At 36.6% G+C, this 144,179-nt stretch overlaps 1 protein-coding gene across 3 annotated transcripts; it reads left to right on the plus strand.

Annotated features, from left to right (window-relative positions):
• The first annotated feature begins 24,495 nt into the window (after window positions 1-24,495).
• CDH7 (cadherin 7) lies at window positions 24,496-103,483 on the plus strand. 3 transcript variants are annotated; one of them, XM_066184100.1, is made up of 11 exons: window positions 24,496-24,859; window positions 55,450-55,744; window positions 63,136-63,255; window positions 65,559-65,726; window positions 67,042-67,229; window positions 82,105-82,358; window positions 86,126-86,262; window positions 88,147-88,268; window positions 89,664-89,781; window positions 91,833-92,099; window positions 99,362-103,483. In XM_066184100.1, exons 1-11 carry the CDS (start codon window positions 24,650-24,652, stop codon window positions 99,853-99,855), a joined length of 2,373 nt encoding a protein of 790 aa, XP_066040197.1. In that variant the 5' UTR covers window positions 24,496-24,649; the 3' UTR covers window positions 99,856-103,483. The 3 variants fall into 3 exon arrangements, with proteins under 3 accessions (XP_066040197.1, XP_066040188.1, XP_066040205.1); XM_066184091.1 differs by having other exon boundaries at window positions 91,833-92,084; XM_066184108.1 differs by lacking the exon at window positions 63,136-63,255 and having other exon boundaries at window positions 91,833-92,084.
• The last annotated feature ends 40,696 nt before the right edge of the window (window positions 103,484-144,179 follow it).

Raw genomic sequence — 144,179 nt, forward strand, 5'->3', positions numbered from 1 at the left:
TTCCTCTGTACTTTTGTTTTGTTTTCTCAAAATAAAAGGATTGCTGTTGGACCAAATAATTGAACAACAAAGGGCTAAATATATTTGGATAGGAATCTGTATCAGATTTCTTCTGTGCTTGTTTTGTGAGTGTTTTCACTGTGTCTGATAAGAAGGCCAGTTAACCTGTGTAACCCTCAGCTATTCTACATCGCCAAAATTCTAAAGTGACAAATTTTATCAGTTTTTTTTGTTACATCAGAATAGCTGAGATATTAATTAACTAACATAATATTTCAAATACCCTATACTGTAAGGGTTCTTTTGGGAGTTGCCTTTTAAAGTGGAATTTCTCTTTAAATTTGTCATTCAAAACAACATTCAAACATTTGTATATCCTAGGTAAGAGCATAAAATGGTTTGGAGGCTTCTAAGCCGGTAAGTAATTACATCCTCTTTGTAATTGCCTCCTAATAGAAAAGTATCTAAATTATACTTTCAGTCTAGTCAAACTGAGAACAATGTTTTACTCTGAACAGAAAACAGCAACAGAGGTCCAAAAGTGTAGTTCAGGTATTTTAAGAAGTTTGTTCTCTCAGGGTGACTTAGTCTCACATTACCCTACAGCTTGTTGTCAGGTTTTTGTTATGTACCCTTTTTTTTTCTTTTTTTTTTTCCTTTTTTTTTCTTTTCTTTTTTTTTTTTTTTTTTACTTGATCAACACCAAAAAAAGTATCATAAGGTACTTCATAAGGTATAGAGGGAAGTCAAAATATACTGAACGTAAATTAGTATATTAATGAAAACTTCTGGAATAGAAGGGAGTTTATTCTTGTGGGTTTTTTTTTTTTTTTTTTTTTTGTTGGTTTCTTTTTGTTGTTGCTGTTGTTGTTTTGTTTTGATTTTTTCTTTTTGGTAATATTTAACTCATTTTCAAGCCTATGTAGCCTGGAGAAGTTGAGGAATACTTCTTTATCAAACACTGTCTTGGGGAGAAATCTGCCTACTAAACTTTCACTGTATGTCTAATAATTTTATTTATTTATTTTTTTTTGCTTCAGTGAGAGCTTTGGCTGACTAAGTAGTGGAGGAACTATTCATATATATATATGTATATATATACACACATATATATGTACATATACACACACAGATAAAAAAAATCATACATATCGAACCATGGGTATGGATCAGGCAAATCACAAAATACGATAAACAAAAAGAAGAAGGATAATGAAAAAAATTAAAAATAACATGACTGTCAGATTTTAGAACTGGTGAGGGTACCATTTTGGCTGCCAAGTAAGAACTATATTTAAATTCAAGAACAGTGAAATGCTCTTATTTTAAGATGTTGGTGATTTAATCCCACCAAAAAGGAAGGCGAAGACATTAAAAGGGCTTTATGGGAAGTGATTAGCATTGTTTTTTATTGTCTCTTTAAGTGAAATAGTTAAGGGTAATTCACAAAAAATATTATTAATGTATACTCTATTAATCATGCTTAAAAACTGCTTTGAGAAAGTATGGCATTACATAAAAGAATACTTATTTTTACCATATATAATGCACCTCCTTTAGCTGTTTCCCACTTTCACAATGCAACATTTAACTGTTCAGTAATAGATACAGTCTTCTATCTTGGGTAAAACTGGTGTGAAAAAGCACATCATTGAATTGTCCGACAAAGGTAAAGATGGGACTCTATGTTCATACTATATACACTTAGAAATGTTCCTGCAAAATTGTGACTAGTTCTGTGACCACCTTATGCTATCATTACATGGGAATTGTGATATTGATTCAGATCCCAAGCCTATCCTGAGCAGAACCACTCTCTGAGAAAGTGGCCAGTGTCAGATGCTTTGAAGTCCTGGAGCCCACTCCACAGGCACTTCATATCACATAGGCTGCCTCCACTTTTGATATTTTTTTGGTTGCAACCAGAGATTCAGCCCTGAATCATGAAGCACTTCAATATGTCTCTATGTACGAAAATAGAGTACTTTATGTATTGTGTGCAAAAAAAGCTAAGTTCTCCAAGCAGATGTGGGTGAAGAAAGGTTTTTGGCAGTTGTACAAGGAAGCAGTTGAGTGAACCAGTGGGCTGCCATAACACAATCGTGCAAGGGTTTCCCAAAGAAAAATGCTGCATGCAAAAAACTCCAACCCTTAGCTCTTTTTCATCTCCTAAAACCTTCATTGCCTCTGTTATCCATTATCGCATTTTCAGTAGACTATTTTGCATCCATGTTCTGATTCTACTTCTCTGATGTTTTATTTCTCTATCAGGGGATTGCAGAGCAGTGTAACTTAGTGTATATGCTAATCCTCTCACACATAAATCATTTCTTTTTTCTGGGTTTAAAACTAAATCAAGATCAAAACTCTTCATAATCTTTTGGTTTGTCTTTCATTTGGATATTTTTTTGATAGACCTTTAAGATACTGGCAAAAGACTAAAATGATATTTCACAAGTGGGAATGAGTGAAGTCCCTTCTTAGTGAAAACATGCCTGAAGTTGATACTGAATCCTTGATTACATTGCTAATTTGCTAGCATTTCAGTCTATATTCACTGTATCTCTTATCAGGTTCTGTTCAGTTTTGAAAAGAAGCAGGATAGCAGATCCCTATGCAGTAAAAGCTTTTTACTTTATAGAGAAGTTCCTTACCTTAGGCTCCTATCTTCCTTAAGTGACTAGCTGCAGTTTGTGGCCTCGAGGACCAGAGTGAGGCTTGTGAACTAAACTGAGATAGTGAGTTCTCTGCAGCCAGCATGGCATTACGAGGATCACCAATCCCTTCAGCATGGCCAAACGCTAATGGGTGCCAGAGGTCCTGGTTAGCAAATAATCACTACTGAAGGGAGTGCCATAAAGGCCTAGAAATGGATAAAATGGGCATAATTTGCCCTGTAGTGTTCCCATGGATCCATAGTGGGTGAAATCTCTGAACTGCTGTCTAGTCTTCTTGACAGTCCTGGAACCGCAAGCATGTCAAATGTAGGTACTGCATGTGAACAAGAAATCAGTCAGGTGATCATCCTGCATGCCAACTACCACCAGTGTAGTTCTCTGCAGAAAAAGAAACCATTTCAGAGTTGAACACTTCCCTTCAGTTTTCATCAGCTTGCTTCGGGTAGAAAAAGAAATGCTATGCGAATCTTGAAAATTCCTTTTTACTTTCTTCCAGGTAACTAGACAAGAACAAAACTAAAATCCATTATATCCTTTGGATGTTGAAGATCACTCTATACCAGTTGTAGTGAAAAAGGAAAGAAGGAAGTTTTGAAATAGTGTTTTGATTTATTTTTTCTTTAATTTATGCAGATACTGGAGAGCAAAGAGCGCAGCTTTGTGCAAATAAGGTTTGCTCTGGCACTGCTGTGTAAAAACAATCACTCACTTCTGGGCTGTGAGCTAGAATACATTCTCACTCTGTCTTCTGTCTCCTAATTATCTTTTAATCCATGACATGACTGTGCATCATCCCCTCTCATTCCTTAATATCCTCAAAAGAAGAAATCTTTCAAAAGGCTCTTGAAATTCTAAATCAGTTATGTTGCCTGCTTCTATTATGTATTTTGTTAACCATCCCAAGTAGTACTAACCCTTTAAGAATGTAAAAAATCTCTGCAACAATAAGCTTTGTAGTTTTTTTTCCTCTTCATGTTGTACTCATCAGAGACTCTTATAGACCTTTGGTCAGTACAACCAATTAGGAGGCATACACATACAGGAACTCAGATCTGTATGGTTCTTGCCTGTTCCTTTCAGTATTGAAAGTCTCTGGAGCACAACTAACATGATATGGATGGTACCCTTATTAAAACATGTCATAGTAATAACCATCCATGAATTCTCTCTAATGAAGAGGTCTTTAAAATTTCTTTTCTCTAGTAGTTTATCTGCTTAAATTCTGAGGGCTTGAGAACTTGGGGTTTAGACCACATTCTGCTGAAATGTATATATATACACACACGTGTATATGTAACTCTTCTTTTGTATATCACCAAAACAATGTGCACACCCGAATACTGAGTCCTGTATGCTCAAAATGAGTGCATGGGAACTGATATTATTTTTTAAAATAGGATGTGCTATCCAGAAAAGGCAGGCACAAGCTGTTGCACACTCACTTTTTTTATGCACAAGAAGAAACTGTGTGGAAGCCCAAAAAAGAAATTGCTCTGTCAAACATGAATCTAGTCCATTTCTGTACCCTGCTGCCTATCTTATTAAAGACCATATCACATCAGACTGAAAACTGGCAAATGCCCATACCCTTTCTACTGTTCTCCTCAGCATTGTTTGACACTGTCAGTCATGCATTCCTGCTTACGTGCTGCATAAATCTGGCAAGTGTAGGCAGAAGCATGCTGAAGTGAGTCTGATCTTTCTTGTCAGAATAATCCCAGAAGGCTCAATTTCCATCTCCAGAACATGCCACTGAAGGCCTTGGTAAGATTCAGTTCCTTCTCCTTTCTCATTCGATATCCGTACATCAGGAAACTGTGACTTGGCAGAGGTTTGGAAAAAGACCAGAAGACCAGAAGAGCATATACCCAACTAGAAGAATGAGATCAAATACAGATAATAAAACAGCAGATATGACCCAGTACCTTTTACATTAAGCTTCCCAAAGAAGGAATCTTTGGAAATTTTCTGAAGGAAACTGAAAGTTTAATTTGCTTGCTTCTGCCCTCTCATCCCTACCATTTGTTCTGCATAGTTACACATGGACTCATGCTGTGAAGTTCATCAGGGAAGCAATACATATTAAACAAAATTAATTGAAAACTTCTCTTTTTTTTTTTTAAATTGCTTGATTTAACTTGAATTATTGAACTGATCTATTTTGCAATGTTGACTCACACATGTAATGTCACCCCAGGTGAACAGAGTGAGTGCCAGTGCCAGGGGTAGGAAGGAAGGAGAAAAGGAATGTCTCAGCTGGCTTTGCTGTCAGTGGCACTGAAACACACAGTTCCACTCCTTGTCTAGCTGAAAACCACATATTATAATTGGGAATGAGTTTTCAGATGCAGCTATTCAAAGCTCATTATAGGTAATGCCTTAAAGAAAAGAATGTTTTGAGAAGTGATATGAAGTTTTCATGACGTATATTTACTTACTTAACATCTTTAAGAACAATAAAATAGTGAATTTTCTGTTGAAGATACAACTCCTCCTGGTCTTCTTTCAAAAGTTTCCTTTGAACATGCAGCTCTTCTTTTTCCTTTTCTATTTTGATATGTGAAAACAGTGGCAAGTAATAGGATGAAACGCTAATAAGGGAAGATTGAGACATACTTCCATTTTCTTGTCTATAATTCAAATCGTTGAAAGATATTTTTAATTTTATTTCTGTTTTTGTGAAGTCCTGTATCACAGATTCTAGTATACTATTTGGATATTTTTCTGCATCATAATTTTTCTGAGTTAAAAGGCAGGGGTTTTTGCATACTTTTTCCTTAAATTTTGGTTCTATATTTGCTAATTAAGTAAATAGAAAAATCTTTATTCTTTCTTCTCCAGCTTACTTAGCTACCTCTTGGATTACTCTACTTCAAAGACTGTGTGTTACACCCAGCCATTCCATCTAAATGCAGAGTCAGACTAAATGCTGTAATTCCTAATTTCCCCTGATCTTAAATCCACAGTTTTATGAATTAACATTAGCACTCATTTTTTTTTGACCAGTCTGGTAAAATTACCTATCTATCTGTAGAGATTTTGCTTTCCTTTCAGAGGCATCAAAGCATGCTTTCTTTTGAAGTGGTAAGTGCTTGCTATCGTGCCTTAATGCAGTGCTGTATTGTTTTGTTCGAGCTCAGACTCGAAAACTGCTGGCCTGATCCTTCACACGGCAGAAAATATTGTGATCTGATAGCTGGGACTGAAGCAAGTAATGCGGGAGTGTGCCTGCACCAGGGAAAAAGGGGAGGGTTTTGCCTCCACCTTTCCCTGCTAGTGCCTGCTCTGTGCTATTCTCTTTTTTCATAGTTTGAAAAGAATTTGAAAAGAGGTAAATGCCAAATCTTTTTTTTTTCCCCCCTGTTGAGTTTGTTTGCTTGTTTTAGTGGTGTTTTTTTTTTTTTTTTTTTTTTTTTTTTTTTTTTTTTTTTTTTTTTTTTCCCCCCTCCTTGGATAACAGCTATGTAGCCACTTCTAGCCACTGAAACAGGTTCATAAATATGGTAGGAAATAGTGCTGTTGATTATTCTTGTCTTTAAACTGATCACAGAAATAGTTTAGAGACTTTGCATTCAATGTTTCAAACAATATTGTTAGGGGGATGGTGACGCCACTGATCTTGAATCCCATTTATGCCAAGAATATTCTGCCAGGGGTTAAACACCAAGTCATTCCCAAGCCCAAACTGTATTACAATTTAAATGTCCCCAAATTAAATAATTAGGTGTAACTTAATAAATGTTTGAACACCACTTTTTTCCCTCTTCTTTCAGTCCAACTGTGTTGTAGTTTATGTCACCATGGCCCACTTTTCAGCAAGAGCATGTCTTAATATTGACTGTATCAAATTAATCCTACGGTTTATTGTGGGCAGCCCCAGTTGGTCCTGTTCTAAGGTTTTCCCTCCCTTTCTGGTGAAAAGCCCTTGTACCATGGCCCTGCTGGTGGCCTGAATCACCTCAATTTGTTCTAGCAATCAGAGGCAGCTGCTCCTAGTGAAAGGAGTGTGGACCACTGAACAGAGCATTAGGACTGACCTCAGGCTGAATGCAAAAGGCTCAGCCTTTTCGGCGAGGTCAGTCGAGCATGTGCAAACAGATTTGCTGAAGTACAAAATGGTCCAGTGATTTAATGCAAGTTTTCTTCTCCCTTTCTCTCTTTTTCCCTTTCAGAAATGAAACAGGATAGAGGATAGCCTGGGTACAATCTTAGCAACATCTGTTGCCTTTCTCTAGGGTCTTGGCCAAGGCCAGTAGCTATTCAAAGAGCTACTGACACTTTACTGAAAGAGAAGAAAGACTTAAATAGAGAAGTGTTTGGACATGTTTCCCAACACATACAGTTGGGTCTTTTTGTGGATCAGAATGCTTTTGGAGAAATACTTCTCCACTCCTTCCCCCACTCCCCTCTTTTCTGGTGGAAGTGTCAGAAAACAAATCTTCAGCAAGTTACAAAGCTCAGTGGGCTTACAACACAGAAGAACAGTTAAATTTTCCTTTTTTTGCTTTTATTGTCTAAACTAAAGGGTGTTTGATGACTAAAATCTTAACCACATTTAATAAGAAGTGTGAAGGAATTTATGCTTAAGATTGCTTCACATCTGTTACTTTCTAATTTCCACAGCAATTTATCTTTTAAAGTAACTAGTAATAGCAGTGGAGCAACTGCAGCATTTTAGCACTATTGAGATGGCTGATATTGAAGCTGTATGAAGATATATTTTGCAAAGTTATTTCTTATGTTTGTTTTCCTGCATGCTCTCTCCCCCTCCCCCATAAATATTAATTCCATCCAGCACTTAGGAAGAGGCAGTTACCTGTTTCTCTCTCCCTTTTTTCCTCACATAGCTTTTCACAGGCAATTTTGCTCTGTCCAACCATGACATGACTTCATAAAAATGACAGATGAAGCAGCTGAGTAACTGGGGGGTATATTATCCTCCTGCAGGCATCTGCTGCTCAGAAGGCACCTTTTCTTTTGTTGGCCTTGAGACAGAGGATGTATATTGCATCCCATACATGAAGTCATTCTTATCAGCCTTCTCCTATTCTGAGGATAATCACAGTGAATTAAATAAAAGCTACTCAGAGGAAGTCTAGTAGAGTTATTCAATTACATATATTTGCAATGAAGCTTGATATAAGTACATGTCTGTAGACACAAAAGATATTACTACAATCCTCAAGGAGAAATCCTGTGGAGCTTCTAGTTTTACTGAATTTTGTTTTATCAGGCCATGCTCATTAAATTCAAAGCAAGATTAATATCTATGGATGAGCACAAGTTTCATGACATGGGATGTCTTAGAGTAGCTGACTTGTGTGTATTATACTTATGTGTGTAGTAAATTATTAATGTATATCTGTATGGTAGTACTTCACACTGAGATAATTGTGCTTGTGCCCTGTGTCCCATGACTGACCTAGAAAACCCCTTGTCCCAGAAAGTTCCCAACAGAAATATATGTGACAAACTTCAGTGACTCAGAGGAAAACAAAAGAAGTTCCTTTGAAAAAGCTAGGCTTGCAGGGCTGGTAACACCAAGGTCAGTGTTGATGAATGACTAGGCACAGCATCCCAGTGACCAGCACTGATGTCTGCAAAGGCCAGATTGGAGGAAACATGATGAAAGAGTGGATTGAATGAATTATTTCTGGTGCTAGGGCATTATTAACCTGCTAAGTGTGGGAGGGAGCAAGTTCCACATAACTGCTATTTTCTTTCATCTGCCTTCGGCCCTTTTTTCCTTTATACAGACAGCCGTGGGTAGAAGTAGAAGGAAATAAGCATTGATCAGGCTCTGGCTTTATTCTTGCAGAATAACCATTGGTGTAATTTGTTGGGACCTGCATCTTCATCCGCGCCATTTGTGACTTTCAAAGATTTCCACCACCTTCTGCAGGAATGGCACAAAATGTTGTACTTCGTATTCTGAGCTAGTTTTCAAACCAACAATAACTTAGGTTTTTCCTAAAACCTATTTTTGCTCATTGACTAAACGACGTTTTCCCACTGATTTTAATGAATGCAGAATCTATCCCAAGGAAAGGTAGAAGCTGGATAGGATTAAGGGATTTATAAGGTTTTCACATTTTAAGTATAAAAGTAATGTCTAAGTTGTCATTCTTAAAGAATAAAAAATTTGATGGATACATTAGCTGGGTGGAAAATTGACATATGAAATTATATCCCCTTCAGCACTCACACCAAATAATTTTGAGAGTGGACAATTCAGGATGATGAAGATAGTGACATTCTTTTCTCGAACTCTCTTAGAAGACATTTCCATCTGCTTCCTATACAACTGCTTAGATGCTGGTGTAGAATTCTTTCTACATAAATATTCAGGTATAGGAGATTAGCATTTCATTTAACATCCAGATTTGAAAAGTTGGATTATTTGAAGGGGAAAAGGAAGGGTCACCAGCATGCTCCACACTTTCAGTGCTTCTTGTGCTTATAATACTTTACATTTTAAAAATGTGGTTTGTGGCTGTTGTAGACTTTTTGCCTTGTTTTTGTCTTCAGTTTTGGGAGGGTTTTTCTGAAAGAGAGAGTGCTTGTTCAATTTTTGCTGTGGTCAGGTAAAAAACTGACAAATAATAATAAAAAAGTTGCATACTTAGCTAAAGTTTTCACACAGGGATGGTTATGAGCATCTTGAATACCAGTTATGATGTAGAAGTATACATAATTCAGGCCATTTATTCAGAAAATACTTCTAAAATTGCAGCTGTAATCGCCAGTTTTGTTTGTCAAGACAAGTGTTCAAACTTGTCTTGGCAAATCACAGTGGAACACTGAAATCCGATTTGGGTTTAGAGGTCAGTGGAGGAGCTATTCATATTAATTCTGTATAGTTGATATAGGGTATAGGGTCTGACCTGAAGATAGACATTCTGCTATGTGTGGGATGTTACTGGCTTAATTGTGTACATATTGGCATTTTTCACAAGTAAGTTAGCTGCAGATTTTCTGATGGATGTTACACAGTAGCAATTTCCCTGAAGAGTGCAAAACTCCCTGAAGTTAATTGGACTTTCTATGTACAGCTTTTCATAGGATCAGAAAAATTGTGATTCTCTATCACAATTCCTCTGAAAAAATTACATCGTTGTGCCACAGTATGAATGCCTGGCAGAATTTATCTTAATATCCAGCAGAAAGGCATCTAACCTATTTTTTTTTCAGCATACATCAAAAAAGAGAGGAGTGCTGATTCTAAGGACAGTAATGCTTCTTCTCCACCAGTAGGACCTTGCCATCATGAAACATCAATGTGAGACCCATGTGCTTTTTTGAACACAATTTGGATGATTGTGTTCATCAAGAGATGCTCATAAAGCAGCTACATGATGCCTGAAAGATTGCCTTAGCCCCTTTGCAATGTTAGTATGGGTCCAAGGATATAAAAGTAGTTGGCATTTTGCATGTTATCCTCCATCCAGAGAATCCAGAAACTGGATTCTCTCCTGCTCCTGCCCTGACTGCAATTTTTAACATTTTTTATTTGGACAACATCCTTGAATGAAACAAGAAAAATAGTTTTTAAATGATTCTGCCTCCCTTTTAATCCTCTCATCTAATTTCCTATCTCTTATTTCTAGCCCCCCCCTTTTTTAATTTGATTCAAATGTCTTAATATTAATGCTTTTATTATCAGCATCTTTCTTTGTCTGCTACTGATTTTTTTTTTTTTTTTTATTCCCCTATTGGTAATCCATACTTTTTGCGGAGCACTCACTGCACCACACTGCCAGCTTTGTCACTCTGTATTGTATCTCAGTGCTGACCAGCTCGGTACATCCACTTATAATATGATGAATAGCATCTGGAGCCTGGCCACACAGCCTCCATTCTGGTCTTAGGGCTTTTTTAAGCCATCTATCCTTGCTTTTAAAAATAGCCCATTTCTATGTGGCCATAATGAAATTCTCTGTTTCTCTTTTCAGTCTTCTGACAGCCTACCTGCCATTTGCCACCATCATACTGTGACATTTTCAAAAATTCTTTCTGTGTTTTTGTTTTTCAATTGATTTATTCCTGTGCTGTTCTTACTGGTGTGTGACTAATAAATTACCCTCAATAGTAGAATCTTTTAATTTTGCATCTTCCTTATGATTAAACAAACTTATTTTCAATTTTCAGTTGCTTTACAAGTTCCTTTCCTACAATTCCCTTTGTTGCTATTCTCTGTTCTTCCTGCCAACTTAAAATCCATTTTTAACTGCATTCACTTTTATTACCTCAGGCAACTGTGATTTCTTATTATTTTACAGTTACATTGCCTCAGATTAACTAGATTTACTTTTGAAGAATACCACTCTTGCAAATATATCAGTTACTCCAATTTGCCAGTATATGTGGACCAAATATGTCATCGCAAGATTGTGGAAACTCAAGGGAAGATAGAGAGGAGGCAAAGAGGGCAGATGGAACCATGATGGTAATGTTGAATTGATGAGGTAACACTTTCTAACCAGAATGGGAGGTTGTGGATACACAAAGTGACCTGAAAAATTCCCCCATTGAATCACCATGATTATTTACTATAATTTAGTTCATATTATTACGGCATTTTGGCTGACATATCTTTACAAGCTATTTTGCAAAGTATATTCTAAAGAACAGGTTGTTGAACTTATTATTGTCAGGCAGGTCCCCTGTGGGTCTACATTGGGTAGAAAACATTCTTGGAATATAGACAACATTGTAATTGTCTCAAAAATCTCAAAGTTTAAATAGTAAATTAAACCATGACTGTGAGGACACAGAAAGGCAGAGAGACATCCTTCTGTTAAATATCTTGTCAAAGGCCGTGAATGTCTTCAATTTCAGTAGGCTTTATTTTTTTTGCCTTCTGCTATTTGTAAAAATGAGAAAAAAAGAAGACTGAAAAAAAACATCACTCACTTCTAGACTGGAATCAAAGCTAGTGTAACCACAGCAATGGACAGTGGCTTACCCTGTGATACAGAAGGTAAGATAGTCACATCAGAGTTATAGCCACTGTAAGTATTATATCTGGACAGCTGAATCACTTAGCTAAGAGTAACATACAGAGGCATTCTTACCTGTACAAGGAAATGAGTGGTGTTTAGAAATGTTTTCCTTTAAAAAAAGATACTAAACTGCAAGCTCTCCTGCTTGCTTTATGAAAGACCAATATCCACAAAAATTTTTAAGAAAAGGAAAAGCTCAGGTTTTGCCTCTGAACGTAATACATTTTCATATTGAAGGAACTCTACAAGCTATTGCTGAGTGCATAATAGAAGTTGCTCCTCCCACACAGTGAATTACCAGGACTCAGGTAGCAGTTACCTGACACTGCTCTTTTTCAGAATGTGTATAATGAGTGGACAGATAGAAATGTTAATATTGAGAGACAGTCAGAGGCTCAGGGGACTGAATGCAACCATTAAAGAAATTTGTTTTGCGTTTCAGGTCAAAATCCTCCATAAAGAGTGACCACCTCACTGTCTAAGAAGCATTTAACAGCATGTTTCAGAACATGCAGTTTCAGGTTTTGTGGTCCTAAATCTGACTATGGATCCGGTCTACAGAACAGCAACATAACTTGTAATGTGAAGAGGCATCCTTGATAGTTTCAGAAGTCAAAAGATGGGAAAGGTGCCAATACCAATGCATTTTGATGCCTGCAGTTACTTTTTACAGTGCCTACCTAAGAGACAGTCTGGCATGGTCCAAGGTTTGTTTGTACCAGCTGTAGACCTTCCTCTGGAGGTGGTACACCTGTACCTCTCAGGATGAGTAAACGCACTCCAAAACATTAGAAAGAAACACAACAGTGCTGTAGGTGTGGATTCCTGCCAAAATGATCCAGTCAATGCATTGGAATGGACTGACTCACTGGAAAAAACCCACTTTCATGACAGTCAAGAACAAATTGAATTAAAAAAAAATACATTTACTTGTATTACTAAAAATGGTAGATTGCCAAAATTGACTAAGAATAATTGCTTCTTTACATTTTATTCTGTCTGTGCAGTGAAATTAAATTGGTCTTCTTAGTCACATATTTTGCTTGGAGTCACTGCTTTACTCCCATGAAAGTCAAAGGGTTTCATACATTTTGTTTTGATATGACAACATAAGCATTTAGAAAAATAATAAGACAAAAATATCTATCCTATTTTCAAGAGTAAAAATAAGTTCAAATGTTTTCACTGACACACAGTTTAATGAAAGGTTTTGCTTGAGGGACTAGATTCTTGGAACATAAAGCACATCCTTGAGAGAGGTCTGTTAGGAAGAACGTCATGAAATAGTCTGTGAAGCTACACATGAAAGCTTTTTAATTGGGTGATAATTGACTATTTTATTTTTCTGTTAGTAATATCTGGATCAGAATCAAAATTAATAAGAAAGAGTCCTTCCTTTATAATGGTTTTAAGTGACTATTTAGTCCCTATTTTGAACCTGCAGAGCAAATAAAAAGTTTGAGGATCTTAGCTGGAGTTTATGAAGCTCATGACTCCTTGTAGATTCTTTTTTTATGTCATCTTATTTACAAACAAAGATTTGTTTTCTCTGTTTTTTAACTGTTCTAATATCATTATTGAAGTCATAGCTACTGAATTAAGGGGTAAAAGAAAAATTTTCATAGTTACATTTCTAAATGAATTTGAAAGAAGATAAAGCAGAGGTGTTTTATGATAGTTCATTATTAAAAAAAAAAAAAAAAAAAAAAAAAAAAAAAAAAAGATAATTGTCCTTGAACCTTGTCCTCTAAGGATCAGTGCAAAGAGTCTTATTTTGATTAACTTGTAAAAGATGAATTAGGGATTGGGGGAAGGAGAACAAAGGAAAGGCGGATGCTTAATTACAATCTCAAGCAACTGTGTGCAATCATGTTTCAGAATTTTCTTGCCTGAATACATCTTATTAAGTTGTAACCATGCACACAGACACGCCACGACTTGGAGACCATAGATTGTTTCTAGTTGGTCTCTGTAAACCACTTCACAAATGCCATGATGTTGAATTGCCTCCCTCTGATTAGAAGGGTGACATTGGAAATCATGTCTGAAAGTGGAGCTTAAAGACAAGAAACACATAGCAGTTACATATTACATTCAATTAAATAGTCATGCGTGCTGCATTTGTGTATTCAAAGGCTACAAGCTAATCCAGAAGTTAAAATTATTTTAAAAAAAGCCTTTATGATCCAAACCAATTGTTTTGTTGCTGTTTGTTTCTTATTGAAGTGACTTTATTTGCACTTTATTTTTGTTGACAACACATTTCACAGCATAATGTATAGTAGGAATGAAAAGTAATTATATATTCACATTATTAGTTTGTTTATAGCATGTTGAAAATGCTTTTCTGGTAAACATAAACCAAAAGACATTGGCCAAGGTGCATATCTTACAGTTGCCCTTGGTACAGTCCATTGTTCTAAAAACAGCACGTGTTAAAAATATTTTTGTCCATGGAAAATGTCAGTTCAGCAACTCTGCCAACGTTTGGAACCTCTGCGCTTTCTTTTTTTTTTTTTTTTTTTTTTTTTTTTTTCTTTTCAGGAGGCATGCTGACTCCTGGCTGATCGCGTCTCCTTTGTAGATCTGTTTCATTCTGCAGACCCAAACGGCTTCAGCAGTGCTGAAATGAGGCAGAAAGTTTGTGCTGCCGCTTTCCAGTCCGGACCCCGTCCGAACAAAGCAGGTACTCGTTTCCCAGAGCGGCTGCCCCCAGCAGCTCCAGGGTTGCTGGGCTGTGGGTGGGTGTTGCCGGGCACCAGCCCCAGCGTGACACCGAGCCTTCTCCTGTGTGCTGCCGGGGCGCACACTCCGCTCTGTCCGCCCTTTATTCTGAGAAAGCACCTCGTTTACTTATTCAGCGTATTTTCTACTTTTTTTAATCCCCTTCTCCTCGCTCACCACCACCCCGCGGTATAAAAAGCAGCCGGGGAGGCGTGAGAGCAGCTCTAGGGAGACAGAGGGCAGCAGGGCGGCGAGATTTGAAGTCCCCCGAGCTGCTCGGTGGTGGCTCCGTGCCCTGCCCAGGGAGCAGGGGAGGGGACCCTGGCCCGGGCAGGGCCAGTGCCCGCGGCTGCCCTACGCCCGGCAGGAGGACGGGCCAGGGCAGGGAGTGTGGGTTTCGCAAGCGCCACGCTGGGCAGGCTGAAAGGGCAAAGCTCTAAAAGCAGGGGGTCTGCAAGTTCGGTTTAGTTTTGCGACTTCGTCTTCACGCCTCGAAAACTGAGTCGCAGCTTGTAGGACAAATTCGTGGTGGGTTGTGGGGGGAGAAGTAAAACAAACAAACAAACAAACAAATAAATAAATCTTGAAGTCTCTCCTTCAACTCCCCGTTTCAAATGCAAATAGGGAGAGAGATTGGTTCCCGCCCCACCCCCTAGCCCGGCTCCTGATTTTTATCCAAAGGACTCCATCTGTATATCCTGTCAAGGAGGAGGAGGAGAAGAAGAGGCGGGGGGGGGGGGGGGGGGGGGGGCTGGTGGTGGGGCCGGGCAGGCAGTGCTTGCTCCCTGGATCCCGCTTCAATAGCCACCGCTGGGTCTTCTGGAGGTACAAAGAGTCCCTGTGCCGCCTCCGCGCGCCCTCGGACGGAGCTAGCAGCCGGCTCCAGCCACCGAGCCGTGATATCCCCTGCCCAGAGCAGCATCCCCACCTCCTCTGCCTTCTCCCTCCCTCCCTCCCCGCTCCTTCCCTTCCTCCTCTTCCTCCTCCTCCCGCAGCCACGATCCGCACCCAGTCGGAGCTGGGCTTGGCACCGGCACCCACTTCTCCCATCGTGTGCCCAGCGGCTGCCTGTGCAGTGCCGCGCCGTGCCGTGGAGGAGGAGGAGTGGAGCAGCGGCAGCGCTCCCATCTCCGCGGGTGCGGGCGAGTGCGCGGGCGGGCGTGCAGCCCCCATGCCCGCTGGGCGCCCCGCCGCCCGCAGCCCGCCCCTCCCCGCTTGGGAGCATCCCGCCAGCACTTCGCCGCGGAGGCACCGTCGGCCCTTGGGATTAAAATACTCACCGCGCTGGGCAGCCGACAGAAAGGGGGAGCAGGTAAGTGCTGACTGCACCTGTGCCTTTCCTCGCCTTTCTTCCCTTTCCCCTTCCCCTCCCATGTAGGCAGAGGGCGGTCGGAGCAGTTGCAGGAAAGGGCTGTGTGCTGTTCCCCGCACCCGCTCGCCCCGGAGCGGCTCCTGCCCGGAGCGAAGCCGCGGCTCTGCGGAGATGCCGGGGGCGGTGCGGCCGCGGCCGTAAGTTTCGCGTTCTCCGGGCTGGGGGCGGCCCGGGCATCGCGGCTGGGACCAGCCGCGGGAGCACCCGACACCAGGTGCGGTGGAGAAACCGCGGAAAGTGAGAGCACCGGGTCTATAGGCGCGTGTGCACCTTCTGAGAAATACGAGAACAATAGCATCACTCTTGACTCTTTGGAGAAGTCTCTCTGACAAGCGGGGAAGTGGGGTGGGGGAAGGGAAGACCACAGACTTGTGCAAAATATAGGCAGCCCAAAGTCCTGACTGTCTCAGTCCTTTCTGCCAAGCCAAAGCGGCTGTCTTGCTTGGGCTCGAAGTCCGGCAGTGATGCTACAGTGCAAAAGATTTCAGAGACAAGGAAATTTCCTGAGTTATTTCCCAGAGCTTTTGTCCTTCTGAGTCAAGGATGTTCTAGAGTTTGCAAATGTTGAAATTATGGGAGCTGTTTCTTTGATTAGTATTCAGCTGGTAAGGCTAGCTCTGCAGTGCTTGGCTGATGCTGACCCTTCCCCCTCCACCCCGTCCCCCAGTCCATCCACATATCCGCACACGGGCATGTCCTGCTTTCCTACAATGGGCTGTGTACACCAGCAGCAAGAGGTTTGTCATCTGGATCCTCAGACTTCTAGTTGCTAATGGAGGCAAAAAATAGCCCTTTTTGAGATACGGTTTAGCCTTTATACTGCTTTCAAAAGGTGAAGTAGTTCAGGTGAGCCAAGATTCTACAAACGATGTCTTCCCCAGGATGTGGGAAAAGGATGGGAGATGGATACTTGTGATGTGCTCTGATTCTGGGAGCTGAAATGCTGATACTTTAATCTTTTCTCCTCCCAAGGATAAAATCTTATGTTCTGATAGATAACTTGCTCAAGCCAAACCAGAGACTTGAAAGGGCAGAGTATACTTCATAGTCTCTCTAACGAGACATACTGACTTGCCATTTTTCAGCTGAAACATAGGTGATTGTGCAGCTTTGCAGAAAAAAAAATTGCTTTTCCAGGACAAATAAATAAATAAATACATACATACATAAAAGAGCCAAACTCTTGAACAAGCCAGTTTCTGAAACAGCCTCTCCTTGGCATTGATGCATGACTTTACTTTTCTACCCTTAATGTATCTACTAATTGTTTCTCTGTTACATTATTTGAGTTTGCAGGGAATTTCTACTGGTGAAAACTAGGTACTTTGTTTCTGAGAAAGGTAGGTCTACATAATCTCAGGTGCAGAGCTGTTCAGATGGGCAGTAGCATGAAAGTTGCGTAACTGAATTAAGTTGGCTTAGCATGTAGCTTCTGAAGGTACAACAGGTCAACAGATAAAGATGAGCTGGAAAGTGATGCTGATTTTCTCTCAGCAATATTATCACAGTTTTAACAATGCAGAAGCGAAGTGAGGATATTTGCAAATGGTACGATTGTGCCTCATTAGAGCTAGTTCAGTGTAACGGGTGTGTTACCATCTTTGGAGAAAAAAAAAGAACGCAAAACCCACTTAACAAACCCAAAAGAACTATCCAGGCACCAAATGTGCTATTCTTTTAAAGTCTTTGTACACAATTTTATAGCTTTTCAGTCTGCAACTACCAGGGGATCTAATCTAGACATCTAGACACATTTTTTTTTTTTTTTCAGGGTCATGAAGAAAGGCTAAGTAAGATTTAAAACACTATTGCAATAAAATCCACAGTAAGGGAAGGCCTAGCTGTGACAGCTTTTAATGTAAAGTATGTACAACACCTAGGGTTTGAGTGCTCAATAAAGATTTAAAACTACCAGGATTATTAGGAAAATATTAAAGATAATAATCTGAGCTACCACTGCATGTTGGAAATGCGTGTCAGTTATTGTGAGTGAAAATACAAACATCAGCAATACAGCCTATTTTCTAGCAAAAAGCCATTAAAGATTTCAGTTTTAATCAAGGAACATTTCACTCTCATAATGGGATATTTTACTGTAATTAAAGGCTGATGTAGGTCATTAGAATTGTGTTAAAAGTCAGATGACAGCCTCACAGTTCTCCTAAGTCTACTTTCATTGATTTAATAGCAAGGTACTATTGATTATTTGCTATTGATTTATTAGCAAAGTATTATTGTTTTTTTCATGTAAAAGGGTAATTGTAAAGCATTTCTACAGCTGCAGATTAACTGAGAATTTTCTGATGAGAAGAATGGATACAATATCCACATAGATTTTCACCTATCCTTTCCATGTATGACTGTGTATGTACACTTTGTGCCCACATTTTTCTATGTTTCTTCAGCAGTCAGAAGCTTGACTGAAGAAAATCATTACTAATGCAAGACCTTATATTGTTCTACTCCAACTCAAATTCCTACTTTTCTGTAAACCTGGCTAAGCCTTTTCTCAAAGGGATTCAACTCACAAATTGACTCTGATGTGTGATGAAAATAGAAAATAATTTAAACTTCAAGTGGTTTACAGATGAATATACTGCTTGGGAGTCAGTCCTAGTGATATCTAGTACGTTTTTTTGTGTGTTTTCAGTCTATTGGCTTCAGTACCTGATGTGTTCAGCGATTCTTCAATGAGGGCCTTTCTTGAGCCATTCCTTTTCCTTTAGTTTATCACACACATTTTTTTTTCATGCACGTTTTCATGCTACTACTGGGTATTGTTTTCTTGTGGCAATAAAAATCATTAAATTTCATCTGAGAAGGGCGCATAAAATAGATGGTTACTTCAGTTCTTCCTGTCAAACCAGGCTTAACTCTAAGCAGTAATGCAGGAGTGCCTCCTCTGGGAATTCAGCAGTTCTGCAAGAAAGTCATCCCTAGGCATTATGTGACGTTCTTCAGCTGAAATGAGACTGCAGAAATTGAGCTTGTGGAAATTTAAATATTTGCCTTGATTGGTCCCACATCTACAAATACTGCTGGCGTTTCTTTTCAATAACTGATCAAATTAGCATAATCCTTCCCAGCAACTTAGATCTTTCAAATGTACCATGGCGAGGTGAAAAACCAATGAAGCTGTTTCACATGGAGAAAATGATATTAGGGGGAAAAGAATCTTTCTTTTGTTAACTTTGCTTGGGGAACAAAACAAACTTACCAACAACCCAAACAATTCAGCACTCTAGACACGTGCAATCTCATGATCAAGTGCAGAACAGTATAAAAGACCAAACTCTGTTGCCTGGTTTTCTTCATGCATTTTTTTAAGCCATGTAATTTATTGCAGTGTGCCTAGTGTTTTTCTGTCATCTCATCAGGTCCTTTCACCTGAGTCAGAGGGTATTGGAGCCGGTTTAGTGTAACAGTGCCATATGTTTGGAGCAGTGATAGTTTTTTGCTTGATAACCAGATGCAGACTGCAGGATGTGCGCTACATTTACAGATCTCCCATGTGAATATTTAGGCCAGTTAGCGGCAGAAGGTTGTGGTCTGTAGTTGTAATGTCATCTGGCACAGGGAGTTAATAGGTTTCATCGTACTGCCTTGCCTTGCAGTGCTTCATTTCATCACAGGGTCCCCACCTCACTTTCTCCAAGGCACCCTCCTTTTCTTTTTTTCTTTCCCTGAAAAAAGTGATAACCAGACATTGAAATTGACACCATAATTAGACATGTTATCTTCTCAAAACCTTTTTGTCTCAAGGATCACGTTCCTGTTCATGTGCCTGTGAAGGAGTCTCCTGTAATATTTAGGATGTGTGACATGGAGGAGCTGCCGACTTGTAACAAAGGGGGATTTCCTCTGCCACTAAATGTAACACCCTGTCCAATGGGCATTGTAAAATTGAATGTCAAAGCATAACTATTTCAGTTAGGGCAGTCCAGCTGTCAGGGGGCTCACCTGCTGGTTCTACATTGTTTAAGGGATCATGGTTCAAAATCCAGTGGCAACGGTCACCTTTGGAATTATTTCAACACCCTGGGTCTGATTTTACTGAATGAATAAAGTAGAGAAAAAACCAAAACACCCCATGGGATTACTGGATAACTGTGCATTATTGACCAAGCTAAAGCGAGATTTACTAGCAAGGGGTGCCTGCTCAGTCATTGAGGTCCATATTTGTGCAGTAAATTTTGCAATGGCATCAAAAATTGAAGCAATTTGATGAGAGGAGAATAATGGGGCAGGTGGGAGGATAAGGGAAGAGAAGGCAATAAAATAGGGGTGGTAAACTCTTCAGTTACAACCTCAGTGAGTGGCTGACAGTGAGATTTCAAACTAGAGTAATGCAATCCAGACTGGTGGAGTTTAGTAATGGAGAAGGGTTTGGATTTCTGCTGCTTCCTGAAACATTTTACACATTAGAAACACTTTAGGACAAACTATGATGAAGGACAAAATTCTCTGTAGGGTTGAAGAGGTTGACAGGAAAATGATATGGTTCATAGATTAAGCTGGCACTGTGACACTGGTAGCAATGCGTGAGCAGAAGTCTGCAGGAATTTGCATTTTGGCTGCAAAGGTTAGGTGGTGCAAAGACATCTCAAGAGCCTTCAGCAAACTGCCCTAGGGGGCTGGGGAAGTCTCAGATGTGGGGAAGGAGGGCTTCCGAGATGATATCTCTGAGACTGAAAAGTTGTCCTTATCTACTGGTGCTCATTGTGGCGCACAAACAACGATCACTAGACTTGATGAGTTGTTTTAGAAATTATGGAGTGAAGCAAAATATTCAGAGAGATTTTCAGTGGGTGTAAATTATCCTTAATTGCTTGCAGTGAGGGAGACTATTCCTTTAAATTGAGGATCTTATTCATGATCTGAATGTTTTCAACAAATCAAGATTGCCCCTTGGAGACAGTGCATAATAGTGTCTTTTTGACATTAGCAGATTGTTTTGGCAAAGGAGAGTAGTAATATTTTTCAGATTAGCAGTGTACACCAGAACACTGTGGCTTAAATATAGTTTAATTTTTGTACAGCAGATGGGAGAAAATGTAAGGTTTATGATGTATATTGAATGAAGAGGTTATTATTTTTTTCAAATGTATATTCTCCATTCTGAGGTTTCATTTTTCAGCCAGCTATTTAAGAACGTAAACATGAGAGTTTGGATATCTAGTGGATATTTTTTATGTTTAGTTTTTTGGGTTTTGTGGGTTTTTTTTGATTCTTACAGCTGTTCACTTGGACAGCATGTTACTGCTCAGTTAAGACATGTTACCTGCACTGTCCCAATCACATAACGTACTCTCCAAATTACACACCAGAACTTTTACTTTGTGTTTTTCATATTTGTGATTGCCAGGACTACATGTAGAGCAAATAAGGAAAACAAGCTTAGATGTGAAAGCTAGAACTTAATGCTTTAAATACACTAACAATTTTATTTCTAAAGGCCTAAGGTACTTTTTAGCTTGGCAAAGTGTGAATGAAAGGATATGATTTGGTTTACCCCTGTTTGGGGAGGGGAGTGGCATTTCGGAGATCAGAAACAAGATGTAAAGGTACACTTTTATTCTAGGGTAGTTAATGATATCAATTAAAAGTGTAAATATTTCTCACTTTTGTATACTCTAAATATTGTTTGTGCAGAAAGAGATAATGTTTCATAAAAGAGCATCACTAAACAAAAAGTGCAAAGTGCTTGCAGGTCAGTTTTGCCATCACACTCGAGTCAGTAAACACAGATGACGGTGAAGACACTGGAATCAGAGAACTGTATACCCTCTGTTCCTGTCAGTGTTAATTTCATCCACTGCTGCAAGTGTAACCCTGAACATTTAAGCTATGTCTTAATGAGGAAAAGCCACCAACAGTATTTCTTACTTACAGTTTTATGGATGTGACATCGCTTATGTGGTCTTGTGGACTTGATGCTTATGGATGTCATAGAACAGATGATGTTGAAGTGCTAGTTATGCTTGGACAAAATTATTTAAAAACTAGTATAAAATGTGTATCTATCTATCTATCTCAGTAAGAAAGGTAATAAAATGCAATTTAATAAAGAATTATTGCCAAAACACAAATATTTTTTTAAAAAAGGGACTTCTGCTTTTGGAGGTATCACATATAAAAGGCAGTGTGCTGGAAGAGCTATAAATAACAACCTAAAAAAAAGTGCTCTAAGAGGAATAGGAAGACTTATTCTATAGAAGAGAAAAAACGGAGGGAAGAGTGTTTCAGAGCAGAAAGTGCTGCCACACAGCTGAATAAAAATAATTGAAATTTTGGAGTCTGTGTGGTGAAAGTATTTGAGAATGAGTAAACCACAACAATGTTTTCTTTCCAGGAGGTGTGAGTATTCTGCTTTTCATCAGATTGTGCTGTCTAGCATATGGACTGTTTTTCAGTTGGTATTTTGGGTGCGTTTTTCAGTTCTGTGCTGTGGCGTGTGGCTGGGGACCATGGCACTCCATATGGTGGCTTTCATACTTTCCTGCAGGTGTAAAAGAAAGGATATAAGAGAACACTGTTCGAGATAAAGGTTAGAGCAATTCTAGGTTTGAAATGTCTGTTCAGAGCAAGAACAAGACATTTCAAACTGCTTAGTGAAAAGACTCTAGCATATTGTAAATGTTTTACTGACATTTCTTAAGAAAATCCATTTTGTATTTTTATCTCTGTTAAATAACAATCTGCTGCCTCTTTGAAATAAACTGACAGTTTATCAATATCAGATGTCTTTAACATGATGTAACTTAGGCACAGAGAGGGGAAATCAAGGATGCATAAACAGCCCCTACTACAAACAACACTCACTGTAGTTGAATGGAGCAGTAGGAAGTGAACATATCACAGGGAAAGCACAGCTACTTCCTTAAAACTCATTGGCAGGCCTCTCAGTAATTACTGTCATATGGTCATGATTTACCCAAAGGGCCAGATCAAAACTGAGCTATGACTAGTTGGGATTAATCATTTCAAACTAGGCTCTTCTAACGAGGGTGACACCTGCTTGTTAATCCTGCTGTGAAAAGAATTTTGGTCCATGTTGGAGTGATGTCTTTTATAACTGTAGCATCATGTTTTCAAAATTAGGCTCTTTAGGTAAGGCTTGCCTGTTCTCTTCATTTTGCCTGGATTTTCCTGCATGGAAGCTTTCAAATTGCTGCTGCTTAGCAAACACGCTCAGTGGGTTTGCGGTTTATCCCACCAGCCTCTAAGCAAAGCCTTTCTGGTGCAGGGCAGTCCCACAGAAGGGATTACTATAAAAAGGCTTTAAATACAGTCTGTAATCAGAAGAGCTTTTTATTTGTTTCATGTTTCTGCCCTCTAGGTACCTTTGGCAGCACGATGCATAGGCGTTCTGCAGCTGAAAGAGCCTGACATACTGAAAACAGATAGTGGATATCACATTTCACTCAGTTTTAGTAGTAATGGATAGGACTATGATAATCAGTCCAGAGTATTTAATGTCTATGTGATTTAATGTCTAGCCTTTTTAGATTAATTAAAAGCATGAAGGATGAAATCTTCTTTCTTCCATGGCTTCCTAAATAGCAGCAGTTCACTCCAAATTAATGCCGTTATCTATTTTAATTTCACCCTTATTTCCACTTCATGTTTGGCACTTTGTAAATGCTTCCTTGTCTCCCTTATTGCTGACTTGGACAAGGAGGATGTCTATTTAAGAGACAGCTTTGCTTACCTGGTGATTGTCCCAAAAGGCAAAGCTATATTTGGTTCTGACTGACAGAATTTATACTTTTAAAAACATTATACTAAGTATACATTTTTACATGGGCAGAGAAGGCTTACAGTCATGAAAAGCAAAAAAGAGTAGTTTAAGTATTGAAGTTTTTGTTTCTAAAAAAAAAAAAAATTATTTATTAGTAAGTCCTATGAGTTATTAAATGATTAAAATTTTAAATAAAAACTGATTTACATGTGTTAGTGCTGAAAAATCAATTGTTATTAAATCAAGGTTTCATTGAAAATACAAAATTACATTACCTTATGATCTTTCTGGGCATATTTCTGTATAAATATAAAAAGTAGTCTAACATGTTTCTTATGGTGCCTGACATTTGCTTTAGGAATGTAGTGAAACTGAGTGGGGAGACTCAGGGCTTTTTACCAGGTCAGGTTCAGATCAGAACAAATCATAGCATCTGGTGTACTGTGACTAAGAATCAGTCAAATTGTTCTGATTCATCTTATACTCCTTCATTTTACTTTTGAGTTATATGGGAGAGAGTTAAGCTAGGATATGTCCCTGACATTAATACAACTTGCTGCCTGCAGCTGGTTTGTAATTATATCATCTTAATGGCAAGTAAAGAAGACCATAGCAGACAGAAGAGAAAATATCAAACCAAACTACACCTATGCTGATTATTTTTAACAGAAAGAATTTTAACATTTATACTGGAAAGAAATGTTGTATTAAGAGAATATTCAGGAGAAAACTTTATGGCTATAAATACAGTATTATCAGCAGTAGTAATGCCATCCAAGAAATTTGCTATAAACTCTGAGATATTTATGTAAACTCATTGGTGTTGATGAGGAGAAAAGTAATGAATAAACAGTTTTGATGCACAATGTGAAAGCAGCAAAGAATTTACATTCTCTAAAAATAATTAAAATTCTGACAACAATTCTTGTCTTTTTCCCGGATAGGTACCCATTACACCATTTCTTTGGTGAAGGCTATTCAGCAGTGGTGACATCTTCCAATCGACCACTCTGCAAATTATTATCTCTGGACTCCCAGCTGACACCCTGCCGGAGGCTAGAGCTACTGAGACAACTGGAATTGTGCCTGCTTTGGTCAAGGTTTTTTCTTTCACCGAGGGAAAAAAGAAAAGATGAAGTTGGGCAAAGTGGAGTTTTGCCATTTTCTTCAGATACTAGCTCTTTTCCTGTGTCTTTCTGGGATGAATCAAGCAGAGCTCACGAGGTCCAGGTCAAAGCCCTATTTTCAATCAGGGAGGACGAGAACCAAACGCAGCTGGGTGTGGAATCAATTCTTTGTGCTGGAAGAATACATGGGTACAGACCCACTCTATGTAGGAAAGGTAGGGGATTTAAATAAACTTTGGAGGGTGCAGATGCTTGCTTTTTGATGTGTTAATATGATGCAACCTAAAAATTGTAATTCTGTTATCCCAGGACAGCAACACTTTGCATTCTTGTAAGAATGCAAGGTTCCTGATGCAATTTTCTTTAAGAGCTCTACATATTAACACTGCTTGTTTAACAAAGTACAGTAATGAAAGTGTTTCACCGCCACTGATAGAAAGAAAATGTTTATTACTTATACTAAGTTTTAAAGCAAAGGAACATAATAATGGGAATTCTTTCTCGAACATAATGATGAGTATTCTTTTTTAAGAGTTAACAGCTAGTCCCAGAAAAAAAGTAGTTCTGTATTGTGTTGTTTGCTCCCTAAAACTCAGCACTACTGAAAGCAAGAGAGAAAGAATCAGGCGTCTGTGGGTGTGATGAGTGAGAAGGAGGGCATGTCTGAATTACTGCTATTCTTTGACATTGCCTGGCTGGCAGATTGGCACCTTGGGGGCCTCACTGTCCTCTGTGCACAGCACAGCCTTGTGGCTTTACCTCGCCTGCGATGGGCACAGGTCCAGTACAGAGCCAGCCATTTTCCATCAGGGCATCCCAAATGGTTCGTTGTGAGTGCCCGCCACGGCACATGGAGCACACTGAGCACAGCTGTGAATCCAGGACTTAGCTCATTTACTGCCTTGTGCTAGTGGGTAATACGCTGCCTTCAGCAATTATGCAGGGGAAAAAAAAAGCCCACAAAACAAAACCCCCTCTTGTGTTTCTCTGTAACATTTATGTGTAATCATCTTATTGAAAGGAAAACCCATTTTCTCGGTAATATCAGAATCAATAAATAGAGTTTCTCATTAAAATACAGCAAATGCATAGAAAACAAGGGAATGACAGCTTTTGGCACAACGGCATGCTTACAGAAAAAGAGATGAAGTAATCTGAAATCCACTGCTTCAAGTATACGAAAGCAATGCATTTCAGCTTACTTAATTCATCCTACTGAGACAAAACCTTGATGTTTGTGTTAATACAGTTAAGCGCTTAGAATTTAATCACACCAACGGAATAATCAAGTTAAATAGGGAACTGCATTCATGACTGCAGCTATGGTTGTGTTTAGGTGCTTTTCTGAATTGGGACTGGTACTTTGCATAATTGAACCTTTAAGAAAGGTGTGCTAGATTCAGAAACATCATCTTGTATTACAGTGATATTGAAAGTTTTGGTAAAGTTTTGCGTTATGTAGCAGTATCCATTCTGATGCCACACAGCTGCTAGTTGTCTGTGTGGGTTTGTCTTTTAGGCAAATATGTCCCCAGGTTGGAGTTTCTCTTGTGGCTCTGGAAATGGCCTATTTGGCATTCTTTCCCACTGATAAAAAAAGAAGTGTGGCTTGCAAATTTGAATTTCTCTCCTGGAAAAGAAGCGTTTTGAAATACTTGAGTGAAGACTAGTTTTGATCTGTAGTAATTCTCATGTTCAGTCGATTGCTATATTATGGCCAGAAGTTCTGTGGTAGTGCTATAGTACACGATATTTGCATGCATGTGGTTATTTTTAGCTCCACAGTCTGCTCTTTCCCGTCCTTTGCTAGAGTCCTAGCATTCACAAGCAGATATCTTCCAAAACTCAACCTTTTTTTTTTTTTTCCCTCCTGAAACATTCTGTGCCAAGCCTGCTTTTGTATCAGCAGTATGAATTGTTGGCTCAGGAATTTGTACCAGCAATCCGTTTTGTAGGAAAAGCAGATAAAATTTTTCACTTACAGAAGGAAGCCCATCTTTCTGGAAGCACAGTCCTTGCTGAGCATCTTGTAAGATAAGATGTGCCCAGTTCCTAACCTTCTCACTGTAGAGGCTTTTCAGTGTGTGGCTGTTGAGGTGCAATCATGACCAGAGCTGGATTCCCACACAGGGGACCAAAAAGGTGAAGGAGTGAATTTCTTTCTGTGTCTTAATATCTTATGTGTAACACCACTCAGAAGTGAGCAGTAGTCACCTTCCTCCCCCTCTTCTCCTCTTGAAAATATTGTTGCTCTTGTTTAAAATCCTTTGCAAGCAGGTAGGGACAGAGAAGACTGAGATTTGGCTGGGAAGGATGGATTACATTTTCCTCTTTTTAATTTTTTTTTTTTTCCCCTTGGTGAGGAAGCTGCAGCAAGCAAAAAGCTGGCATAACTCACTTTTCTCATCAAATGAAGTGGAAGCAGCAACCAGACTCTGCAGAGTGCTCTGCTTCTGGGGAGGCCAGTCCTGCACTGCCTTACGTTCAGGATGCTTTGCAGGGTGCCAATCTAACTGCACATCCAGGAAAGACAGACCTTCTTTCAGCTTTTTAAGGTCTGTGAGATAAAAAGGCTTCAGAAACACTCAAGCAAATGGAGCTGTAATGGGGAATACTGTCTCCTTGCCACTATTCAATTTTGCAAAGCCCTAGGCAATTCTGGTTGGAAGGCAGCATTTGGGGGATGTCAGGGTTACATGGCAAATCATTCAAGAGTTGTGAAATACCAGTGTTAATTCTGCGTTCAGCACTAGCTCTGTCCTCCTGAGTGTCTGCATGCTGACACTTTAATTACATGATCATGCAGGGTAAAATCCTATTCCTCGTAAATAATGTAGTAGGGTTCTTACTCAGCTCAGTAAAACAAGTCCTTCCCTTAATTTTTTTCAGTGTTTTCATGTTTGTTTAACAAGACATCACATCTATATCTGAGGTATACTGCAGCCTTCCTTCTGCACATCCTTATTTTGTTTTCCTAAATGCATATTTTTTTATTATTATTATTAAGGCAGTAGGGCCTGTTTCTCATGTGACTCTGGAGAAACCTCTGGAGATGTTCCATTAATTTTACTCTAATAGGAGTCAGAGGTGACAGAAGTTTGGTGCCTTTTTTTATTCTCTGCTTCTAAAATTTAGGTCTTTCCTCTCTATGATATGAATTCTAATCATCTTGGATGTAATTCTGAGCACCTCTTGGGATGTGCTTAACATGTAATCAGATTATGGACTGAACCATACACAATTCTTTTCTGTTGGTCAGCACAGCATATGTTATGTTCACATGAAGGGCTGAAGCATTTAACTGTTTAGCACATTAAACTGTTTGAAGAGGCACTGTTCTCTTCCAGACATGCCATGTAGGAGGTGAGGCAGTTAACTGTGATGCTTATTGAGGTAGAAACATAGCTGGCTTCTGTTTTCTGAAAAATGCTTACTATTGCCTGGTAATATGTTTTCGTGAAATGCCTTACTCTGTATTTTCCTTGTAAATGACGTTAATGGAATCTGTTGGGGGGGGGGGGAAGTATAGAGCAGTTTTAAACGATTTTAAATGTAAACACCTAAAATTAGGAATGTATGCTGATTATTATGTTGATTATTTGAAAAACTGTATACGGTCTTGTAAGTGAAGTTTCTTTCCATGGGTACACATTGGCAAAAAGGGGTGCAGTAAAAGTAGAACTTGAATGTTTTGTTGATACTTTTTGGTTTTGTTACATAACTATCAGACATTCAGAGTTTGGGTATTTTTGGTGTGGTGGATTGGGGGTTTTTTATTATTATTTCTTTTAATGTCTTCTGCTGCAAGAGTATGAGTCTCATCAAAAGCATTATAATGACACGAAACCTCTGCCAGTAATAATTTCATTTTTCTTATTTGGTTAAAAAACCCCAAACAAACAAAAGAAGCAACAGATAAACCTGAAGAAACTAAACAAGTCTTTGAACTCCATGTGAGATGCTTATGGATAGCTGGCTTTACTGTTTTCTTTTGGATCCAAACCAACTCTCCTTTTCCAATAGCTGTAAATTTAGGTATAGTTACAGGGCAGTTTCAAGCTTTTTGCTGAGTTGAACTCTTCCCTTGAGATCTCACTAACATGTGAAGGACTGAAAATAAAAGACAGAGACTTTTGACTGAGCACAAACCCAAGAAATTCAGATGTAGCTTTGAGAGGCTCAATGGTGATTCTCAAAAATAATGCTTTGAACTCATAAGATACCCTGAGTGAGTTTTTTTAATTTATAATGTAAGAGAAAGTAAAGTGTAAGTCCTAACCTGCATTTTCTAGATTGCAAAATCAAGAAAAAAGGTTGAAGGAGTGAACTAAGAGCATATAGTTTTCTGTGTTTCATAGTCATTGCCTTCCAACACAATTTTACCTGCCTCTTCTGACTGTTTTAAGGTAAATGAACCTGTTAGATTCAATTTTCAAACATGGACAAAAGTGCAGAAAAGCTAATATTTGCATTATTATTTTCTGGAGTAGTACAGAATGAGTGGCATATGAAAAAAAATGAAGTGAAATTAAGCTTTTCCTGTAAAATTAGGTAATTTAAGAGAATTTTCAGGTTTTACAAGTTTTAAGAGTACTTACAGGCAGGGTCAGGAAACGGTTTTTAAAGCAGCAATATAACAAGTTTATGTTATTATTAGCGCAGAGAGTGGGTAGCTTCTTTCCAGTCTCCTCATTTTGGAGGGAAGGAGTCTGGGTAGGGGAGGACACTGGAGTTTTGGGTTAATGCTTTGTTTTTCAAAGGTGTTGGTGAATATATCAATAAGGTGACAGTATCATGTGCTATATTTATCTGTGGTGTGACCTTGTCTCAGGCTATGCAGATGCACTCAGAAGTAGGGCTCTTTTCATGTAATCATAGCCTGACAATTTCAGATGTGTCTGATAAATTTTGACTGAGCTGGATAATAAATGTCTTTGCTAAAACACTTTAAGGCAGTGAGTACTGTGGAAGTACTGGCCACTCAGTCAAACTCAGACTGAACTCTGGGAATATTATTGCCATTTTGGGAAATGGACAGGACATGGGGTGATTTTACAGAGGCTAAATATAGGTAAAAAGGACTGGGCTGCCTCACTTGCACATAATGAAGAAGGATGTTAGTCATGTCCAATTCCCCGGAGGGATCTCACCCTCCTGCTGCATCTAGAGGCACTCACAGGGACTATGGCTCTCTGCTCAGCTTTAGTCTGTGTTTTTTCCCCTCCAAGCATCCTGTGCAAGGTAAATGTTCATGTCTGCTCTGCAAGTCAGCTCCTGGCTGAGAATATCCTCAGCTCTGCAGATTTTTGTTCATTTTCCACCCCAAGTAGTTTTGGAAAAAAAGATTCAAACAAACTCAGATCAACTATTTTTCATCTTTCTTTGTGGCCTCTGTGTGGAAAACAGAAAACATAATAACTCAGAAAGAAACTTTGCTTTTGTTATATTTTTTCTCCCTTTGTGTTATCTTTACTTTTATCATAATCTTTGAAGCACTGTTGTTTTATATACTCCCAGAAGGCCATTTATGAAAAGGAAAAAGCAAATCTGCTGTATTTCTGATATTTATCCATCTCAGAAACTCTTTGCTTTTCTGTGCTATGAAAATTGATAACAGTTGACCTTTTGAGTAAAATGGCATGTGCCATTCCTGTCAAGTATTTTCTGACCACAAGTGCTGCAAATGGAACAAATGAACAGGCTAAACAGCTAAGTCCTGCTTACTCGCTTTAGGTAATGAATAGGTCTTGGAGAAGTGAAGCTTCAGTTGTACTTCACAAGTATGACTTTACCATCTCAACTTGTTCTGTCCAGTCCCAGTATCACACCTTTTCTTCACTGGATAGTCACTGTGGGCATTGTGTTATTTCATGCTGTAATTTATTTGGATTACCCTAAATAACAGAGCGCTGACTGTCAATCCAAATTGACAGTTCCCTGCTCAGCATGCAGGGCTAAAGTGTCTCTGGGGAGAATGGTGAGATTAAGGCACACAGGAAGAATTATCCAAAAGGATAACCTAAAATCTGCTGCCTTTTCCTGGTCAGTTTCATCAGCCTGCACAGCTATAGTGTAATTTCCTCTTTCCCTCTTTACCAGAAGTTCTCTTTTCTCAAAGCTGAATGGATGCTGGAGAAGATTTTATGCCAGGTGATGACAATTTCTCAAGCCTAAGCACAAAAAGACAATTTGTATGTAACTTCATTATTGGAAGTGATAATAGAAATGGGAGACTTACGGTTGGATGCTGAACCAGAACATGTAGCTTTTTGATCTCTTTCTATAATATGGAACATTGATCCTAAACATGTGCCACTAGAGAAGAGGAAGGTTAGTGAAGGTGATGACAATATCAGTAAATTAGGCAGCCCTCATGGCAATTTTTTGTTCAATGGCACAGCCATGCTATTTATGTAATCCTGTAATACCAGTTCTGTATTTCAGCAGACAGAGAGGCTCTACCTGCAGTGCTCTGCTCTAGATGTCTTTTGGGCATTATTTAAAATTAAATATTACGAGTCTCTGACAAAATAGAAAAGCAAGAGTAAAAAATAATTTTGCAGTTATATGTAGATGAGAGGCTCCTGTATATGTGGCTGGTAATCAGAAAATGCCTTATTTTCAGGAGAGCATGAGATTTAAAGCTCTGATGTCAGTCAAGCTGATGCTGCTTCAGCTGACATTTTTAGTGATGTTCTGACATTACTTCTTCTTTTCATCTTCTAGGATTGTACTCGGTCCCTTAGTTCTTGTTATTGGCTGTCATCCAGCATCCGGTTTTATGTTTGTCCTCTTGTCTCACACTGTTCTGTGTTAATGGCATTAGAAATACAGCACTGTAAAACTATGGTTATTAGGAACTTTGAGTATTTGAATTGTTCTAAGACTAAGGAGGTCCATTCATTAATTATTTTGCTAGCTAAAATTCAAGCAGACACAACCCCTGCTCTTAGGCAGTGGTCTCATAAGGCAAGAAATAATAACAGACTAAGAAACAATGCTAGAATTCAAAGAACTATAGGGTTAATCAACATCTGAAAATAGTTTGAGAACAGTGGGTCACTAGTGTGGGTCACTTGTTTGCTTTGAAGATAGAATATTTCTTTTTCTGAAAATGAGACTCATACAATATTTTAAAACATTATGAACGTATAACAGAGAATTCTTTCCTGCCTTTACTTCCCAGTGTTTATAGATGACAAGTTGGTTGAAACTTTTAAATGCAGACCTATTTAATATCTATGATAGTACAAGACTACATCTTCTTTCAGACCGGTAAAATAAAGGATGTTTTCCAATTGCTTTCAAAATATCAGAATGCATATGCTTTATAGTTTTACATCTTGTAGCCTGCTGTCACACTACCTTTTTCATGTTGCCTTTCTTTTTCTTATACATCTTCTGTTAGCCATAAATGCCTGTCTACAGACTCATTGGGCATTCATTTCATGTATTAAGTATTTTCCATGTGTCACCATATAAAAGTGCTGCCAGGGCTGCTGCTGCCTTGTCATAATTCTACTGCTGAATTTCTTCTTTACTTCACATTTGTTTTTAAATATTATATTGCATTTCTTAATTCCCCCCCCCCCCTTTTTTTTCCCCCCAATAATCATTTAATAAAATAGTACCTGTGTACATAAGTCAATGTTTCAGTGTTGACTTTAATACTTAAAGGGAGGACCTGGGACAATGTATTTAAAAAAAAACGGAATGGTTCCTTTGTGTGCAATAAGCTGGCTTTTACATAAATACACTGGTGATAAGTACTGGAAAATCTCTTTGGTATAATCTTTTTGTCTCAGCATTATGCATTTCCTTGGAAGAGATAGCTGAGCAAAGTGCTAATGGTGGAACTGCTGAGAGAAAAAAGATGTTAATACACTAGGTTACTCAGTTCTTTTAGAATAACTATCAGCTATGTCATGCTACCAGCATCTTCTCTGTCACTTTTGCACTGGAAGAGACACTTACTGTCATGTAAATTAGAGACAAGTAGCTCTTAGAAAAGGCAGTGGAGTGTGTGCTCTAGAACTCTAATTCTGTCTCAACTGTCCAAACCATGGTCATGGTATGCGTACCGGCCTATACCAAGAGCAGAAATTTGAGTATGTCATAATACTTAATCTTTCATAACTTCAAGGTTATAAGAAGGAAGATTAGCCAGTTAATAATAGGGAGAGGGGTTGTTTACATAAATTTTGTGAACACCTAACTATACATCACTTGAGCTCAATGAACAAATGAGAGCCCACTTAACCTTCCCAGGCAGGTATTATTAAGTTTGTGCTTGAAGAAACTCATTGGAAACAGACACTGATCACCAAAATCAGTAAATAGGTTCATAAAATTGAAGAATATATTTAGGATTATTTCTTGCAGATGTTCTTAAAAAAAAAAAATACTACCATTAATAATTCTGTCAATGTAAAAATATTTAATGATGTTACAGACCTGTGCTGTTGCAAAAATAATATTGTTATTTATGTAGGTGTAAGGCACATAGTATGGTAGCAGCACACTACTAGTCATAAACATAGCAAAGAATAGGCCTTATTTTTCTTCCAGATGAATAGGAATACTGAGACAGATATAATTCTTTTGCATACAGAAGTTCATGTGCCATTACTCATGTACCAGAAAACACAAACTATACCTTACTGACTTGGTATCAAGCTGTCTTTTTCAGAGTCCTCCCTTGGGAGAAGAAGATAATTCTAAACATTCAAGAAGGCAATTTTTTTTAATATGTTTTGATTATGAGGTTATGCTGCTCATGGAGTAACTGAAGATATAGTCCAGAATCTTCAGATCAGTTTTATTCACCCTAGGAGACCATTTGAGAATATTGATGTTGTAATACAAATATCTGGTCATTTCAAAATTGAATTTTTAACTTATATTTTATTCTGTAGGTTAGTGAAAGAGGAATACTGAGGATTGATTTGCAACATATATCAACATATTCCACATTTTGACAGTGAAGAAATAGTGCCTTCCTTTCATATAGTACTGTAATATTTTCAAAGCACCAAAGGGTTGCATTGTGGCATTTCATGTGAGTGAAAAGGTGAATGCTAAGAACAATTAAGGACAGTCTGAAATAATATTCTGCCTACATCACAGAAAATTCTTAGGCCCTCTCTGAGTAGAAAGAAAGAAATTTTATGTCATTTTCTAGGACATAGAAGGAGATTTTGCTGCATGAATTCCAGGAAACCTTGCCAGAGTCACACTGTTTTATTTAGTTTTCCTGTTTCTGTAAATTGTGAGAAATTACCTTAAGGATTACTGAGACGCCCAATTCTGTTGCTGTGGAGTGTGTGAGAAGAATTGAACCCAAAAAGTTATTTTTCATTTGAAATGCTTCTAAAATATGGAAAATCTGGTAGTTGGGTAGTACATGTGTAAGGATGATAAGCAGCTTAAACATTTCATACTGAGGTACCAAATTGTAACCCTGCTGACTAGGCAATCAGGCAATTTGTTTCCTTACAAGGTAGGCAGGTGTTGTATTAGGGGAAGTATAGCTTGTTATCCTGTAACAATGAAAAGTTTTGAAACACAGCTGGGAAAGGCAGATGGTCATTTCTTAAGTTTCCATAATCATGGTATAAACGTAATGCCATAAATTAGCAAAATACTTAACTTGTCTTTCTTACACAATCCATACACATTATACAGGCAGAGCAGGCATTTGGAAAAGTGCATGACATATTTTTATGTTTCTTTTTTAATTGGCAAGGTTGTCATTCTACATAGTCTACACTTTAAAAACTTTAAATAATTCAACTTGCCCCTGTACGTTCATAATCTTCATGCATGTGTGGACTGTTATCTTTCCCACCCATCTTTCACCCTTCACCGCTTAGCTGCTGCTTAGCCAAGCAATAGTTTTAAAAGGTTTTCCTTTTTAGTCAACACTGTAGTCTTGTGTTTATCCATACTGCTCTTTTATTCATCCCCTCCTTTTTTTGAATATCTTCTTGACAGTGAAAAGCTGTGAACAAAAGCATGCTATGGTAGCTTCATCTAAACAGGAAATAAGCCAAGTGAAACTGTTACTTCCTTTCTCATTGTAAGATTCAAATTGCACTATTCATGTTTGTTTCTCTCTTTGCAAGTTCATGTTCACTACCATGCTGAGAATCTTAAAGCCTTATTGCTTTTCTGTTCTATTTATCTTTATGCTGAATCAAGCATACTTCTGAGTGAGTATCAGTCCCAAAGCGAACGAAATAATAGTTGTTTGAAACATTTCAATATGTTTGACTGACAAACCAAGTGAAGTCATGTCAAACAAGGTTTTATGGAGCAAACATGCAGGAATTAGAATGATAGCAGTGATGAAGCATATACACAAATGGGTATATATGTCTAGGAAACAGTGGAGGGACCTCACATTGAGGAATAATTAATTCCTGCTTGTACTGACACATTTATTTAATTCATATTTATCTTAAGATTCAATGAAAATGTAAAAATTCGAGTCTATACTGGTTTTAGTTTAGGAAAATAGAGATTGCAAAAGTTAAATAGATGAAACAGTATGGCAGAGAGTATATGTGAGATGGGAAGGAACATGATGAAGTATTTTGCTTTGTTTTTATCACTTTGGAGTCTGAAAAAACTGAAAGCAACATACCAAAGAAATCAATGAGAAAATAATTTTAGATTAAGATAAAACAATCTAATCACAGAATGGGTCTGGTTGGGAGGAAACACAGTGGGTTGTCTAGTCCAGCCTCCCTGCTCAAGCAGGGTCATCCCAGACCACACAGCACAGGATTGTGTCCAGACAGCTCTGGAGTATTTTCTTTGAGGGAGACTTCACAATTTCTGTGAGTAGCCCATTCCAGTATGTGGTCACCTGCATAATAAAAACATTCTTCCTCATGTTCAGGTGAACCTTTCTGTGCATCAGTCTCTGCCTGTTGCCTCCTGTTCCATTGCACGGCACTACTGTGAAGAGTCTGGCTCCATCTTCTTGGCAACTCTCTTCAGAATCTTACAGACATTGGTGAGGTCCTCTTTCAGTCATCTCTTCTTGAGGCTGAACATGCCCAGCTCCCTCAGCCTGTCCTTGTAAGAGAGATGCTCCAGTCCCCTAGTCATCTTTGTTGCTTTCTCTTTGACCTGTTCCAGCAGTTCCATGGAGATCCAGGAGCTTTCTCTGGCACTGAGGAGAACAGAACTGGACACAACACACCAGATGTGGCCTCACCTGGGCTAAGTAGAGGGGCAGGATCACCTTCCTTGACTTGCTGGCAATGCTGCTCCTAATGCAGGCCAGGATACCACTGGCCTTCTTGGCCACAAGAGCACACTGGCCCATGGACATTTTCTTGTCGAACAGGATTCCCAGGTCCTTCTCCGAAGAGCTGCTTTTGAGCAGGCTACCCTTGGTCTGTCTGGGCCCATGGGGCAGGACCCTATACTTGCCTTTGTTGAATTTCAGACAGTTCCTCTCTACTCAGCTCTCCAACCAGTTGAGGCTCCTCAGAAAGGCTGCCCAGCCTTCTGGGATATTGGCCACTCCTTCCAGTTTTGTGTTATCAGGGAACTTACTGAGGAGACATCTGCCTCTTCATCTAAGTCATTGATGAATAAGTTAAATACTGGGTATAATTTTGAACCTTGGGAGGCACCACTAGTGACAGGCCTCCAACTACACCCTGTGACACTGACTGCAACCCTCTGGTTCAGCCAGTTGAGGATCACGTCATGTGTAGGTCCTGATTCCCTATGCTCCTTGCTAAAGAAGCTCTATGCATTTGTACGGATCACACATTGGTTTAGGTCACATCAATCCACCCTGTGGGTCCTAGAAAGGAGGCCTGACTTGGTTATGTTAACACAGATGGAATAGGAGGGCAGGTAGCCAGAGATCCAGTTACATCCAGGTTTGAGAAATATGCAGGGGAGTAGGTCTGTTAACTAGCAAATCTGTTTGAAAGAGACAGAAAGGTAAGTAAAGTTCATTTTTAATCAAAAGAGGAAAATGACATGTGCAGCAAGGTAATCTGTGACACAGGACATCAAAAGCAAGTATCATCGAGACAAAAACTAGTAGAACATGGTTTTGTGGCTCTTTACTGAGAGTAAGGAAGCAATGAATAGAAAATGAAAGATGTAAATATTTCTTATAAAACATTATTGGAGAGGGCTGGAGACTTTGGAATTTGTTCAAAAAAGCCTAAAACATGAGCAGCAGAGTGCCAAGCAGCACAGGACAAGACAGAATAGCACTCTATACGTAGAGGTTCCAAGAATAACTGGGTCAAGATAAAGCCTGGATAAGTAAAAAACAACGCGAAGATCTGGAAGAGTCCAAGCAAGTCTGAGCTCCCAGCAGACGGATGGAAGGATGCAAATATGTGCAGCTGTCAGGGAAGTAACTGGACCATGTCCAGATTGTTTCCAAACTAAGAGCCAAAAATCAAAATGATGAGTTCTCTGGTCTACCACTAAAGAAGACAGCTCGCGCCTTACAAAGCAAATGTTTTCTTGGGAGCTAAAGGGATGAAATAATGACACACATGATTTTCAGAACTTTAGTAGACACCTTTCCTACTAGACTGGTGTTTTGACATTGATCTTTTCATATAATTATATTTCCTCCCATTTGTTTGCAGGCTGCATGAGAATTTTTCTGTGCACACTAATTTCAATGTCCTGTCAAATACTATACAAGTCATAGTATCACATTCAACAATTTCCATTCATCTCTTATTTTAGTAAGCAGAGATGGGTGGACCATGATGGTCCATTCTGCTAGTCTGACGACAAAATCATCTTTCTGGGTTTTTATTTTTTTGCAGTTTTACTTCTAGTGGAACAAAGTGAAGTCAATGACTGCTTTTTATGTGGGATGATACAGACTGAGGGCCCAGGTGCTTTGTCAGGCTTCCAAAATACCTGCCAAGCAGAAAATCAGACTGTGAGAAAGATGGAAAGATTAAGATGTCCATCCTGATGACAGATCCTTCTGATTTAAAAATATAAGGGTCTGTATCTGATTACCATATAAAAAAGGGAAGATATTTACCTTTGCTTCTGAAATTATGTTATCATCTGTGTTTTAGACAGTGGCACACCTTCCAGTTCTGATCATTTGATGCATGCTTTGTATTATACTTAAAATACAAATATCATTTTGGAGCACAGTTTGAGGCTTTAGCAGCATGTGCTTACAATTTTTGTCTCAGTTTAGATTTTTTAAAAAATTACTTTGTAAAATAATTAGCAGGATAAAGGGGAGATATGCTGCAGATTCACCTTCAAGGTTAGAAGAGTTAAGTTTATTAGAGTGAACAAAATGATCTGCACTATCACAAATTTTCCTGGAATCAAACATTCCTGTACCTGTAAATATTGTTTACTGATAAGAGAACTTCAGCAGAAATTATGTGTGTGCCATTGTAGAGAGTCATGGCGAGAAACCAGATGTTTTTTCTTCTGTAGTAACTTGTATCTGGTGAAAATATGGGTGCAACTGAGGATGAACAGTATGCTCAAAATCAAAGGACATCTTTGGTTTGCAAAAGAACTAGTGCAATAAAATAAGATAGATTTTCTTAAACGTTATGGCACTGTTTAATAATTTTTGGCAGAGGATAACATCACTTGATAAACGGTGTCTTGCAAAGCAAGATAAGAGTTATTCTGTATATATTCCTGAAGTTTTCTGTCTCAGTAATCAATAGACCGTCTCTGATGTTTTTCCTGTAAGTTTGGGATCAACAAAAGCCTTTAATACTGTTAAACCTTTTGTCTCAGTATTTAAATACTTTCAGGGTGGAGTGTCAGAAGAAGCAGTAGGTTGACACATGGGAAGGGCCACTCAGGGCCTCAAGTCTTGACATTGGCTTGGAAACTCATGCAGAAAATATGAGGGCTTAATATGTGTCTGATTGTTTACAGACTAGAAAAAAAATTGTTCTTAAAAGTGACTGCATAAAATATACTGTGTTACTCAGTAGATGAATTCTATGTGTGAGTCACACCTGCCTGTTTCAATGATAATTTTTTCCCACTTATTATTGCCATTAGTCCTGCTGAGAGGCAGCAAACTGAGTGTCATCCACCAGACTTGTTTGTTATGTTCCACTGACTTACACCTGCAAAAACCCACTGTAAGCTATGAGGCCTTGCATTTTTGAAATGAGAACAGAAACTGAAGATGGCAGGGGTTTTACTTGCTTGTAACCAGGGGAAAGACTGAACCAAGATTGCAGTATGAACAGCTTGCATATGACCTGTCCACTGAGTCTGAAGTACGAGACAAAGAAAGGCATTGCTGGTTTTAAACTACCACCTTCTAATCATGCTGCATACTAATAGAACTTTTATGTTCTGTTTACTGTGCTAATGCATTTTTTCAATTATTAAATTGGCTTAGTTGGTTAATTCATTTTGTTTTTTACCAGTTAACATTGAATTCACTAGATTTGGTATTGAACAACTACTATCCTTCGATTTGTACCACTATTTTTGTCTATATATGGACACAATATCATGGTTTTATAAGTGAACTGGCATGCTTTACCTTTGACAAAAATCATTACAGAATTTAATAGTGTATTTTAGTTCCTTTGCTCTCTTATACAGGTGCTGCTTTTACCTGCCAATCTTCCACAAGTTTTAAAAGTAGTGGCAGAGCAAATGAAGGGTGTTCCTTATCTTGAGCTGTCATGATCACTGATCACCAGTCAGTGCCAATGACTTCTGTGAGCAACATGCTTTAGAGTTTCCCATGTATTCTTCACTGAAAACAAACTTTAAAAATCCCTGAACAATCTCTTCGCCTCTCATAAATTTTATTGAGCCAATATGAATAGAGATTAATGAAGAGAAGAAAAGTGGAAGAAGTGATGAAAAGGATGTATGTAGAGAAAAAAAAAAAAAACAGTCACAAACTCCCAGAAGAGCAGGGGTGATATTGGACAATGGATTCAACCGGTAGGAGTGTGTGGAAAGAGTGTGGCTGAAGAAACACGATGACCTTTGAAGACGTATATAAACTAGGGACAGGCGGAGAATATAAATTCTATCAGTGAATCACTAGTGAGATTAGAAAGTAGAACTTTCTTTTCACTTCAGAAAGTTTGGTTTTAGTGTTTTGAAATGTGTAGATCCTTCATTAATTTGACTAATCTGCTTGTGACTTTTATTTGCAGAAGCTCTTATTTGTGTTGTTTTCACAAGGTAACTTTCATCTATCTGTGAACAACGTAACTATTTATTAAAATGCCATTGTGTTTACAGGACAACTTGTGCAGTTTTGGTGGGAAAATGTACAGCAAAATAACACAAGGGGTTTTTGTTTCATGTGCAGAAACAGTTACTATTTGAAAAATATTTACTTAAAATAGCATTTTCTTTTTAACAGATACAAAAGTTTGGCACTATCTGTTAGTATACAGGGCTCAGAGGCTAATGAATAGGGATATCATTAATTATTTGGTTTCCCTTAAAACTGCAGCATCCTCAGCTAATAGAAGTTGTACCTTTCTTTCAGTGCACAGAGCTGTGCTGATTTACACCAAGCTCTATAGAGCTTCCCTAAGGGGACTTCCTTAAATGAAATGATCATTTTAATGGACCGCACAGAAGGTGCGAAACAGAAGTGGAAATGCCTTGAGTATAAAGTTCTGAACATTACAATTGGTGACAGAAGGCCTATCAATGAGACAGTAATCCTATAAAAATACAAAAAAAATCAGATTGTTTGTCGAATTAGACTTGCTTTAATATGGATGCATGCAAGGGGATAGCAAAGGAGCTGGAAACTTTCCATCTGCTTTGTATTCAAAGTGATTAGATTGTGATCACTTAGTCCAAGAGGATAGAAATGATGCACAGTTCTGCCAGGATGAGACATGCAAATTGGATCAATTAAGCTTTGAGAGCGCTCAGACAATCTGGTAGAGAAGTTTACATGCTGTGTCAAGTGAAACTTAGCAAAGATCAGTCTTGAATGCTGGGGGCAAGTATTATAGTGATTTAAACTCTAATCTCCAAGAGTAATTCATTGTTTTCAGATTTAGTTATAAAATAGATCAGATACTATAACAAAACAATCAGATACTATAATAAAAGATCCCTTAAGGAGACGTTTGATGGTACACCAGAAGTATGTCAGGAAAATAGCAGCAGTCATTTGAGTTGCAACATTTGAGGTTGATGAGAATTCAGACGAATTATCCTGTTTGCAGCAAACAGAATGCACAATTCTAGTAACTCCTGTACCTTCATGTTCATGACAATGTTTCAGAAGCAGGGAGTATTCTCATGAGTAGCTAACTGTGTGCACTGTTTTCATTGAACCAAAGCTCACTCAGAAGGCGTTCAACAAGAAAATGATCATTAGATAAGAGTGCTAAAATTTTATCAGAGACCATGTAAGAATTTGAATTGTGCACCCTTTTCAATGTCCTTTATAGTGTCTAAAGGACATGTTGTTCTAGATATACAGAGGGGTCTCTGTGGAAATTGAAAATCCTTAATACGTGTGAAATACTGGAAGCCTCAGAATTAGTTTTGAAAGAAGACACTAAAATTTTCAGTTGAATCCAGATAGCTTGCAGAATTAGAAACAGGTGTACACAATTTGAATTTTAAGGTAGATAAAGCGAATATACACTAGTAGTGTAAAATAGCACCTTCCATTTCACTATTTTCTCAAATTTTTTTTATCAGTGACACATACATTGACTGTATCACTGGTATTTATTGGCAATGAGTAAGAAAAACAGTAAGAATGTTTTATGGTGAAAACAAACAAATCTTGGGTTGGCATCATCATTGCATATGGCAAATCTCATATCCTTGTTTTGCTTTTTTTAATTTTAATACAAGTGAAGTTCAATCTTTACTCATAAATATCTTCTCTCATAATTTTAAATGTCAAAATATGATTTAAGGAAACAAGGTATATAGATTGCAGAAGAATTTGATGAGATTTTCTCTTTTAAATGCTCATTGTGAACACCAGCCTAGAAAAAGGCACTAGGAGAGCACTGCCTTTTACATAAAACTGTTAAAATCCTTCTAAGTTAGGAGAATTTACAATTAACCTAGTATTGTTCATGTTAAGGCAGTTTTTTATGGGTTTGAAACAGGCATTATCCTCCCCCTCAAATGTTTTCTGTAAAACAAACAGAAAACATGGGAATTAAAAGCATTTATTTCCCAGCCTGTAATCATATGGAGTTTAGATGCCTATCAAAATGTGAATTAATATCTTCAGAAGAGCCTGGTTATGTCTGAAAACCCTTGCAGGCCTGCAAGTTTGAATGGTTAAAAAAAAAGCTAGGGAGAAATCAAACTTCTTAAAGCACCTATTCACAAAGGATCACTTTAAATGATCTGGACAGTTTCAAGTAGACTTTCAAGTGTCCATATTTACTGTGCATACCCTGCTTCAGCTTGTTCTGAATACTGAATAGCTACAGTGTGAATTTATGTAATGAAGTCCCTTAATCTTTCAGTGCTGCTTCTTATAATTAGGTATATGTGACACACATATTCATTAAAGCAACCTTCCTCTTTGAACAGGGGTTAAGGTGCTTTTTCAGAAAGGTACTTAGGCATATGCTTAGTACCAGCCTTCATGACTGTTAAGCAAGTCCTGACAAAATGCACATGGATAAGGATGATTTTCTAATTTAGAAAATTCTAAAACAGGTTTAATTTCATGTAGCAGCAGGTTAAATTTCCCTTGGTTTTGAAGTGAATTTTGAGCAATGGGCTGTGAATTAGCTAGCCAATATATATGGGTGGGTGGATGGACTTGAGAAATAATTTGGGGAAAAAATCAATATGATAAACTATCTTCAGTGAAATAAATAATTGTATGGGAAAGAAAATAAAATCTTTCCTATAGACTACTGAAAAAAAGGATGTGTTATTTGTCATTCAGTGTTTTACTTTTACTTTTACCTTTTCTGCAGAGTTAGAAATGGATCACATTAGTTCATGGAAAACATTTACAGAAATATTAAGGTGCTTGATCAAGCCAGACTCTAAAAGAAAATCTAAATGAAATGTAAACACACTAGCAATAGTAACCCATGTTTTATGATAACAAATTAACCAAAGGATCTTCTGCTCTTTTTTACCTTACCTAATTTTATGACACAAGTGTCTGCATGAAGGTATCTAATACTCCACTTTATTTGGCCATGCATTGGTTTTTCATCTTACACTGTCATACTAGCAATGAAACTATAATGCTTTACTGTAGATATTCATCCCTGCCCTTTTCATATGAATTAATTCACTCATTTTAAAATGCTATAGTAAAATTTTGTGTTCAAATTCTCCATTGGTGACTTATTTCCTTGACCCACGGTCAGCCCTGGGCAGTTGTGACTTTCTTCACAACAAGTCTTCCGAGGTACTAATTATGTCCGGTGTGGGCATTGTGTCAAAATCTTAATTTTGCACTTTAGGTCTAGGAGTCCCATTGACCTTAGCGAGAAGACCTATGGGGATTAGATTTGCACAAATGCTTAAATACCTGGGTGGTCTGAAATATTTTATAACATATAACCAATTTGTTCATATAGAGAATTGTCAGTTTAAAGCTGACTATATATCTTTCATGGAAGTCAGCATCAAGTATTGCATTTTTACAAACATAGAATTTTATAAAGAAAGACAATAGGAATTTAGTTTTTAATAAGAAAAACACAATAACAAACATTGTTATCCTGACATTTGTATTATCAGTTTTGTTAAAAAATAAAATTCGCATTTAGATCAACATATAAACTCTGCTTTGCTCTGACAGTTTTGTAAAAGTTAATTAACAAATCCATAACTGTTTTCAGGAAATTAAAGTGGACTTAGTTAACTACATTTTTTTTCTGTGTTGCAAGTCTTTAATCATTAAAACGATCAGATCATACTCTCTTTTGTAGTCCAGTACTTTATGAGCTTCTCCAGACACATAACCCTAGTTACCTACACTGCTTTAGAGTTAGGTGTTTCACCACTGTCTTCCAGTCTGTCAGGGTGTCAGCACTTCTCACTAACACACGGGGTAAGATAATGAGTTGATCTTTAGAAGCATTAAACTTTCAAAAGCAAATTAAATGTGAAGAATTGATACAACATAAACCAAAGTGAAAACAAATGAAAAAAGCTCTGCACCCTCTGGGTGTCAGTTCCTTGGTTCTAATGTTCTTTGGAAACAGGTTCCTATGAGAAAAATCATTATCAACCAAGCAATGCTGCAAGCTATTTTGGATAGTTGAAGCAGAAAGAGGATAATCACTCTAAACTATAGATCAGTAGTTTGACAAAGAAGACACAATATGGGAGGTATAATTTCCAATCTAAAATAAATACATTCAGTATAACTGCATATCTTATCTGAGAAAATACTTTAATACCAATTGAATTTTTGTCTGCAAATTTGATATGATAGACATGGTAGTCAAACAAGAAGTGTGTATGATTATTTTTATTGTGCAGTGGGGTTACGGATAATTCTATAGATTACAGAGTTAGAGATGAAAAAATAGATCCCCTAATGTGCTCTCATTTTCCATGGTTGAAATCCTAGGCCCGAATTATTATGGCTGAGTAGAAAAGGCATTATGGGAGAAACAACTTTCTAATGACCATATTTTTTGTATTCTAATTTCTTATTTCTGTTTTCAAGGACAGATAAAAAAAGTAAAAGCATTAATTTTTCATTATTGAAGGTACATAAATTCTGTTACTGCCTTTCTTGTTTCATTTACCTTCTTTCCCTTCTTTCTGTGATATAAGGGATAGATTCATGCATTGCCTGGTCATAATAACTAACTAACTAAAAAAAATAAATAAACTATACTGAAATAATAATTAATAGAAGTATGTACAGAGGTATAAGAAGAGAAAATACTCATATTACTATAAATATATATATTTACACACCTATGTATGCGTTTCATTCAAGGAAAATACATGCTCAAGAAACAGTCCTTCTCTGTATATGTGTTAATTAATTCTGTGCAAACAAAGATTGTTTCATGTATAGTGAGGCAGTAATTTGAGAAGAAGAATGAGTAAAGTTTCTTGAAGATTTGTTTTCTACAATCTGCTACACGTACATAAACTTTTCAAACCCGTGGACATCTGGTAGCCCAGAGATACTCTTCTATGAAGTATGCTGGGCACTTTGGTAGTGGTGTGCCATGCTATGTTTTTTAACCCTGAACACTTTAGTAGAAGCCATATGTGGGGAATGCACATGTGTGGAGAAGAAAACCCAGAATAGAGCTAGTAAGAATAAACATTCAGGAATTTGTAAAAAGAGTTTACCTGCAGTGGTATTTTCACAGGATTTAATTGTTTTAGGCACGTGTATAATGAGGTTTGAGTCATTGGTTTCTTTAATCAAAAATTAAATCTCTTTGAGTAAAAACCAGCTGTTTTAGTATAAAAAAATAAGTCAGATGGCAAATCCATTCTAAGTGTTGGTTTGTCAGTGATGCTGTTTTTTTACTGTGATATTTAGACTGAGTACTCCAAGGAAGAAATACTGATAGACTGAGAGTGGTGTGGGGAGGAAAACAAACACCACCACTACCACCAAAAAAACCCCAACAACCAAACCCAAAAACCCACGCAAAGCTTAATATTGAAAAGCTCTATGAGGATTCCAATGTGCATGTTTTTTGCAAACTGTGTGGTCTGTTTCCATTCTAGGAAGCCGATTTCTGAAAAGTTTGAAGCCTGTGTGTGAGGGGAAAGGAGGTCTCTTTTCTTTCCACTTCTTTTTATGAACATGTTATGTTATCTATAGGCTCTTGGTGGTGCTACAATACAGTATTGCTGTCCCCCCACCCCCAATAAATATTATGCAATTAGTACATGATGATGCACAGTATGCAGATGGTTTTTACCTCCCAAAGCTGCCAAACTGTCTTTTTAAGCGTGTGAATGAAAAATAGTCATTTTGGGGAGTGACATGTCATGATGATGGCCCATTAAAACTCCTCAAGAATGCTCAGCCAGCTACATATGCCCACTCAGCTTACATATGCAGCAGCTGCTTCTGAGTTTCTCCTGTAGCTGCAGTAAACTTAATGGGCTGGCTGCACAATTCCCTGTCGCCACAGGGCATTTTGTGTTCTTATTAGAACTGGGGAGTGGAGACGGCACAGATTTGTGACTACAGCAGTTGCAGAGACTGGAAAAGAAGAGGACGGAAAAGGGACGGGTACGTGTGTGTGTGTATGTACGCGTGTATGCACATGTGTATGTGTATATACATGCACTTAAATGTATGTATAGATATACAATCTTGTAGTGGTTTGAAAGCAAAACAAGTGAGAAGCTCCAAGTCAGAGATACAATTTAATAAGAAGAAAGGAAAAAAAAAGTAAAATAGAATAAATGCAATAATAAAAAAGACCACTGACAGGGTCAGAATACAACCTGAGCAGGGTGATGAAAGCAGTCCAGGTGAGGTGGTCTTCCTGAAGCAGTGATCCCGTAGAAAGGTCTAGTAGCTCTGGTCCTCTGGGAATCCAGTGGGTAAGGGCTCCTCGTACTGTCCCAAATCCCAGATTATATCGAGGTGACGATGGTTGGTTCCTCCCCCTGGGCGGAGCATCTCACAATAGGATGATGAGTCATGCAGGGGGTCCTTGATGGCCCATTAAACAGAGATAGCTCCCGGAGGGAATTACCTGTGAGTCATGCAGCAAGGCATTTGATGGGCCATTAACAGAAGATAGCCCAGAGGGAGGGGGCCTGGGAAAACACTTCTCCAACAATTGGATTCAACAGTTCATGAAGATGGTGATAGAATACTTTGTGCACATTCTATACTACAACCCAGGATAAATTTCTATATATATGAGGAGCTACATCATATAAGTATACTTGAGGAGAGAGAATGCTACAGACACAGTATTATAATGCTACAGTATTATTAAGAGAAAAAATATAGAAATGTGACATGGATGCTCTTATCACATCAAGTTTTCAGTGTTTCCTGTTAATTATTCAACTCACTATCCTTTAGATGACAGTATCATTTATTCCTAGGGGAACTTTTCATCTGAACTTTGTCTTCAACCTAGAAGCTTTGAGGGCTTAACTAGGTGCTAACTGAAATATTATGAAGTGAAAGTTTTAGAATTTTAGTACTTCTAATAGCCATCAAGGAAATATAGAAGTTTCACTGTTCCCTTTCCTCTTTAACCCCTATTTTTAAAAGGTTGGCAAAGTTGAATATTCACTTCATGTGGCTGAGGTGCTAAGATTTTTGTCCTCCTGAAGCACTGATACACCACTTAAAATTATAAAGACCGTATAAAGACTTTAACTAAGCTCTTCCACCAATATTTCTGAACATTTTATTTGGAAACAATTCAGAGGAAGGAGGGAATAGTAAAACCTAACTGCTTATTCCAAGTTTGATGATGGAAGAGCATAAGTAAATTAATAAATTCTTGCCATTTTAGTTTCTTAGGCACAGAAACATGCATTCTGTAACAGAAAAGAAGGAGTTCAAAAACTGCATTAACAGGGAAAATAAGGATGGTTTGGGGGTTTTTTAAAGAAAAAGAACTAATTCATTCAAAGTCAGCGGACTGTTATGCTATTCTCCCTGGCCATTAGTCATGCTTGTTTTCTTCTCTGGTTTCAGGACTTTAAAAGCAATGGCAATTTAAATTTCAACCTCGTTTGTTGGTTTTTTTTTTTTTTTTCACCTCCAGAATAAGGTGTTGTTTTTTTTTTTTTTTTTTTTTTTTTTTTTTTTTTTTTTTTTGTTTTTTTTTGTTTATTTTGTTGTTGTTGTTGTTGTGTTTTTTTTTTTTTTCTTTTTTTTTTCTTTTTTTTTTCCCCACCATACACTTTGAATAGTAGTATTACACATCGTCAGTAAAATGACACTTGACCGGACTCAGGTACTCATCTTTTTTAATTGCTGTTGCATTAAGCAGATGCACTTATTCTTTTAATTCTATTAAGCAGATGCACTATTCTTGCACTTCAGACGTATCCATCCTCTCATTCACTTTGGGTTTTGGCTTGTGAATATTTTTACCTTTTATTTATTTATTTTTTTTCCCTCTCTTCCCTGTTAAACATTTGTATTTATTTTACTTCATCCTATGCTTTCTTAATAATGCCTGAATAACGTGATCGTAAATGAAGCTTTATTCTCTCTGGTTTTATATACTGTTGCATATGAAGGTCTTGGAGGTTCAAATTACACCAGATGTCATACATTTTGACTGCAGAAGGACTATTAAAGACAATCTGTGGGATGAAAACTGATACTCCCAAAGGGATGTGCCTTGGTTTTACCTTGAATCTGCAATGTGTTCATTTGATAGATAACTTCTGATGACCTCATTGCATTTGTGGTGTTCCTGGGCAGATATATATCTGCCTTGTGGTCATTCATAGGGCTCTAGTATTACCTGCGTCAAAACAAAATACGATTCAGAGGCAGTCTGAGTTCAGGCAGCCTGTAAAGTCAGTGTTGAATGTGAAGAGATCCCTGAAATGTCCTGGACCTCAATTGTCTAAGAAGTTCTTAGGTCTTTTGGTCAGCTCTGAGCACTTCTGATACTGTTTTGGATCTTTTAAATTAAGTCAGAAGAGAAGTCTTGTCTGGGCTAACCAGATTTTTCGTAACCCTGTCACCAACTGCTTGTGTTAGATAAATAAAATGTGGTTATACTGTGGTCTGCTGCATGAGACCTTGTTGTATTCCCTCGTGACTGTCTCTGCACTTGCCTGACAAAGAGCAAGTTTGAAGGCAACAAAGCAGGGCATGAAATTGCCAGTACGTCAACATGGCAAATTGTGCCACAGTGACACAGTTGTCTGTGCTGGTTCCCTGCTACGCTGTCAACATTGCTGAGACAAGGGAACTCTGGTAGCATTACAAGCATATTCCTTCTGTTCAAACTCTAATTAAGCGTGTTGGAGTTTTGGGTATAGCCGTTTATGTTGACATGATCTCTTGTCCTCAGTCTTATCTGTTATGCTGAAAGCACAGAATGTAGGCCAGCATACTCCTTTCTGAGCCTAGGCCTATACTATTGTTTTACATAAATTAATAAAACCAAAAGCAAACAAAAGCCTTCCAGGAGCTCCTTTATCACTTTCTCAACATTTCTTGGAGAATAGACTTTTATAAGAAAATCATTACCTCCTGAATAATTCTTTCACTGGTGCCTGGGTATAAAGTCAATTAAATGAAACACAGGCCTTTGCTGACATCAATATAATGTGGAGGAATCTTTTTCTTTCCCACATGACTTCTGTAACCAGACTGAAAGATAAATTTAAAAAGACATCTTAGGCTGTTGATACTGAAATATGGTTTCAGTTTACAAGAATGGTATTTTCATGGCTCCCTCTGAAGACAATGATCCTATTAGTAGCTAATGTGTTTGTGAAACCTTCAGACATTGCAGAAACGTGGTATGTGTGCACAATAGATTTTACTGAAGTGTTAACACCATTGTCTAGATTGAATTTTAAATATTAGTTATTAGTTGCATTGAAATTGTTCCAAAGCACCAACACTGAACCCTTATTTATCCTGATAGTTGAGAATTACAATGTTACATTAAAAAAAAAAAAAAAAAAGACAAAAACCCCCTACAAATATCCAGTATTTTGTGAGTCATCACAAAACACATACCAACAATGAAAACCTAAGGGGAAAAGGGATTTTAAAACTTTGTATGTGTAACCATGGGAAATATTGACTCCAAGAAAATCCAAGAACAGCATTTTTAAGAATCTGGCTATTGTGATGACCAAAATTTAATAGAAATGGATAATCTGGCATTTTCTTTTAAATCACCAACTTTTTTTAATCTTTTCAGAAATTACATGTTTATTCTTTATATACCTTTTTTAAGTCTTCCCAGAAAGGAGGAGAGGGATAAGGTGGCATGAAGGAAAAAGCTAGTTCTTCCCACAATCTGTTCTCAGTTGTTTTGTGATAGTAAATTGTGGTTATAAAATGGACAAGAAGATTGTTTCTGGCTTGGAGTACTTATTTTCTTTTTCATGGTTGTTTTTTGATTCTTGGTGCCCCCTTGCATTTTGTGAGGAGACAGGAATAAAGATGCAGTTGTGTCAGTTCCATATCACCAATAATTATTGGCATGAGGAAGAGGCAGTTTTCATTCCTCTCCTCCTTTTCTACTTATTTTCGTAGAGAGAAAGGAAGGGATGCAGACAAGGCAATCTCTCCTTGAGAAAACTTTTCAGTTCTGCAACGGAGGGTACATTTCCTATGGTCTCAGAGAGCAACAAAGCTAGATTGTATTGAAGCATCTAATGTTTCCCCTGTCCATCTCTTTCACTCCTTTACTTCTGTCATTCTGCTAGTGTCAAAAAATCATCAGCTCCTCATGTTCTTCCTTCTGTTTTCATCTTCACCAATAATCTATAAACTCTGCAATGAATCATTAACCATGCTGGTGCAGAGAGAAACAAAAGTAAAGATAGATCTTTAGAGAAGAGAAATCAGAGAAAAGAGGCATATGAACATCACAGCTGCTTTAAAGGAGCTGGAACTGAAAATCAGAAAAAGAGCAACCCTTCCATTCAGACATACAAGAGTTGAGTAGTGACCAGATAAGCCGCTTTTAATACTTTAAATGTTTTTAATAATGCAGAGCAGTATCTCTCCTTACTGAGAAAAATAAGTCTCCTTCTCTATTGGAAATACTGCATTAGTTCTTTAATGCCAAGTGATACAAAATGATATAATCTTTGGTTGTACAGATCTCAATGTACAAATAGGCAATATCTAGAATATACTGAGTATTAGTAATTTTGAAAAAAATGTTTTATTTCGGTTTCCCTAGAATAATCACCACCCTAAATGACCACGTAGACATTAATATGCTAAGGGAGACCCTAGACTAAGCAATACTGCTGTAGGGCCAAAAAATGTGAGAAAAAATTTTGGTCTATTAAATGAGTTAGGGTAATAACACCTTTGCTGTTAAGTGAAGCTGACTGCTTCCTTCTCTCACACATATCCAAACAAGTAATTTGTGAAACTGAGAGCCTAAAAAGATTGGTTTTTTTAGCTTGTGTTCAGAGTCAAGAGAGGGCTCTCAATAAATTTTCTTCTAAAGAACAAGAAAAAGTGCTCTTTTGATGTGCATTGTCCCTCTGCCTCAACAAGGCTTACGTGGCCTTTATTCTCAGATCTGTTTGCTCTCTGCTAACTTTCCTAGCATATCAAAAGTTATCCTCCTGGTAAAAAATACATCATCTCTCTCTAGAGGATTGTTGCTTCCCTTTCGTGTTCTCATGCAGTCTTGTACATGCAGGGACCACCCAAACCCAGAACTCTTGGAATCTTCATGTTCAATGTATGTGGTACGTAACAAAAAAAGCTATAGGATCAGCATATAAGAATAGGATCATGAATCTCATACTGAAAATAGGCCTAGTTGAAAGCCAAGGCAAGCTGGAGAGTCACTATCACAGGTATTGTGTGAAGGAGGCAATGGATAAAATTAATTGGAAGCATACAACTGTTTCTATCATTCCTCTTTCTGAAAACATGGTGTTTTGTTTACAATATATATGGCAAACTTTTTCTGAAAGAAGAATTTTCCGGAATGACCCACAATGGCACCAGATGAGATTTATCCAATGAATCCTTGAATCCTTAATGTCTCTTGAAACAAGAATTTGAAAATGACTTTGTCTTGACCCTCTCTGTTTCTAAAGTCATAGTCCCCATGTGCAGCTACAGATTGAGCTGCAGTTCTCTCTCCTACAAGAATGGCCCTGTAGAAAGTGGGTGGACTGAAAAACAAGCTAGCAGATGGTACGGCCATAGACACTTTCTGGGGCCTTCCTGTAAAGTACTACTGTCCAGAGGACTAATATCATTCATAGAATCACAGAATCACTAGATTGGAAGAGACCTTCAAGATCATCAAGTCCAACCCAACCCTAACCTCACTAACCTCAGCTAAACCATAGCACCACATGCCATGGCCCCAAGTGCCACTCTATATAATTGTTGCCAAATTAATTACAAGAACAAATTAAAAATCCAGGTCTTATTTCTTCTGTTGAAAAGAAGGCAAAGAATACCCCAAAACAACAAAAGCAAGCAAGAAAACATGGCAACAACAAAAAATGTACAAAGTGGCTAAAGCCAGCATTATATGGAAAAGTGTACTTCTCATTTCCTACGATGTTAAATTAAATAGCTGGAACCACAGATACTTTGCAGTCATGTTTGGCAGTAGCAGACCTGTGCATATTTTACGGGACATTCAAAAACGTACGTAATTGCAAAGCATTGATGCCTCTGCATTAATGACTTTGAAGATCACTGTATGGAAGAATTATACTGTGTGAAACTGGAATATAGGTGACATGAAAACTGCATCAAAATGCTCAGTTTTTTCAGCCAATAATTTTTTTTCTTCTTTTTTGCATTGTTCTTTTGTACTGTACTTTTAAGTTATCTCAGATCTCCTCTAAAATGCATATAAAAGTGTTGAAAAAAGCTCTTTGGAGTGCTTTACACTGAATTGATTGTTCTATAGTGCCAAAGATAAGCTAAATCTTGAGCTATATCACCTTCCTGGGGTTAAGTAGGTAGAGAATGGTACATTACTAATTTGAGCATGGGCCAGCACAGTTTTTAAATGCTTAGTAGAACAAAGTTTTAATAAAAGATACAAAGAAGTTTGCAGTTCCACAGCTTTAACCTTGGAATAACAAAGATCCTCACTAATCACTTTATTAATCCATGCGGTAGCAGTTTTCTTACCAAGGCATCATTCCAAAAAGTGGCTCTGTTCAGCATTTCACTCCAGGTCACCAGCCACTGTAGTGCAATCCATGAGGAGATTTATGGACCTCAGAGTAGAACTCCTTAAAGAACAGTGTGTTGTTAATCAGCAAGCCACTGTGTGAGCAAATGACAAATGCTGAAACTACACAATTTCTTCCTTCCGTGAGATGCCTTGCTCAGTGGATCTTCAAGGATTTACTGGCCTCTCCCCTGAAGGTCTCTCTTATTTTTTTTTTAAGCAGTCCTGGTTAGTTATTTGGGATAGAGCTGAATGCAAATATAAGGTGAAAGGTAGGTTGTGGAGCCCTGCAGTTTGAGGCCACTGGAGTGTGCTGATGGGCTCAGCTCCATCCCCATAGGACAGCATCCTGCTGCTCTCAGCAACTGAGATATGGAAATTTTCCTTTCTCTGCTTGCAGAGATTTATTTGTACACCTCTAACATTCAGAAAACTGCTTTGCCTGGTGAACTGCTCGGTAGGATGGTGTCCTCTGCTTTTGTCTCATCCAACATCCATCCTAAAGTATGCCAGAAAGGTGGAACAGCCTTTACTGGGACAATGTGAGAGTCTCAGCCACCACAGAAAGACCAGCTAGAATACGGGGTATGAAGAAAACAGAATCACTTAAGAAAGACAAAGGCATGGAGTCTTTGCATCCCATAACCTCAGTTCTTACGCGATGTGGTTAGCTTTTCAGCCTGGACTGTAGGATTCTGGGTATGTAGGGAAACCCACACAGTTCCTCTCTAGCACACAGGAGACTTATGCATCCCGAAGTAGGTATTAGAGAAAGAAAAGAGGAAGGAAAAAAAAGGTCAAACAAAATCAAAGACAAGTTAGACAGGTTCTTACTTGCACAGGCCACTGCTCCTCTGTAGGAAAGATAGATACTTCTTCCAGTCAAGTTTGAAAAAGCATTGAAAGCCTCAGTTGTCAGACGTGTGGGTTGAACAAAGGTATGGTTTGTTCAATAAACCCCAGCCACTGGGACTGAGGAATATGCAGTGCTGTAGATCTTGAAAGAGCCTGAATGTGAGATACATTTTACCTTGGCCTGCTCACAGTGTCAGCACTGTTTATTCCTGAGTGTGCAGAGAAGTAGGGCTTTAATGTTCAGGGAACTCCACCAAAGAAATTTCAGGCTTGTTTAGCTGTCTCTCGATTTAGGTAGCATCAGAATAAGGATAAACTATATTTTGAAATAATGTAGCTAATCTGATTTAGATACCCTAGTTCTGTTTTTCTAATCCAGTCCAAAGCTCCAGATTCCCTTTCTGTCGTAAAAGAGTGCACTGTAATTGCATAAGTATGAGATATCCAAACAGTGTAAGTGAAATAATGTGTAAGAAATAGGCAGCTTTTTATCCAGCTGAAAAATTCAAAACTGAGCGTGAATACTTCCCTGCTGAAATGGGAAAAGATTTTACAGCTGTGCTGTCATGCCCAGGATAACAATTTTCTGCATGTATTTGGGAAGTGAATACTATCACAGTGTTACTCCTAACAGAAAGAAAAAAAGTTAGTGATGGAAATTGTGATGATGATGGTGATGACTGTGAACTTACCTCCAAACTCAAGATAACATGAAATTAGGACAGGTACAAAGAAGATATGAGATTGAAAAATCCAAGCATATTTAACATTGTCTTCAGCTATTTACAAGTTAATCCACTTTTAACAAGTAAAAAGTACTTTAAATTTTACTGGTATTCTTTTCACTTGTACAGTATTAAATATACTGTATGTGTGTGTTACTATAACATGATATCCAGATCAATTACATTCTTGATACAAGTTTGAGAATTATGTAAGAGGTGTTTGAATCTGTGCTCTGTAACAGGAAGATGAAAATCAGTGGACATAAAAGAGCTAGAAAACCTGTGGGATCTTGCTCTGTAAGTTAAAATACCTTGAGTGATGAGGAAAAAAATTTTTCTTTCTGTAAATCTACCTTGCCTTTCTAATGGAAGATACATTTTCAGCTACTGAAGTATATTTCTTGTGTGCCTACTACAAGTAATCCCAGGGAAAATGCACCTGGCTTTCAATGCTGTGTGCTTCCAAAAGTGCCAGGACACCTTGGTCTTTCTCAGAGTCTGCTTTTTTCTGTAATTAGATAATGGAAAGCAAGATATGGAAGTGAAGAATTGCAGTTGCAGGCCCATCAGATAGTAGTGAGCTATTCATCAACCAGTACATTTTACCTCATTTTATAGAATCATAGAATATGCTGAACTGGAAATGACCATCAAGATAATCAAGTCCAACTCCTGGCCCTGCAGAGAACCACCCCAAAGAGTCACACTGTGCACCTGAGAGCATTGTCCAAATGCTTCTTAATCTCTGTCAGGATTGGTGATGTGACGATTTCCCTGGGGAGCCTGCTCCAGTACCCAACCACCCTCTTGTTGAAAAACTTTCCTGCTATCCATTAAACCTCCCCTGACCTAGCTGCATGCCATTCTCTTGAATTCTGTCACTGATCATGAGAGTGAAGAGATCAGTACCTGTCCTGCTGCTTTCCATCATGAGGAACATCTGCCATATTTTACTGCTCTCCGCAGTAAACACTGAGAAAATAAGTAAATACACACAAGAGCAAACACACAGTGACATTAAGTTTATACTGACAATCTTTTGAAGTCTCACTCTTCAGTAGGAATATAAACTGAAATAAGCAATGAGGTTAAATTCTGGTAGGAATAAAGTCATGGTTATGATCATGTGTGTGCATGTGTTTGCCTATGTAAAAATCTGGCATGAGAAGAGTGAGATTGTTTGCAGGAAAGAATGAAGTTTTCTACCTTAAAGGAGCAAATTAATAGATTCTAATGGTCCCTCACATGTTGTGTGTGATAAATATTCATCTTATATTTCCAGGAAAAATAAAATTTCATGTACTATTGCTCAGCATAGGAATTATTTTTACATATCTCCATGCCACTGACTCTCTTGTAAGTTAATCTCATCTCTCATCAATTTTTCACCAGCTTCACTCTGATGTTGATAAAGGAGATGGTTCCATCAAATACATCTTGTCAGGCGAAGGGGCAAGTTCCATTTTCATTATTGATGAGAACACGGGGGACATTCATGCTACAAAGAGGCTGGATCGAGAGGAGCAGGCCTACTACACGCTCCGAGCGCAAGCACTAGATAGGCTGACTAATAAACCCGTGGAGCCAGAGTCTGAGTTCGTCATTAAGATTCAGGACATCAATGACAATGAGCCAAAATTTCTGGATGGCCCCTACACTGCTGGAGTTCCTGAGATGTCTCCTGTGGGTAAGTGCGAAATACGCTGTTGGTGTTGTGGGAAATTTGTTCCTATTGCCTTTTTAAAAGTTTCATTATTTTTTAATGTTTCACACTAAGCTACTTAATTATCTATGAGGCACCTGCAACAGTTAGATATTTCAAGACTTAACTGGAAATAACATGCTAGATTAAGTATTTACCCTTTCAGAAATGTTGTGAAACTCAAATAGCTATGCAAGGATTCAGATAACCATTTTATGGTGTATTTGTCATTCCAGGGCCCAGAGGCCTTGTTTTATAACTCCCATTAACAGTAATAAGTTTGACACCTATGTTACGGTACTCAGAAGTTATAATTTATAATTTCATTCAGAGAAGGTCTGTTCATTACAAACTCTTCAAATTCTTGGTAGTGAATAGCATAATCTTTTTTGTAAGTTTGCGCATTTTAGTAATAGTTTATTGGATACTTTTTTATTACACTGAAATCCTGTTTTCTGGGGAATATAGGCAAACAGCAGGAGCTGGGGTACAACTTGAGAAAATTCAAAGTTCTACTGAAATCAGAGAAGAATAGGTTTTAGAGGCTTCAGACCCTTTGTTGGAAACTATGAAATGCTGATTTTTCCTGAGTTTGAATTAAGAAAGAATTTCAAATTCAAATCCATTTTCTCTTCATTCTAAAGTAACCAAATGCTCAGCCATTGTCAGGTGCCACTGTTCCTTTGAAGGCTGACTCTTTCAGACCAGATGAAGGCTTGGCCCAGAGATGTTTTGGTAAACATTACTTTAAGATGAAATTATAAATGTAAGCACAAAAAACCCCAAACTGAAAACAAAACACGAAACCAAAAACCCCAAACCAAACCAAACAAAAAAACCCCCCAAAATTATTTTACTGCAAATATGTCTATGGGAAGGCTCACTTCAGATTGGGAGAGTTCTCTGGTGATTGAAATAAAGATTTTCTTCTCCTGACTGATTTTAAATGATGTTAAAATGTAGTACTCTTACAGTATGGCTGCACATAAAAGTTGCTGTGGTTTTCTCTGTACCATCTCCTGTGTTTTTGAATGTTAAACAATGTATCTAAATTGGAGCTAGAGAAAGAAAACAGATCTTGCCTACCTAAGTGCCCTAGAGCAATCAGTAGCAAACACTGCTTATATATTTAAAACTCAGCTTAGGAGTCAATAGAAGATAAGTAAAACATTGCTAATGAGTTTTCTATACATTTATTTTACTAAGCAGCGAGCACAGACATCATTTCTCATTGATGCTTGTCATTTGCTCATTGTCACACAAGCACTATGTGGATGGCTGAGGAGGCAATATTAGCCTTGGAAGAAAGACAGACACCACAGCATTTACAGAGCAATGGGGAGGAGATGAAGTTGTGATATTTTGCTGGGAACTTTTTACTTCTGAACTTTGAAAAAATCTAGACAACAGATAATCTAAGACTGTAAAACCGAAATAATCCACTTCAAAAATATATTGTGCTAAAATGCATCTCTTTTTTTTCTTAATTAAGTTGCCCTTTTTATTTTAGAATAAGATTATTTAAGTAAGATGTCAAATGCAGCAACTATTAGATTTTTTTCTTTTTCATTTTTATCTTATGATTTGAAATTATCTCCATATTTCACTTTTGCATTTATCACCTCTGTCTTTTCTTGCACTGGCATATTGATGTACAGACAACTACTACAGATATATGAGGTTTACCTGCACATACCAATCCATGCCTCTACTCTTATGATCCATTTGTTCCACAAATGTATTGGAAATCAATCTATGGGGAGTGCACTGTGTGCAGTGGTGAATATGGGGACTATTTTTCAAAATGAGCTGCTTTACATATTTTGTCAAATCTTTACATCATAAAGGAGTAAAAAAAATTCTCTCTTATATAGGCCATACAACACCAAGTGTATTTTCACTTCAGGGGAAGTATTATGCAAAATTATTAACTGAGACTTGTGCACTCTGTGAGATTTGTGTCAACTAAGGGTGGTTTCACATTCATGAACTTCCTGAAAGTGCACATTTTAAACATCTTCATGGTTAGTATCACACACCTACAAAGTACTGCATTGTTACAGAATTAAAGATTATCATGAAATTCCTTTGTCACACTTTGTCGCACTTTGTCTTACATAGTTACAGCAATTCATACTTTATTCATATAACATAATTTTTAATTAATCACCTAGAGCATCCATGAAATATTAAGGAGATAGAAAGTATCTCTCTCCTATTTTGTTTAAAATTGTATCTATGACAAGGATTTTTAATTGGATATTAAAGGAAATGGAAGAGATCACAGGATTCTAAACCCAAATTAACTATAAAACTAGGAAAGATATAGCCTTTGACCTACAGGCTGGTTATGCAAGTGTAATGGTTCTGTATTTTATTTGACAAATATTTTTGGACATTATCTAAGGCTAATTGAAGTCAATCTCTTCTTTTATTTGAAATGACTTCAGGTCAGGTTCAAATTATATTTGGGTCAGGCCCAATTATATTGATTATCCTGAACAGAGTAAATATCTTGATGGCTTGTAAATCTATTCATGGCAAAACCCCCAAAGATATGGCTTATCTGAAAATCATAAGGATTTGTTTTTGTCATATTTTTTAAAATTGTGTCTGGTACTTAAAAAACTGAGCAGCATTATATTTCAAACAAAAGGATACTGGTCTGTCTGAGTTCTGTCCAAGGGAAGTAGGGATGAGAATTCCAGTGCCCAACACAGTTTTGGTATGTTTAATCTTCTCTGCTCTCCATCCATATCAACAACTTTGCTTGTTACCCAGCACAACAAATATCCCTCTTGCCATGTTCATTACCCCTGACTGAGATGGATGGAAATATCTGAATTATATAACAAAGAAAAGAAAGCAAAAGCCCTGTATCAGGCTTAAATCTTTGATACAGGGTGCAGTCCACTGGCTTTGAGAGCCTGCATGAAATGTCTCTCTCCAAGCGCAAGCCACCTCTGCTTTCTTTGTCTGACCTTGTTGCTTAGCTGGGGCCATTCTTGAGTTTTTTCCCCAAGTGAAGGCAATGAGGTTGTGGGAAGGCAAGGAGAAGGTGAAGAGGGCTCTGACTCTTCCCTTTTACACTCCTGGAGGTGAAAGGCTGTGGAGGCATTGCTACATCAGCTGTGGATGGGACCCAGTGGTAGAAGCATAGAAATGCCAGAAGGTGCTGAGCAAAACCAGTCTGGATTTTCGTATGTAAGGATTATGCAGGAATTCTGGATAACTTAATAGTAAAGGTGCTTAATGTTTTTAGTAGCAGCTGATACCATGTAGAAATGTGATACTATCATGAAATTGTTTTGTGTGTTAGACATAGTACACATCATTAATTGATATAAATTAAGACTTTCAATAACTGACTGCCTTAAAGCTCTATTTTCAATTCATCAATGTGGCTAAAATTCAATTGATAAGAGTTTGTGCAGAATGGAAATCAGGCATTTGTTGAATTAATCTAGTTTTAGAAACCAATTTTCTTTTGATGATCTCACCAATATTAAAACAGAAGTCACAGAATCATTTCTTATAAAATGTTATTTCAAAATTTGCATAAAATATACTGCAAGTTACTAGCAAGCTCTCTAAATAGCTCTGTAGAGATTTTTTCCAAAATAATACACTTAGAGATTCAAAATGGATCCATTTGAAGGATCTCCAATTCAACCTTCAGCAACCAGTTTAGCTTTCTCTTCCTGTCACAGAAAAGGTTAATCTCTGCAGTGTGTCAGGAATATTGTTGAGCCTTGACTTGGCTAAATTTAAGTACAAATAGAATTCTAAGTTCAAGGTCCTCTATGCAAATATCCTCCTGTCCTTTTACTGTAATATCAGTATAAATAGGTAGAGTTCTAAGATTAGTTTATTTTAGTAATCTTTACCAAAATGTATTAAATAATATGTTACAAGTTATCTTAAAAATTACGGAAAATAAAACCAGGAATCTATGCCTGTCACACAGAATTAAGTCTGTTACCAGCTGCTATCAAAAAAGAATTGTTTGGAACACTTTGATAAGCAGCACAGATTTTTTTCTCAGTACTTGCTACAACTGCTGAAAAAGTTTAATGAAATTTCTACATGTAGAATTATTTTTCATTAACTGATATTCAAGCTTTTTAAAAAAGACAAAACTTATGAGAAAAATAATTTTACAGGAATCCATATCTAAAAGAGGCGGCTATTTTTAAAATAAATAACGCATATTTATTTTTTCAACCCATACAAAACACACAAACTGTTAAGTAACATTTAAAGCTATAGTTGCAAAGCTGCAGTTTATATTAAGTCACTAATGACAGTTTGGGGTAGGCTCAGTGTCCTGTCTACACTTGTGCTCCAGGGTTCTGAACAATGGTGAATAAAATTTATTGGATTTATTTGATCTATTGGAACACGCCTTTTGTTGGATGGAGTAAAGGTACGGTACCATTTGTTGACTGTTCCTGTTACCTGTAAGTCCTAATCTTACATGCATGTATGACAGCTGACTGTCTCTGCTGGAGGGTGAGGGAAAGTGTTCACAGATACAAGGAGGACAATTTCATTGCAGGAACACAAACTCTTCTAAGATGATGAACTACCCACTTTTCCTCACACTTTTAAATTTATTTACTAACCATTAGTGTCCCCAGAACTTTATGGTTTGGGTTTTTTAAAAAGGAAGGTAAGTATTTTAATTTGACATCAATCTGTTGCAGAAAGATTGGGACAGCAGTGCATGGCTCTGAAGAAATTCCTGTGCTTCAACAGCAATCTGCTTCTTCTGGAAAAATCTCTGGAAATCCTCAAATACCAATCTTTCTGTGCATTTTGTTTCTTTGGAACATATTTTCTACACACAGGACTTTTCACATGGTTAGAATACCTTCTGTTATCTTGCAAATTCTTAAAAATATGTTGTGCAGAAATCTTCCTCTCAGCATGGGGCTTCAGAAGCTCATCTTTTTTTGTGTGCAATTAGTAAAGAAATAATGACAAAAGCATGGGTTTCAGATCTTTCCCTCACTGATGTTTAGAAGAAGTTGATTAGTATGGAGGGACTAGAAAAGTATAATTGTTTTTTAGTTACTGATTACATCTAAATGGAATTATCGCAGAAAGATTTGATGTTAGAATTTCTACTTAAAAACCATCCTTTTCTGAAGGATTCATGTGTTTTAGGAGAGAGACAATTAGATTCAGATAATGGCTTTATTCCTTTCATGGAATGCAGAGGGTTTGTTTACTACATCAATAGATTTTTACAGCAAACAAGCACTTCTAAACTTGCAGCATTTTAAAAATGCCTGTGCTGAGGTTGCAGAGCTTGTAATTTCTTTATTCTTGTATTGGTTTGGAGCCCTTGAAAGCAGCAAGAGCAGGGGGCAAAGACATAACCATGTGTGAGGTGTATAAGCACTTTTGCCAATATTTGCAGACATTGTAAGCTTCATTGGCAGGGCTTAGTGACTTTGTAAATGTAGTAAGCCTGGCTTTCACAAAGAACACAGGATGTCAAACAGTCATTATGATACCCTTGTTCTCAAAAGCTGGATAGACTTTGGCAAGTTTAAAATAGGTCCCTGTATGAAATTACATTATAGAGCAATCTGTAAAATCAGTTTGACATACTGAATCAAAGCTCTTACTTACTGGTGAACAGAAAATGGATGTATTTTGAGTCCCATAACTGATAAATGACTTGATGGATTAACTACCAATTTTCTTTTTAAACTTTCCATCTGCCTAATAGTTGCATGTGAAATTTCAGGTTGGAAAGAACCATTTCCCTGTCTGAAAATAGGTCACAAGAGAGAAAAATTGCATTTAAATAGAATTGCAATCATACTACTTTGTCATGGATACTTCAGGAATAGAGATCAGGAATGTGGGCCAGCTAGGCCATAACCTGAATAAATTTATCTTAAGAATGATAATTTCTGGTCAGAATTCTTTCAAGCAGGACTCATCCTTTATTCCATTTTGTGGAGGGCTGCACTTAATCCTCCCTCCAAACTTTCAGCCTAGTCCCAGGCTTCATTTATGATGTAAATGAAATGGAAAAGACGAGGAAAATGGGTGGGAGACACACTAGATTAGAGAAAAGAAATTTCAGAACTTTCTCCCATTTCCTGAAAATTCCAAGTAAAACTGACCAGGATACTATTCATATTCAGTTCACCCTGGACACTTGCTATTGCAGTTTGTTCTTAAAGAAGTGATTTCTAGACTTGCCGGTCTCATTTTCACATGTCAAAAACATGTTCTTTCAGAAAATGAACACTGTGTTTAACAAATGCTTTTCTCTAATTATGTGTCTAAATAAAGGCTATGAAGCAATCTTCTCTTGAAGACCTTTACTGGGCATCTGCCAAATTGCTACAATATTAATTTGCAATCTCACCTCCAAATGGGTCTCTGGGCTGTTCAGTAGAAGGTCTGAATGTTCCAGACAATCTGCCAGTGGAAAAAAATAATCCTTTCTGTCTATCAAAAGGTGGTGACCATGGCCAAGGCCCTGACTCCCGGCTGTTATTTTATTCTGCTCTCAGCATACACCATGGAAGCTGCAGTACAGAACAAAACAAATGGGAACTGACATGGAGAACATAATGAATAGGAGCTGGATGCAGAATGAGGTCCTGACAAAACATAACCTTCTTATCAGCCAGTTAGAAATTTTTCTTTCTTATTCCTGTCAACATAGAGACATTTCTTGCTCAAAGAATTTTTTATGCAATAGATTACCACAACAGATATTGCAGATATATTGAAGGAAATGAGTATCGCATATTGAATGGAATTACTGCTTTTTAAAGGAATTTAGAGACAGCTATCACCAGCTTTTGTCTGAGCTGAGAAACAAACTCTTCAGCCATCTGTTTAAGAAGCAGTAAATAATTTTATAGGCTAACAATAATTTTGTTCACATTTATCAAAATTTGTAAAACATATATGTATGTATGTTTGAATTTCTAATGAGTCATTACAATTTCAGCATGCTGACTTCTCTTAAAAGTCTAAAAATACTACTACTGTATTCCATACTCAAACAGACTTCAGGCTTCACCGTCATTATAGAAATTTTGCTGACATATACGCCACCAAGTAAAGGAAGAGATGGAGAGGAGGAGCTAATGAGTGAGATGGTTTTCACTGCTGTGAGTCAATGCCTGTGACTATTTGGGAAGATGGAATTCTTTAATAGCTGATACTACTAGTTTACAAATAGACCCTGACACACTAAACAGAGTCATCATGGAAATGAGGAACATTTGTGAAAAAGACACTTCACACTGTTTCAGATATGTATTGGCACAGCATAATGAATAAGTGTAGTTCAGATTTTTCTATCCTTCGTGTGAAATAGTCCCTCAACAATTTTACAGGTACCTCTGTGGTTCAAGTGACAGCCACTGATGCAGATGATCCTACTTATGGCAACAGTGCTCGAGTGGTTTACAGCATATTGCAAGGACAGCCTTACTTCTCTGTGGAGCCCAAAACAGGTAAATTTACACAAACCCTTTGCAGTAATGTTGAGTAAAAGAGGGTAATGTGCATTAAAAATTGCTAGAAACTTATTAATATGACCTCTCAGTTAATTGAACACATTAGAATTTTGTTGATCTTTTGATCTTTTATTCTTTAGAAAAGATTATGAAAGCCACGCGTCTGAGCCATGTAATAAACAGATATTGCTGGAATAGAACTTATTATCTTTTCAATCTATCAGCTGCTTGGTCTGCTGCCTGTTGTCATCTCTCTTATCAGTGAAAATTTCAAAATAAATTGAACATTTTTTTCAGATTTCAGAAATATCTAAATGTCACATAGTTGTTTCAATAAGAATAGGTTTGAGGCACAATTCCTCTCCATTCTACATTTCAAACTGAAGTTTTGTTGTGGGATAAGAATCCTTTCTTAATTAATTTGGAGAAGAAAACATTGTGCTTCTTATGCCTATCAGATATAATACTTTGCTGCCACTTTCAAAGCATATTACTGGTGATACTTTGCTTTTACAATTCTCTTGAAATTTTGTGAATATTTTTAAGGCACAACAAAAAGCAACTTTTAATTCTCTGTTGGTTTATTAATATTGCCCTTTCTGCTGTATCATTTAATAAAGCAGGAAAGTAGGTTCTTGCTCCGCTCATTTCAGTTTAGTGCTTGAGCCTTCACTTACACCTACAAGGAGAAGAGTTATAATCTTCATTTGGATATAACCAAACTTAGGCAAAAGAGAAAAAAAATATTTACCCTTTTAATCACAAAAAATCTGTGATGTGAATCACACCTGAGTAACAATATTGTGACCAAAAGGTCACACTCTATTTAGAAACATCTAAATTTGCAGAAATAAGTACTATCATTATCTTCATAGAGCAACAGATCCATGCTCAGCAGGGACATATAGCACTGTCCTTTTCCTTTCAGTGAGTATGATTTATAGTGGTTTTCTCTCTGTTTCTCTGTCTCCCTCTTCATGTGTGTTCATGTACTATGTATGTTGTGATAATGACTGCAGGCAGCCCTTGAGGAATAATATGGTAGTTTCTGCTAGTTTCAGGATTCAGACTGAAATATTTGCACACATTTTCATCACTTTGATGTGATACTCAAATTTCCTGTGTGCGTGACAATTTGCTTCCAAATGGTTGGGTAACTTTGGTAATTTAACTATGACATAAAAACAAGTATTCCAAGAAAAGCAAGGTAACAATAACACTATTAAATTGTATATTAATTATAATTTTACATGTCTTGTAATTACATTAATACATGTCCTGAAATAGTGCCAGGTGGTCTGTGAAATAAATGTTTCCACCCAGAGGTGATTAATGGCAAGTCCAACATTCATAAGGGAAAAAAAGGAATAAAACTCTAAGCAAACATTCAACAAATAGCAGATGAAGAGATATGTGTCCCCAGTGTGCCTCTTCTTTATTTAGTTTGTTTATGTTTCTTTTACTGCTGACACTAAGTGCTGGAGGAGCAAATTGCTGCCTCTCTGGGAATCAGGGTTAGCATCTGTACTATGTACTGAGCATGAAATATTCATAAAATCATCAGATTTTGTGAAGGCATATTTATTTTTTGATGTATATCAGCATAGCCGAAGAGATGAAACATGGAATTTTCTTGTAGTTTTCGTGTCAATTAATTACAAATTAATTATTTAATTTTACAGATCATCAAATGGACATAACAAAACTACTTCAGATATTTAAATATTTCATTGATAAATATAAAAAACTTCTTAATTATGCCAATGATTCAGAGGTGGGTAACCCAAGATATGGCAAAATAAGGTAATTTCATGTATCTGCAAAGTGTGGCACATTATCAGTATTGGTAAGAGTTAATGAATTGAATGGGTATTCAAAAGATAGTGAAATGAATCTTGACCTTAGAATTTTAAAAATGAAAGCAGAATACTCTGTTCTTCCTATCTCTAAAAGAGTGGGAAATCAAATACAGAAGATTGCACCTTTCAAGGAAGAGGAAGTGTTACCCAAGACATTTGGAAGACAAGTTCAGGGAGAAGATACTTGGAAAACACAATCATGCAGAGCATTGCCCAGTGAATCTAGTACTAAATAAAAATTGGTGGCTTTGGTGACTATTTAAAATAAGCTTATGTTACGTCAGTGCAACTCCTAGTCAAAACCTGTTATATTAGTGTTGGAATTAATTCATTCCACTCTTGCTGCATTCACTGATCTGCTGTTACCTTTTACAGGCAAACTCAGCTTTCACAGTAGCATATTTTTGCTTGTCCCAGCCTTGACACCTTGTCTTTCTACAGGTGTTATCAAGACTGCCCTTCCAAATATGGACAGAGAAGCCAAGGACCAGTACCTTTTAGTTATCCAAGCTAAGGACATGGTTGGGCAGAATGGAGGATTGTCAGGGACTACATCTGTAACTGTCACCCTGACCGATGTTAATGACAACCCTCCCCGCTTCCCACGCAGTAAGTTACTTTGTAAATACGTGACTTGTAATATGATTCCTAAACACCACTATTTTCTGTACACGCTGTCATATTTGTAAACAAAAATTGCATATTTCCCATGGTAAGTACTTTGTTAAACACGGACTGCACTGCAAGACTATACTATTATTGTTATTATTATTATTATTAATAATCATAATCATAATGATATATAAGCATTGTTTTTCTTTGCCTCATGCATACCAGATCAGTTGAAATGAAGTGGTGTGCAGCAGCAGGGACATTTATTAATGTATTTTGCTTCCTTTCTATGAATAAATAGACAAAAAATATATCCTAATAGATATTTCGGCCTTGCCAGTTAGACTTCAGGATTCTTTAATTTGACCTTTTATCCTTTGTATTCCTTTGGCATTGGCACTGTCACTGTCAGTATTTCCTAATGAGTTAATCATGAAAGAGCTGGGAAGTCACCTTCCCTCCGTTTGATTTTTGTGACCAAGGTGGCTCTCATCCTAACCTAAAGAAAGGAGCACACAGTTGTATGCTCAAACCAAAAGAGCTCAGTTTATTCATAGCATTCTGTCTGGGGTGCTTTTTTTCTTACTAAATAAATAACTAAATTTAAAAAAAAAGGGTAATATAGAATTAAAGCAATGTGAAGGATATATTCATGTCGGCTTCCACCTCACCTCCAATGATGGAAAAAATAGATCTGTACATGATAGATTTCCTGTTATTTCAAGCTACCAACTGCTTGAAATAATAATAGAATAACTGAAGTTGCTTTTGAAGGTGAGGGTGTTATTGGCTGTGGAATGCACTCTGATACACTTTTGACAGCATATATATCATTTTGTACTTGAATAAAAAAAGCTACAATTCTCAAGACTGTGAACTTACTGTTAAAGAAATTAATATATATTAGTTTCTAGTGATATTCAGATTGTGAACAGCCTAATCCAGATACACAGCTATAGAATAAAAATAGACATTATTATACTTGCTTTTCTTTCCTCTTTTCTGGAAAACAAAGTAAAACTTTCTGTATTATCAGGGACTCACATCATGATTTGCATTTAAGTTTTGAATTCTATTTTTGTATCTTTGCCATGTACTTCTCTTGTCATAAGAAGAAGAAGATGCCTGTTGCACTTAGAGTCTATCACAAAGAAAACCCAGCTGAAAGGACAATTTTATTTCAAAACTGAAGAATATATTCTTGCAGCCTGAGTAAATGTTCAGGCACATGATTTAAAGGAAGGTAGAATTAAGAAACCTGGATTTCTCTTTTTTTGGAATTCTGAATTCATTAAATTTTTAAATTTTGCAGGATCGTATCAGTATAATGTCCCAGAGTCTTTGCCAGTGGCTTCTGTGGTGGCCAGAATAAAAGCTGCAGATGCAGATGTTGGACCTAATGCTGAAATGGAGTACAAGATTGTGGATGGCGATGGTTTGGGAGTATTCAAAATTTCTGTTGACAAAGACACGCAGGAGGGAATCATAACTATTCAGAAGGTGAGTCTGATCTTACCCACTGGTTCTGTTTGGAGCTCTTCAACATGTGAGCAGGTAATGAGAGAAGGAGCTTTTGTTTCCAAGAACCTTGTCTACTGTAAATGTTTCCATTGGTATATTTCATCTTGACTTTATACTGTTTGATTTTGTGGTTTTTAATGACTTATGCTGAAAAATATTCTGCATTTTCTTTGACAAGACCTGTATTTTTGTGAGGAGGATGTTTTAAAGCACTACATTTGGATGGGAATCTAAGCTTTAGTCTCATTTGTCTTTCCATTAAATAGTAGAAAATGTGAAATTATATCTTGCAGCAAAAATGGAAGCTCCGTATAAAAAAATGGATCCTGAAATTAACTTCAAAAATAATTATCTAAATGTCTTTGTCTGAGGTGGTACTATTCAGAAAGCATACATTATTAATTTAAAATTATGTAACAGTGAAAGTAGTATGTTTACATGATAATGTGTTAGTAAAAAAAGTAAAAAACCCTGAAAAAGTTAAATAAGTATTTTTTCTTCATAACTTTGTACATGTGCAGTTAGAAAACATTATGAAATTGAAAAATCATGTTGATAAAAAATTATTAAAACTAAGCTTTCCTACATTGCTGCAATACATTTTTGGACTAACCATTTAAAAAGTAAAAATGTGCTGAAATATTTAAAAAAAAAATAAATTTTTTGAGCTGTAAAAGAAATACAACACCTTTGAAGAACCTCTCATATGATTATCTACTCCTAATGTGTGAATGCTTGGCAAGGTCCCTGTGACCTTTGTTATGCAAAGGGTGGTATTTCAGGGCCTGGGGTTCCCACCCAGAGCTCAACCTGCTGCTCCCACTGCAGCTGTTTACCCAACTACCTACACTGCATGGATTCCTCAAAAATTGATCATCCATAAAATGTGGGAATGACTTAGCATTTTGGAATACATGTAACTATGTTTCCAAACAAGGAACTATGTTTGTACTTATAATTTTATTCCATAACAGATTTTACTTCCCTATGTATTCTTTAATCTTTGTGAACTTTACCTGTTGGTTAAGGGGCTTTTTTGCCTTGTTGTCTTGGGTTTCTTTTTCCCTTCTCTGGTGTATCAATTTCTTCTTCAAGCAATAGAAAGCTTCAGTTATAATTCTCCTTTGAAAGAAGTTAAGACTGCAAGGTGTTGTAAAGCAATGGGCTAATTCTTTGATGCTCTTAACACCTGTTGAGAGCTGGTAATCATCCATAGATGTCACAACAAATGAAGTATGATCACCCTCGAACAATCATAATATGTATAATGTGAATCATTTTTTTCAAGGAAAAAAAACCCCATCTTAGACTTCTTGCAAAATGTACTTCTGCTTAGTATGTTTGAAATACAAGTGATGAGAAGTTAGTAGTCTTTTTGTTCAACAGCCAGATTGAATGTGGCTCCTTCGGTTTGCTCATTTAAAGTTTTTGGGCAAGGATCTGGGAGAAATGTGCCTATCCTAGAGGGAGTGCCTTTACCAGTGCCACAGTAGGCAACCATGAACCAGTCTGGGTCTTCAGTGATCTAATATGAGAACTGATGAGTTCACTTCCATTTTTTTTAGTATGGTTTTGTAGTCATGGTATTTGTTTCTGGAGTATCCTGATTTCAGTGATATACAGTGGGCCAAATAATTGACATTTGTTATTTCCATAAACATTTTAGCTAGGGAGCTGAACTGGACTATTCACTACTGAATATTTGCTTAGAGAAATGCTTTATGAAATAGCTGTTGGACTACATTAAAAGGGTACAAGTTGTTGACCTGATGGTCTAATTTGTTAATAATTTTTATACCTACATACTGCTATATTTTGACACAAGAATTCAGACTTCTTTCTCTGCAGCCTTAGGCCTTTTCTCCAGTTTTCCCACTATTTCTGACTTATTTTCCTCTGCATGGTAGGTAGTCCTTGGCTAGTGCCAGGTGCCCACCAAGCCAGTCTATCACCTCCTCTTCAGCAGGACAATGTGAGAAAATAAGATGGAGAAAACCTTGTGGTTCAAGACAAGAACATTTTACAAAAGCAAAACTGAAGGTCACATACATGCCAAGCACAGAGAAAAGCCAGAAGATCTTAGTCCTTATTGAGATGCCCAGCCACTTCCTGGGAAGCAGGGCTTCAGTCCAGGTAGCAGTTGCTTCAGAAGGCAAAGGCTGTAAATAACAAATGTCCATTCTCCTGCTCCATCCCCCTGCCTTTCTCTGAGGTTTCATGTCTGAGCAGATGCCCTGTGGCATGGAATATCTCTTCGATCAGTTTGGGTCCACAGTCCTGGCTGTGCCTCCTCTCAAGATCTTGCCCATCTGTGTGGGAAATGTTGGAGAGACAGCACTGGTGCTGTGCCAGCACTGCTTGGCAGTAGCCAAAAAAACTGGTGTGTTGTCAATATCTTTCCAGCTCCCAATGCAAAGCATAGCACTGGTCTGCTGTGGGGAAAACTGACTGCCCTTCACCCCAGTCTGACACACTCTGACATACCCAAAGGTGATTCCCTATGCTGAGGGCCACCTTCCAAATCTCAGGGCATCCTTAGCTTTCCATTTTGACTCCAGGGAATCTTGCACTTTGCCCAGTTCTGCAAGACCCTCCCTGCCGACCCTGTAGAGAACATTGTCTAGGATAGAAGTGAGGAACTGAAGCACAGTGCCTATCAGGCAATTACAGTCTCTTCTGGGCAATTAATTGAATTAAAGACCATTAATAACTGCATGTGCAAGTTAAGTGGGTTTCAATGGCTGAGTCTCTCCTGACAGACCACTATGGAGTTAGGTTATCCCTGCATGATAATGTGTGCTTGTTAGTAAGAAATCAGGGAAGAAATTAAGTTTGTAGCCTGGAATCTGCCTAAAAAATTTACTGTCCAGCACATGCTGTTCTGTACTCCTCTGAGTGCAATTGCCTTTCTTCTTTTTCATGCCCTAAAATCAGCTGAGGTACTGAGAAACAGCTCTGCTTCAAAATGCATGCCTCTCCTTTTCAACTTCTGATTATTGATATGCTCAGATGACATGTCTGTGTACACATCAGGCAGTAAAATGCCAAAGCAAAGACTTATGAAAAGGCACGCTTTGGTTCTAAATGTAAATGGGTGCTTTAGTTTTGCATACTTCTGCTGCAATTGTACATAAAGCTCAGCAGGCTGGGCATGAAAATCACTGGCAGTAACTCTGAGCAGCTGAAGGCACTTCTCCATTCATTTTTGTGCTGGGTGTTGTTGGAGAAAGTTTGGCACCTGGTTAGCTGAGTTCCACACACAAACGGAGGATTTTGCATTCTGTTTTTAGAAGGATAACCACTTCAAGACAATTTTGAAAGTTGACTTCCTCACTCAAAACTAACACTTCTTTTAACACGTAAGTAGCATTAAATTTAAAAAAGAGAGGTTTTGTAAGAAAGAAAAGAAAACTGTAGGAAGAGAAGTGAGATTTAAGAATTCACTGTGTAAAGATGGATTTTTATGTTCTTTTTTTATTTTTATTCCACAATATTCAGTTTTTGGAATATTAAAAAAATGCCCAGGGGTAAGAAAAAATTGCAGAACAATGGTCTGACTTGAAACAGAGAGATACGAAGCACCATAATTTTGTATGCAAAAAATGTATCCAGCATGTATCTACAATGGTATATAAAAGTTTTTGGGCTATTTTCAGCTATTTCACTACCTGAAATAGGATCTGAAAAATTCTAGAAGACAAACTTTGACTTTCTTTGTCTTTCCTCTTTCTTCAGAAGTTGTTATAAATACCAAGTGAATGAGACCCATAAGTAGTATTCTCAGCTTAAATGAAGGGTGGGAAAATGGTAGGAAAGCTAATAATGGTCTTTTCCTGTAACCTACTATAAACAAATTCATGCAATTTTTTTGCCTAGCAGTTTCAAGTCCCTGTGGAAATCTTCCCACTTCTTTATTTACTCACTTTCTTTTTTTGTTAAATAATACTAACAAATAAATGAAAAGTTCCCACTTTTCAAATGAAACAGAAGAAATCTTTCTTATTTTTATCCTGTTCAGAGCAGGTCATGCTACAATTCTGATGTTGCGAACAATGTGAGAGTTTAGCTAATCTCCGCACTACAGCACAGTCTCTGTGGTAAATCATAAAATAGAAGAGAATAGAAGAGACTAGAATCATAAGATAGCATTGTCAAGGTTGGAATAGATGTCCAAATTCATCAAGTCCAATCTTTGATCTAACATCACCAAGTCAGTTAAACTACAGTGCCTCATCTAGTAATTTCTTGAATACTTTCAGGGATGATGATCCCCTGGGCAGTCTGTTTCTATATTTAAGTACTTTTTCAGTGAAAAAAGTCGTCATGATGTCCAGCCTGAACCTTTACCTTTGCGGCTGTGTTGTCTTGTACTATCCCTAGTTACCTGGAAGAAGAGGCTGACCCCACCTCACTACAATTTCCATTTTAGGTAGTTCTAGAAAATAATGTACTCTCTGAGCCTTCTTTTCTCCAGGCTAAACAACCCCAGTTCCTTCAGCTGCTCCTTAGACAACTTATTGTCTAGACCCTTCACCATCTCTATTGCCCTTCCCTCTGCATTCACAGAATCACAGAATCACAGAGACACAGAATCACAGAATCACAGAGTCACAGAATCACAGAATGTGTAGGTTGGAAGAGACCTTCAAGATCATTGAGTCCAACCCAGCCCTAACACCTCAACTAGGTCATGGTATCAAGTGCCACATCCAGTTTCCTTTTAAACACATCCAGGGATGGTGATTCCACCACCTCCCCGGGCAGACTATTCCAGTATTTAATCACTCTTTCTGTGAAAAACTTCTTCCTAATATCCAACCTATATTCCCCTTGATGCAGCTTGAGATTGTGTCCTCTCGTTCTGTCAGATGCTGCCTGGAGAAAGAGACCAACCCCCAGCTGTCTACAACTACCCTTCAGGAAGTTGTAGAGAGTGATAAGGTCACCTCTGAGTCTCCTTTTCTCCAGGCTAAACAACCCCAGATCCCTCAGTCGTTCTTCATATGGCTTGTTTTCCAAGTCCTTCACCAACTTTGTTGCCCTTCTCTGGACACATTCAAGCATCTCAACGTCCTTCCTAAACTGAGGGGACCAGAACTGGACACAATACTCAAGGTGTGGCCTCACCAGTGCCGAGTACAGGGGAAGAATGACCTCCTTGCTTCTGCTGGCCACACCATTCCTGATACAGGCCAGGATGCCATTGGCCCTCTTGGCCACCTGGGCACACTGTTGGCTCATGTTCAGCCGGCTGCTGACCAGAACCCCCAGGTCCCTTTCCTCCTGGGCACTGTCCAGCCACACCGTCCCCAGCCTATAAAGCTGCAGGGGGTTATTGTGGCCAAAGTGAAGGACTCGACACTTGGACTCATTAAATTTCATTTTGTTGGACTCTACCCATTGACCCAACCATTCCAGATCTCTCTGCAGAGCCATCCTGTCTTCCAAGCAGTCGGCACACACTCCCAGCTTAGTGTCATCTGCAAATTTACTAATGAAAGATTCGATACCCTTATCCATGTCATCAATGAAAATATTGAACAGAGTTGGTCCCAGCACAGACCCCTGAGGAACACCACTGGTGACTGGCAGCCAGCTGGATACAGCACCATTCACCACCACTCTCTGGGCCCGGCCATCCAGCCAGCTCCTAACACAGCAAAGAGTGCTCCTGTCCAAGCCCCGGGCTGCCAGCTTTTCCAGGAGCATACTATGGGAAACAGTGTCAAAAGCCTTGCTAAAGTCCAAATAGGCAACATCCACAGCCCTTCCTGCATCCACCAGGCAGATCACCTGGTCATAAAAGGAGATCAGGTTGGTCAAACATGACCTACCTCTCCCAAACCCATGCTGGCTGGGCCTGAGACCCTGGCCATCCTGTAGGTGCTGCATGATGACACTCAGTATAAACTGTTCCATTATCTTGCCAGGTACTGAGGTCAGACTGACTGGTCTATAATTGCTGGTATCCTCCTTCCCGCCCTTTTTGTAAATGGGTGTCGCATTGGCCAGTTTCCAATCTTCTGGGACCTCACCAGTGAGCCAGGACTGATTGTAAATGATGGAGAGTGACTTCGCAAGCTCATCTGCCAGCTCCCTCATAACCCTGGGATGGATCCCATATGGGCCCATAGATTTATGAGTGTCCAAGCATCTCAGCAGTTCTCTGTCTGCCTCCTCTTGGATAATGGGGGGATCATTCTGTTCCCTGACACCATCTACTAGCCCAGGAGGACAGTTGTCCTGTAGGCAAGTTGTCTTCCCACTGAAAACTGAGGCAAAGAAGTCATTAAGCACTTCTGCCTTCTCCTCATCAGCAGTTACTAAGTTTCCTTCCTTATCCAATAGAGAGCAAAGGTTAGCCTTACCTTTCCTTTTACCATTAATGTATTTATAGAAACACTTTTTATTGTCCTTTACAGAAGTTGCCATTTTGAGTTCAAATTGAGCTTTGGCCTCCCTAATTTTTTTCCTACGTTCTCTAGCAGCCCCCTTAAATACTTCCCGAGGGACCTGGCCCTCCTTCCAAAAATGATGCATCCTCTTTTTATACCTGAGTTCATCCAAAACCTCCTTGCTTATCCAGGCTGGGCGTTTGCCTCATCAACTGCTCTTCCGGCACACAGGGACAGTCTGTTCCTGTGCCCTCAAAAACTCTGTTTTGAAGAACACCCAGCTTTCCTGAACTCCTTTGTTTTTAAGGGCTTCTTCCCAGGGAACTCTCTGAATAAGTCTTTTAAAAAGGCCAAAGTTTGCCCTCCGGAAGTCCAATGTAAAAGTCTTATTGATGTACCTCCTGATTTCACCAGTTATTGAGAACTCTATAATTTCATGATCGCTCTGCCCCAGTTGTCCTCCAACCACCACATCTCCCACCAGCCCATCTCTATTTGTGAACAACAGATCTAACACAGTCTTTCCCCTGGTGGGCTCACCTACCAGCTGTGACAAAAAGTTATCATCCATGCACTCTAAAAATTTCCTGGACTGTCTCTTTTCTGCTGTATTAAGTTCCCAGCAGATGTCTGGCAGGTTGAAGTCACCCACAAGAACAAGGGCTGATGATCCTGAAACAGTCTCCAGCTGCTTGTAGAATAAGTTGTCCACCTCTTCCTCCTGGTTGGGTGGACATTAACAGACTCCCAGTATGATGTCAGCCTTGTTGGCTCTCCCCTTAATTCTCACCCATAGGCATTCAACTCCATCTTCATTAGTTTCAATATCTATGGAGTCAAAAACCTTCTTAAAATGAAGGGCCACTCCTCCACCTCTTCTCCCTTTCCTGTCTCTTCTGAAGAGCTTGTAGCCATCCAGTGCAGTGCTCCAACTATGTGAGTCATCCCACCACGCTTCTGTGATGGTGACTACATCACAGCTTTGCTGTTACACCATGACCTCCAGCTCTTCCTGTTTGTTACCCATGTTGCGTGCATTGGTATACATGCACATCACTGGGCTAATGATTTCACCCCTAACTCAGGCTTAGCACCCTTGGGCCTGCTTCCAGGCAGCCCAGTTGCATCAGTTGCATCCCCTTCCCCCTTCAAACCTAGTTTAAAGCCCTCTCAACAAGGTCTGCCAGCTCCTGAGCCCTGAGCCTTCTACCCTTAACAGAGAGATGTATCCCATCTGATTCCAACAGAGCAGGGGCCGTGAAAGTTGTGCCGTGATCAAAGAATCCGAAATTTTGTCGATGACACCAACCTTTAAGCCACTTGTTAATGATGTGAGTTCTCCTATTTCTTCCATCATTTTTCTCTGCCACCAGAGGGACTGAGCAGAACACTACCTGGGTCCCTGTCTTATCAACCACATGACCCAATGCCCTAAAGTCCCTTTTAATTGCCTTGACACTCCTCTTTTCGATCTCATCAACTGCCAGCCTGGAGTATCAGCAGTGGGTAATAATCAGTGGGCTGAATCAACCCAGGAAGTCTCTTAGTAATATCCAGGCCCTAGGGAGGCAGCAGACTTCCCTGTGGGATGGATCCGGGTGACATATGGGGCCCTCTGTTCCCTTCAGAAAGGAGTCTCCTACTACAATTACCCTTCGTTTCTTCTTGATGTTAGAGGTGGAGATTCGTCTTACAGATGAATCTAAATAGGGAGGCTCACTGGGCAGATAACGTCCCTCTAAATCATCTAAATCGTCCAGCTGGTTCTCTAGTGCCAGGGCCTCATACCTATTCTGAAGTGGCACCTGGCTGGGAGATGGAGGTTGGGAGTTGTTTTTATTATTACCTCCCCGAGCAGGGACCCTTTTCCATTCCCCTTCATCTACCGGGTGCTCTTCTATTGCCTGGGAGTGGGAGTCATACAAGTCCTCTGAGTCCAGATGGGCATCCCTTAAAGATGGAAGGGCTGAACTCCACCAGTCTATTTCCCTTTCACTTTCCCTGATATACCTTAATTGTTCAACTTACTCCCTAACCTCAGCCACCAGTGAAAGAAGGTCCTTCACTTGCTCACACCTCAGGCACGCGTCCTTCACATTATCCCCTGAAACAACTGACAACCTCAAACACTCTGGGCAGGGAAAGGTCTGTACAGACGCATCCTTTCTGGAGGGCTCCACTTGGTCACATGCACTAATACCAACAGCAGTTTTTGACCGTGTTGAAACCGTTACTAACAGAAACCACAAGACCAAACAGCCAGTAGAAAAACCTCCAACAACACAACACACAGTACTCCTTGCCAGCAAGAGACTAGCAACCCTGCCTGCTTTCCCTGCCTGTGCGAACTGCCCCGCAAACTGCCTTGGCCATGCCCTAGAGACCTGCCACGCCCCTGTTTGCCTGCTCCTGTTCACTGTGCTCCAGGTCACCGCACTCCCTACCGACCTCTTACAATGGGCCATTCATCAACGCAGGGAGCTCCACCCCTCACTTCCTGAACGACTCACAACTGAAGAGATCCACACCTGCTTCACCTTCTTATAATGGGCCACTAGGCAACACAGGGAGCTCCACCCCTCACTTCCTGAATGACTCACAATACCTCCTGAGTGGGGGGCCCAAAACTGGACACAGGGCTCGCCTGTGCCAAGTGCAGGGGTGCAGTCACTGCCCTTGTCCTTCCAGACACTCTGGTTTTGATACAAGCCATTGACCTTCTGAGGTATGTGGGCACACACTGGCTCAGGATTGGCATCCCCTGCTTCTTTTCTGATGGGCAGTTTTCCAGTTACTCTGCACCCAGCCTGTAGCACTGCAGGGCTTGTTGTCACTCAGGCACAGAACCCTGCACTTTTCTTGTTGAACCTCACACAACTGGCCTCAGCCCATCGATCCAGCCTGTCGAGATGCCACTGCAGAGCCTTCCTGCCCTACAGCAGACGGACAAACCCACACAACTTAGTGGCGCCTGCAAACTTACTGAGGTGCACTTGACCCCCTTATCTAGATTATTTATAAGTATTAACCAGGGTTGGACTGAACACTGAACCCTGGGGAGCACCACTGGTGACTGGATGGCAACAGAATGTAACTCCATTCACTACCAACTCTGAGCCTGGCTAATTTTTAACTCAGTGAAGGGTGAACAGGTCAAAGCCATGGGCTGCCAATTCCAAAGTAAAACTAAACTAGATGTGTGAGTTACCTTTAAGCCAGATTTGCAAAAATGTGCATTTTATGTGATCTTTTCAGAAAAAAAAAAAAGAGTTGTAGAGTTTATGAAAAAAAATCAGGCATTTATATTTCTTAGAAGTATCTCAAAAATTTTTCTTCGTTCACACTGTGACTCAGTTCTCCATCTGTAGAGTAGGATCAATTCCTTCCTGTAGTTTCATTTGTAATTTACATACTGCTATCAATCCTCCGTTAGGAAGGACTCAGATCATTTGCATAACTCAATTTCACAGTGGTGAGGGTGTTTGGAGAAAAAGTCATTTTTCTGCATATATTGGAGTTTTAAAAAATGTGTCAGATTTTCCTCTGCAGTAGAAATCTTAGAATTGAAGAAACAGTTATGGAACCGAATGATGATTCAGTCATTTAATACAACAGATTCTGAATTGTCCATGTAAACTTATGTACAATTTTGAAATTAATCCATGGTGACTTTTGTCAGAATCCTGATCGTAATACACATGAATGAAGTCTTGGCCTTGCTTTCTAAGCAAAGTACATACACAAACCCTTATTTTTTGTGGTTTCCAAAGCACTATACCTAGAAATAGTGTACTAAAAAAAAATCATATAAGTACAGATATCACTTTATCCACAAAGTTTCAGGCTAAAGTTAGACTTCAGTAATATTAATAGCTTAGTAGAAAAACATCTAAAGATAAAAACATGATGCTCTGTATCCACGTACACTTTTATCAAATATTTGGCTCTTCAAGTAGTTATGGTAATTTAATAATAAAAAAAAGGCTGCAAGGTATATTTTTTTATTTTATTTTATGTATCATATGTGACTTTTTGAAATGTTATGAGATGTGATTCAAGCCATTTGGAAGTCTGTGGAGAGATTTTAGTGGATTTAAGAAGGGGAAAAAAAAATAAAAACCACTAAATACTCTGTAGAGTGAGTGCTGTAGTGTCTTACTGCAGAAAGTGACAAGCATTAAGATTTCCCATGGTAGAGTTCTTGTTCACTTTGCCTTTTTTTTTGCCCTCCATACACAGCTCTACCACCAAGATCACCAATCAGTATGAATGTTAAAGGGAGAAATACTACTGTAAAGTACTTTCTCATAGAAATTGACTGCTAGAAGATTATTTTAAAACCTGAGTTCATTCTAAAAGCAAAATTGGCAATTATGAAATGCAAGTGGGGGGAGGAGAGGGTTTATGCAAAAGCTTTTGAGTGAAAAGCTATCTTTCCATTACTGTTAACATTTCTTTTAATTTTTTTAGCTAGAAATTTTTCTTTCAATTCTGTATCAGAGCTTACAATGTAGGAATTTGTGGCTTCCCTGGTTCCTTTGAGAGATTGTGTGCATTTGTTTGATGTACTGAAGTTTTCAATATAAAACCTCAACTGGGCTTAAAAATGGGATTTTCACCTCTGAAAAGTACATTATTACAAAGTTACCATGCAATAAAAATGAACATTATAAAAATGGGCTTTCTGTGAGTTATAACTTCATATCCAGCCTCTCTAAAATAGAAGACTTGTTTTGCAATTTCTTTCAGAGAGGATAAAATTCGTACTCCTTAAAAGGAAAAGAAGAAAAAAAAAATAAGACAGACCTCACAAAAGGAAAGATTAATGTATCCTGCACAGAATCTAATCAGATAATACTAATGCACAGATATTAATGAAGCTGTTAAGCTCTATTCACTCTACTATGGACTGAAGTATACATCGTCCGTTTAACCTTCACCATTGATGTAGTGATTTACAGTCTGTTAAGTTGGTGTTCCATCACTGGAATCTTGTGCTTTTGTTATAGCAAGAAATAATGAAGGCATGATCCAAAAGCCATTTAAACTATGCTCTCTGTATAACAGACACCAATGATAATTAGATAAGAAGAAACAAACAAAAAAAAATCCATTCAGTTTTACAGTCTTTCATTAGTGTGTGTAGCGTGCAATTTCTTCATTATATTAGCTAAGAAATTGAAATATTCATGCCAGGTCAAGAGCTCTTGCACATTAATCATACGTTAGATATTTTGTTTGTTTTTCCCAGATTACATTCTGCCTCAAACTCTGATTGATACCTCTTTATTCCCCACAGGATCTGAGGCTGTGTATCTTAGAGCAACAGGTTGAGGATGATGACTGTAGCTTTTGTAGACATTGCCACACCCCACAGAAGACAGGCTCTGCTAGAAAGGACTGAAAATAACATTATTTCCACTGCAATAAAATCACTTGAAATTATAAAATCCATTTGTCAATCCATAATTACCCTCCTCTAAACAGCAGCTGTTCTCCACTGTATAAGCACATAGATTCAATTTTTAAAATGTATTTATTTATTTTTCATTAACAATGATCCTTATATATTTTGAATACTGCCAGAAGCATTGGGTACCAGAAAATACCTTAGGAAATCCTAGGGAAGGATTCACGTTGCTGAGAGCAGATGATTACTTCTTTCGGTTATTGAGACTCCCTTACTAGTGAGTGGTGAAAAAGAGGCACTCACCAGCTGATATCTTTCCTGGAAGAATTTTGCTACAATCACACTAGGAATCATATGGTGATTTTCTCAGATGTATATGGCTAAGTTAGAGAAAGCTGAACATGCACTTAGTAAGTAAAACTGCTTAGAATATGTATCTACACCACTGTTAGTTTTTTATCCTTCTCTATGAGAAAATGTTTTTCTAATGAATGTGTATTTTTTGTAAATTACCTACAAGTCTAACACTCCTTCATAATAAACATTCATGTGAACAAACACTTCCTTATGAATTCAGTTAACAAAGTTCTAAAGTAGTCTTCTTTAATCAATATAGAAACATGGGGATGTCTTAAAATTAATTTAAATAGTATTTCTTTTTTGTTCTGGTAGTTTATTAAAATAAAATTAAAATTTATATAATTTTCCTAATTACATTTATGGTATACATTTTGTCTGTTAAATCAGAAATGTCATCTTTTTTTTTTTTTTTTTTTAGTTTGAAGGACTGTGCTGTTGACATTAGCATATCAGAAGAAGGTATCTTTTCTGCAGTCTCTTGATATGTTTTCATGTGTTCGATTAGGTATCACTGCAATCTCAATCACCCAATTTCAACAGATACCACTCGTTAATGAGGATAAATTAGCTTTCCTTTCTCCACTACATGCTTTTGTACATTCTGACAGAAAATATACTATTTGCAAAAAGGTCGATGTTTTTGTTTATTGAGGAGGAGTTCTTTTTTTTTTTTTTTTTTTTTTTTTTTTTTTTTGGTGGTTTTTTTTTTTTTGTTTTTTGGTGGTTTTTAGTTCAACAAATGCTAGCCTTTTGTCTTTGACATTTTTCAGGTTATTATTTCCTTATTTATTCTGCTGTTTTTTCAGGTAATAATTTTTTAAATAATAGTTTGCTTTTATTATATAGTGTGATGTCTTAAGATATTTGTGTGCTTGTTTGTCCTCTTTTAACCTTGCTGCTCAACTGGTCATATCACTTGCCTAATTGTTATGACCACAGAATGAAGTTTCTGAGGCATTTTTCATCATTCCAGCATCACATTGCATTTGCATTATGTCTATGAGGTTGATTCATAGCATTTGTACTTTAAACATAAAACCAAACTGAAAATAATAAATAAAATAAAAAAAACTATAAACATGTTTTACTAATGAATGCTGACCAGTTGCATCCAGTACAAGGACCAGTATTCAAAAAAACTTTCTATTTCAGCATATCTGTTTTCCAAGAGCTGTGGATACTGCAGCTTTGACTCAATGCAAGAAGTAAGTGCTTGCATAATATGAGGATCGCATGTATTCCCATTTGGAGAAGCCTTTTGCTGCCACACAGAGTTAGTAAAAGTTCAGTGCCTTTCTGAGTGTACTGTGCTGCAGTTCATTTTTCATATCTAAATCTAGACTGTTTGCAGCTGTATTATAGCATCAACATAATTGCTGACTTTAAGATGCTCATTTGGGATTTATCCGACTGTAACTAGACAGAGAACTTGGGCCCTTGTAGGTCAACAGATGTGTGTTTCACCTCTGCTGCTCCTCTGAGCGAATACTGGAATGTTTCACAGATGCTGGAGGATTAATTTGCAAGCACATCTCAGATCCCTGTGATGTATTCAGTAGCAGAACTGCAGAAAAACATTTTTAATCTGTTTTATACACTTGGAATTATAATTTGAAGATACAGTTGAGTAACCAGGCTGGGGCTTTAGAGGTGCTTGGGTATTTTGCTGCTGTTTTTAATGATTAAACTTGGAATTATACATGAATAGTTGGCTAGATGTTTGATGCAAGGTGATAAAGTAAGACTATAGATACAGTGTAAATGGTTCTAATATTAACTGTATGTTTTCTTTCAGTAATGGCCTGTGAGCTAAAATGACTTTTTTCCTCAAAAATAATTTTCTTCTTTCTGGAGAATCTGAATATCCTCAGATCATATGTATCTCATTTGTTGTGGGGGGTAATTTTTGATTCTAATGAAGTATTATTTGAAAAGAAACTGTACTTCCATTGAAGAAAATTAAAGCAGAAGGAAGGTATATAAAAAAAATAACGTGTATTTTGCTTAGTAAACAAAACAAACCAAAACAATTTCCAGGCTGCATCTCAGTACAAAACTTTGTGTTATAAGCAGTGTCATTTAAGTCATTGTGACATTTTCTACACGAATTTATAAGAGTTTGGAGAAAAAAATTGTTTAGTTAATCCAAATACTATGCAAAAAACAATAAATTTGAAAGAAATTTAAAACAAAAAGAAATGCCACCCAAAATTTTCTGAATTAGGTGTTTTCACCTGTAAGTAAACTGTAAAGATTACATTGAGTTCTTATGTCTGGGTAGTAGGTCACATTGTATTTGCCATTAGCTTAGATAAAATATTAATAAGAAAAAAAAAAGTATTAATCCTTATTTATTCTTTTTTCACAATGGTGAAACAATGAGTAAGAATTTGGTCCTCACAGAAATTACAGAAAGTTTTGCCATCATCTTATAAATTTGTTTCACTCACAAGGTAGAACAATCTTTATCACTAAAGTCATTGCAGAATATTCACTAGTGAGACACTGCAAATAGTGTTTTGAGAAAGCTAAAAAATTAACCAAAAGCTATGGTCTGTCAGTCAAAATTGCTGGTTATATGCAAATTGCAAAGGTAATTTCATTTTATACTTACTGAAAATTTTAAGGAAAACGGTTTTGCATCAACATCACTGAATAATAAAATTTTCAAATAATTTTGCTTGTATAGGAGCTGGATTTTGAAGCTAAGACAAGCTATACCTTGAGGATAGAAGCAGCCAATATGCATGTTGACCCTCGTTTCCTGAGTCTGGGGCCCTTCAGTGACATGACAACAGTGAAGATAATTGTAGAAGATGTTGATGAGCCACCTGTGTTTACTTCACACCTCTACTCCATGGTGGTGTCTGAAGCAGCAAAGGTCGGCACCATCATTGGAACTGTAGCAGCCCATGATCCAGATGCCTCAAACAGTCCTGTCAGGTAATTGTAAGAATTCTTAGTTATTTATTCAGCCTTTGCATTGAAGCTGTTCATCTTGTGCTGGGAGGGGCTTTAATTACTTTAAAGTAATTAATAAGCTTTATTCCCTTGCAGACGGACATTCAGATGTTCTATGAGTTTGCGTGGTTTAACTTTTATAGCTAGTACTACAGAATCTCTGAAAAAAAAAAAGTTTAAATCTCTGTGAAACAAAGAAGAGATCATTTCAGAAGCCCAAATGGAAAAATCACCTAAAAATATTGCTCATATTTATTCCTCTCTAAGCTTAGCAAGAGTCTATTTTTATCTATAGCAAGCTATGTTCTCTTAAGCAGGATCAAAAATTGTATCTATAAGATACTTGTATGCTTGAATAATGATTCATAGTCTGTGTGCACTAAGAATCAGAATGTAATGGGACATAAATTCCCACGTGGAAACTGGAGCTGAGGTCCCAGAGCAGGAAGCATTCGCAAAAAACTCTTTACATGAGAGAAGTGGACAGGATGAGATGCATCCTGTTCTAGTCAGGGTAGTTAAAGGCTTCTGGTTTTGTAACTTTTGCTGCAGCCTATTATCTTCCATTTGGGATGGAAGAAGTTTGATCACTGGAGATTCATAAACTGTCAAGGCCCTCTTTCTTTGTCTTCAGTGTCTGAAAAACTTGCATATCTTCCACAATATAATGTCCAAGATCATTAAGAGACCATAAGAGAACACAAATTCTCAATCCTATTTTTTCCTGTATCTAAGGTCAGAGCTCAAGGGCAAAGACCCACCACCTTAGCTAAACCAGTAATGAGTTACTTGTCATTTTTCTTATGCAGAGTAGTAATATTAATTCTAAAAGGAGCATGCAAAGGATTTAGAGTGTAATGGTTATAACTTAGGAACTCTGTGAATTTAAACACCTGCTGGGGGAGGAACTCATACCCAATTAAAAGTTAGTGGTTAGTTTCATTTGTTTTTATTGCTCACTCAGGGCGTACATATGAAAGATCATTGTGGGTACTTGTCTGGGTGTCACTTGTTTTGGTAATGTTAAGTCTTTCCTTTTATGCATTGAAAATGAACTAGGGAATCTAGTGTAATTCTAAAGCAGAGATCTTATGTTGCAAAAGTAAGGCATATGTTTCACTCCTGGAGGTGATGCAAGTGTTCTATCTTTGTCGTTATATATTGGCAACATATTCAAAATAGCTGATTCCTATCATGTATAAACAAGTCCTAGATGAATGTTTGGCATGGATTTACTTGCGAAATTTATCTTCACTGTCGTAGTATTTTCTGGCACTGATGTTAGCATCTGGTGTATATCTGGTTACCAGAATCATTTAGAATAGGCTTAAACACAGTTCCATTAAAGCAGGCCATGCTCAGAATGCTTTTGACTCTTTTGTGAACATAAAGATGAGTTTATTTGCCTTGATCTGGTTAATTTTCGCAATTCCATCATAAAAAGCAATTATATCACCTGCTAACATCTTCAAGATTCCTTCTGCATCAAAGTTTCTTGAAATTTGAGGGAGAAGAAAAAATAAAAGTTGTGAGAATTTATCCATATGCTTGTGAACCTGCTGTGTACATGGCCAAAGGTACTGAAAAATCATTTAATTTAAAGCTGTTCTACATATGCTATGATACATAAGAGATAGATTCACCTAAAATTGGAATGTGCTAAGGAGGATTAATGCATAAAACTTTCCATGATCTGTTTAAGGAGTTTAAGCTATTAATCTCTAAATCAGTATTCCAACTTCCAAACACTGGATTAGATTGATACTGATTAAAAACTAGGTTTTTTACAATTCAGAAAATGTTGAAACTCTAAGATCAGACACAGAACCTTGACAATATCAAGAACTAGGAAAAATAGTAAATGTTTTGAAAATAAGAGGTTATCTTATAAGGACCAGAGAACTACTGATGTTTGAACTAGCTTAAATAAAGGATTTAAAACTCCTGCAGCTCAAAGACTTTCAAGTACTATGGCTGTGAGGAATTAAAGGATTAGATGTATTTAAAATATTTTTTTTTTAGAATTTCAGTATGAATACAATGCTTATAAATAAGGGAAGTTGCTTGATTCCTAGGCATAAAATTATTTTTCTCCTTGTTTCGTAAGGATCTGCCATTCAATTAATAGAACTTGTTTGCTTTCCCTCCCTGCCTGTCTCCCTCTTTGTCTTCCTCTTTAACTGCCTTCTTCCTTTTTGTCTTTCTCATCTCTCCATCTCCTCCTTTTCTTTCTCCTTTTCTCCTTCTCCTTCTCTTTCTCCTCCTTCTCCTTTGACTCTTCAAGTTGCATAGTGATAGTTCTTAATAATTGGGGAATCTAAGGATTTCTAAGGGAAATCTGGCAGGAGATTGAATCTCGGCTATGAGGCGTGCCAAGATTGACTACATAGCAGAGGTGACAGTCAGAGTCTCGTGGGGAAACTTGCCAGCCACAAAGCAGCTGTAGAGCACTGCTGACCAAATAAACAGCAATGCTGTCAAGAAATAAAGTGAAAAGTGGCCTAAAGTTAAGACAAAACGAAAGAAAAAAAGAGAAAGTGAAAGAGGGAAACCAGAAATCCACAAAAAACTGCTGTTACTGTTGTTATGATGCATTATTCTTTCTCTCACTGTGAAATAATGCAGCAAAACAATTCTAATTATGTAACAAGGCTCTGCACTTAGATTATACAGTGATGAGGGATAGATAAAATCACAGTAATACAGTAAAGAAGATGACATATTACAACAGAGAACAAACAAATGGATAAGATCATTGTGCCTAGGAAGTCCTATTCTTTAATTGTCTTACATAATTCTTTCTTTCCATGTTGTTTAAAGAATTTGGTTTATGTTATATCAATAATCTATCATCAGTGTGTCAGTAATTGCAATGGTTACACTTGATCTGGTTCAGACATTTAAATTCATCCTGAGTGTAGGAAAGTGCTCTGAGTACATACTTGACCTAAATGAGAGTGCAAGAATCTGACCCAATAATAAATCTAATGTCAAGAATATTCCAGTTGTAAATCTAAATCTGCCTAATCACCTGTCCCTTACTTGCAAAAGGGATATAAGCAAATCACCCACAAGTTTTTTGACCTTTTCTCTTATGCTATTTTCAGTTTGCTAATGAGCTCCTAAGGGGCCCCCCTTACTAAAACAAATTGTGAGGTAAAGATAAGTTAAGCCAAAGAGTTAAGGGCACGAGCTTGTGTTTGTCTAATGACAGTAAAGCATTGTGACCTGACAGTGATGACATGCAGTCCCTTGACCCTAGTCTGCATCATCTTTCCTTTTACCCCCTTCCCCTGCAGCTCTGGGTGACTCAGGGACTCTTCTTCTGCTGATAGAAAGCTCTGTGCTCAGACTGCCAGCCCCCATGGGATCAGTGCCTGGCTGGTACAGCCTTGTCACAAATTCCAACCCCTCTTCTCCTTAACTGGCTCTCACAAGGATGTTGTTTGATTAATTCCTGAGTTTGCTTTACAGCAGAGAGAAAGAAAGAAAGGACAGAGGAATACCTATGAACTCACTTAAGATGACACTAGGGGAGTGAAGTCCACCACCGTCACTGCAAGTCCCTGTGTAATTCTCTCACCTTTGCATGTGGCTTTCCTTCTCTCAATGCTCCAGGGAAACTGGATTGAGCAATGCTCAAACTAAGGAAACGGTGAAAATGCTTTCCCTCTAATAAGACATTAGTGAAATATTTTTACAACCTCTAATTGAACATAAATGAAAAGATTTTTTCATCCTTTATCCAGGTATTCGATAGATCGAAACACAGACCTGGAGAGGTATTTCAATATTGATGCCAACAGTGGAGTCATTACAACTGCCAAATCTTTGGACAGGGAAACTAATGCTGTTCATAATATCACAGTTTTGGCCATGGAAAGTCGTAAGTATCCATAGCAAGATTTTTATTGACAGTTTGTATGTAAAGCTTCAGGCTCGGTTTTTATGAGCTTCAGTCAGAGAAATCCTGGCAGGTGCAAACTATGGCAGATAAAATAATAACCTATTACTTAATGCAAAATAAATCTGCATGGTAAAAAATTTAAAATTAAACAGTTTAGCTGTTCACTCTTTCATTTGCTTCACACCATGTGTATTCTTTTGTCTTCTGAAAGACAAGTACAAAGGAAGATGAAATATGCTAAGTCAACAGTCTCACACTAAGAGTCATCACAGGAAAGGTGATATGGAAGATAGGGGAGAGTGGTTACCCCATCTCAGTGAGGGCACTCAGAGTTGTTTGCTGTTGGTCAACCACAGCCTTCTCAGAAGGTATAAAGAAAAGGGATGTGAATGCTAATGTGGTTTCATTTTCCTGACTCTAAGGTACCACTGTAGAAGTTATTTTGTACTTGGTATCTTTTTTTGGTATAAGATGAAAAGTGTTAAACAATGTAATGCTTCAAATGGATACAAGATTCAAACCTAAACTTGTTCTTCTTTGAATACATTTTGTGAAGTGCTTTTATATTTGAAGAATTTATATCTTCAAATTTCATATTTATTACTACTCTGTTGGGCTATGATAATAAAAAAAAGTTATCAGTTCTCTGGCTTGCTATTGTAAAAATCTTCACTTCTTGATTTCAGTGACCTTAATTTATAATTTAACCTGAAAGTAGAGATTTATTGTTTAGTCTTTCTATGAATTTATCTTGTATCATCACAAGTAGAATTTTGGTCTAAAAACCTGAAATGGAAAACAAAAATATTCCTGGGTGGTAGCAAAACTGTTGAGGAAGGCAAGAGGCATACCTGACATGAATGAGAGTCTAGGAGCACAAATAAAAACTTGCACTCCTTTAGTTTATATTCATGCCTGCTTGGTTTTCAATAGGCTTAGTTCAGCAGAGAAAAAAATTGGTGTCAAAATGGCTTACTTCTCTGGTTTTTCACATGTGGTATAAAAGACAAACCAATTTACATTTGGATGCTTAAAATATTTATTAAAATGTGGTTGCAATACACTATAAAAAGATAGATACATATTTGAAATTTTGTAAAGTTTTTCATTTTGTCCTACTGTTACACTAGTATCAACATTTTTGATGGAAAAAGATTATAACAACTCTTTGAACCTGCTCCATAAAAGCAAAATGAGTATTGCACTCAACAATGTCCCTACGCTTATCCAAAATATAATTACTGTTTAAGGTTAAATTATGACATTGGATACTAAACATACTCATAGTTTAGCTGGAGATGTGTATCAGTTCAGGTTGTGATTCATATTTAAGGTGTTCAACATGTTAATGACAGTATTTTAATACTTAGTTGTGTGTGCATTTTAAATACTTCGGGATTTGCTTTAGAATGCCCTCTTCTTTTCTCTTACACAGCTGATAAAATTTGGGGTTTGACTTCTTAATAGACTGATCAATCTAAAATTCAGGAGGGGGAAAAAAAGTTTAACCCATAATAATCATGCAATTTTCAGTATGAATAGTGATGTTCTGGCTAGCTTAGTGACGATTTTACATAATCTTGCCCTTATCCTTCCATGTGATTTGATTCAACGCTGTGATTAGTGAGATACATTTCCAGTTTGTCTTGAATCTATGTAAAACTTTAGGTTAATAGAAGCAGCTGGAGTAGATAAATGTTGGTTCAGAAGATGAAGACAAGAGCTTCCTTTGTATTTGAGAGAGGAATTAAATTGATTTGACGTGCATATCTAAAAGAAGAATGCAAATGAAAAAAGATAATGACCTTCAGAATAAATGGCAGGAATCTCCTCTTAATTGTTTTATTGGACTTTTTCTTATAGAGAATCCAGCACAGATTGGGAGAGGCTATGTAGCCATCACAATCCTTGACATCAATGACAATGCCCCTGAATTTGCCATGGAGTATGAGACAACTGTCTGTGAAAATGCTCAGCCTGGTCAGGTATGTCTTGATAGGTTTTATGTTTATTTTTACCAGATAATCAGCCATTCCTTATGAAAGTCTTCCAGCTTTAAGATAATGAAAAATCATCTTGTGACAGTAAAATTGAGACTCCGATGAACAGTATGAGCAAACAGTAAGAAATATGCAGGTATAAAGCTATTGGCTGAAAGTAATGTTAACATCTCTGGCTTTCTTACTTGTATGACTGATGCATTTTGCTTAACTCACCTAATTTTGAATGATACTAGAGAACTTATACTTCTTCCTAATTTTTGTGTGAAGTAGGAAGCAGTAATACAAAGGTTATTCTGAGATTAAATGTCCACTATTCTGAAAATGAGTACACTTTTAATCCCCCTAGGAAGTAGGGACCTTAAGGACACAGTTTCACAAGGGGAATATGTTCCTGTTTATTACTCCTATATTTTCAACTACCTAAACATCTTCCAAGTGGTCCTAGACTTAACTAAATCTATCACTTGTTGTTTTGTACTTGGTGTCTCTGCTATTTGGCCTTTTCTTCTCTGCTTTGGAAGACCTCACAAAACACATGTACTTTCTTAGTCTCTCCTCCCACTTCCAGAAAACTAGTAGATGTTGCACCTGCACAGATCCCACATATTTCCTTGAAGACTTTGCACTTTTGTGCCTTCTCCCAGTGTATTGTCCTTCCTGTGCTAGATGTTTATTGCACATTTCAAAATCACCTCATAATTTAAATTCTGCTTAAACCCCACTATGATTATTACCGTGTGTTCATGAGAAAAACAGACTATGCGTGATCTTATTGTAGTACCTCTGATTTTCCTGTGCTCTGATTAGAACTAGACAATAGAAATTGGAGTTTCCATTTTTTGTGGATTTTAAGCACTGATGACACTTTCTTTAGAGATAGATTTTGACAGCATTTTAGAAAATGAAATCTAAAAAAGTAATGAAATTCCAAAAAATAATTATATACTTATGCTGTGGCTTTCTGTTTTTCATTACATTAGAAAAAAAAAAAAGGTACATGAATTCAAATGCTCTAAAAACATCACGATTTCCTTGGGAAGGTTTACAACATTGATTGCGGCCTTTGATAACTACACTAAGAGCCGTCCAGAAGGCACACTTCTTCCACTGCTGTGTGGTTTATTACTGCAAGCTCTGGTGAATGACAGGACCTAGCTTTCTCCCAGACCCTGCAGAGCATTGCTTTGACCAATAAATCTTGGACAGATAAAGAGCTGAGTCACACATTAACTGTCTCTACATGCTTAGGAGATTAGAAAAGCAAAATGGAACATGATTAGAACTCAAAGGAGGATTGATATTTCGATAGGTAACACTGGGGTTATGTAATGTACATGTACATATGCTACAATGAAACCCTGATGTATCTCAAAACAGGTGATCCAAAAAATTAGTGCAATTGATAAGGATGACCCACCAAATGGCCATCAGTTCTACTTCAGTTTAACAGCAGAGGCTGCAAATAACCACAATTTTACATTGCAGGACAACAAAGGTAAGAAAATTTTGATTTGGTAAATATTCACCACTAGCACCTTCCATTTTTAATACAGCATGCTTATTATGACCTACATAAACTTCTGTTCTGGTAAGAACATAAACTACAATCAGCCTGCCAAATAATTTTATCTGTAGACTATTTGTCAAAGGAATTAAGCTATTCTTAGAATAATTTAAACCTTGAGCCAAACAGAGCAGCATCAAATCTTTAAATCTCTCCTTTTTTTCTTTTTTTTTTTTTTTTTTCATCAATCACTCTCTGCATATTTTCCCTGTATTTATAACTTTTTATCTAAATTAGATTTTACCTTGGGGCAGTGACTGAAAAATGTCCAGGAATTTATGTCTTATTAATATAACTCAGGGCACAAAAAATATAGACGGAAATAGTTTGTGATTTTTCAGGATTTTGTTTTGTTTTTCAAAAAAACATATCTTTTCAGTAACTAAGTATATCCCCTTTTGAAGAATGCTTTTGATAATGAAAGCTGCCTATATTTTTGCACAGGCTTCTTATGACCGTTTCCTCAAAGACTCTTACTGACATCCCATTTCTGTTAGTTAAAATATCTGAGAACGCACTCTAATTACTGCCCTCATTAGTTGCACTACACAGTACAGCAGCTGGGCACGTGTCAGGCAGTTTAGCTATTAGCTGTAGCAAACAGAACTAAATAGACAGGATATTGCTCTTGCATTGCTCTTTTATGGATGAGTACTTAGCCAGAACTACAAAGTCATCCTATTAGTAAAACAAGTAAAACAGACATATGGACACTGAGGGATACTGTTTGTACAGGCAGACTTTGAATAATATTTAGCAAGAATAATGTGTGACCTAATAAAGTTCTTTCATGCAGGTCTTCATTGCCTCACCTTACATGTATTTGATGAAATGCTTAATTTTATTCATATGAACAGCTTGCAGTTTAAAACTGAAAACTCCAATAGTAGCAATGATCAAAATAATAAAAGTGCATTAGAATAGGACTGTTCAGAAATCTGACATCATGAGAACTTTAAAGCAGTTAATGAAAAGAGACCCTCTTCCAAAGGACTTATATTTGACAAAAGTAATAATAGATTTTTGTAATGCCTGTAAAATCAGTGGAGGTACAAGACACAGGAGCACCTGCCTCATTCAACATTAGTTAATTTTATGCATCTCTCGTGTGGTGTTATATCAGGAGGTGTTTGCATATTTTTCCAGATAGATCATTATAGATGACACAATAGGATAACTTTACTGACTACCAATATATCTGTCTTTGGATAGATAGGTAAGTACACAGATAGACAGACCAAATGTACAAACACTTCTATACATCCTGTGGGATGTAACTCCCAACCTCTCAGGAGCTCTCAATCTGTGTTGTACACAGTGAGTTTTGCACATATCTTCTTGAACGCACAGGCTTTTTAATCACACAGCTCAGACCAGTGTCAAACTATACATTTTAGACTGATTATAATAGCCATATTGGATCTCAGAAGAGCCTGAAAACAACAGCATGTCTTTCTTGAATCCACAATTACCTTGTTTGTGCATGGATGGGAATTATTTTGCATTCAAAAATTATTTCATTGATCTTCAGAACCTATTCTCCTATTACTATGGTCACTGCTTCCATTAATGTGATATCTATAGCTGTAAATAGCTGAAATGGATGCTTGTAAATTAACTGGAAACATGTATTTAGATACCTAATCTGATCACTGAAGGGTAATTTTTTTCTTTTTACAAAGATCTCTTCTTCAGCCTTCTATCCAGATTGTGAAAATGTGAGCTTCACTAAAAAAAAATGGACCTCTGCATTTTTGAAATATTCTTTTGTTGAAAATAGAAATCTTGTTTAGTTGTGTGTGATTTTTTCAGTTGATCTTAGCTCTGCAGATTCAAAAATATATATGACTGGGAAAGGTAAACTTGTTGAAATAATATGAATGCTTTTATAAAGCTTTTAAGTAGAAGGCTATAGTATTAATAAGTTTATGTTTTAGAAAAGTCACATATTTTATAATTTTTCTTTTTATTCCTTTATCTAGATAATACTGCAACAGTATTAACCAAAAGAAATGGGTTTCGAAGACAGGAACAGTCTGTTTTCTACTTGCCGATATTCATAGTGGACAGTGGATCACCTTCACTTAGTAGCACTAATACTCTCACCATCAGGGTCTGTGATTGTGATGCAGATGGTATTGCTCAGACATGCAATGCAGAAGCATATATCTTGCCTGCAGGACTTAGCACTGGAGCCCTGATAGCAATATTGGCTTGTGTCTTGACACTGCTAGGTATGTCTTCTTTCTGTTATCCTTATTTTCCATTCAATGCATCATAGCAAAAGGTACATGCATATAAGGTTCAACGTTCCCCACTGACCTGATTTCTGTGAACAGGCACAGATAGTATTCAAGTAAGAGCAGCCTGTTGTATCATTAACACAAAAAAAAAGTTAGATTGAGATTATCAATTTAGATACTTTGTTTCTATATCAAGCTGTCTCCAGAGAGATATAAGAAATAACAGTAAAAGAAAAAAATATATATTTTGCATCAAATGCAATATTTAAGAGATAGAAAATGCAGTTTATGGAAGTTTGTGGTTTAGCATACTCACCATATAACCAGTACCAATGTCTCTCTTTTCCACAGGCAGAACTCTTTTTAAACATTTCTTGATTTGCACAGAACAAAAGATATTCAGAAAATACAACAGAATCATTATTAATTGACATCATCTTCTTAGTGGTCTTTTGTTACTTCTGCAAATGGTAGTACAGCTGGATTTTATGTTGAGCAGTGAAACTGCAACTAGATAAAAGGCAGTGGAAAAGAGTGGAATGGTGTCAACATCCTAGTTTGCCTAGCACTGCTCATGTAATACCTAGTCATTAAATAATAAATGGGAGATTAAAGGGTGAAATCAAGAAATAGATTTGAAGGATCAGGTGAGAAAAAGTGAAGTTTTGCTTTCTGTTTGAAAATTTGTGTGTTAACAAGGGTACCTGGTTCAGCACACAAGAATTTTCATCAGTGTTGCTATCAATTAAGAGATTTTTCTATTCCCTCTCTGTATATACCAGTCTAAGAAAAGAGAGAAGACAGACCGTAGTCTTCTTGTGTTGGTATGATCCCAGTGTTTTATCTGCCACTGTTAACAAAATAATTTGGATAGGACAAATCAAGAAACTTGCTTCCAATCTTCTGTTCTTGGCAGTATCTTCACCATGTCCTCTTCCACACTCTGATTCATGTCGCTGGACACCATTAGAGGGAAATATTCCTTCTGCTAAAATATTTCTAAAGGACTCCAAAACGAAAAACCTGTTGCATACTTTTTTACAGAGTAGTAAAAATCACTACCTCTGCAATGAACTCAACCAACTTACTCAGTAGCTATATATATATATATAGGAGGTGGCATTTCTAAAGTTTTCCATCCCTGTGACATAAAAAAATCTAACACCATAAGACTTTATTCTCACTCAACACATGGTTAGGCCTAGGTTTAAGAAATGGAAGGGAATTATTGCCAAAAGTTTTAATGAACATTTTAAATACCATTTTTCTAGTCGCATTTCTAGCCAATTTATGTACACAAATGAACTTTATTTGGACATGAAGCTAAATGTTAGAGTTCAAAAAGATATAAAAATATTCCCTTATATCAACTGGCATTAGTATCAGTGAAAAAACACCCGCTTAAACTTTAGTCCAATATGCGTAGGAATAAAAGTCCTGTAACCATAGCAATTCATTTGATCCCAAGATGAAATGTCACCGTTTTTATTATACATGAGAAGGGAGTTTCTGAAGATTAGATAGGTAACTGCTGTAGGCACCATGCAGTTTGGTCTGGTCATAAACTTTTCTTAAATAGAAGCAGTAGGACTTCAAGAAGAACATTGAGTGGCGACACAGAATGTTGGCACCAAATAACTTGCCTATTCTACTTGTTACACCAGGGGTCAAATACAACCAATAAACCAACAAACTTGAGCTTTTATTCCAGTTATTTTTAAAGTGTTCTGAACAAGGATTTGGTAAAAAAATCTTTCATATTACCACCTCACCACTGATTTTATTTGTCAAATACTTTGGGTTTCCAAAGTCATCTGTCTGAAGACATCAACATTGTTTATCCAAAAAGACATTTGTATATGCCATCATCACTTCCAGTCTAAACTGTTCCTTTTGAGTACAGTTCAAAGCTGCAGGAACAGGTGAGGCGGTGTTTGTATGATAACCCTGGCTTGGGTACTGCATTTTGATACAGTATCTTGTTTTAGTCTCTGCCACATGCTAGTGTCCACCAGGAAGAGGTACCTAATCATCACTGAAGCCCATTGAAACCACCTGCTTATCTGGTCCCAGAACCCTTCGTCTTCTCTTGTTTGTCCCTAGAATGTATTTTCTGGGACCAGCTGCTCGGTGGTATTTCTGTTTACTTTTCCCCTTTTGCTCTTTGCATTAATTCCTGAGAAAAATGCTGAAGATCCACTGGTACAGCATAAAAAACAGGCTTCAGCTGTTGGCAAGTGGTTCAAGGACTGGGACAAGGGATGCACATTTTTGTGTAAGACTTTATCAGGGAAAAGAAGATACAGTCTGCTGGATCAATATCTTTTCCTAAGCCAAGATTAACACGTAGTGCAAATCCAGTCACATTAATCAATGTCATCTTAATGTGGGTGCCAGTTGTAAAGCAGAGAATGCATGAAATTTGCATAGATGGAATGAATACATGCAGTCTGGCACCAGTGTCTTTAATTCTCAACCATCTCTTACTTTCTTAAAGTTAGTATGATAGATTTTTTGATCTTGCCCCATACATCCCTATGACTGATATATAGCCATTTCTCTTTACCAAGACCCAAATTGTCTCAGAGGGTTTTCTAAGTGTTATTACTTTTACATAATTAACCAATCGATTTTAGATAAGCACAATGTTTTCACTGACTCTAAGAAGGAAGAACATTATTAAATCACACTCTTTTATGATAATTGCATATAACATGGTAGTGACTTTTTTTTTAAACTAAAATAATTTTTAAAAATTGCAAACATTTAAAAACAAAATCTTTTTCTGTCTTTGTACTGGCTGATGGAACTTGAATTGTAAATTTTATTCCACAAGAAAATTCCAGTACTTTTTTAAGTACTCAAAACAGCTTTCCAATTATGCAGTAAGGCTAAGTTTTGTAGAAAGAAAAAAAAATCTAAAAAAATAGTTAAAAGCTAATTAAAAGGTAGTTTGATTAATTTTGGACTGCACATAATTTTGAGGAAAGTAAGTAGGACTTTTTTAACTTTTCTGAAAATCATATGGTAATTTAATTCAAGGTCATTTGTTTTTCAGTTAAAATCTTCCAGAAACAGGAATTGCTTTGTAACAACTGTTTAGCATAAAATGTTTACATAAAATCACACAGAGAGAATATTTGCGTATAGATAATCTAATCACACTTGAGAGGGTTAAGTATTTTCTATGTATTGATGGAATGAAGAGCTAGATTGGCACAATACCTTTTAATGAGTTTTGTCTTTCATACTTCTGATGTAATCTATTGGTATCACCTATTAGAAAGACTGAAGAAAGCTTCCTATTGGTGTGGTACTAGAGTTTACAAGAATAATACGTTGATAAAACTTCAAAATACAACTTTAATTTTTTTTTTTGATGGAAAGACAGAAAATTTGTTATCATTATCAAAATGCCTGGAAGACCCACAATAAATCAGAACACGATTGTGATTTGTAAACAAGAAGAAACAGTTCTAGTCATAAGAATCCTATTCTCTAAATAGGTATAACATGTATAGAATATAACTATGTAATAAGTGTAGGGTTTGACCTTGCAGTTTTAAATGTGATAAATGTGTAACTGGGGGAAAACAATTACCTAGGCATATCCAAAGTAGCACTTCCAGAAAGTGTTTGAGTATGAAATGCAGCAGCTTTTTTCTGAAAGTTAGGGAGCAGATTAGGGTCACTCAGTGTGGGCATTTAAAGGTCACAGTAACTTGGCAAATATCAGTCTAAACTGATTAAACAACAGGTATAAATGAAGCTTGTTAAGTGGGAATTAAATTCAAGTTTCCTGAGCCTTGGCCTCTGTAATCCCCAAACCTTATCTGACTGTACTGGCAACTGCAAGGTATAACTAGGTAGGTTATTAGTGAGCTGCTTAGATGGCTGAGGATCTCCAATCATCAGCTTTATGAATCACGACACACCTAAGGCATAAACCATTGTGCAGATCTGCTCGCCACTGATGCGGCTTATTGCTATAGTAAATTCCTGGCTTAGGGGTGTAGTGTACACAAAGCACAGTAATGCCTCTGATTTAGCTCTGTGCCTTTCTGTATAGCTCTGCATGTAGGCTTCTCCCTCAGGGCATCTCACGACTTCTATGGTTTTCTTACAATTATGTTGCAGTTGCCTTGAGTACAAAAGGAAAAATTAATATTAAACCAGAGAAATATGTTCAGGCGAACTAAACTTGACTTATTACCAGATCATGCCAAAATGGAAATTTCATGGTAATTCCAGAAAGCACACTGAAAAGTGGCAAAGTAAAAATCTACTCTTGCATTCAAAGGTGTTTGCTTAAAGGCTGATTTGAGTGCATTGAAACTACAAATATTAGCCTTAAATGTATACTAGACACAGGGATAAAACTGTGTATTAGCACAGCTAATATAAAGACAAAAGAATTTCTTTTTTGGCTATTGTACCTATTAAAGGAAATCAATATTTCTAAAAATTCAGGTAAATCAGAACAATTGAAAGGTTAGTTTAAATCTGTCTTTGTTAATTCTGGTTATTAAGTCTTTATAATTAATTGCTTAAATATTGATTGATTTGTTTGTTACATCACATATGAAATCTGTATTGTCATTTCATCTCCTTAGTATGAGTTGGGTGTATCGGTATGGAGCCAATCTAGTACCCTCAATGTGCAATACATATATGCCTAAAGGTTTTCCACTGTATCATTTCTTTTCTAACAATCATGCAATTAGGTTTTCAGAAGTTCATACAGTCCCTAATTACTAACTTAATCTCTGCTTTTGTCATAAATGTAGGAAACAAAAACCCACATGACTTAATGAGAAACAAAAAAACCCTTTGAAACCATTTGCATTTTATTTAGATAGCAGTGAAAATTGTTTAGGGGTTTTATTCATCTCTGTAGCTTCTGCAATGCAGCTAAAGCCTTGTTCATTTAGAGGTTAAACTTTATTGTTCATGGCTGTTGTAAAGGCTAGAAATTAATAATCTTATAAAGTCATCTAAATGCTAAAATATTTAACCTTTAGAAAGACTACATATTTTTCTTGGCTTCAAGCAAGTGGGAGAGGTAGAAGGAACACTATATAAAACATTCATTGTATCTTGATTTTATTGTACCTTTAGGCAGACCTTCCTACTAAGTTTCTTATTTTACACTCATTAGCATGTCTTTAACTTTCAACATGAAGTATGTTAAGAGGGACAGTAGAGTAAAAATGCATTTAAACTTGATTAAAGAAAATTATTAGCTGCTTACTTAGATGGCAATAAAAATGTGGCAGAAAATGTTAAAAATAATAATTAAATTATGTCAATAGAAATCTTGGCTTAAATATCTATTTGTACTGTCAGCAAGCAAATTTCACTTTAAAATATCTTTAACAATAAAGAAAAACATTAAGAGTGGAGTGCAATTGTATCTGATGACAATTTTATCTTCTCTGCTGTATAATTTACAGCTTAATTTGTATTATACAAATATCAGAATGTTTTGAAATTTCACAAATGTCACTTTAAAGGTCAATGTTTCATATTATTAAACTGCTTATGTAAATATTGTTCAAAGCAAAATACCCCAAACTAGTGGCTTCTGAATTCAATACATAAAGGATGAATCAGGTAGATGCCAGGGGCAAAAATCATGAAAGGGTGATGATGATTATGTAGTAATATGGTCACGACACATCTATTAGTGGATGGATTTTTGGATATGTGCTTGCTAGCTACTGAGAAAAGAGGAAAGAATTGTTGCCTAATATATTTGTCAAAAATTTTAGGGGGAAAAAAATGTAGTTGCAGTTTTATTTTTAGACATATGTGCCTCTGAGGGGAAATAAAAATAGTGCAGAAAGGCATCTCCGGCTTTAGCCATTTCCAAATAGTACTATAATATCTGTAGATATATACAGCTTTCTTGCATGTACAAGTTAGTGGTTTACTCTAGCCAAGTGATCCTAATATTAAGTCATTCCTCACAATGACTAGATTGATACTGGTTTCAACATTCCTCCATGAAAAAGCTTTCAAGAATGGTAGTCCTGCATCATGCAATTTGTGGGGGCCACTTTTGAACCTCAAGCTTAATTTTATTTCTATTACCTTTTAGCTTTTGCTTTTCCATATGTTTCCACAGCATTTAATTAGCATTCTAAGTAAAGACTGAAAATGTTATCAATGCATAAAATCACATATTCTTAATATGAAAAATAATCATAAAATCAGAAGAGATTAATTAATTGTGGAATGACACTTTTCAATGTTCTGTTATATTTACAATCATAGTGATGCCTGTGATTTCCTAGGAGTGTCATTAACTCAGCAAATGTTATCCAGATGCTACAATACAGTATTATTTTCTAGGAGGATGATTCAGACTCCATCATGTCCCACAGATGGATGCAATATTCATAGTATTGGTTCCATATTTTGTGTGTCACCAGGGATGTTTTTCTACCAAAACTGTATTAGAACAAGAGGAGATAGTTTCTTCCAATATTTTTGGCTGCCACAGCATTTTAGTGTTAGTTTTCAAGCTGAAAGAAATGTTAAGGGTTAAAATTAAATAACCAATTACATTTCTAGTATGGGTTCATCCAGTAAACTCTATCTCTAGCAGTTCTCCTTAGGTGTAAGGCATAAATCTCAAGTGCAGTACTTTGTGCACGTTTCAGGAAAGTGAGATGTTATGCAGAGGTGGTTTTATTCCATGAACTAAGACAGTCTTATTTTACACATTTCTTAAAAATTCGATATTCTCTGACATAAATTTTTTTAACTTTATTTTTATTCAGCAGATATAGGTCATACACTTTAATTCAGTCATTTCCCAAACCATGCTTTTTAAATGGGGCATTTAAGAGTTCCCTTGGGCATTTAAGAGTTCAGGAAAAGGGTTTTTATTTTAATTATTTAAAAAACACATAACTACTTTCAATTTAAAAAAAATTAAGTTTCTTTTTAAATATTACAATTTCTTGACTGTGAGATTGTCATAGTCAGACTAAACCAGTATTGAAATTTATGTTTAACTAACAATATAGGATATTAGACTTAGAGATGAAGATACTAATCCTGAATGATTTATGGAATAGATTCTTTGGGGTCTAAAAAACTTATGGTTTAAATGTTATTTCATAATCTGCTAAGTTTCACATCTACCTGCATAAATTGCTTGCTGTTTCCTTGGGTATTTACCATATAAATCAATGACTACTTCCAACATTAGGAAAAATATGAGAAAACTTCAGCACTGCTAAAACTTTTCTTTGTTCCAGTTCTTGTCTTGCTGATTGTCACCATGAGGCGACGGAAAAAAGAGCCCCTAATTTTTGATGAAGAGAGAGATATCAGAGAAAACATTGTCAGGTACGATGATGAGGGTGGTGGAGAAGAAGACACAGAGGCTTTTGACATGGCTGCCTTGAGGAACCTCAACATCATGCGAGACACCAAGACCAGGAGGGACGTGACACCTGAGATTCAGTTCTTGAGCAGACCGACTTTTAAAAGCATCCCGGATAATGTTATTTTTAGGGAATTTATCTGGGAAAGACTAAAAGAGGCTGATGTGGACCCCTGCGCGCCGCCCTACGACTCCCTGCAGACGTACGCCTTTGAGGGGAATGGTTCGGTGGCAGAGTCGCTCAGTTCTCTAGATTCCATCAGCTCAAACTCTGATCAGAACTACGATTACCTCAGTGACTGGGGCCCTCGTTTTAAAAGGCTTGCAGATATGTATGGGACCGGACCAGACTGCTTATATTCCTAGCCTTGGAACCTTTCTCTGAACATGCACTGAAGAATATTAAAACAGAGAACTCAACCTAACAGACTGAAGAAAGTTGTAAATATTTCTCCATTTTTTAAATTTTAGGTTTGTTTTTTGGTTTGTTCTTTTTTTGCCTCGGTGGAACATATTTTCATTAGACTTGTCCTAGGGACTGCACTGACCACACAGAATATGAGCATTTGGTGGCATTTTTGATAAAATGAAATGCTCAGACTCGTTCAAATAGATAGCAACCCTCAAATACCTGCAGAGGCAACTCACTTTCAAGAGTATGTTATACAGTCACCTCAGTGAGATGGTGATGCTCTGTAGATGCCTTCATAATATTGCTATATTGCGAATACAGTTCTAAGAAGAAATATATTTTCAAGTATAAAACTAAATACAGTATTACAGTACATGGTATTTACACAGGCAAGGATATTTTTAGTAAATTTTCTTAAAATTTTCTGTCTCCATACAGCTTACTAGAGCAAAAGCAGAGAGACTGATGGAAACACTCAAAAGCCCAGGAAATAATTTTTTGTGTTTCTCCCTGTTTGTTCTCAGAACTATTTAATTAGAAATCTCTGTAATTTTCTGGGTAGTTTTTGAGAAATTATTGTTTGTACTAAAAAATTCCACAGTGTGTCATCAACTTACAAAGTAGCTTAAAATCCACATAAAATGATAAATATGGATGTGTAGTCTTATGGCTGGGAAGTTTTGTGATGCCCATGTAGGTACAGAAAAGGTGTTGCTATCTATTTGCTATTTTTTATTCTCTCTTCTGATTTGTACAGGAGAATTTATCCTTTTTTATTATTGTTTGACATAAAGTGTTATATTTATTTTGGAACGCCAATCTCCACTAAATTCAGGTCCATTTTACTGCCTCATAGTCTTAGACTTGTCAGAACATGCTGATTTTTCTCCAGTCTCAGATAAATGTAGGAAATGAAGCATGGAAGTGGAGAAATTACAGTAAACAATGCCACCCACCATTCATCCCACAGAAAGGAGAGCAGCTCCAAGGATGTGCAGTTGTTCTTCTGAGCCGTTACCAAGTCTGAGACATTTAAAGAAAATATTTGTACATTGAATTTTTTGAAAGAAGACTGCAGAGTTAGCTGGGAGTGTCTTTAATGCAAGATTTAATTTTCAAGGTTAAACACGCTATATGCTTCAAAGACTGGAAACACCTTGCTTTTCTGCTTCCCCTTCTCTTTTGCTGCTGATGAATCACAGTAAAAGATTTTTCTATTTCTTTCTTATGTTAAGCAATGTAATACTATTAACTTCAGCAGTCACCTTTAGATCCTGCTGCACATAAGTATTATTTCCCCAAGGTGTTAACTCAATAAATGTAATTTCTATGCTGGTTCAGGAGTGCCAAAACAGAAGGACAACTATTGTTGGTTGATATACTGTATGATTTTCAAGTAGGATTTCGTAGAATAAGAAAACTTTTTTATGATTCTGACAATATTTATACTTCATATTTCATGATTTATTACTAGATAATAAGGCATATATTCAAGTAAAATAGTGGGTTTAGGTATTATTTCAGGGTTTTTTTGTTTGTTTGTTTTAGGTAAAATGTAGATGAGTTCCTAAATTAGAATCTGTCCCTGCAAATTTTTTGCTTGTACCTCACTTGAAATGACTTGACCTGCCTGCAGTTCCTGAGAGGTACACAGAATTGTTTACAGAACTGTGTTTGTGAACAGAAGGTGGTCCACAGAGGATGATGCTCACTCTAAAAGTACTTCTTTCTGAGAGAAGGATCCTTGTACTGAAATCCAAATGTATGAGTGATGTGAGGCTGGGGGATGGGAAATAATCATTAAGGCTTTATAATTTTTGCAGCCCAGCATTATCAATTAACTATGTGAAAGTGGCCTTCAGCTCCAACAGAGAAAAAAAAAATCATCTACAACGTACTTAATTTGCATTACACTTTAATAGACAATCATTGTTTCATAATTCAGTAGATCTGCTTCTAGTTGTATGAAATATATATATATAGGCATATATATATATATATATATGAATGACAGATTTTGTAATGGAACTGAAAGATATCATCCATGACTTTTAGTCATACATGTAAGATTTTCAATAAAAAATATTAAAAAATAGAAAAAAAACAACCCATGTGTATACAGTTTAATGAGAGCAAGCTATGTCACAGAATTTAAGCAGGTATTAAATCAGCATGGTTCTGAGAGACCAGTTTTTCATTAATCTCCTTGTTCTTTGTGGGAAGATAATTCATGCATGTGGATTAAGATTTCAAAAATGCTGATTTTAGCACATAACATTCACAGGAGATTTAAATGTGGTTTAGAGTAAACAGCCCAATTTCCTTGGTTTTTCACCCTCAGTATATGTAAAAATCCCAAAAAACCTCCACTATTGGGAAGCTATGTTAGGGAGAGGTTTTTTTTAATAGTCTTTCTGCAGGTAGAAAAAAAAAAAAAAAAAAGGAAAAAAAAAAAAAAAAGGCGCCTTTTTCTTATACCATAAAAACTCTTGCATATATATGTTTTCTGTTGCACACAGTTTTAATTTAATTAAGTTTGCTGTTACGTTCTACATTCTTGCCTACTGATTGTTTTGCTACAGTAAGAAAGGAAGGTGGAAATCCCTTATATTTGATGACAGATATTAATATAGCATATACATAAGGGTGTAATATACATACTATATAATGCTCACCAAAAATCACCATGACTGTAGGTTTTTACAGTTTTTAATCTGATTCAATCTAATTTATGTTGCATAGTTGGATGACATAAAGCATATTCAACTGACTAAATATTATAAAATGTAAAATATATTTTCGGTTTCCTGGAAAGATAATGAAATTACTTGGGCAAATTAGTTAGAACAACCCTTTAAGAAGACTTCCAGTCATATTTATTTATTTAACTTTCTGAAGAGCTTCAGTATCTAACTAGAGGCCACAAATCCTAGATAAAAAAATATGTCAAACATTGTCATAACTCCCATCATACAGTGGAATAACATCTTTCCTTCTGCCATATGCCAATTGAATAGGCTCAATTTAAACTGAGATTTCCAAGAATCTTGAAAAAATTTAAGAGAGCTATTAAAATATTCCTACATAAAATAAAGCGGTTTGAAGACTTAAGGTGAAGACTTCTTACTCTGTTTTGACCAGTGAACAAATCTACTGTATTCAACAAGGTGCAGCAATGGACATTCTGACTTACATTCCTTATTCAAAAGAACAAACTTAGTGTACTTACTCTATGTTATATTCCCACAAAGACACAGCACAGGCCTTCCTAAGCCTTCTACTTCTGATGGCTGCTTAATACAATCACTGCAGGATTCATGAACTTTGATGGTACCAACCGAAATTTCTCCTACTCTCTAAGAATTAAGGAAAAAAACCCCAACTTTCTTTTTACTCTTTCTTTTATTTATTGCTTTGAAGGGGAGAGAGACTATTCATCACAGTGTCCCTTTTCAGTTAAGGTCTTTTCTCATTTTTTTTTTTTTCTGTTTACCCTTCAGGTGCTAGCAATAATTAATAAAAAATGTTTCCTATCATTTTTTTTTCTTTTAGAGATGTTGGATGAAAGCATGTTATAAAATAAAATAATTACAACATCTTATTTTTATGGACAAATACTCTTGTATGATATAAAGAAAAGTCTTAGTTTGTCATTCTGAAAAGGAAATAAATATAAATAAAGCATACAATTACATTGGTTTTTAAGGTCTTTAAAGAATTGAAAGGTGAACACAATTACCCATATCAAATCTAGTATTAAATTCTTGACTGCAGTCTGTCATGTGACTGATTTAATTTTTTACATATAGATTTTTGTCTGCTTTAGAATCTATGTAGAGTAATACTGCTTTGAGGCATCATTGTCTTCACTTCATTAGCAATAGAAGGGGTCAAGTATATTTTTACTGGTATGTCAATCTAAAAGTGAATTGCTAAAAATAGAAATGTCACTTTAGTTATTTGACAGAAATGGGAAAGTCTACAAGATATCAAGAGCTCTACAAATTGCATTCTTAACTATGCCATCCTTAGGTTCGCTGGATCTATATCTAAGTTTTTCAGATACATCCTAAGATGTATTTTCACCCCAGAATGATTCCTTCCAAACCAAGAATCATTCTTCAGTTCATTTTTTTTATGCAGCTAAAAATGTATTCTATTGTTCACTGACTGTTTTTTTTTAATAGATTTCTGTCTTAACTTTTGTTCTTTGAGCTAGGGGAATCTCAATACACAATATAATCTATTTTCTACATGAAGGGAATGAAAAAAAGTCTACATAACATAGACTCTACTTTTTATTATAATTTACCTTTTCTCATAAAATAAAGAAAAAAATCTTTCCCTATGGTACATAAAATCTGTGAAACCTTAGACCGTATCATTTCCTACAGAAATATATTGGTTGAAAAAACTTGATTTACCTCATCATTATATGACACAAGATTGCAAGGGAATCTTTATGTGAAGCCTTATATATCTAATCAAACACAATGAAAGAAGAAATCAGCATAAGAATTTTCTGGAAATCAGAAGAAAACCTGATTTGAAGCCACAGTGGTATGTTGAAAACATTCCTACTATGTGAACACATATTTCCTAAAATATATGTATATTTAAACATTCCACTCCCAAACAATTTATTTTAAAATACCTTTTATTAATCAGAGAGTATCTGGAAAAAAGTAATACTACTCTCAAAAACTTTTTTATCCCCATCAATGACTGAGGTAGAAAAATACAATTTACACTCAGGCAAAACTTTTAATATTGTCCTCATGATGAAAGAAAATTGGTGTCATGTTTGGACCCAAAGCATTTAAAAGCTGTTAGAATTGTTGGAACTACTGTGATTTCTGTGAATTTTTTAAAAGAGGTTATATCAAATTCAAATTCCTATTCTAAGTAATGATGTAAGGTTAAATGCAGTTTAATATTTGGATGATTAACTAAGGTCATAAACCTGTTGTGCGGAATGCTGCACCACAACTAAAAAAAAAATTAAAAAAAATCAAGGAATTTACTTTCTTTTTCTATTCACCAGTGTCTCTATCAAAGTCAAAATTTCATTGTCCACCAAAGCAAAACCATGTTGAGTATAAGCTGAACACTGTAGGTAATTAGATATTGTCTCTTCTTCACAAAGGATAAAAGACCATTTATTTACCTTGTCATTCTATTAATGTATTCTTTTCTGATTATGTCTTGACTGCCTAGGTCACTCTACCTGAAACCCGTGGAGTTGTTATGGTTTGGGGCTTTTGGAAGGGTTAGGTTTGTTTGTTCGTTTATGTTGTTGGCAATTTTAAGATTGGTAACCTTGCTGAAATGCTTATGTTTGAATGAGCTGACCTTTTTCATTGACTTTTTCAGGTTTGTTTTTCTTTAGTCAAAACCATACCAGCCATGTATATCCTGACTTCTCTTCTATTTTGACTCCAAACCCAACTTTTTCTGTACTGTTAATAGCAAAAAGAGAGTTCTGAGATGTTCCCTATCTTTCAAGAAGAGAAATATGTCGAGAAGCTATGAAGAAAAAGATAAACAGAGGATCAACAGACTGCAGTGAAACTAATCTGTCATTTTCTTGAAACAAAAACTCACAAATTCCATACTGCCATTAACACCATTCAAATAATGACATGGATCTAAATCTTAAGGCCTTAGAATATTCTGGCACTACTAGCAGCAATTTTTACACATTTCATGAAACCATATTTTAGAATTGTCAAGGTTTGTTTCCTGCAACTCAGTTTCATCATAATTATTTATATCAGGATCTTGGTGCACAGAAAAAGAAGGAAAAATTGCAAAGTAAAACGGCCCAAGTACCCTATGTGCACAGACATTTAATGCAGCATTTTAAATACTACTCCGCCTTAGTATTCCTCATACACTGATAGCTTTTCCTCTCTTTGAGACTAACTACTAATAAATTAAAGTAGTTTGATATTGGGCCAGATATTCAAGCCACATTAGACCATTTGAGTCTGACAAGAATATTCAGTCTGAATTATAATGTCCTTCTTTTTCCTTAATGATCAGAACATCCTTTATTATTGTCATCAGACTGTTGAAATTTTATGGAGAAAGAAGTGTTTACTGATTCACCTACAAAATGCAAGGCAAAATCTTGATCATGTTGAAGTACTTGGCCGATCTCCCTATGGCTTTCAAGAGGTGTCAAGATTTATACATTGTTAAAGGAGACAGATATTTACATCATCAAGATGGGGGATTGTTGCTCTGAGTTGGATACCTTTTCTTTTTACATAATCTCTTCTACTGCCCTTCCCATTTTAGAAGACACAATCTCTCAGAATAGTAATGCAAGTAGGATGTTTTCAATGGCATAAGCTCATTACTTGCTGTCAGCATAGTACACATAACCTTGCTGTACTGAATAGTATCCTTGCTCATAAAGATCATTTCTGTGCACATGCTAAATACAGAGTGTTAGGAAAGGTTTACATTTGATGAAATATCAATGGTAAAATACTGCCTGGAGAACAAAACCAAAGCAAAACACAAACAACAGTTTCTCATTAAAATAAATAACATACAAAACTTTCAGGGTATCAAAATTAAATTATTATACTTACCTCAGACTGTGGGACCATCTTTACTGACTTCAGTGACTGCAGGTACAATCCTAATTAACCATAATCTTCTTGTTTTGCAATATTTTGTCTTGCTGATGCTTCAGATTTTGTTAAATCATAGAAAATGCCTGTAGCAAAAAAAATGTCAGAGAGGTTAAAAGTGTCAAGCTTTTTCTTGTGTTTTTAGTGTTCAATAGGTGATCTAATGATGTGAAAAATAATAGTTTAGTTGCTACTGGAATACAATTTTCTTTTCAGGTAATAATATTCCCGTCCTGTGGAGCACTATTTTCCAACAGTCTGCAGTGCTTGGCCTGTCCTGGCCTCATCTTCTTATTCAAATATAAAGAAAGATTTATTAAGGGAAGAGATTAAACACATAAGCGATAAACTTAATAAGATTTTTTTTCTGTTCTAGGTGTGAGGAACACATGACTAAAACTGTCATATGATATACAACCTGTTAGTGCAGCTATTGATTCTGTCTGGATATTTGTTAATGTTTTTTCCCCTTCCTTTTCTAGTAGTTTGCGACTAGACTTATCTTTCAGTGGACGTTAGTATATGATAACAAAATCAAATAATATGAAAAAATTATAGTAACAGCTGATCATGAAAAATAGGGTAATACGATATGTATGGGGTTTTTTGGTTGGTTTGTTTGTTTGTTTGTTTGGGGATTTTTTGGTTTTTTGTTTTGTTTTGTTTTTGTATTTTTTATTTTTTTTTTTACTGTAGCTTGGTGCAGGTCAATATACTTTATTGGTACTTGGAGATTAATGTTGACCAACTTGGCTCATGCACAAAGCACCCCCATGAAAGGCTTTTAAATCAAACAGCTACTATAAACTGTGGAGTTATTTAAATATTCAGAAGCCACTGTTGCTTGGAAATAAACAGAGGTAACCAACAATTCATACTTGTCTTTCTGGGAACAGGTAGATATATGCAGAGAAGTCAGAAAGGGCAAGCTCTTCAAATTTAACACCTGTAGTGAATATGGATGAAAATCCAATTGACTACAACTGAAAGCAAGATAGAAACCCAGGAGGCATCTGTCAATGGCATTCATTCTAATCAGTCTAATTTGGCCAATTAACATCATCTGTATTAAGAGTTGTCTTACTTTAGTTTGGGCATTGTTTACTACAAAAAAAACCACAACTTCAGAAACTGAAAAGGTTTATGTTGCCTTCTAGTCAATTTTGCATCCATCAAGAGGTAAAGCAAATACAGACCAAAGCTGTGGCTGGCTGGCAGTCTGGAAGTCTGGCCTCACCTACAATATAGATAAAACTGATGGTATGGGGAGGCCATGCTGAATGTCACAGGAAATGGAATATTTTCTCAAACCCCTCATGCTTGATTTGTGGTTCAGGACCTAAGCAAAGCCAAGATCCTTGTGCCCAACCAGTTTGTCAGTATCTCAATTATTGGGACTCTCCATTGAGAAGTCCACTGGAATGGAGGGCAGTTCAACTAACTTACTCAAGGACACACACCACTAGCATAAGAGGGACACCATCCCAGGTTCCTACAGTCGAGGGTGTTATCCACTGCCAGTGACTGCCAGCACCCTTGAAGGACTCACATGAACAATTTACATAATAACATTATTAGTATAATAGAAAATTGTGACGGGTTAAGGTCCAAAGGTCGCTAGTGATAGTGTTTGACTGCAAAAACTTATTCAAAGCAATATATGGATAAGCTCTAGTCCCTAAAAAAGTTTGCTAGCAATAATTGTTCAGTGTGCATAGAATGTGATTCTTACCCAATAGACAGCCCCATGGGGGAGAAGACATGTTCAGCTTGTCAGCTGCTCCTGGCAGTTATCATGAAGTCTTCCCAAATTTCGCCCAATTATTAACTCACTCTTATAATATTTCTTTGTGTCTAGGTGGAGCTTGAGTGACTCTAGGCATACATCATGCCCAGAGAGGGGTGCTCATACCCTAGAGACAGGTAGCTTTGGGATGGATGTGAGGATCAGTATTACTTCTGAGGTAACGTTGGGATGGAGATGGGCATCAGGATTATATCTGATGAGAGTGATTTCACTCTGGTTTCTGGTTCAACAGCAAGACATCTCTTTTTATCTCCCTTGGTAGACGGCTAATACTTGGCTTATCAGCTAAAAAATATCACCGTGTTTCCTCTGCAAGGATTTCAACTGAACTTGGTCACCATTTCTCTGCTCTGCTCCACTGTTGGTTTCAGCCTTCCCTTTGTGTATACGTTGAGTGAAAATTTGGTATGTTGACCACATTCCATCCAAGGAAAAGCAGCTGCATTTCCCCCCTATTCTTTCCATACTCTTATAACTTTCTAGTTTTCTTCAATTTTTGCCTCAGTCTTTTCTCTACAGTGAACGACAATGTCTTGCTGCCTCACATTTCATCCGTCCACTGCTCATCTCCTTCTCTAGCTGGAGGAGAGTTGTAACTTTGTGAATTCTCTGTGTATGGTGATTCATACCACTGATCACAGATGTTGATTAAAACCTAAAACAGAACAATAATACTGATGTGACTCTTACTACTAGTAACAATGATGTTGTCAAATAGAGACACTGTTCATCTTGGAATCAGAATATCAAGGTATCTGCCCAGCTTTTTCTGTGATCTGATCTGTGGCACTGGTTGATCCATCTTTGTCATCTGTTGACAAAAAGACCTGAAGAGGAACAGAGCACTTTCAATTTTTGGAGAATGAACATAATATGGCAACATTAATGTAACTGTTTGTTTTTGTTAGTTTAGTCATTCCTGGCATAAATCTGGAGTAAACTATTCCCTAGCCAATGTTAGCAAAAATGTAATTTCAATACTGTATATGGGATGGCAAGGAAGCTTCAGAAAACAACAAGCAGTCCTGAAAATTATTTGGCATTAATAAGGCATACTAATGCCATGTAATAGTCATACCAATGGGTTGGAATGCTGTCGGGGGGAAAAAGAAACCAACAAAAAACAACAACAACACAAAAAATGTTTTTCAATACTTTAATTTCATATATTTTATGTTTCATAGAGTTTCAAAGAAAGCCATTAAATTAATTTGCTTAGTCATTCTGTTATTGAAGTAGCATTCTCTCAAATCTGCAATGAAAGTGGCATACAAATATTTTGGACAACTAGGATAATTTGTACTGAAGTAAAAGGAAGCTACATAGACTTCCATTAAGTTTACAAGGAGGTAAAGACAACTACTTGATTGATGTTTTAATATGAAAGAAGACATATTTGCAAGTAACTAGAAAGGGTTTGAGAATGTATTTTCTCCTCAGCTAACTTATTTCAACAGCTGAAGCTTGTTAATACCCAATCCTAAAGTAAAACATCTATCTTTAAAGCATTATGGTTTAACTAATATGAGACCAAAAAAAATTAAAACCTTATTGACATGGAAACTCCATCTGAAGAGGGATAATTAATTAATCTTCTTTGCCATTTAATCATAAGAAAACCCAATGGCTTTGTAAATTTGAAAATCTGTCCTCTCTTTGGGAATCAGAAATTAAAGAATTTAAAGGCTCCCTCACTAACAAGTTTTATTGGCAAAGCAATATGTGAGAAAAGCTAATGGCCTTGAACAGACTACCTCAACAAATGACATCTCTTAGATTAATCTGCCGTGTGCCTAAGGAATCATCAGGTTAGAAAAGCAAAATCACTACTGTGTTAGATAACCAAAGGGGAGGCAGTTCAGGTAAGCTCTTATCAACTACAGTAGGAAAACAAGTTTTGGTCTATCACTTTATTTCTGTAATTTTTTGGTGAATGTAAATTATGTAAATCACTTGATACAGAAGAAATTAACATATTATTAGATATAAAGATGACCATGCTGTCTAAAAATAAAGTGTGAAACAATTCATCAAGATTCAAGCAAATAAATCTGGACTGCATATTTTTTTTCTGAGTGAATTAGAAAGGATGCCAATACTGTGACAGCAAAATTATTTTTTAAACTAAATGGGATCTCACAGAACTTGTGTTCTACTGTGTGCTTTCAACATGCTTAAAAGAAAAAAAATAAAAACAATGCCAAGAGAAGCATAAGACATGAGTTCAAAGTTCTCAAAGAGGATTTTTTGTAACTTTGTAGAGTACTTGTTTTATTTCCCTTCTGGTAGCTCATATTTTGTGTAATGTAGTGGCAATTATTTGGTACTAGAGCAGCAGTGAACTAACCCAGAGAACAATATGGTTTTCAGCATATTCAGCCTCAGAATTTTAGAGGTATTTAGGGGTATTTAGGGTATGACAGTGGGGCAGCTAAAGACCTCTTAAGGGCCATGATCAGAACTGAACCTTCATCTTCCAAATTCCTCAGAGACCACACATCTGAGGACAACACCCGTTAGACAGTGGAATGTGACAAAAGTCTTTACATTAGGAAATCTAGTTTTAGGAGAAAAAAGGCTCATATACGAGCTTCATCTTGTGATGCTTTCTTATTGTATGGAAAGTTATCTCATCAGTCTTTTATCTACAAATAACTAAAGCATTACATGAATCTTTATCAGCACAATTCACATTAAAACTATGTAAGCTAAATTCTTTAGAAAGTCTCCTTAATTATTCTTGAGAATCATTGGCATTTAAGAAGGAAGTCTTAAAATTTCTAATTCTCTATTCCTTCTTTCTCTATGTATTGGGCTTGCTTGGCCACGTTTTAGTAGCTGGAGCCTAGAGGGGTTGCTTCTGTGAGAAGGTGACAGAAACTTCTTCCAAATCTATCAGAGCCAGTGCCAGCTGGCTCCAAGATGGATGTGCCACTGGCTAAAGTCAAGTCAATAAGGAATGGTGGTATCTCCTCTTGCAATAACGTATGTAGAGGGGGAAAAAAGTTATTGTGCAGATGTAATCATGGCCAGAAAAGAGCAGGGTGAAAATACGTGAGAAGAACAACTGCGTAGACACCAAAGATCTTTGGAGGAAGGAGAGGAGGTGCTCCAGGTGCTGTAGTTGAGATTCCCCTGAAGCCTGTGGTGAAGACCAAAGTTAAGCAGCTGTCTTCCTGCAGTCCATGGAATAGGAGATTTCCTGGTAGGACTTGTGACCTGTGAGGAATCCATGCTGGAGCAGGGTGTGCCTGAAGGACTGCACCCTGTGGAAAGGGACTGACTCTTGATCAGTTCATGAAGAACTGTAGCCTGTGAGAAGGATTTACACTGGAGAAGTTCATGGAGAAAGATTCCTCTCCCCAGGCAGCGGCAGAAACAATGTGTAATGAACTGACCATAAAACTCCATTACTTGTTTTCCTGCATTACTGGGTGGGAGGAAGAAGAGCTGAGAAAGAGTGGGGGAAAGGTGTTTTTAAGATTTGTTTTACTTGTCATTATCCTACTCTGATTTTGTTGGCAACAAATTCCATCAATATCCCCAAGCTGATTCTGCTTTGCCAATGGCTGTAACCAGTGAGAGAATCCCAGTCCTTAACTCATGAACCTTTTCTTGTATTATCTCTCCTCTGTCCAGTTTTGGAAGTGAGTGATAGAGCAGCTTTGGTGGGCATCTGGCATCCAGAAAGTGCTAAACCAATACACTCCACGTGTTGGATGAAGTCATATTGGATTCATCAATAAGATATTATTATTATTATTATTATTATTATTATTATTATTATTATTATTATTTAGTCTTTTATAAAATCTATTTTTTAGACAATATGAACAGAAGCATAAATCAGAGTATCTTGTGTTTAGAAGATTAGCAAACTACTTGGGCTAAGGCTAAAACTGAAATAGCTCCTGAAACAACTTAATATTTTTATTTTTAAATGCTTTTTCTGTAAGTGAGATCCTACTGACTTTTGCATGACAAGACAGACAGGAAATGTAACAGGTTTTATACATATTGTCCAAGAACATGGAGAAGTGTTATTTACACCTAACAGGCAGAAGACTGAGTGTGTACAAGATGACACGATGTTAGGTTAAAAGGATGCAACTTTAACCAGCTTAAAAACAGCACATCTTGTTTACAACTGAGTGTATTCATCAGAGAGCTGTTAAGTATGAATTATTAAACTTAGAGCATTTCAGAAAATGTAATCGAACATGGAAGAATAAATAAATAAATTATAGTCTGCAAGAAAATAATTTTAACCTTCTCCTATTTCTAAAATACACATAAAATATAACATTAGCATACAATTTAAAGGTCAATTAGCGTGATAGTACACCAGTTTTATGGAAGTTAGCCATGTTGGAAGCTTGAAAATAAGTGACTTTTCACCTGATTTTAAAGACTTCTGTTAAAACTACACTCCTTCATTTTTTTCCTGTTATTTCTCCTCTCCTTATTCCTCTTCACTTCATTTCTCCTTTAATGAATCTGTTTTGTTATACACCCTCTCAGTCTCTAAAAGGATAAGATATACCAGTACTCGCAATATTTGAGTAGCAAAATTAGATTTCAGGAATGGATTTTGTAATCAGTGCTTCTGGTAGTCCTGCCTTCTAGATCCAGCTTCAACATATTTTTCTACCACTATTTATACGAGGTCAGAATTTTTCCTCTTTTTGTAAAAGGCAGGCAAAAGACATAAAACCAATACACTGCTTTATGTTTTCTTTCTCTGCAAGTGTATTCCATGAATATACATCTATATGAATATAATATATTAATATTCTATGAATTTTAAAAGAAAAGCTTTTCAACAATCTGTGACAGTGTATAGTGTAAGGATGGAGTGAGACAATGGACTTTGTGCCTCAGGAAGTCAATAGTGAACTAGAAAGAAAAACTTCATACCTATATGAGCTGAGTTTTGAGTAGGAAGGTGTTGATAGTCAATAATATTTGAAAGGCATTACATTACACTCTGGTGAAAATCAAAGAGCTTGCGTCAAATGAATTTTATTTTGAAACTAGGTCATAGAGTGTAAGTCCTCACATAACTGCTGACCATTAATTTAACAACTTTTTCAGCAATCTCAATAAAGAAAAAAGAACGAAACCAACACAGAGTAAAATACCCTCTCCCTGTCCATCTGATTACAAAATGTTTCCTTCAGGCCTTTTTTTTTTTTTTTTTTGTCACACCAGCTGTATCAACCATCACAGAGCAAGAATAAGTAAGCTTTAGATGTTGATGAACTGTTAATTCAGCATTTTTCTTATAGCATTGGAAACAAAAGAAGAGTGTTGACTAAGCAAAGATAATTCAAGTTAAGGGCAGTCATAAAACCTTTCTGATATTTAATATCCTACCATGCTCAACTTTCAAAACATCTATCAATTATGTTCAAATCATGTCAAAAGTAATCATTAAATGGGATATGTGTTTAGACAGACTTTAAATTCAGGTTCAAATAAAGTTCCAGAGTCTTCCTTTTTCCTTACTTTTTTTGTCCTTTCACCTATAAAAAATTGCAGAAGCTGCTATGTAATAAGCTCAGTAAAATTCCTGAAGTAACAAGTAAAACAAGTCTGAAACACTATAATTTTCTAGACATATATTTAAAAATAGATATCCTAATAACTTTATGAACAAAATATTCTTGCACATGGAGAGGGCAGATATCACCACCAAGGGCTGAATTGAAGGTGAGAAATTAATTCTTTTAGACCAGAAAGCATATTTTTAATAGCATTAGCCACAGAAAGTAATCTGATATATTGAAATGTATAACGAAAATTAGCCTCTGACTTTTTTATTTCTAACTGATCATGTTGATTGGCTTGAATGATGAACACAAGTATTGGAATGGAATGAGCAAAGAATTATTTTCTGTAAAAAAGGGCAAATTTGAGCATGATCTTCCATTCAAAGCAAGAGGGCACTCATATGGAACAAGCGCAGGACTTACTGAATGAAAAGAAAACCATCACAAAACAACATAACATAATTATTAGGAAATTATTATTAGGAAAACAATGAAAAAGTATGGAAAAAGACTCTCCAACATATTTTCCTATGACAAAACAGCAAGGAAGTACAGAAACAAAGTGAAAATAGTCAAAATACAGTTAAACCGAGTCTTTTAAAGAAAATTACATCTGTCAGTGACAAAGATAAAAATAGAAAATGGTCAGCAGGAAAAGGAAACAGAAGAAAAATGATACTAACACATGCTTGGAAAGTAGAAAAGAAATCAATGTTAATCTACTCCAATTGCCAAACGAATAATTTATCCTCAGACCTTCTTTTTTTCAATCTAAGTGCTATACAAAAAACCCCAAAACAATTATAATTAAAAAAAACTCCACACTAAAAAAAATCACAAGAAAACAAAAATTACCTAGTATAAGTAAGGATATCTGAAAGGGGTTAAAATTAGATTTCAAATTGAAAAAAAAAAATATCAGGATAGTCCCTTAGTGTCTGTCTTGAAGAATCTAGTCCTTTAAAGAATCATCATTTGAAAGTCCAGTACTATGAATGAATGATGGAAGTCCTCTCTGAATGAGGAGCAGAAAACACAGCACTGTAAGTACATCAGATATATGCCCATAACAAACCTCAGGGCTGTATAATGGCATAGAACATATTTTGGAGAAAAATTTGCGAAATCTGTGGTACTCTGTGGACCTTTGAGTAAGCTGTAGAATTATTATCTACCACAATAGATTCACTTCTTATATATTTTTTTTTGAAATACACATATATGTATATTTTTTTGACAGCTGACCTAATGGATCATCATAGTCAAGTCATTCCAATCTGTCTAGAGTTACAGAGCACTTCATACTGTTCCCTACAGAGGAGTGGACTTACATTCTTTAGAAATTACGAATAGCCAGGGAACAGGAATGTGACAAGAGTTGAATTGGACAGATCAGACTGGGAAGAAGTTAGACAATGATTTCCCTCAGTAATTCCTCTTGCAGTAGATATGTTTAACATTTTTGTTAGAGACTTCTGTGGAGTAAGTGGGCACCCTGAAATGTGGAAGTGTTAGAAAATAGAAAGTGTTATCCAGACCTGATCAGTAAGTGGAAGAGTTGGATGAACTTGGGAGCTAAAGCAATGGAAATTGAATTAAATTAAATAATACAAATTTTAAAGATAAATACTTTAAAATTAATGAGAATTTGAGCCTATAAATGTAAACTAGATTCACTGTACACAAGAAAGGAAAGGAAAACTTGAATACATTGGTGAGTGACAGGATGACTGTGACATGGTTGTGAAAATAATAATAACATCCTTAAGTGCATCAAACAAGAAATTCTCATTACAGATAGGAAAATATTACTCCCATTTTGGAACATATAGTCATGATCTTACTCAAAATATTGTATACAATATTACTCAGCACGTATGGATAAAATTTATCTGAATTTGATACAGAAAAACATGATAAGGATGACTGTGAAAACGGAAAAATCCTTACGAAGTCATGTTAGAAGAGATAGTAAAACACATGTGGAGTGCAGATTACTTTTTTTTATTAGTTTGAAAATGTAAGAAGGATAAGAATGCTCTGCCTTAGAAGACAATGCCTATGCATGACCAGTGAGATGGTTGTGAATAATGCTGTCATCACAATCAGAAAGATCTTTCTAAGTAATGTCCTGGGATAGCATTTCTAATGATTAAGGCTCTAACACTGAAGTTGAAAAGATTAGAGAAAGAAGGATTATGTAAAACAAAAATCCTAATTCTCATGATGAAAGATTATGTGTATTCAACTCATTTAAATTCTCAAAGGTTGTTGAAATAAACATAAGGGTTTCATTGATCAAAAATGCCAACTCTGCTTTTTGGGACTACAAACAATTTACATGTCACCTAGACAAATAAATTTGCATTTTTTTGGTGTTCCATCTTTCCTTTCTTTTTCCCTAAAAGCGTTTGGAGACTGATCACTGACTACTATACAGGTTAAAAAGTAGCTCTAGCAATACTGATAATTTTTCAAATGTCTACATGGTATGTTTAGATACTGAAGTGATCATCAGATATCGTTAAAGTAATTGTCAGGAAGTAATCAATAACTGACTGCCAGAAAATATTGGAAATTTGTTTTAATTTGTTTTCAGTTTCCTTACATAGATAGTTTCATCTGACAAATGCTCATATTTTTCCTGGAATCCAGGACAGTGTCAATGTCCTTGATATTCTCAGCTTTATTTCTATTCATTTTTGTAGCTTTTGATCTGATGCTGAAATACTGAAATCTTCAGTTGGTTGAAAGAACATACTAATATGACTTTTGAGTTTAGGTTTCCCACTGCCTGTCCAAGAAGATGTCATTCAATCTACAACTAGTGAGCACCGACCTCTATTGCAATACACCTTTTTTTTTTTTTTTTTTTTCCCTGCAAGGTCTCTTTCCTTACTTATTTTATTTATGCATTTATGCTATGTTACTCACTTTTTCCTATATAATTACAGAAGTCATACCCCATTTTGTGTATTCCTTGTTTGTTGGGGTCTTAAAGGAACATTCTGAAATTTACAATTTTGACATTGCAAGGAACAAAATTCTAGAAGTTAGAGTGCCTTAAACACTGCAAATGTACATACCTCTAAAATCACTGGTTTTAGTTAAGCTGCTCTGCTTTTTTTTTTTTTTTTTTTTTTTTTTTTTTTTTTTTTTTTCTTTTTCTCTTTACTTAAACTTATCTCACCTTTTTCAGTTTCTCTCATTTCTGGCTGGATATCTGAAACTACCTCTTATCATTCCTCTACTGTATGTCACTCAAGATCTCTTTCCCAGTAATTAATTGGGAAAAGACAGCTCAGGCTGGCAGGAATAGCCTCATGATATTTGCACGCAGGCGTCTTCATCACTATGTTATCATGACTGATGCTGCTCTATATATATCACTGAACAGAAAAGAGCAAGAAATCCAGAAGATATGTGCAGTATTTTTCTTTACAGGACTCTAAAAGAGAAATGAGGAAAAAAAGAAAAAGAGGTTTAGTTAGATAAAAGTAAAAAGGTAAATTAAGATTAAGTAAGGAAAAATAACATGTTTCATACTGAAGGAATAAACATAATTTTGATCAACTGTTTTACAATATTTACATGCAAAAAAAAAAAAAAAAAAAAGTAGACCAGTTTGGAAACAGATCTGCATGATGTTATTTTTTTCTTAATATTTTTCTTCTTCACTACTTTTTCTGCTCTATTGTGACAAGTAACAGGAAATTGCTGGATGTATTTTCTCAGTTCTTTTGTTATCTGTTTTAAAGCACTATTTTTTACATATCAGCTTTATGTAACACATATTTTTAAGTAAATGTCACTCATATACAGAAAGAATTACTAGAAATATTAGATTTACTCACAGCAGAATCATGCTTCATTTAAATCAGTAACGCATGTTTCCCCTAATTAGGGAAAGGTCAGTGTAGGAAAAAAAATAATAATGATTCAGACATATATTATGTGCTGTGTGTGAAGAATTCAAAGTATTTTTGAAGTTCAGTAGCATTTAGCCAATTATTAAAACTCTGTTGACACAGGAAACTAAGAATCAGGGCACAGACAATTTAAATGACTTACCCAAGTACACACAACAATTCCAGTAGCAAAAATAAGATTCCATAATTCTAGTCTCCTTTGTACCTAGCTATAATTCATTCCTGCCAAGCATCTGTCTTAGAGACAAGTACCCTTGTTCTCAATTGTGAGGTGAAATGAAAGGAAATGAAGTCACCTTGTGTGATTTTACTAGATGACCTGTCTTAATGAAATACTGAATCCTCTAAGGATGGTGCATCTAATTTGTCTTTCTGATCCTGAATATGTTAATAGTATTCTTTTACTCTTCCGTAGAAATTTTGGAAATAACAGGAATGTGGCAGTGTCAGCAGAGGTACATACTTACAAGACCATTTTTACAGCTGAGTAGATTCAAAACTAACAGAAAGCAGATGTGGTAGCAAAGGACTGACTGCATTAACAGCTTAAATACAAAGTAAATGGCATATCAGACAGAAATGTGAAGGAAGTGAAATACCTTCTATCTAAATATACACATGCAGTTGCAGCTGTTTCCGAGGTAACACAATGTGCCTTTCTGAACAGTAATTCCCCAAAGCAGGTGTAACTTTCAAGGGATGAGTCAGTGCAGAAAGACATTCAGAACTATAACATTTCTAACACCAGCAGTTAGTTATTTTAGGTGCTTTTTTTTCTTGACATAGTTTTTTAAAATTATTACTAACAGAAGTTTGCCAGGAAAAATAAGTTCAGTCTTCTGAAAAACTCTATATATGCTTCCTGTAGGGTGATCTGTGGTTCTGTATGTTAGTAAAAACAAGAACAATAGTAAGTTGATAAGAAACCAGGAGGAGCAAGAGGAAGTATGGGTTTAAAGTTTCACTGTCTGACACATTGGCTGTCTATAAATCTTCTGTGCATCTTTTACCTTTGCAAAACTGGGTGCTAGCCAGCAGTATACAATCCAACCTAAGCAGGGAACCCATTTTTTTTACTGCCTGAAGCCTTTGTAATTTCTTATAGCTTTTCAGTTTGCATGTAAAATGCTACTATTCTGATCATACCTACGCTTCTTTACACACAAGATAGGGATTACCTAAGGCAGTGTGGAATCAGACCAAGAAAGACAGGGAAGAGGACTCTTTCCTTATGATCAATATTTAAGTGAGAAAATACAGAATAAGAAGTAACACATGCATTTTTATGAGTACTCACATTTTTCCCAGTGTTTGCAACAGCATTAAGCATTTTTTAATTACAGATTCAGACAGGTGTTAAAATATTCAAACTGCATAAAGTTTTCCAATGGATTGCCAATGCATTCAAATCCATTTAAAATTACATTTTTGTGGCATACCTGTATAAAATGCTGCTTACTCATCTCTTCAGAAGACCTGTTTAAAACCTATAAAACATATTTAGAAATATAAAGTCCTTCTGCATTATTTTGGAGTGCGGTAATGTACCTGTTAGTATTTTGCTCAGAGTGCTAGAGGACTGAAATATCTAACAACTCATGGAATGATTATAAAATATCTAATTAAAAGATCTGTTAATCTTTTATAGTCTTTGAGTACATCTTGCTGCACCTTAATCAATTTGTCACATACTCAAAGAGAGGTTTACAGTGAAGGACTGCAAGTTTGCAATTTCAACACGGTGTTTGTGCTCGTTATTGCATATGGTCCCACAAAATCTTTTAAAAGATATGATCAACTCTCTGTTTCTCATTCATGCTCAAATTTTTTATTTACAGATTGAAAGTAGTGGTCTACAGCAAAGAAGGATGTACCTGGCTGCTTTTCAGCACTGTAATGGAGAGGAATCATCCATCATTTATGTTTTCCTTCCCCCTCACATAGTCTTACTCATATGTGGCAATACCTGCAGTTTGGATGAAACTGCATCAAATATAAAATATCCAGGTTCTGCTGTAATTTTGTGAAATAAAAACATATTTATGTGAATAATTTCTAGTACTACATCAGCATTTTAGATAAGAAGACAATGTTATTCAAGGAAACCTTGAAAATATGGAGAAGTATGTTATGACATAGGTTAAATAAAAATCAACAAAAATATTAAGAATGGCTATGGTTCAGAATAAAGGCCCTGTAATCAAAATTGAAAAATTAGTTTAGAAGAAACCTAGAAAGTAGAGGGTGTGCTGAAAGGTTCTCAGAAAACTTTCCTAGGCTTGAGATGGGAATTGTATTTCCAGGCCACAAGGCAGATGGTATCTTCTAGTCTGTACTACCCAGGTGAAAGTTGAGAATGGAAAGTGCTTTCACATCTCTAGGCGTATATGTTCTTCCTGCCTTTTATCCCACTCATACTTTGTTTTCCTCCAAACAAACTACCCATTTCTGTATAAACATACTTCACTTCAGAGACTTCATATTCTTTGGTAATGGTAAGTTTACTTGTCAGAGAACCAAGGACCATTATGAGTTCATGCATATTCCTCAGCTGCCACATCTGACCAGGCAGTAATGCTTACTTATGGGCATAGTTTGCTTACAAACTGTGTGAAAACCAGGCTATTGAATTTTGAGAGATGACTTTAATCTATTAATTGGCATGATTAGTTGAGAGGAAATTGATTCTGCAACTTTCATTTCTATGGAACTGCAGTAAAATCATAAGGATTGGTGTGACTGGAGAATTAACAGGATTTTTCTGCTATAGAAGCAATGGAAGAAAACCCAGAACACTAAGCCTGCAAGAATAGCATATGCTGATAGCATGTAGCATTGATTTTCAAAACATCCAATTCAATAAACAACTGAATAAATTCTGAAGGACTGTAGAGGTTGAACAAGGTGGAGAGATTAATCTCTGAAGAGTCCAACAGACACATGAAAAAGGGGCAAGTAAGCCACTCACCTAAAAAAACTGAGGAGGTAATGAGTTGATGTTCTTGGGAACCTGCATCATCCTGGGGCCAACTACTACTGTACAAGAACCTTGGTCATTGCACACTGAAGAGGATGCTAAACTGCAAAATCTTTAATTTTTAAAATTTAAAATTTCATTTTTAATAAAATTATCTTTCTCTTCTAAAGGTCCTGCACTAAGTTTTGCTACAATATTTCTACTAAGTTATGACATTACTTCCTACCTTCTCTATTTTTGTTTTGTTTCTATTTCATCATGTATTTTCCTTTTGCATGAGCTAGAAAAAAAACAAGGCAAAATAAACAACCCCCCCAAGAAACCCAAATAACTAATCAGGATGCAATCCCTAAAATTTGTTTCACAGATAGTACTTTACAGCCATAGAGATTTAGAAGATAGATTGCAATAAGATGAAGTACAGCCAGACTATGAACAAGTTTCAAAAATGTCTCCTTTAACAGAAATTAAACAAATGCCTTCTGTCAAGAGTACACAATTTGCTCTGGCTTTCTGTACATCATAGTCCTTGAGCCCTTGAAAATCCTGTGGAATTCAGTAAAGGTTCAGTGGTTAGTTTGACTTGGTTGTTAGATGATTTTTCTATCAATGTAATTTGCAAGAAATTAAAACTGTATCAAAGGCACAGATTCAAGAATTAATATTTACTTCTTGGTTATAAAACCAGAAAAGGATAAGGAATGAAATACACCCTCAATAGCTTTCACAGTATGAAATGCAGTTGTCCTCTGCATTGCCAGCCAGCTTAGAAGGCCAGTGCAAAGGGGCAACAAAGGACACTCTTCCAATCATCTTTTGGGAACATCTTGTTTCCAAAGGGTGATGCATAGATAATGTAAATTCTATACTAAGAATAATCATACCAGCTAATGGAGGATGCACTCCAAAAAAGGGCTGTCAGACCCTCTTTTGTTGGAAGGAGTAGACAAAACAGCTCCATATTGGTTCCGGGAATGCAAGGTAAAAAGAAATACCTCAACTACCTATTTTCTTAAAAAAGCCTAAATAAACCAGAAATTTCTACCAAGTTGGATAGTTCAAGCTCTACAAGCTATAAATGAAGTCTGTACGTGAATGTCTCACGTCTAATTAGCAGGTGATAATTTAGAATGTAAGCCACCAGGTGCCTATATGCCTAGATAATTTCAAAGTAATTAGAGCCTCCAGAATATTAGTTCAGTTTAGCTGTCTATCATTGCATAGTTAGCATTCCTCCATACTGCCCATTAGTTTAAACACCACCAGTCTTTGATTACTCAATAAAAAATAGGGAAGGAGCAAAGGAAAGAAACAAAGCTAGGAAGAAAGCATGAAAGGGTTAAGAGATAATTCCATTTTTTTATTGTGACAACTAGGAAATTTGCAACAGAGGAGGGCAGAGAGGGAGTCAAGTGCTGTTGTTTTCAGTTTCATCTTTTGCTTAGACATATCAGTGATTCAGTTCTGAATGATGTCTGGCTTGATCCACAGGCACAGAAGCAGTCATACTAACTGCATTTTCACTGCCTTGGAACATGCCACTGACTGCCAGATGAACAGACCAGGCGCAGGTTTAACTCTTATATGCTGGAGCTGTTTTATTCCACATAGAATAAAAATCAGATGAAAACTAGAGAGAACGTGCAAGTCTGAAATTTAGCTTTGTAGCTGAAGAAACAACTGCAGCAGCATTCCCCAGCTGTGCTTATTACTGCTGCTCAACAGTGATAATTACCAAATTTTTATATTTATAGAAAACTGATGCCTCATAAAGATCCAGCTGCACCTTTATCTAAGTACAATATGTAACCATTTTCTTTAAATATGGACATTTTTGGAAGCATATTTTTATTGTTAAAATGCAGGATCAAGTTATAGGAATTTTTAATTATTTATTTGTAATACATAAAAATTCTGACTTTCAGGAAAATCAATCTGAATCATTCCCATTTTCACTGAACACATCACAGGTCATTTAGTGATTTTTGTCCATGAGGGCTACAGAGGGGATTTTTTTTTTTTGGCAGTATGTCTTGACAGGATACAAGCAGACTATCAAAGTTTTCGATCATGATGGCTAATGTGCATAAAAAATGACCATGCAGGCTATAATGATGGAAACACTGGAACCAAGAAGTCTGTCATTGGTGTGGAGCTGCACAGGTAGAATAAGACAGAGACATTGATTCAGATGAGATAGGTGAAACACTTCAATTATTTATCTGCAAACAACTGCAGCAGCAGCAACCCCTTGACATAGCATATGATGGTTGACTTTGAGCTTGGAATAGATCTTATAGTCACTAAGGTACCTCAGAGGCAGAAGGCAAGTTGTCAGTAATTAATGGCTTGTGGATTTAGGAAAATAGCAAGGTGTCAGCATTTACACAGTGAAGGATAGGAAAGTACGTGGGACAAATCTAGCTGACAACTCCAGGGAGTTTTGCAAGTGTTTGCAAGTGGCATCTTAAGAAACATTCATCTGAAAAATGACTATACTTATAAATGGATTATGGTATCTAAAACTCCACATGCCTTTTATTGTCAGTTTGGGCTGCTGGTCTTCTTCCATCTTGTTTAATAAGATTTACCTTAAAATGTTTGCCCTATTTTAACAACAGCAACACCAGCCAAAGAGAAAAAAACAACCTCATTTTTATGTCAGAAAAACCTCTTTCTTTTTATTAGTCCAAATGGTTCCAAAGGCTGTTTTTGTATAGTGCATGATGTGTGCGTGGCAGCAGCGGCTATATATAACACAAACACAAAACTGGCGAGGTGGATTTCAATCTACTGCTGATGAGCTGCCTCCTTTTATCCCTTTTCCCTCCTTGAAATAAACTGCTAAGCTTTCAAATGCTATCCTGTCTCCATGTAGTCACTTGACTAAAATGGATTTTAAACTTTTCACCTGTTAAAGCTCTTCTTTTTTTAGACAGCACCGAGGGAACTCAAAGCAATAAAAAAACTAGCAGAAGTCACAATGTCATCCAGAGACAAAGAAGAACTCAGGTATCTAAATTGCTGTTTAAAATTTCAGCAATTAAAATTAATTGAAAATAATTAAGGACGTCTCATTTCTTTGTTCCTGTTCAGTGTTTATTTAATTTTTATAACACTACTATAGTGAGTTCATACACAGGCTGAAACCCCTGAGGATGCAAGCCCAGATGATCAGGCCCCTTTGAGTTTCCTTGGGACTCAGTCCTGTGGAGACTTAATTGAGAGAGGCAGCTTCAATCCAGTTGTCTGAAAAGCAATTTTAATAACACAAAACAACAAACAGCAAGACGTCCACTGTATGGGAGCAAATTGGACCAAGGCAGTAACAAGGGGCAAAAGGCAAAAGGCAAAGGGTGTGGTCTAGGGTCAGACAGGGGTACTTATGCACCCTGGTGTGAGTGGGGAGTTAAGGTGGGGTCTGAGGCAAGGGTCCAATAGGGGAAAACGATTAGGAGTATTAAAATTCCTGGACCAAAAATCAACCTACGGTAACATGAAGAACTAAGAACTTTCTAGTAACAATTTGCATAGAGAGCATGTGAATAAGCTTATTGCTTATGGCATTTTGAACAGGGTTTACCAAGGCATTTTTGCAGGGTTCTTTCTTCTCCAGAGAGACTGCCCTCTACAATGTGGAAAATGATCTTCAATTTCATTACTGATTGTTTGGCAGGAGGGTGTTGGGGCTCTGTGGCAGCTGGGGCCATGGAACAGCAGAGCCTGGCAGCCAGGGCCCATCCCACCACCCCAGCCAGGAGAAGGCAGCCAGGAGGGCACTGGGGCAGCCCCTGACCCTGGCATTGGGCACCTCTGTCCTGTCGGAGCCCAAAGCAGGGCTGGGGGACAGGTGTAGACAGAACAAGGACAGTGTTGCTTTTGATCATCATCTCAGCCTAACGATCTCCACTTCCAGAAAAGTCACATATGGAAAAACAAAAGCTTTCTGAGAAGCTATATTTCATGAAGTTTTGATAGCAAACATACTTTTTATCCTTTTACAAGAATATAAGGAAAAAAATAAAAGAAATCCGTCCTCCTTACTTTCAGAAACCACTGTTCACTTTTTCTGTTTTCCAGATAGGATTTTAGCAACTCAAAATCAAAATATTGTTCTGAAATTAAAATGTATGGAGAGAACCCAGCACTTTCTGAACAAAAAACACTTAGTGGGTGAAAGTGAGATAAGGCCGTAATGACAAGTAATATTCTTGTCTAGAAAAAATAGTGCCTTTGTGAAAACTAAACTTTTGAACGCACCACGATTTCTTTTCATCTGAATTCACACTAAGGCCAGGCTGGTAGTGGCTGCCAACTTCATACACTTTCCCCTGTCTTCTAATGTCGCTGGCTTTTCCCTCTAAGTGGTTCCTCATACAACTTTTGGGGGCTTCAGCTGTAACAGTAAATGCTTGTAGGCCACTGGCATAGGCCACTGGTACATACCAGATGTGTCAAATGATCTGGGATAATGACAGTCCTTGGGAACTAACAAGTGTGAAATGACCTACATCAAAATGCACCCTGAATTTAACTTTTGTAACTGTTTATTTGTTTTAGGGCATTTGCACTTGATTTCGCTCAAGCAGAAAAAATTGTTAGGCATGGGAGAAGTAAGAAAGGTATTTTAGTCTGCAGAGAAGGGAGGAGTGATTTTCATCTAAGAAATGTTAAGAACTGTTTTTGGGAAGGATGGGGAAAAATGCATGGAGCATAAAAAGAATCACCCCATTGAGCCTTGTATTTTTTAATAATACTTTCAATAATACTTTCAATAATAATAATAATATTAATAATAATAATAATAATAGACTTTTTTCCTTCTACAGACAATAGAATATTGAATATATAGTCTATAGAATAATGAATATATTGTCTATATCTTCCCCAGCTGCTGCTAATGTTCAAGTTATGCCTGTTCTGGGATAAGAATATGGAGCATTCCTTGGCAATAGCTTATCCTCTATGTCTTGCATTTTTAGAGATGTTTGAGCAATGAATTTTCTCTAGTTGATATTTGCTGCCTCATCAGGTCTTTCTCACTTTTAAAATGTAAACTACTTTCTGCTCTCCTTTGATTCCTTTAATTCATTTCTGAAACTTCCTTCTGAGTCAGAGAATTTCCTCCAATCAGCTGGTATGCTGCCGGGCTTTTATTTCTTTTGTATATTGTGTCAGGTACAGACACACTTAAAGTTGCCCTTGTCAGCATAACTCTCAGCATTACAAGCCCAAGTTGTACAGCACAAGAATTTTTATTTTACAGTACAGGCTGGAGCTAACCTAATCTCTTTTAAAGCTGAATTACAGTATAGCAGACTGGTGAATATGGGCTGAGCACTCAACCTTCCTCAATTCACGAAAAATACGAATATATAAAAATACATAAGACTTGCCAAAAGATTGGCTTTTTAGCTCAAGCTGTTGAAATTCATCTTTATAGGTCTGGAATTTCCCAGTCCCTTAGCTATCATTATTGACAGTTATTCAAAGTTCAGGTGAACAAGACTATGAGCAATTTGATCTCAGTTTGAATTTAATCTGCTTTCAGTCAAAAGCTTGCCTTGCTGAGCTTCAGAGTTTTGTTTGAACCTAAAGTTGTCTATGCTTCTATGAATTATAATGAACTTGATGAGTACAGGCCTCTGTTCAGTAATGAATTTAATGTTTATTCTGGAAACCTCATGACCCTTTATAATTTTTAATTTATTTTTATCTCAAGTTTTAAATGACTCAATTAAATTCTACTTGGTATTTAACCCAATATCTTGCTTTATTTTGCTGATAAAGTAACATAAGAATATAAAATCTGAACAATAATTTTTATATTCACCACCTTTTTCTTATTCTGATTGCTAAGTATGATATTACTTGTACATTTTGTCACATTTCTTCCTTTGCCCCTCATATTGCCATTACTATTTTGTGACTAGTCACCCCCATTTCATCAGTTACTGGTGAGAGGAAGAGCTTTCATTCACAGAATCCTTCACAAAGAAATATCCTTTGGTGCGCTAGCTAATTTTCTTAACAATTTATCCTATTTTGTGCATTTCTCTTCACATCATATATAGAAACTTCATACTTTTGAAGGTGCCGTAACTAAGAAGAAAATGCGGCAAGGATGTTCTGCACCAAATTTCCTCTTTCATACCTTGGTCTTTGTGTTTCTGCAAGATTTTCAAGTCCTTTTTATCATTATCTTTGCCAAACAATCAAATCTCTCTTGAATTCATAAGTCTTTAGAAGCCCTAGAGATACTGCAAGAACATTACTGACTTCCTTGGGGACTAACCTATAAATCACAGTTTAGTATTACTTTCTAAAATTTATTAAAATTGGAGAGTATTTGCTGCCATTTTGGGTTAGGAGGAAATAAAGATGTAAAGAGCTCGTTAATTTATTTCCCCAAACAAGAATTTTAAGTAATCTCATTTTGTATGTTTTCATATCCTATCACACAAAACAGGTAACTGCTGAATGTTTTGTTACACCCCTAAAAATAAGTAAGAAAAAAGTGCATTTCCTTTGTTAGAGATAAATATATTGAAGAGGTTCTTGCAGATGAGACGAGTATTAAGAAACCCTTGTTGAATATAAAATTAGTAGAAATGTGTTTATTTTTCAGTAAGAGGTGTTGGAAGAATACCAATCTTCAGTGGATATGAAGATTCTTTTCCTTTTCAGTAAAATCGTTGGGATTCAAAGATTTTGCAAAGCAAGCTATTTTTTTGGGAGAGTAAATACAGGTAGGAGCCCAAGACTGCAAACCTTATTTATGCACTGCCTGATCTCTTCATCAGTTTTGCCGATGTCCCTCCTTTTAACAAGTAACCATCCTCCTACATGATCACATGCAGTAGTTGTGTTGCCAATGACACATTTTAGGTGCAAAAAATTAGCAAATATTTTAAATAACTGGCAAGAAAGGCTTGTTTTTTTCTAGTTGCAAGAAATAAGAAATAATAATATGAGAAAGCTGAAGGTAAGTGTTTCAAGTAATCTAAATAACTCATTTTCCAGTTGCAAAATGCAGAATGTAGGTGTGGGGACAAGAGAGTATAATCTCTTGGACTTTTTATCAGTTATAATCTCACTTCATTTACACCTACTTCTGACCTCCTGCTGCTAGCAGCACTAGAAAATCACAACTCATTTGATATGTCTACAAGGCATGAAATATATTTTCGCAAAATATAAGAGCTTATATTTGTCTACAGATGTATTTTAGAGAAGTTTTTCTTATATTTATTATTTGTTATATTTGCTTAGATTTCTCATTTTACAAGAGAGTTTCCTACCAAATGTGTGGAAGCTGTGAATATTAAGCTATTTCTTAACAGCAGATGTCATGCTCATAGTCACTGAACCAAAACTGGAGGGTTTCTTCTTATCTTGAAGGGATAAGGCTCATATGATATACAACAGAAGGAGTACCATGCAATGATTAAAATATTGATGTCCCGTAATGCTGGTGGAATAAGGCATGGGCTCCAGTGTTAATGCAAACACTTTTATTGGTTACAAGAGCTTCTTTTTATACTTTCCAAAGCTGAGATAAGATGCTCCACTTAATGCTTATTGGTTACATGTTACTGTGCTCACCTGGTGAACTGAGCACACTGTGGTTACACTGCGTACATGAACAGGATGTGATGCTTCTTCTTGGATGCAGTTCATGCCGCCTGGCCAGCTTCAAGGCTGTTGCTACACAGGCTTTAACAAATCAGCCATGCTGCTCATGTCCTTTAACTCATTCTGCTGGGCAACACTGTAAAAGTAGTGTGAGAAAGATGAATGTTCTTGTGAGATGGCACCAGCTCTTAATACAGTAATACAGCTTCCTGTGTCTGGGTGCTGTAGTAAATTCCGGCAAGGAATATTTATGTAAATGACTGACTAAAAACACCTGCCTTAAGTATTAACAGTGGTATGTCTAGAGCAGAAAATTTTGCAGAATTTCTATCAAATCTCTCCTAATTAACAATTGTTCAGAATTACTTTAAATAAACCAAAAAACTTTCAAGAGATATCTTGAATAGTGTGAGTAGTGGTTTTAAGCCAAGAATAAATCCATACCTGTGACTGAAACCCTCCACTGGTCAACCTCTGTACTCATAATCTCTCCCTTTTTAACATTTTACTCTCTGTTGTCACTTACACACGTCTCTAGTCATAAATTTTAAACACTTAATTCAGTGTTCCTAAAAAGATAGAAAAACTTTTATAATAATTTCATTGTTGAATACGTACTTAATTTTATATATTTTGACTAATCCATACATGCACTAATAAAAAGCAGACAGGTTCTCATCTTTAGGTGCACTATGGGATCTAATATTAAAAAAGGAATCACAGAGGAGAGGAGATCTCAGGAAATAGACACTTTGATCACTCCTGTTTCCAAATGCATCTCATAGACATTTTTCTTTTGATCACCCCACGCATCTGCAGCAGAGACTCTTTTCCTAGTTATTCTTATTTTTCTTTATTCATATTGAGCAAGAGATTTTACACATGTCAAAACTGAGATTATTCTTAATCACATCTCCTGTAGAAAATTTAATTTTATTTGCCACTTTTGAGTAACTACATTTTTCAAACCCCTCAATAAGACTATGAAGTGTATAAACAATAGGTCAAGAGTTTAAGATTACCCAAAGGCAGAAAGGCTGAAATTATTGAATGAAATAGAGAAAATAAAAATTGAAGACAATTTCTTAGCAGTTTAGTCAGAGTGTTCCAATATGGCTTTCTTTTGTATCATTAAAGTATTTCAAAATGAATAAAAGGGAAAAATGGAATACACACATGCATACAAACACACACACACACACACACACACACACACAAATCCCAAAAGCAGCAACCAAAAAAAACCTGAAAGAAGAAAAAAACCAAACCCAACCAAAAACCTATTTAAAAACCTGGTGAATAAAGAAGGAATAATGATAACTGTTGTCTGGACACAGAATCACAGAATATTCTGTTTTGGAAGGGACCCGCAATGGTCTTTGAGTACAGCTCTTAAGTGAGTGGCCCATACATGGATCAAAGCAACAACTCTGGTATTGTTAACACCGTACTCCATCAAACTGAGCTAGGGGAATTAAAAATATGGTTTTTAAAAAGTTTTGCAAGTTTTCCCCAAAGGCCACAGAAAAAAGATTTTGGAGTTACTGACCCAAATATAAAATGAATTAAACCAAAGTATTCGTTGAACAACATGATAACGACATGATGATGAGGTATTTTTGAAGCCTGTGATTAGAAAGTGAAAAAAAGCTGCTTCAGTGACTGCTGATGTGCCTACGGTTTGAAAGAACAGAAGCAACTCTCCTGTAGTGGGTACATTTTTGAAGGCTAAAGGTTAATATCAAGTAAGATACTGCCTAGTGGTCCCTCATCAGTGAATACTTCTTGTCTTTCCCATCAAGAAAAGTAGCATCCCAAAAGTTCCCAAAACCACAGAATTCCCAATAGAAATCAGAGGACTATAAAACAGCCTATTTGGGAGCAGAAGAAACTTAAGGGTTTTTTTTGGTTCAGGAAATCTTAAGGCAGTTTTGCCTGAAGACTCTTCATTTTTCTGCCAATTCTTGAAATATCCTATATCATTTCATTTGTAAAATAATTTCATGTATAAAATTTCATAGAATTTTATAGAAGTCCCTACAGTTTTGCTTTAGAAACTTAACGAAGTTGGATTCATTCAGTAAGACAGAAGTTCAGAAATAGGGAAGAGATTGTCCCACTCTGCTCTGCACTAGTGCAGCCTTGCCTTATATATTATTCAGGTTTTGGCCCTGCAATATATAAGAAAATATATAATAATATATATTATTATATATAATAGGAAACTATTAGAGAATATCCAAAGGACAGCCATGAGGATGGTAAGGGTCTGGAGGGAAGCCATATGAGGAACAGTTGAGGTCATTTGGTCTGTTCAGCCTGAGGAAGTGAAGACTGAGGGGAGACCTCATTGCCATTACAACTTCCTTGTGAGGGGAACAGGAGGGGCAGGTGATCTCTTCCCTGTGGTGACCAGTGACAGAACTTGAGGGAATGGCCTGAAGTTATGTCAGGGGAGGTTTAAGTTGGATATTAGGAAAAGGTTCTTCACGCAGAGGGTGGTTGGGCACTAGAACAGGCTCCCCAGGGAAGTGGTCCCAGCACCAGCCTGACACAGCTCAAGAAGTGTTTGGACAACTTTCTTGGGGTCATGGTGTGACTCTTGAAGATGATGCTTTGCAGGGCCAGGAGTAGGACTCGATCAACCATGTAGGACCCTTCCAACTCAGCAGATTCTGTGATTCTGTAGACCCAGGTCCTGCATCACAGCATGAGACTGGTGCTCATCCTCAAGGCTTCAAGGGACATCAGATTGTGTGGTCTCTTCCTCCATTAGATTAGACCTAGTTGTGCATGATGAGCTCTAGAAATGATCTCCCTTAGCACCTCTTCAGAGAAGACATACAGATCTCTATATTGTCTCTGAAATTACATTTGTTCTGTTTCTTAGTAATTTATTTATTTATTTATTTATTTTATACCAAGTGCTATCTATTTTTGCACAGCTCTTTCCTCCCCTTTCTGTCCCTGGTGGTATCTTTTAAAGCTGCTATATCCCTTCATATTTAGCCCACACTCATTTTAACTCCTCTGCCATGTTCAAGTTACGCATGTTCACTTAAATGGAACAGTCACCTGTCCTTATCACTGAGACACCCTGTATAAAAGATCTTAAGTCCAAAGAGTCGCATATCAAAAAGGTTAACTGCAAATGAAATGGTGCATTTACGTGTGTTGGGGGTTAGGTTTGTTCCTTCTTTCTCTAAAGAATTTTTTTCCCCACAAGTTACCAAGGAGACCAAGTGTTGGATACTTGAGAGTACTTAACCTAAACAAAGAGTTGAACAAAGGTGGAAGGGGGAGATAACGCAGGTAAAAGACAAAGCTTGAGGCAGCTGCGGGCTTTTGTTTTTCCAGTGTTCAGGGAGAGAGAGAACGGCTGTTGCTGGCTGGAAAAGTTTCACTGTGGCCAAAGGGATCCAGTCCTGGGAAATCTACTATCACCGGTTTGGCCTGAATCCTGAGTTTTCTCTGCCACCCGCAAGAGGTGGGCCAGGCACTGCCTCGCCTTCGGCTTCTTCGGCGCTGCTCCTCTTGCTACAGTGTGACCCTGCACCCCCTGTGCTGCCGGGATATCCTGCACCTGCCTGCCGGGACACTCTGCCATCCCAGCTACCAGCCCGGGACTTTTCCACTGTCTCAGCTTGGTGCTCTGAAGATCCTGCAGGGGTACCGAAACCAAACTGCCCTGGGTTTTGTGAAACAAAGCCCTCAAGGTTCTTGGTACTGTTTTCGTTTGTTATTAATGCTGTAGTTGTTTGGTAGTGGTTTTTTTTTTTTTTTTTTTTTTTTTTTTTTTTTTTTGGTGTGTTTGCTTTGTATTACATACTAGTAAAGAACTGCTATTCCTATTTCCCAAATCTTTGCCAAAGAGCCTCTGATTGTAATTTTTCCTGGCAGATACCTGTCTTCCCAAACCAAGACAACGTGTTTTTTAGGAACTCCATTAAAACTTCGTACACATTATTGGTCTTTTTAAGATCCCAGCTTCCACTGAATCATCTGATTTTGTCCTTGTAGTTTCATTAATAATTCAAAAACTTTTGTTTCAAGCACCTAATTTCAGCATCTTTGTCGGTGTCATGCTAATAGTTCAAACTTCACCTGAGTGCAAAACGAAGGATATCAGCACAGACAGAGAGAATGAAACCTGAATTACAGGCTTGCAGATCAATTAAAAGAAATGTATTTTATACTGAGGGATACCAGCAGAATAGAGATTTTTTTAATTAATATTTTATTGCATGATAAATATAGTCATATGTTTTTACTGCAAGGAATATTGATAGAAAGATAAGATATAAAATGTGAACTACAGGTTATATCATAGTGGTATCTCATAGTGGCTCATTGCCTACTGGTTAGCATCATATTGCCAAACACTTTCATTCCAGTTGGAGAGGAGAGGAGAGGAGAGGATAGAGGAGAGGAGATTGTGTCTGACTTCAGGTTCTGACTTTTGATTTAGCTAGGCTCTTTAAAACAATAATTTTATAGAAAAGTATAATACAACTTTAAAATAAGTTCCTATGTACCTCTTTACATTTATAAAATGCTTTTATACTTGATATCTCTGCAGAAATTCAATCCATGTTTCTCGTATTCTCGCTGTGAAAATTTTTTTTAAAACATTAAATACAAGGATTTTATTTAAGAGAAAAATTGGTTGCCATAGAACCAGCAAACTTCTGCAAACTTTTCTCTTCCTTTATGCAATCATAATGGAAACTGTTTTATATTTAAGCAATACCTAAAATATTGTTATTAATGCATAAGACACATATTCTAAGCTAATAAAAGGATTAGTTGCACTTGATAGTGTAGGTGGCTCTTATTCAAAAAATATGAGTCCTTGACCATTGGAGATTGATTTTGCTGTTAGTTTTCAAAAATATCATTTTAAGAGTTAACGTTGCTCTACTCTGTCAATTACAAAAAAAAGTATTTGTCCACAGATATTTACTTTTGCTGTTATCAGAACATGAAAAAACAGATAATGCATTTCTTGAAATTATGTCTAAGCAGTCTACAAAATATCGGCCAGACACACTGTATCTCTCAACACACCGAGGGAAAAAAAAAGGGTCAAAAGCCCTAGAGATTGATCTATATAAAGAATTTTACACCAATATTTTTAAAAATTACATGTTTTTTAGACATCAGTCTCCTAATACTTTTCAGAAGTATTCTTGAAACTGACTCTTAGAAAATGGGCATTTTTCTACCCAGATTTTGGGATATTGTAAACAAAGGAACTCCGATGAATTTGTAGTTCTCAATCCACTTTCCTGATTTTCTGGTCTGATCAATTCCCAAAATTTTAATTAGTTCCTAAGTACTATTGACAAATATTTTCTTTTATCCCTTTCCTTGATAGTGGTGCTTTTACTCTGGTGCTAAAGTTCTAAAAAAATCTTAAGAGTTACTCAGAATGCTTTCAAGACTGAAGAGAAAAGTAGGAGAACCATTTAATGCTTCCATGAGTATGCAAAATACTTCTGGTGGAGAGAAGCTGCTGATCTTTTCTCGAATCTCTTTTTACTTCCTCTGACAGTTGGAGCCAGGCTACACACTAGTTCTGATCCTCCAAGTATCCATTTCATCAGCTAAAAGGAAAATAGAAATATCTCCACTGAATTCAGTTTCAGAAAAAGCTCAGCTGTCACTCATGATTACAGAACTAAGACTTTCAAAGACTTGCACTTTTTGGTCTCTTTTCCCTCTTTCTTGTACAGGAAGGAGACATGGGATAAAGTGGTCAGGTTTTTCTGAAAAGGGAACTTTTGGAATTCTGCCTCAGGCACCAGGAAAACAAAGTGCTATCAGAAGTACCACATGAACATTCAGAAATAAGAAAGAAGATCAAACAGCCATCCATCCAGAAACCCTGTCAAGAGGCAGAATCAAGGACAACAGTATTTTTTAGGCAGAAATGTCATAGAGATCATGTCACAAGGAAAACAGCAATCCAAATCTTGGATGGAGTCTGCCATGAAAAACCATCTTCTTTCAGGAATTCATCATCTAACCTTGAAAGTTTTATAAGAAAAAAAAAATTGCTTTATATTTAAAGAGAGAAATGACATTTACAATTTTGATGGACACCGCATTATGGGGAAATTAGATGCTAGCTTTTAGAAGACAGCTTATGAGATGATTGATTGGAATTTTTTTTACTGAAATGTTTCTGACAGTAAATGAATTGTCAAAACTGAAATAATTCCCAAAAAGATATTGCCTTGATTAAAAACTCAGTGAAAAATTTGAAAGTTTAGAAGTGTCAAAGCAATCAAGAAGAAATTTACGTTTTAATTTGTATAAAACCATTTTCCTTTAAAGTTGGTTTCAGATTCTATCTGTATTTCAGGTTTTAAACTATTCTCAGTTCTGGTCCCTCTGATAATTCATATTCTTTTTGATTTACTGCATTAAAAATTAAGGAAATAGTAAATATTTACATTGGGAAGAAACTCTCTTGGATATTTTAGTGTTTTGTTTTGTTTTCATGCTAAAATGTCAAAAAATATTTTAAATTATACTCACCAGAAGAAGAGGTAAAATGATGGATCTTTTGAAGAAATGAATATTCCTTCTAAGTGTCAGAGTTTGGAGAGTTTCAGAAAATCATTATTATGAATTGATAAGTTTTTCATACAATTATACATTGCAAAGGTAGTGTATGTTTTTAAATGTTCACCAGTGAGCTGTCTAGCCTATGGCCAGGCAAAACCAATTTTTACTTCAGGCTTGTCTTTGTTGTAATTTGATATTGATTTCTTTCCCAGAAAACTTAAACATAGTCAAACATAGTACTTCCAAAAAAATGTATTCAGCATTCAGACAGAGAGTGTTTCACACTGATAGGAAAGCACTCTCCAGCAACAGAAGTAGTAATGATTTCAATAATCAAAACATTTTGCAAGTATTCCTTTAAAATGTTGTTGATTGATGTCAAGGATTTATTTTAGTTTATTTGTTTTTCTTTTTAATTTTTCTCTATATTTATTTCTGATGCTGCAATGAAAAGATGTAATTTAAAGCAATAAACAAGTGTTGGACATAAAGATTTTTCATGTTAGATCTTTTTTATATGTCTTTTGTATAAATTGTCAAATTGGCAGAAAAATGAACCAATATAGACAATAAATAATGTAAGAAAGAGGGAAAAATAAGCTTATAGTTATCACTACCAGGAAGTAGTCTCTTGAAAAAATAATGACAGTTGTTTTTACTTATGTGTTACTAATGCATTCCAAGTGCTGGTAGTTGGAAAACGTTTTATCCTATCTGCAACTATATGGCATAGCATCAATTCTGCATCATTAGTTCTACAATTATGGTACAAACAAATCTTATCACCATTTTTCTATAATCTTATATTACATGTAATGCATAAAATATATGCTTTTTACCCATAATATATGCAGATATAATACTCAATACTTTTTTGAAAAAATATCAGATGTCTCCAATGTAAGTTAATATTTTTTTCATTGTCTACTAGAAAATTGAATTGGAAAATCTATGGACTGATGAAATATTCTGTCACAAAAAATTTGGTTAGTTAAAATTTCTATAAAGTGCTTTCCCAAATCAGATGAAAAGCTTCCTAATTTAGCCTTCAGAAATTTTGGGACAATCTTGATAAATTTTTAAATATGGTTTAATTTCTTTAAAGGCATGATTTTATTAGTGTGGTCTGTTAGAAAGTATCCAAAATCTTTAGAATTCAAAGGTGTCTAGTATTCAAGATTTATCAAGTGAAAAAACTAAGACAGGTAAAAATGGAAATAAAGGCTAGGGATGAAGATGTGATCACTTGTTGCAAGATTTCTTGGGATAGTACTTGTACTATGGACACAGTTTAAGGGCCACAGCAAAATTATTTATGGAAAATGTTAAATATGTATGTAAGGTTCCTAGATATTAAAGCAGCTCTCTACTCCTTTTTATTTAGCTATACCATAGAACTAAATTACTGTGTTTCTGTACTTTCCCTTCTGCCCAGTTCTTTGTAGACTGAAATTAAAACCTCATGCTTGATAAGAGGCAGGAAGCTCTTTTTATACTGGTTGTTTTATCTCAACTGAAGTAGTACTTTTCAAAATTGTTTTCTCCGGCTTCTTTCCTGCAAGTTAGGCTTCCAAAAAAATACCACAAGTAGTTCAGAAAAATAAGGTGCTGTAGCATAGCTGGGGAAGCAGCTTTTAGCATGCTGTGTGCTGACTGATTTTTTTTCTTGCAATCTTATTGAATGCATTCCTGAACCCTTTGTTTTCCGAGCAGTGCCTTTTTTTGCAGAACACACCATCAGTATGCCTTATTAATACATCTTTTGCATGACAGATTCAATGGTGTGCTGAAGCAACTGCTCATCAGAGCAGCAGCACGCTGATGGTTTATCACTGTAGCATATCATCAGAATGAGGCACACAAATAATATCAGATTAAAAAAAAATCTACAGGGGAATTATGCAGGAGTGGATTCAATTCAGGCACCAGAATGAAGGTATAACATATAAATCATCAGTCATTGTCACTGATGTAACAGAATTTGCATGCTTGCAAAGTGTCACATTTTTGTCTCCTAGGTGCCTCGTCCCCTCAGCATGAGCCCTGAGGCTCTGTGGACAGGAGAGGTGTTCACTCACCAGTACAACTCTCTCATCTCTCTTGGCATAAGACAATGGTTAAACTGTTCCCCAGAGTCCAATTTCACTCCTTTCTCTGTTATGGCTAATAGAGGCATAAGAATATGTCCCATAATACACTGGTAATGTTCTTCTGAGAGATTCTGTTAGCGAGTATGCCCTGAAATATGATGCAGTCAAAGAGAACTGGGCCATTTATTACCATTAGTTACCAGGTCAAAGTCAATGGCACGCAAAGCATGAAATGAAGATTAGATGCACAGAGAATACTTCGCTTAGGAATTGTATACTGAATAGGTTCCTGATGTTGGAAAGCTTTGCTACAGAGGAGGATCAAATAAGTTGAAAATAGTCTGCAAGAATATCTTTTAAGGAAATTCACAAGAAATGAAGTAGTAAATGCTCCTCATTTGATTTCAGTCTTAGGAATTTGGGAACTCTGCTTCTTTTCTACAGAAGGCATTGCAATACTCAGAATTCTCTGGGTATATCTTTAATCTCATCGAAGAGTGTAATCTTTTTTCATTTCAGGATCACATTAGTACATTATCTTTGACTAATATGAAGCAATTCCACTATGTGCGTGGAGTTGGACGTTTCCAACTGACCAGTTCATTCATGCTAATTCGAAACATCGTAAAAATTAATCTTACTGAAGGTCTGCTTATTAATTTAAATATCTATCTAGTGTCCTCTGTTATCAGATGAAGATAACTATAACTAAAGATGTTAGCAAATTAATCAAAAGATTTATGTAAATATATAATCCACACAAACAAACCAACCTATAAACTTAGGCACGTATGGACACATGATTCATATAATAACTAACTCAAAAGTATTTAGGACTCAAGAATGAAATCATATCTCATTAGTTAACTGACTCAGAGAACAATGCTTTCAGCATGACTTATGCAGGCCATTTAGGAACAAGTATGAAGCCTATATATCTTCAAAGTAGTGTGCAAACCTTGGCTAACTAATCCATTTATGCTAATCCGTTTATTTAAAGCACTTGAATGTAAATGACCTTTCTGAATCAGGCAGAACCTATTTATGTTTTCACAGATTGCTTTCTACAGAGCCTTCCTCTATAGGTCTTTTTTTTTTTTTTTAACCCACTGAACAAGACAAAACTGTCTAGAACTACCTGCATGTTAACCACAGTGCTAACTCTGAAACTTAAGACTAAAAAAGAGAAACCATACAGTTCCACCTGCTCTGCTGATTTGGATTTTTCTGTGTACTTCAACTCTTTCTTTAAATTCTAGGAAACAATGGTCACTATACCCTTGGAAAAGGACACAGTCACCAACAGAAGAGGTATGAAGTCTTTTTTCTCAAAGGGTACCTATGTCAGTACCTCTGTAGATGTGCAACAGAATTTTTTAGGTTTGAACTGGGGTGTTTTTGTGGATAGGCATTGTCCTCTGACTGTTACAGTATTTTACTGAACAATTTAAAATTAATATTTAATTTGAAAACCAAGGCCATTCATAATCTCTAGCTCCACAGATCTAATCTTTACAAAGACTCTAGCATTATTTGTCCTTTTGTTTAGTATCTATGATTTATTCTTCCCTTTACTCCCAAAGTTTGGAATTATTTGACTTAATTGTAACTTTTCCTATACTTGAAAAGAAAAATGATGTATCAAAAAATTACTCTGTTATTACTATTTCCAATATAATCTCACTGACATTTTTGATACCTAACAAAATATTTAGTTAAGATACTTCACAGTGATAATATATAAGAATTTAAACCACTGGCTTGGTTTTTTTTTTTTTTGTTTTTTTTTTTTTTTTGTTTTTTTTTTGTTTTTGTTTTTGTTTTTGTTTTGTTTTGTTTTGTTTTGTTTTGTTTTAATTCAGTATGACTTTCAAATGTGTTCTTTGATTCACTTTGGTTCAATAGTTAGGACTGTCAAGGGTTTTTAAACATCTACCTTGTGTGTACCTTATACTGCGGCAACCCTGCTGAAGAACATAATTATTTGAAATTTTCTAGCTATTCAACAGCAGGATTCCCAGACCAATTTTAGAGTTTGTTAGTAGAAGTGATTTTTCTCAGATTCAGATAATTCTGAATGGTTTAAGTCTTGGCATATCCTGAGAGTTTGTATTTTTGCCTTTTTCTGCTATGTCCAACATATTTTGATTTGTCCCAGGGGTTCTGTTATAAGTCTTTTACTCTTTGTTGGCTCTCTGCTGCCTTTAGCTGTTCTGGTTTGACTGAGTGGTCCAAGCTTTCATTGTTACCCAGAAAAAGAAAGAAAGAAAAGAAAAGAAAAGAAAAGAAAAGAAAAGAAAAGAAAAGAAAAGAAAAGAAAAGAAAAGAAAAGAAAAGAAAAGAAAAGAAAAGAAAAGAAAAGAAAAGAAAAGAAAAGAAAAGAAAAGAAAAGAAAAGAAAAGAAAAGAAAAGAAAAGAAAAGAAAAGAAAAGAGAAAAGAAAAGAAAAGAAAAGAAAAGAAAAGAAAAGAAAAGAAAAGAAAAGAAAAGAAAAGAAAAGAAAAGAAAAGAAAAGAAAAGAAAAGAAAAAAGAAAAGAAAAGAAAAGAAAAAAGAAAAGAAAAGAAAAGAAAAGAAAAGAAAAGAAAAGAAAAGAAAAGAAAAGAAAAGAAAAGAAAAGAAAAGAAAAGAAAAGAAAAGAAAAAAGAAAAGAAAAGAAAAGCTGTTTTCTTTGGCTTTTAAAATATCTAATAAAATCATTATTGTCCTACTGTTTTTTCTATGTCCAATAGTGCTGCGCAGATTACCTAAATTAAAAGCAACACTGAAAGAAATAAAATTATCCATTGATGTTGGCACTTAAAGAGTTTCTAATTAGTGTTAAATTAATTGTACACAGGATTAGGAGCCATCTGATGATAAGGAGAAAGAACCAAGGTATCTTAATATTTATATGATAGTGAACAGTACTATGTAATAAAATTTCAGGAATAATTCTAATTGCTGTATTTGCTTAGTTTGTTCCCTATACCTGCCATGATTTAAATTTGAACAACTTACTAACATTTAATAGAATCATATAATGGTTTGAATTGAAAGGGACCTTAAAATTCATTGAGTTCAAATCCTTCTGCCACGGGCATGTATAGTAAAAAACCTTTAATATATTATGGGAGGCTGGACTGGAGCAAACACACGTTCGAACCACTATGATTCTCATATGTTCTCCCTTTATTCTGCCTCAAATGGTGGTTTATATAGACCTAAAAATAGTTTACAGTTACAAGTATTTCTCATTGGTACACAGCATAGGAAAAAATGCAAACAAACACTATTTATCTTATTCTTAAGGTGGCTAAAAAATTCACACTGCAAACTGTACTTATCAATACCTAAAAACCCTTTGTCCCTTGTAAACACCTCAATGAGAAATTTCTAACTGTGCCCCAGGCTTCAAAGGCCTTGAATGTGAGGCCCAGTCTGGGATAGTTCAAATCTCACTCGTCTCACTCTAAAAAACTCTGCAACAGGCATGGGCCTCTTCTACTAGACCTGGCTGCTCGAACTGCATCCAGCCTGACCATGAAGGCTTCCAGTCATGGGCAATTCACAATTTCTCTGCATTACTTTTTTAGTATCTCAAAAACATTACTGTAAAAATTTCTTCCTTATGTCCATTCTAAATTTACCCTCTTTTAGCTTGAAACCATTGCCACTTGCCCTGTGTCTACAGGCCTGTTAAAAAGCCTTTCTTCATCTTGTTTATAATCTCCCCTCATTTATTGAAAGCTGCACTAAGGTGTCTTTGGAGCCTTCTCTTCTCTAGACTCCAATTCTTGGCCTGACTTCATAAAAGAAGTACTCCAGCACTCTGGTCATCTTCACAATGTCGCAGGGAAACCCCGATAATGAAGGGAACTTGGCAAAGCAAACGCAGATACAACCAATATGATCAGTGCTACGTTTCTCCTTTATTGTGTGAGAGATGGCAGATTTTATACACTCTATATAGTTTACAGTTACAGTATTCTTATTGGCATACAGAGCAGGGAAGAATGCAAACACTCATTGTTTACCAACCCTTTAAGGTAGCTACAGTGTCCACACCAATTACTATACTTGCTAACTACTATAAAACCTTCTGACCCTTGCTAATGCCTTAAGGTATAATTCTAGCTGCGACACACTCCTAGCACTGAATTTCTATCTGCGCCACAGCTCCTACAGGCCTCAATGCTGAGGCCTAAAGGCCTCAGCAATGTGGCCCAGTCTGGGTGATTCAACTACAGCCTATATCTCCTACACCTCCATTGCTATTTCTTATTGGTCTTCTAAGGACAGAATATTTTCCACATACCTAAATATTAACACTGAGATGGGTCAGCACATTTTCTAGCTTTTTCAGCTCACTCTATTATTATTCATGCAGGTTCAGTATCAATTTTAAAACAGTTCTTGCTTCACCAGACCTAGTTTGCCCTTGAATTCTCTTTGCTTAACAAGCTGTTCTTTCTTCATATTCTGGTTGAGTTCTAAGTGCTCAAGAAGCCAGTCTGCTGATTGTGCCAAAATTGAAGCTGAATCAGCCAGTGTAATAGCTTTGACATCTACAATGCTGGAAAACCTTACACTTTCCGAAGCCAAACTGAAGGCATTTCAAGATTATTTTTAGTTCCATGAATTTCAATTATTAAATGATTTAGATATATAAAATGTTTCATTTAAGGCTGTTGTCTGAAGATCTCTCTCCAGTTTTAGGCTCCCCACCAGGAGAAAGACACTTATGTAGTGAAATGAGCCCAGTGGAGGGCCGCAGTGCTGGTCACAGAGCTGAAGCACATGGTATATAAAGAAACACTGAGACAATTACCTGTTTATCCAAGAGAACAGATAACTTTGGGAGATGTTATTATGGACAGAAACTATTTTAACTATGGGCACAAACAGGGGGAGACCTCTTGAAGTGCAAAGTGATAGGAAAAAGGGCCATGGGCAGAAACTGACACTTGTGAAACTCCAATTATATATACTAGTAAGTATTTATTTATTTATTCGTCTGTTTGTTTATTTTATCTTTAGGTTAGTGAATTATTGGAACAGGGAATTATTCCAGCTTTGGAGATTTTCAGACCTTATCTGGACAGAAGTCTGAGAAACTTGGCTTGATTATACTTGCTTTAAGCAAAAAATCATTTTGATGATGATGACGACTTCTGGAAGCCCCTTTTGACCAGAAATGTTCTATGATTCTGCTACATTTTGCACTCACAGACACTAAGATTTTTAATACTTGTATTGTTTATTGCTATGTTTTCTACTGTAGTGGGAATATTTATTTATATGCGCTTGCCTTTTGAATTAGCTAGCTGTACACAACAGTATGGGATCAAAAGATTTTGCCTTTTTCCTTTTTTTTTTTTTTTTCTGTGTGTAACATCCAGGGAGTAAGTGAAACAACACAAAATACTTGAATTAATTGTACAGAAAGAGAAAACAAATTAAATTTACAGCTTGATGAGAGATAATTTGTGTCACTTCCTGGGTAACAAAGATTGTAAAAAAAGTGAGAAAGGAATGATACCCCCAACTTGTGCTTCTGGAAGAAAATCTGAATCCACATTTGAGTTGCTGGGCAACTCAAATCCTCAGCTTTAGGCTGAAGTCAGCTAACAAGAGCTGCTGAAACTGGTGTGGCTGAGGTTACACAGGTCCTAAATATATGCCCAACCCTGGCTCCTTCTCAGTGTTTGAGAACTGAAGGCAATGTCATTAAGTTACTAGCTATTTCTAAAACTATGGCTTTTGGTAGAAGGAAGCCTTTACTATGCAGTTTATACAAAGTGGGAAGGATAGCCACAGTGAGTTTACAGAGAATTAGAGTTTTCCTGTTGGCTTTTGATTAATCTTTGTATTTTATCTGTTGGCATTTTTGTTCCCCAACAGCAAATTGTTAAAAAGTTAAAATAAAGTGCTAACTCACTGTTTCAGTAGCTTTAAGCTTACTTTCTATTAATAATACTATTAGACAGAGAAGGACAGGATAGGATAAGTATTTTGGTTTGGGGTTTTTTAATTAGTTACTAATAAAGTCAACATTTTTTACTATATACCAGATCAACATAATTCTGGCAATTGGTTCCTAGACTCAATAAAAGGAATAAACTTTACTAGCTGACATTGGTCACTTTTCTAGTAACCAAATTATTTTGTTTTTAATGCAATAGCATGAAAAATACCAGTCTTTTAGCCCTGCAGCAAAATGTCTTCATGTCCTTCAGTAAAATGTATACTGTTTTTAATATCTACTTGTTATGTTTGTTATTTACAATACCTCCTCCTCAGAGATATGGCAAAATTATGACAACTGCTATTTATTACATGCTGATTTTATACTTAGGAATGCCATAAAAAGAGAATGTACTATCTTCCTATTTTCATTTTTGCTGTTAATTCCAACATTTGGAAAATTATGCTCTTAATCAGCTTCAATTCTAAGCGTTTTCCAGGGATTTTATCCAGATATATTTAAAAGCATGACAAAGTGTATCTCCAAGTAACATTTGTTGCCAAAAATTGAATTCTGAAATATAATAATCCATTATATTTCAGTGCACTGTATGGCACTGTACTATGCAGAAAGAAATATGGAAGATAAGAGAACATAAAGAAAGAATGTCTCTTTTAATGGGACTACAAAATCAAACCAGACTGTTATGTAGATTTAGTGGTGGCTACAAGGCTTTCCTGAAGTGGGGTGTTGAAGAAAATCAATAATTCCATATTGTGAGTTACTTTATTACGTAGGGGGAGAATGTGAAATTTTTAAAGCCTGTGTACAGTCAAGGTAGACTAAGTGTAAACTGAGTATTTTGAAATCAAAATAAAACTCAGTTTTGCACATGGCACCAAACCTCACATCGGTTTTTCTGCTATGAACCTACATCCAAAGATGTCCTGCTTCCTAACATTGGCAGAGGAGGCCTTGCATCAGAGGACTGCATTTCACAGCTGCAATGATACTGTAGGGGTTTCACTTTCACTGAATTCTGTTTGCCAAATTTAGTGTAGTGGTTTGAGTGTCTACTTTCTTTTCCCTCTGGGAGATAGGATTGAGAGGAAAAGGCAAAACAGGC

Source organism: Chamaea fasciata, unplaced genomic scaffold (assembly GCF_029207755.1).
Source record: "Chamaea fasciata isolate MVZ Bird 193981 ecotype frontalis unplaced genomic scaffold, bChaFas1.0.hap1 SCAF_1, whole genome shotgun sequence".
NCBI lineage: Eukaryota > Metazoa > Chordata > Aves > Passeriformes > Sylviidae > Chamaea > Chamaea fasciata.

Coding starts and splice junctions, on each gene's coding strand:
- CDH7 (XM_066184100.1), top strand. CDS start 24,650: ATGAAGTTGGGCAAAGTGGAGTTTTGCCATTTTCTTCAGATACTAGCT. Junction 24,860..55,449: donor ACCCACTCTATGTAGGAAAG/GTAGGGGATTTA, acceptor ATTTTTCACCAG/CTTCACTCTGATGTTGATAA. Junction 82,359..86,125: donor GCCTCAAACAGTCCTGTCAG/GTAATTGTAAGA, acceptor TCCTTTATCCAG/GTATTCGATAGATCGAAACA.